At 40.7% G+C, this 132,708-nt stretch overlaps 10 protein-coding genes across 18 annotated transcripts in view; 6 read left to right on the top strand and 4 right to left on the bottom strand.

Moving 5' to 3' along the window:
- Nucleotides 1–3,574: 3,574 nt before the first annotated feature.
- LOC116708661 (protein NYNRIN-like) lies at nt 3,575–5,050 on the bottom strand. The gene is made up of 2 exons (XM_032546607.1): nt 3,704–5,050; nt 3,575–3,636 (listed from the first exon to the last, which is right to left on the bottom strand). Exons 1-2 carry the CDS (start codon nt 5,016–5,018, stop codon nt 3,575–3,577), a joined length of 1,377 nt encoding a protein of 458 aa, XP_032402498.1. The 5' UTR covers nt 5,019–5,050.
- A 6,682-nt stretch (nt 5,051–11,732) lies between these two features.
- On the bottom strand, nt 11,733–27,608 carry LOC116708658 (serine/threonine-protein kinase PAK 2-like). Of its 5 annotated transcripts, XM_032546603.1 has the most exons (16): nt 27,496–27,608; nt 27,331–27,404; nt 20,849–21,037; nt 20,632–20,738; nt 18,446–18,593; nt 18,338–18,354; nt 18,124–18,234; nt 17,889–17,991; nt 17,519–17,582; nt 16,592–16,640; nt 16,284–16,396; nt 16,087–16,204; nt 15,168–15,267; nt 14,840–15,036; nt 14,119–14,256; nt 11,733–13,528 (listed from the first exon to the last, which is right to left on the bottom strand). In XM_032546603.1, the coding sequence occupies exons 3-16, from the start codon at nt 21,018–21,020 to the stop codon at nt 13,442–13,444; spliced, it is 1,524 nt and encodes a 507-aa protein (XP_032402494.1). In that variant the 5' UTR covers nt 21,021–21,037; nt 27,331–27,404; nt 27,496–27,608; the 3' UTR covers nt 11,733–13,441. The 5 variants fall into 5 exon arrangements, with proteins under 5 accessions (XP_032402494.1, XP_032402495.1, XP_032402490.1 ...); XM_032546604.1 differs by lacking the exon at nt 27,331–27,404; XM_032546599.1 differs by having other exon boundaries at nt 27,331–27,587.
- Nucleotides 27,609–28,198: 590 nt separating this feature from the next.
- On the top strand, nt 28,199–37,218 carry hltf (helicase-like transcription factor). Its single transcript, XM_032546590.1, has 25 exons — nt 28,199–28,314; nt 28,564–28,766; nt 29,429–29,595; nt 29,672–29,814; nt 29,896–29,978; nt 30,407–30,478; nt 31,360–31,551; nt 31,625–31,699; nt 31,789–31,849; nt 31,920–31,971; nt 32,104–32,165; nt 32,287–32,334; nt 32,470–32,580; nt 32,690–32,781; nt 33,065–33,208; nt 33,362–33,494; nt 33,608–33,743; nt 34,317–34,496; nt 34,652–34,767; nt 34,870–35,051; nt 35,153–35,275; nt 35,862–35,974; nt 36,046–36,226; nt 36,543–36,623; nt 36,773–37,218. The coding sequence occupies exons 2-25, from the start codon at nt 28,569–28,571 to the stop codon at nt 36,914–36,916; spliced, it is 2,889 nt and encodes a 962-aa protein (XP_032402481.1). The 5' UTR covers nt 28,199–28,314; nt 28,564–28,568; the 3' UTR covers nt 36,917–37,218.
- Nucleotides 37,219–38,118: 900 nt separating this feature from the next.
- gyg1a (glycogenin 1a) lies at nt 38,119–50,307 on the bottom strand. 3 transcript variants are annotated; one of them, XM_032546611.1, is made up of 7 exons: nt 50,151–50,307; nt 46,667–46,802; nt 46,413–46,587; nt 46,099–46,261; nt 44,696–44,822; nt 42,350–42,587; nt 38,119–39,811 (listed from the first exon to the last, which is right to left on the bottom strand). In XM_032546611.1, the coding sequence occupies exons 1-7, from the start codon at nt 50,290–50,292 to the stop codon at nt 39,644–39,646; spliced, it is 1,149 nt and encodes a 382-aa protein (XP_032402502.1). In that variant the 5' UTR covers nt 50,293–50,307; the 3' UTR covers nt 38,119–39,643. The 3 variants fall into 3 exon arrangements, with proteins under 3 accessions (XP_032402502.1, XP_032402501.1, XP_032402503.1); XM_032546610.1 differs by having other exon boundaries at nt 46,667–46,805; XM_032546612.1 differs by having other exon boundaries at nt 42,312–42,587; nt 46,667–46,805.
- Nucleotides 50,308–54,121: 3,814 nt separating this feature from the next.
- pls1 (plastin 1 (I isoform)) lies at nt 54,122–69,434 on the top strand. 3 transcript variants are annotated; one of them, XM_032546592.1, is made up of 17 exons: nt 54,122–55,312; nt 56,614–56,791; nt 57,101–57,192; nt 60,892–61,052; nt 61,124–61,253; nt 62,550–62,682; nt 63,661–63,742; nt 65,101–65,266; nt 65,728–65,870; nt 65,957–66,052; nt 66,128–66,320; nt 66,463–66,541; nt 67,722–67,836; nt 67,923–68,056; nt 68,159–68,282; nt 68,657–68,790; nt 68,876–69,434. In XM_032546592.1, exons 3-17 carry the CDS (start codon nt 57,123–57,125, stop codon nt 69,012–69,014), a joined length of 1,899 nt encoding a protein of 632 aa, XP_032402483.1. In that variant the 5' UTR covers nt 54,122–55,312; nt 56,614–56,791; nt 57,101–57,122; the 3' UTR covers nt 69,015–69,434. The 3 variants fall into 3 exon arrangements, with proteins under 3 accessions (XP_032402483.1, XP_032402485.1, XP_032402484.1); XM_032546594.1 differs by having other exon boundaries at nt 56,629–56,791; XM_032546593.1 differs by lacking the exon at nt 54,122–55,312 and having other exon boundaries at nt 56,613–56,791.
- Nucleotides 69,435–70,607: 1,173 nt separating this feature from the next.
- On the top strand, nt 70,608–92,160 carry atr (ATR checkpoint kinase). Its single transcript, XM_032546571.1, has 48 exons — nt 70,608–70,803; nt 70,947–71,038; nt 71,614–71,766; nt 71,857–72,734; nt 72,807–72,916; nt 73,676–73,852; nt 73,943–74,106; nt 74,648–74,800; nt 75,304–75,502; nt 75,619–75,875; nt 75,961–76,157; nt 76,243–76,343; nt 76,752–76,923; nt 77,290–77,445; nt 77,543–77,737; nt 78,281–78,376; nt 78,476–78,565; nt 78,644–78,739; nt 78,833–78,963; nt 79,059–79,202; nt 79,825–79,918; nt 80,019–80,144; nt 81,160–81,366; nt 81,643–81,756; nt 81,862–81,977; nt 82,078–82,198; nt 82,292–82,429; nt 82,513–82,684; nt 83,647–83,807; nt 83,889–84,053; nt 85,210–85,301; nt 85,385–85,476; nt 85,558–85,735; nt 85,811–85,996; nt 86,747–86,906; nt 87,267–87,446; nt 87,591–87,733; nt 87,807–87,904; nt 87,983–88,212; nt 89,037–89,171; nt 89,423–89,623; nt 89,900–90,043; nt 90,119–90,269; nt 90,800–90,956; nt 91,096–91,249; nt 91,367–91,518; nt 91,618–91,723; nt 91,828–92,160. Exons 1-48 carry the CDS (start codon nt 70,751–70,753, stop codon nt 91,999–92,001), a joined length of 7,761 nt encoding a protein of 2,586 aa, XP_032402462.1. The 5' UTR covers nt 70,608–70,750; the 3' UTR covers nt 92,002–92,160.
- Nucleotides 92,161–92,659: 499 nt separating this feature from the next.
- Nucleotides 92,660–101,337, top strand: LOC116708660 (endophilin-B1-like). Its single transcript, XM_032546606.1, has 10 exons — nt 92,660–93,266; nt 93,372–93,513; nt 95,214–95,342; nt 96,370–96,503; nt 96,601–96,693; nt 96,816–96,899; nt 96,993–97,016; nt 97,565–97,654; nt 98,158–98,258; nt 98,786–101,337. Exons 1-10 carry the CDS (start codon nt 93,210–93,212, stop codon nt 99,402–99,404), a joined length of 1,473 nt encoding a protein of 490 aa, XP_032402497.1. The 5' UTR covers nt 92,660–93,209; the 3' UTR covers nt 99,405–101,337.
- A 2,736-nt stretch (nt 101,338–104,073) lies between these two features.
- Nucleotides 104,074–107,594, top strand: LOC116708669 (uncharacterized). The gene is made up of 2 exons (XM_032546623.1): nt 104,074–105,429; nt 106,747–107,594. The coding sequence occupies exons 1-2, from the start codon at nt 105,294–105,296 to the stop codon at nt 107,361–107,363; spliced, it is 753 nt and encodes a 250-aa protein (XP_032402514.1). The 5' UTR covers nt 104,074–105,293; the 3' UTR covers nt 107,364–107,594.
- A 2,704-nt stretch (nt 107,595–110,298) lies between these two features.
- On the bottom strand, nt 110,299–122,064 carry slc35g2a (solute carrier family 35 member G2a). The gene is made up of 2 exons (XM_032546608.1): nt 121,748–122,064; nt 110,299–111,896 (listed from the first exon to the last, which is right to left on the bottom strand). Exon 2 carries the CDS (start codon nt 111,860–111,862, stop codon nt 110,507–110,509), a length of 1,356 nt encoding a protein of 451 aa, XP_032402499.1. The 5' UTR covers nt 111,863–111,896; nt 121,748–122,064; the 3' UTR covers nt 110,299–110,506.
- A 9,450-nt stretch (nt 122,065–131,514) lies between these two features.
- Nucleotides 131,515–132,708, top strand: part of stag1a (STAG1 cohesin complex component a) — a 44,420-nt gene continuing 43,226 nt past the window's right edge. Inside the window, exon 1 of the mRNA XM_032546585.1 lies at nt 131,515–131,689. The gene's annotated coding sequence lies outside the window, so the exon portion shown is untranslated. The remainder of the gene's footprint in view (nt 131,690–132,708) is intronic.

Raw genomic sequence — 132,708 nt, forward strand, 5'->3', positions numbered from 1 at the left:
AAGTGTAATCAGTACCAGATCTGCTGCCACTGAATCTAGATGGAGTTCCTGAGAACAAACTTGAAGCTTTGTATATAAGAAGTTTAGGAGGCTGTCCAGGTTTCTGCAGGTACCAACTGAGATCATCACCAATACTAGAACTTCCCGTGGCTCTGATGGTCACAGTCGCTCCAACACTGACTGACTTTGATCGTTCAGACTGAGTCAGAAAATTATTGGCAGATGATGCTGAAAAGAGAAATGAGCAATGTTAAAGGAAAACAATAATAAGTATGAGTTCAAACAAAACTTGATAGATAAATGTAAAAGTCATTCTGACCCTGAGTGAGAAAACCCAACACAACCATCAGAGCGACTGGAGACGTCATCCTGATGCAGCTTTCAGTGTCGGAGCACAAACACACTTTGGACTTTGTGCAGCAGAAGAACTTAAAGCTTGAGGAGCAGCGATGCATTGAGATCATGCAAATCCACACCTGCTGTGATGAAACAGAAAACACACAGATGATTCAGCCACCACTTCATCTAGTGAGAATATTCGCTTTTTATTTTAACTTCACATCAAATAAGGTATTTACTGATTACTGCAGCAGTGTCTTAATTAAAACCAGGGAGATGCAGCACATCGTCCCATTTCTAAAGTCCTCTCATCGGCCATCATAGCTTAGATAACAGATCTAAAACACTGTTGGTTCATAAATCTCTGAACAGTCTAGCACCTCAACCCATTAAAGATCTGGTGCCGTATCAACTTTCTGGTCCATTCGGGTCTTCTGGTTCTGATCTGCTCTGCCTCCCCAGAACCAAACAAAAGCAGCTTTCAGCCTCGTGAACCACAAACCCAGAAAATTCTCTGAAAATACTCTAAAACAATCGAATCAGAAATCCTTTAAATCTAGCTTAAATCCCACCTTTTATGACTGTTATGTTGCTGCAGGATTTATTGTACAGCTGATGGCGACATTGTCCCTGTGAAGGTTTTGCATAGACCAGCCAGAGAGCCGTTGATGAAAATTCAAAATATAATCTTAATTTATTAACAAAAAGAATCCAAAAATGATAAATTGGGCCCAAACTGAGGTCAACATAACAAACTACAACTCAGGTGGTAACAGAACAAACTCAAGCACAAACTGACCTAACAAACAACACATGAGGGGAACTTAAATAGTGGCTGATCAGACCATTAACACACACTAGGGGTTAAATAAACACACAAAAACCTAACAAATATTGGTCAGAATATTACTAAATCTATAAATGAAATAAATATCAGAATTTAACTAACTTTCCAAAAGAAGAAACATTAAATAAATGGTAAAATTAAACTAAAGACCAAATTTCCCCCTCCCCTGGTGAACAAATGGAATGGTCCGCTGAGGAAGTTTGACAACCATATATGGACACCAATCAGCTGGAGCTCATCTCTGCTTTTCAGCCACAGGTCCAGAGGAAACTGGTAACTCAAAAGAAAAATAATTAATTTGTTGTATTTAACAAAATATACAAAGAACTGACACATAAAGTTAACTAAATGGGTGCACAACAAATAGTTAACTAAAGAGTCAGACTAATGAAAACAAATTTAAAGATAAAAATCTAAACTACTCACTAATCAATATATAAAGTAATATTAAGGGGAAACAAAAAAACCATTACCAACAGTGTCTGCTTGTGACAGTCGGGACAGCTGTCACATTCCCCCTCCCTTCAGAAGGGTCATCACACCAACGGGAGAGGTAGTCTGCGGTCACATTCAGTTTACCAGGTATGTGCTGCACTGTAAAGCGGAATGGTTGCATCGCAAGAGACCATCTTGTAATGCGACTATTTGTGTCCCTCATTCGCTGCAGCCACTGGAGAGCTTTGTGATCCGTCTGGAGGATAAACTCTCTTCCAAGCAGGTAATACTTCAGGGAGTCCAGGGCCCATTTTATTGCGAGGGCTTCCTTTTCCACCGTAGAATAACGGACTTCTCTGGGGTGTAGCTTACGGCTTATGAAAGCTACTGGCTGTAAAGACTCATCACCTTGCAGGAGAACTGCTCCAATACCTCTTTCTGAGGCGTCTGTTTGTAGAATAAAACCTTTGTCAAAGTCAGGACACTTCAGGACAGAACTCTGACCCAGCGTTTTTTGAATGTCATGGAATGCTGCAATCGTCTTTTCCGTCCACTGGACTTTACTGGGACATTTAGATCCAGTCATATCTGTCAGAGGGGCAGCTCTGGCTGAAAAGTTTTTTATGAATCTATGATAGAAACCCGCCATCCCTAGAAATGACCTCAATTGCTTTTTAGTTTGAGGTAATGGGCAGGATTCAATAGCATGAATCTTGCGAACCTGTGGCTTGAGTTCACCATTTCCAATTATGAAACCCAGGTACTCTGTCTCAGATTGTGCAAAAACACATTTTGCTGGGTTAATGGTCAAACCTGCGTCTTGGAGGTGGCTCAAGATGGCTTTTAAATGTTGAAGGTGCTCCTCCCATGAGTTACTATATATCACAATATCATCGAGATAGGCACAGGCATAGTCATCACATCCACGCAGTACCTGATCCATAAGCCTTTGGAAGGTAGCAGGTGCGCCATGCAGTCCAAAGGGCAAAACTGTAAACTGGAAGAGTCCCCAAGGGGTCCGAAAGGCCGTCAACTCCCTGGACTGCCTGGAAAGGGGCACTTGCCAGTAACCTTTGCACAAGTCGATAGTTGTCAGGTATTTAGCCTTGCCCAATCTACTGACCAAATCGTCAATGCGAGGAGTAGGGTAGGAGTCGAACTTTGATACAGAATTAAGGTACCTGAAGTCTATACAGAAGCGCATTGTTCCATCTTTCTTCGGCACCAAGACGACAGGATTACACCATTCACTTTTGGAAGATTCAATAATCCCGAGGGACTGCATCAATTCCATCTCTCTCTTCAGGGAGCTGAGAAGGCGTTCTGGAATCCTGTAGCTCAGACGTTTAACTTTAGCATCACTTTTCAACACAATCTCATGTTCAAGAATGTCTGTACGACCTGGATATTCTTTAAATATCTGAGGATTACATAATGCTCTGACCTGAAGTTGTTGTTCACTTGACAGATGTTTCAAGTTAAGCTCCATCGGTGTTGATGAGGGCAGGAACTGATCATCAACAGCTTCCTCCTCTTCCACAGCTCTAATCAGCATGACTTCTGCCCCCATTTTAGGCTGCTCTGTCCACTCCTTAAGGAGGTTTACATGCAGCACTTTGGTGGAATGTGGATGTCCCAATTTAACAACGCGGTAGGTGGTAGGTCCAAGCTGTTTTGTTACCTCAAATGGCCCCTGCCACTTGGCCAGAAGCTTGCTCTCACTAGATGGTAGCATAACCAGAACCTTCTGGCCTGGGACAAAGGTCCTCTGCCGGGCTGACTTGTCGTACCAAGCCTTCTGGTACTTTTGTGCTTCTGCCATGTGCTGCTGGGCTAGAGCCGTCATCTTTTGTAGTCTCTCTCTCATCTGCATAACATAGGAGATAACATTAACAGGCTCCTCCCTCCCCTCTTCTCCAGCCCAGGTCTCCTTTAATAGCGCCAGAGGTCCCCTCACCTCATGACCGTATAAAAGTTCAAAGGGAGAGAACCCGGTGGAGGCCTGTGGTACTTCTCTGTAGGCGAAGAGGAGATACGGTAACCATTGATCCCAATCGGAGCCGGTTTCGTCCACAAACTTACGTAGCATTTGCTTCAGTGTTTGGTTGAATCTCTCTGTGAGCCCATCCGTCTGTGGATGATAAGGGGTAGTTCGAACACCCTTAATCCCCAGTAGCTGATATACCTGCTTTAGGAGAGCAGACATGAAGTTAGTGCCTTGATCTGTCACAATTTCACAGGGAAATCCAACCCTTGAAAAATGTTGCACCAAGGAGACAGCCACGGCTCTTGCTTTAATTGTCTTTAAAGGGAACACTTCTGGGTACTTGGTTGCATAATCTGTTATCACCAACATATATCGATATCCAGATTTGCTTCTTTCAAGTGGACCCACAATGTCCATACCCAAGCGCTCAAAAGGCGTGTCAATTAAGGGAAGAGGCTGCAGTGGTGCTCTTGAAGGGAACTTATTGGAGGTTAATTGGCACTGAGAGCAGGTTCTACAAAACTGGGCAACAGCAGTCCGTAATCCAGGCCAGTAGAAATGGCGCTTGATGCGAGCCAGAGTCTTATGTGTCCCTAGGTGGCCAGCCCAGGGAATTGAGTGGCCCAAAGTAAGCACCATCCCTCTTGCATCCCTTGGGACCACAAGCTGCCTAAATGCCCCCTGTTGGCGATAAAGGATATTTTTCTGTAGAACAAACTCATCAGCACTACCCCTGTGGTTACCTTTCTGGGGTTCCTTGGCTTTCAGAAAAAGAGCAGCCAGACTGGAGTCATCACGCTGGATTTGAGCTATGTTTAAAGGCATCTTAAAACCTTGGGGCAGATCCTGAACCCCTTCTGTAGATGCAACAGGTGTATGCAGAAACTTCTCCCGTCGCTTTTGTCGACGTGATTTTCTAGATTTTCCAGGCTGCACATCTAAGTCTGCATCATAAAAAGGCAGCACACTCAGTATTGCAGGAGACTCTTCTGGCTTTTTTGCTTGAGAACGAGTTACTACATTACAGTTCTGTGGTTTGTGCAGCAAGTCAAACAAAACGGGTAAGTCACTACCCAACACTACTGGAAAAGGGAGATTTTCTGCAACACCAACATTCAACAGGTATAATTGTCCTTGCACTTCAATATACATGTCTGCTGTGGGGTATTGCCTTTCATCACCATGCACACAGCGGATAAGGATGGTGTCTGATGTGCAGATTATATTGGATGGAACCAGCTCTCTATCAACAAGTGTCTGTACACTACCAGTGTCAATTAAGGCCTTTACACTTTTCCCATTGACTTTAACTTCACTCATTTTCACAGACTCTCCAACACTGATGCAATTCTCACTTTTGAATGGAATAACACACAGTTGAGTGAGTTTAGGAGGGTTCTTTGGGCACATGGGTTTTGTATGGCCTTCTTGCCCACACAAATAACAAACAGGCACTTTATTGTATTGCTTGGGTGTTGTGCTTACTGCCTGGATTTCCCACAGCAGATACACCCTTTTGATGATGTTGTACAGGTGCAGCCCTGCGTGCATCTTTAGATGTCTTCCAAGAAGAGTAACTCCATGGTTGTCCTTTCCGTCTTGCAGCCACAAACACCTCAGCCAGAGAAGCAGCTTTGGAAGCTGTTGGAGGATCATGTTCCCGGACCCAAACCTGAAGCTCAGGAGACAGCATACGGAGATATTGCTCCAAGACAATAATTTCACCAATAGCCTTCACTGTTTTACCTTTAGGTTGGATCCACTTCTCATACAACTCTTTTAACCTTACATACAGCTCCTTAGGAGTTTCGCCAGGCTCCACTTCTGTAGAACGAAATCTCTGGCGATAGGTTTCTGGGTTAATGTCATATTTCTTAAGAATTGCATCTTTGACAGATATATAATCATTCACTTCATCAATGTCCATATGCACATAAGCACTTCTAGCTTTTCCAGTGAGCAATGGAACAAGACGAAAGACCCAGTCCTTCTCTGGCCAATTACATGAAATTGCAATCCTCTCAAAAGTCATTAAAAAATTTTCAATATCATCAGTTTCTGTTAACTTTTCTAGTTTAGGCTCCAGGTAGGAACGAAACTGACCTGAAGTTAAGATGACTTTACGGTCTCCTGGCAGCAGGTCTTTATCCTGTGGTTCTGGTTCCTCCGAGTCAGAGTTTTCCAGCTTAGCAGGTTCAGATGTTGGAGAAGTACGAGCTTGCACTTCTAACTGCAAAAGACTAAATTGGTGCTGGAGAGTCTTGAACCGTTGATCTTGGCGAGCTGTTTCCTCTCTCATCATTCTATTCTGTGCCTCCTGCTGGCTCATGTGGGCACGAAGAATACTGACCAGATCTGCATAAGTTGGTTCTACTCCCCCTTCCTCCTCAGTGCCTACATGTCCTCCAGATGCTCCTGCTTCGGTGCAATCAGTCGGCTCATCAGGGCCTGCTGTTCCTTGAGACTCCACAAAATTGCCTCGTTTACTCCTTCCTCCACGCTGCATGTTGCATCAAGGTTGGTAATGGAAAAAAAAACTTTGTACTCCTGGCTGGTAAGAATCCCACTTCTGACACCAAGTGTGAAGGTTTTGCATAGACCAGCCAGAGAGCCGTTGATGAAAATTCAAAATATAATCTTAATTTATTAACAAAAAGAATCCAAAAATGATAAATTGGGCCCAAACTGAGGTCAACATAACAAACTACAACTCAGGTGGTAACAGAACAAACTCAAGCACAAACTGACCTAACAAACAACACATGAGGGGAACTTAAATAGTGGCTGATCAGACCATTAACACACACTAGGGGTTAAATAAACACACAAAAACCTAACAAATATTGGTCAGAATATTACTAAATCTATAAATGAAATAAATATCAGAATTTAACTAACTTTCCAAAAGAAGAAACATTAAATAAATGGTAAAATTAAACTAAAGACCAAATTTCCCCCTCCCCTGGTGAACAAATGGAATGGTCCGCTGAGGAAGTTTGACAACCATATATGGACACCAATCAGCTGGAGCTCATCTCTGCTTTTCAGCCACAGGTCCAGAGGAAACTGGTAACTCAAAAGAAAAATAATTAATTTGTTGTATTTAACAAAATATACAAAGAACTGACACATAAAGTTAACTAAATGGGTGCACAACAAATAGTTAACTAAAGAGTCAGACTAATGAAAACAAATTTAAAGATAAAAATCTAAACTACTCACTAATCAATATATAAAGTAATATTAAGGGGAAACAAAAAAACCATTACCAACAGTGTCTGCTTGTGACAGTCGGGACAGCTGTCACAGTCCCCTAAATGTGTTGTTATGAAATAAAACACACAAAAACAGCATTTGTTTGACATAAAATAGATCCATACATTGAGCAAAATAAGGTTTTTGTGTTGTAACCTGCATTCATGTTACAATTATCCTCATTATGTTTCTTTCTGGTATGTTAAGGTTGTCCAAGTGAATGTGATCTATTTGGGTTTATGATTCAGAAAATGTCCTTTTGTCTTTATTATTTATGTTTTGAGTTTGTACTATTTAGGATCGATATGCAGAGTCATTTTATATCAGCTTTTAAACTATACTTTTAATTAATGTTGACATTGAATGTATAGGAAAACTGTGTACACATCGTCTGTAGGATATGATAAATTTTGTTTATTAGACAGCTGATCAAATTCACTTCATTCATCAATAATCACTAAATTAAATAGATTCTCATCTTTTTTTTCAAAAATCTGTTTATTGTCTTTTATATTTCAAAAGAGACACACAGACAAGTTTCTCACAAATGCACAAAACACCAAGCAAAGCCAAAAGAAAACACATGAACAAGTTAAACCTTCAAGGTGACAAACATAAGTTGATAGCAGTGAGACAGAATACTTTAAGTTTGTTATCTCAGGGATGTATGTTGAGATTTAGTCCAAGAGATTTAATCACAGTCCACAAGGTGTGAGGTGACGGCATCGTCCTCCCTGGATCTGGGCCTCCAGGCATCAGTGGTTCAGTTTCGTACATTTTTTCGATCAAGTGAGAACATTTGGAATTAACATGAAGATAACAAACTTACAGCCACTTTAAGAATAAGTGGCTAAATTTAACTAGAGTACATTCAGTTATTCATCATTATGAGTTTTTATATTTTCCAAGAATGGCAAAAAGTTTTCCCATGTTTTTTTGAACACACAATATTTACCCTTAATCATAAAGGTGAGTTTCTCCAAGGCAAGAGAGCTTGATAATGTAGACATCCAGGTTTTTAACTGGGGTCTGGTTACAGATTTCCTGGACCTGGCTATACTATATTTGACCTGCACCAAACAGTAAATTATGGACTTTTGATCAAACTTGCTTATTTGAGTTTGAGTGGGAAAAATTCTTGAGATACATAACCCAGGACAGGGATTAAGTTTAGTACCAACGATAAGTGAAATTTTATCCAAAACCTCCTTCCAAAAATTCTCAATCTCAGGACATTCCCAAAGCAGTGAATCAAATTTATCCTCAAGCCTTTATCTCCACATTTAGCACATGTATCCAGAATGTTTTAGTTAAATTTATTTAGTAATGTTGGAGTAACATATGTTCTGATTCTCATCACTTTACTTCAAAAAGCAAAAGGTTAAACCAGATTACAGCATTTGTGCTTATATTCTAATACGGCAGACTTTTAATTGATCGGCCATTCTAGTGTAGAAATGATATTTAATTAAAAGAAACCTGTCTAAAGTGACCTTATATTCTAATACAATGATTAAAAACCCTGACCTGTTAATAAAAATAATGAGAAAGTCATTTATTTCTAATTTATAACTTTTCCACTTTAGAACTTGCACAAAATAAAAAGATAAATTTAAGCAGAAGAAGTAAAAAAATAATTGACTTTAATATTTGCTGATTGGTTTCTTGGATCTTAGAGGTGAAAGCATGAAAACCCAAAACAATAACTCACATTTTTATTTGTGCAGACGTCATGAGAAGGATGTTTGAAACCATCAGAGTTCTGCAGCTGCTCTGAAGATAAATAGAGAAAGTGATATATTTACAATCACTGGGACAAATCAGTCTCAATGATAACCAGGACCAAGAGATAAAACAGAGGGAGCAAGTCTGGCCACTGGATGGTTGGAGGTAGAAAATGTGTTGATCTGTATCAGTGAAAAAAGGAGGTTTTCTTTAAATCTAAAAATATTTCCAGATTTATTTACTGTGATAGTAAAAATTATTTGTCAAATTCAAGTTGTTCCCTTTTTTCCATTGTGTATTTATGTCTTTATATCTTTTTATTACAATTGATTTTTTAAGATTTGTTAGGGTTTCCAGTCGTCTCTGTGTTCAGTGGTCTGTATCAGAGTCTGTTGAGTTTCTGCTCTAACAGCTCAGAGTGTCTGCAGTCTGACTGAGGGAGGTTTTTGTACGGCTACTAATCACTGTGTGAACACTCGGGTATCATTTACTTTATGTCGACTCTGACAGTAATAAACTGCAGCATCTTCAGCCTGAACTCCACTGATGGTCAAAGTGAAATCAGTGTCTTTTCCACTGCCACTAAACCGAGCTGGAGTTCCTGAATGAAGTGTGCTGACAGAACGTATCAGGAGCTTTGGAGGTTGTCCTGGTTTCTGCTGATACCAGTGCAGACAATCATCCCCACTGCAAAGGAGGTTAACAAGTGGGTTACAATTACACCTGATAGTGACAGTGGATCCTGGTGTAATTGTCTCCACTGCAGGTTGAGTCACAGTGATCTGAGCGCTGCATCCTGCAGACAAAAACAAATCCTTCATTTGTCAGCAGAAAGAAAGGAGAGAAAAGGCAGCACATCATGTTAGAAATGTTGCTGAGTGAATGAACCTGTAAAACAGCAGCAGGTCAGCGTCCAGATGAGGATGGTGATGAGGGTCATGGTGCTTGTTGCTTCTGCTGGCTTGACTGACAGATCTGAGTCCTGCAGTGTTGAACTCACAGGACTATAAACCTTCTCAGTTCACTGGAGGATCAGCTGACCATGCAAAGCCTCCACTCTATGGAAATCATTTCTCTGCTCTCTGCACACTCAAAGTGAAAAATCTTGTGATCAGAACTGAGGCAAAGTGGTTTAATTTTTAACCATTTATATTAAAAGTAATGTATCCAAATTGATACTGTATCCATTGCAGATTTTTGTGTGTCTTGTTTTGACTAAAAGTCAAACATGATTTACTGAAAAACTCTTAACCTTCCCCTCATTTTGTTTTTAGTTTTATGTAAAATGAGCTCGATTTATTTATAAATTTCCTATACTGATCCTCTTTAGCTCTTGCTAAAGTGCCCAGATGCACCTTATTGTTCAGGTCAGGAAAATTCTGAATCTATTCTGATTTAATTATTTATACACTTTTTAGTAATGATTAGAAAATACATATTTCTAGTAAGAATGGATGTGAAGCAATGTATTTTTTCATATTTCTACTTCTAATAGGTAACAATATGTTAATTTTGTGCAGGATAAAGGAAGTAATTGATGCATTAAATAAAATAAACAGAACATTAAGTTGTTGCTGTGAGTCGTGTTAAATAAGACTTGAAGATTTTTCTTTACCACCTTATCTGGGACAAAGTTGTTGCTTGTTTATTAATACAACTGTTTGCATAAAAGCACAAAGAAGACAAAATCTACACTCTCTCATCTTGACCACCTTCTAGTATTTTGGGAGGTTTAAATCAACTAAAAATTGTTTTGTTTTTTTTTCTTTTTTTGTTTGTTTTGTTTTTAAATTAAATGTGAATGTTTATTACATGACAGAGGTTTATTTCCCATTCCTGTAAGTCAAAGCTCTGTGTGTGTGTTTGTGAACGTGTGTGTGTGTGAGACTGTTCCTGTAAGCAGTGGTGCATCATATCCGTCTCCTTCCACCCAGATGTCTGATCTGTGGGAGGTTTTTGCACGGCTTTGTTACACTGTGTGCGCAGGCCTATGTATGCACCCATACAGTAATAATCTCCAGTATCTTCAGCCTGAACTCCACTGATTGTCAGAGTGAACTGAGGCTCTGATCCACTGCTGCTGAAATGACTGGGAGTATCAGATTGACGGCTGCTGATTTGATAAAATAACAGTTTGGGAGGCTGTCCAGGTTTCTGCAGGTACCAGCTCAGATCATCTTCAACTCCTTCACTAGCTGAGCAGCTCAGAGAGACCGTCTCCCCCAACGCCGCTGACTTCACTGATGGAGACTGAGTCACAGAGGGATTTGCTGCCAGCCCTGTTGAACAAAATTTAATTTAATAAAAACCATAAATGCAGAACATCCATTATTAAATGCGTCTTCCCCAATTTCCTTGCTCACCTTGAAACTGGATTGCCAGAATAGGCAGCAAAATCAGAGCCATCTTCATTGTGGATGTATGCAATAAGATAAAATAATGTGCTACAAAACTGACCGCACAGCTTAGCGCTTTAATAAGGCCTGATGTTCAGGGAAGTGCAGCTGTTATTCAAATTATTACATGGGTGAATGCAGAGCAGTCCAGCTGGAACCGAATGAGAAGTATCAGTTTCTGCAAAGTACAGCACAGACAGATGCTGCCCTCTTGTGTTGAAATGAAGGGAATATGATTAAAATAAGATGCATTTACATAGTGCATCTAAATTTACTCTTTATGAATGAGTTTCTCTAAATGTATGGAAGATTCTTAATTTTTTATTCAAGATTAAAAGAAAATTCCTCTAAATTTTAACAGGAAGTCAGTGATGTAAAGCCAGCTCTCTCTTGTAAAAGATGAGCTGCCGCCTTTTGAAACATTTTGATAATGAAGGACCGGTCAGGTTAGCAGTAGAGGCTATTGCAATAATTCAATTAATAAAGATGAGTGAGATTCTTCCAACATCACTAAGAAAACACATTCAAGTTTGGTTTCCTAACAGTATCTAGACATTGTACTTCTATTCGATTTAGTAAGTCAGTTCATTTGTTTCTGACCCTGCACTTAGCAAATACAAGTAAATACATTCCTATTCATCATATTCTCACTCTGCCTCTATTTCAACATATCATGACTTTACCTGTCTTTGTGCATAAGGTCCAGTCCTGAGTTTAATTGTAATCAATAGCATTAATGAGACACAAATCCCTTCAGCTCCAAGTTTATTAATAATTTAACAACTCTTAGGATTTTATTTAGGGTCAAATGTTGCTTATTTCATGAATCACAAAGTTCTACCTTTTGGTCATAGATGTGAAACATAGTTGTATGGAGCTAAAACTGTCTCATAATTCACAAATGCACAGACCAAGACTCACAAATGCAAAAGGTTCACAAATGCACTGCTTTACTGCAGATGAACTGACAAGATGACAGTGAGTAATAACCACGGCAGCTAGAGAAATAACATATGCAACATTGACATATCCATAAAGCACTAAGACCATAGACCTCTACAAAAGACGCATAACAACAACATAGACCAACAACATCTACACATGACTTCTGCTTATTTTTGACACAAATGGAACCCCATACTTTTATGGATCTCGTCCTGTGTATTTGGGAATCTTGGTCTGTGCATTTGTGAATTATGAGACAGTTTTAGCTCCATATAGTTGGATTATTGATTTTACTCTTGGTTCTCTGTGTCCTCTGGTAATTTCATAATTTAATGTACGGTAGGAGAATAATGTCGATAAACAGAGTGTCTTCAGTCAGGGGCTACTCCAAATTCACTGTAATACAGACTGCTACATGAAATCCCTCTCACCATCTACAATAAATCTTTGAAGAATCTTGAATTAATATGAGTTACAACAACATTTAATGTCTCTTTGGGGTCAGTAGCATACTTCTGAATTGAACTGAACCAGAACACAGATTTCCTGAATATCAATTTAAAAATGTCCCATGCTGTTAGCTAGAACAATGAAGTAACAATGTATATTTATATATATATTATCAGTTGTTAAAAATACAAGACATTACATAATATACAGACAATATATATATAAAAAAACTCCTCCAGTGTAACATTTAATAAACTACAGATGATAATTGTGTTGTACAAAGATCAGGTGATGAACAGCAAGGAAGATAAACATGCAGAAGAACAATCATACTAAGAAACACATTTGGCTTTAAGGCTTTGTAGAATAAAAAAAAGAACAGTTTTAAAAAAAAAATGTGCAGATCTCATCTGCATTCAGATGAGATTGCATAGATTGTGTCCGCATAAAGTAAAGTAATTACTCAGTTTTGCTGACATTTAGGGTTACGAGAAGGACACTGACGTGGTTTTTCCACTGCACAAAGAAAACACTGTCCCATTCTGGGCCCCAGCACAGCAGAGGTTTTAAGTTTCATGCACCATTCAGATCTCATCATGTAACCACAGATCACCACCAAAAGTAGCTGGAGAGATCAAATAACAGAGTTCTGAATGTTTTCTTGCTTTATTTTCCTTACCACAAGAGTTCCCCAATAAACACTGTCTAGGATCAAACTTGTGCTCCATAATTAAGTGGATTTTAGTAGCTCTCCCTTTGTACGATGAAATTCTTAATATGTAAAGATTCTCAAGCCAGACTGATGTTGTATTTTTGGACATGCTTCAAGAAACACAAGGCAACTAACAGGGAATTTCCTTTGGCTTCGCGCAGCTTTGGAGCAAGGCACAAATGGAAAATTAGTAGATTATCAGTCCAGAAACATGAGGAAAGTGGAGCAGCATTTTACGACAACTAGAAAAACAAAACATCGGTAGACTTCTCATGATCACATACACAGACCGCTGGGAGACAGTTGGTGGTCCGTGTTTGTTTTAAAGTCTCTAAAACGAAGGCGGAGGGTTAGCGATTGCTCTTCATTGCCTCCTTGGCTGCCAGGATGAGAGGGGTTAGACTGGACAGAGGTTTCGCCTGCTTCAGGAAGGGATGCTAGAGAAACACGCAAACAGATGGAAGAAATTAACTCAGATAAAGTGGTAATAATATCTACTCAAACTGTTCATTTTTCAAGATTTGATGAGTTTCTCCTACCAAAGGTAATTTTTATATTTAGTGGTTCTGGCTGTGACCTTGTTAAAGATGTCATCTTGGATTAATTTCTAGTTCCTCTACATCCACAGTACATATTCAATTCGATGTCACAAATATTTGAGGCAATATTTGCAGGAGAATGCACGTGAAACACTTTCAACCACCTGCTGTGCCAATATGAAACCACTAAACACCATTTTTTTTCGCCATTCAGTTCAGGAGCTGGTTAAACATAAACAACTTTAACAGTCTGCTACAAACATCCTGACTCATATCATGTCTTTGAATTAAGCAAATGAGATTTATTACTCCTCATCAAGTTCCTGTAGTATCTATGTTTGGAGAAAACCACATAGCTTTTTAGAGAAAAAAGCTAAAAAGCATAAGAACAGATTTTCTTACACACCTGAAATACAGCAGGGAGAGGCACACAGTATTAAACTTTCGCAAGCATTAAAGTCGACTAAAATAAAGAGCTTTTGTTTTACCTGCAGCAACTCTTTGCCGGACCCTCGTTTTTCCACGTCCATCTCCAGAGAGCTGGACAGGAAGGACCTGAAGATGGGAGACAACTTCTCTGGGTTCTGCAGCTCAGGAGTCCCGTTGGTGGCAATTAAATACAACGCCTGGAAACCAGAGCAAAGGAGCGCTTAGAAAATATAACATTCTATTTTATTAACAGTATATTTATATCAGATTATCTAACTAAAACTTCTAAAAATACTTTCTATTTATAATTTTAATTTATGATCCAGATGTTTATAGAAATGACTAAGTCCATGCTGGAAGCTTTGCGTCTTTTCTAAAAATGTTGAGCCCTTAACTCGCGCATTCAACTGTCAGCCACATGGGGGCGCAAGAGAAAAGTTGTTAGATTCAGCAGATGTGAAATCAGTTTCTGTGGTAAGAAGAAGAAAAACTAAAAAAAAAGGAAAGAAAATCGTAAAAGCATTGATGATTTGAGTCCATTAAGAACAACTTATATCCAATAATCAATTTCAGAGATATTTCCTCTAGGATCAGCAGGTTGTAAATGCTGTAAGAAAGAATGCAAATATTTTGATTCTACATTTACATATAAATGATGGTAGAGGCAGGAACATGCTGTGGGGCTTTTTAAATGCTACTGATTTGCACATACTGAAAGGTAAATAGAAAGTTTAATCTTGAACAACTGACTGATTATTTGTCCTCCATTTGTCCACCCACCCTGAGAGGATTCTCATTGAGATATGGAGGCTCCCCCTCCACCATTTCTATGGCCATGATTCCCAGAGACCAAATGTCCACTTTGGGTCCGTAAGCCTTCCTGGTCACCACCTCTGGAGCCATCCAGTATGGCGTTCCCACCATGGTGCTGCGCTTGCTCTGCTCCGGGGTGATCTGAGCGCAGAAGCCGAAGTCGGCTGCAGAAACACAAAAAGTGAGTCGAGGTCCACGGATTTATGACAGGGATGTCTGAATGTACTCGACATAAATGAGTTTTTCAGTCTGCTGAGAGCAACATGTGACCGCGGATGAATAGATCCTTCCTTACTGAGTTTGACTGAGCCGTCCATCCCGAGAAGTACGTTGTCGCTCTTGATGTCTCTGTGGATGACCTGGTTGGCATGAAGAAACTCCAAAGCCTGAAGGACCTAAACAGAGAAAAAGTGAGGAAATGAAGCAAGTTGCCAACGCTTACAAATGCAGTGTCTTGCAAAAGTATCAACACCTCTTGAATTTCCCCATATTTTGTGATGTTACAACCAGAACGTTCAATGTTTTCTGGGAGGATTTTATGCAATAGACACAAGGCAGTGCATACTGAGAACTGGAATTCTTGGGTACTTTTTTAACAATTCTGCATATCTGCTTGTGGAAAAGTAGAAAAACTCACTCATATGGACTGGATGATGTCTGCAAACATCAACATTCAATTCTTGCCACATAATCTTAACTGCATTTATCCGTGGGCTTTGACTGGACCATTCTAACATGAATAAATCGGTCTAAACCATTGCCCTCAGGCAGTTTTAGTGTCAGCTATCCCTGGAATTTTGCAGGCAGGCCAAAAAAATTTATTTCCTCTTCTCAGCCCAGAGCACCTTCTTCCACATGCTGGTTTTCTCCCTTATTTGTCTTGTGGCTAATAACTGGAGTAAGAGGGGTTAAATTCAAATGCACACCACACTTGTCAGGTTTGTATTAAAAAAAACAACAACAAAGATTAAAACCATGAATCACAAAAAAAATCACAATGGGTCACATTGAGGTTTGTGGTTGTGGCATGAAAAAAATGTGGGTATGAGTACTTGTGCAGCGTCTCTCTAAACAATCTGAAAAATGCAGTACAGGAGTAAAACTTCCCAGTTAAACATGTCTGATTGACATGTTTAATGGTCCATCTAAATTATGCAGCACCACGGTTTTGACAAGTTTCATGCAGGTTCTCTTATGGGTGTGTCGAGCTTTACCTCTCTGCAGACGGCAGCGATCTGGGCCTCATCCATGCACGTCTCCGTCACAACATCGGTTAGAGAGCCGCCGGCCAAATACTCCATCACCACGAAAAGCTCGTCCCCAACCAGGAAACTACACAGAAAGTCAAAGCAAAGCTTGGTGCTTCGAACTGTGCGCTCTATGTTCACTTCTACTGTATAGAAAGTGTTACCTGTCTACGAAGTTGACAATGTTGGGGTTCTTCAGCTCTTTCATGACCAGGATTTCATTGATGATAAGCTCTTTCTTTGGCTGCTTCTGCAGGTTGATCTGCTTGATGGCCACCTGCAAATCACAGCGTTTAGTAAATGTTACTAGATTAGCATTCTGATTCTGACTTAAGATCAGGCAATTGCACATCTTAAGATCTCAACGTTTTTTACTGAGTTGCTCCTTGACAAAGTCAAATACAGAATCAGACGTGGAGGAGAAAATCAAGAAAGTCTTTGTTTGGGCAGAGATAAGACACGACAAGCTAACCTCTTGTCCTGTGGCAACATCTATGGCTGTGTAAACTGTACCAGAGGCCCTGAAAGAAAAAGAAATCAAAATGTAAATCAAAAGTCTTCAATTGTTTTTGTCCCATTTGGCATGTGCAGATCCAGTCAGCGGTTTACACCCACTCATCATAGCCACCAATCCTGTCAATTTTGACCTTTTCATTTGAACTATATTTTCAAGGAGGTCAGACTATCCAGCTGTAATTAATTAAGTTAAGTATAGATGCACAAGTTTCAATTTATTGTGGACTATCTTTTATTCAAATAAGTACACACACTCTCAGTAAAACTGGGATAAATGTACATTGGGAAGCTGCAGGAAAACTACACATTTTTTGTTGCCATCAACATCTTCTAGTGTGACTAGAGGTATGTTTGAACAAAGTTAAATTGCTTGGTTTACTGTGACAGTCCTGGGTTTTGTCCATAAATCCTCAAATGGATAGATAATGTTAGCCTGCTTTTTCCACTCCCAGCAGGTGTTGATGTGTGTTTTTAATTATTATCCTGCTGCAACTCTCACTTCTGGTGACGTTTCAACCATCCAGATGTTAATTCATGGAAAAACTAACTTCTTCTTATTGTAACCAAATAGTCCAATCTTTGTCAAATTGTTGGCGTGAGCAGCTGTGAATTTTGAGTGGGAGATTACAGAGGACCTTCTCCGTCTGTCGTCATTCTTATGTTGCTTCTGAACAGCCTAAGTAAATTAAATTCTAGTCTTTATATCCTGGAATAAGAGCAGCTCAAATGCATTGCTAAAAAGCCAAAATTAACATGATATTGATGAATTAGATGAGTAAATATGACTCTCTTTCTGAAACTGTGTAACTTCCTCTTTGGTAGACATCTTCTTTCAAAGGTTTGACATTTTCTTTGTGTGTTTTCAGCATAAATCCCGACTCACCCCTGGCCGATCTTTTCGAAGCGAGTATATTTCTTTTTAGGGTCTCCGACACTGACAATACTTCCTAAAATGTCACAAAGACAAAAATTATATTAGGTAGGCAGAAACAAATGCAGATGTGTTTTTTTATATGTATGAATTTTTTTTTTTTTACCCCTCCAGGGGGTCTTTTTGTGGGCTCTAGTGTCCCTTATATGACAGTAGGCTGACAGGAAATGGGGAAGGAGAGGGGGGAAGACATGCGGCAAATGTCGTCGGGTCCGGGAGTCGAACCCGCGACGGCCGCGTCGAGGACTCAAGGCCTCCAAATACCGCTACGCCACCACGGCACGCCCCATATGTCTGAATTTTAAGCGTGTGTTAAACTTACTTAGCTTCTCCATTATTTCTTCATCAGTCATCTTGCCTCCCTTCGCTTTCTGTCGGTCAGCTGCCTTGGGACTTTCTGTGTCTGGGGTCGGCCTCGTGTACATCTTTTAAAAAAACAAGCAGGAAAAAGTAGATTCACGTCGTTTTAAAGAAACTGTGAATTGTGGGGCCAAGTTCTAGTTATTTCAGGTTGATAATCATAAAAGTAGGATCATCTATAACCAAATCATGCTCACAGATTTTGTGTGCGGTGGCCGTGGTGCCACGACCGGAGGCGGTGTATCGTCGTCGTCGTCGTCATCGCCGTCTCTGGCTGACGGAGAAGTAGCCGTACCTTTCTTGCCCGGCTGCAACAGTAACAAAACACAAACAAAACAAAACGAAGCTCAGGGATTGCTTAGAGAAAAGAAAACGAATTACTTTGTGAAAATTATGAAAAATGCTACTTACCAACTGAGAATCTTTATCTAAAGGAGGAAAAAAAGGGGGAACAGAAAAGCTTAAAGTATGCTACAAAACTAGTCTGTAAGCTGTTTGCTATAAAGATGGGAAACTGACCTGAAGCAGAAACACTCAAGTATTTCTGCTTTCCGCTGGTGGAGTCGTAGAATTTGAGAACGTCGAGGACGGCCTGTGGGTTCTGTTTCTGCTCCGATGGACTGATGTTGGAGTTCTGAAGGAGCCGGGCCCACTGCTCCGGCATTCCCTGCACACACAAACACGGAGGTAAAGCATTTACTGATTGGTGTCTCCTCTTTAAAGATAAAAACACGTCGTAACACAGAGTTAAAGCAGCCCGCGACTCAGAGTCACGGGTGATCAGTTACATAGCATGACATTTTATGAGGCCGATTTAACTTTAAGTTTTTAAAGTTTAAGAATAAATCATAAAGTTCAGATCTAAATAAGACCGGTCTCAATTCTAGCAGGAAATTCAAAAAGAGGTCAAGTTCTCTGCAATCTTGACTCCATCTCCCCTTACAGATATACTTTAAACTTTTAAAGTTGCTCAAATATAAAATATGCTCTTATTATGCTCTTTTAAGATAAAAACCACAGTGAAACCAAAATTCAAATATGATGAGCCTCTGTGTCTCATCTTTGATCAAAATCAAAATGATAACATAAATAGTTAGTTCAGTTTATTTATATAGCATCAACTTACAACAAATATAATCTTATACACATATCTCTTTTTTTTTTAATTATTTTTTAAAGGTTCCTGTAAAGCTGTCTGGCCACAAATTTTCAAATGCAATGGCTTTCAGGCGAAACTGCAGCTGCAGTTCATGTTTACACGGAAATTAATGACAATATCTGCAACACACACGGCTGATTTTAAGAGATTAGATGTTTAGTGGGGGCATGGAAGCTGTTAAATCACTGAAAATAAAAGTAATCTAACTTTAACTTGCACTTGTGTGACCATCTTGTTAGGAAAAAAGAAGAAGAGGAGCTAAATAAAACTAATTATTCATCATGTAAATTAAGAACTTCATAAGTCACATAATTAAAATTAAAGGAACTATACTTTAAAAAAATGAACATTAAACTTTATAATCAGAGTCAGACAGAAGTGTGAAGTTGAGCATTAGACAGAACCATTACCACAATTGAGTTGCAGTCTGAGTTGATACTAAAGGAGAACATGAGCATCTAAATGAGATTAAATGCAGATAATGTCACAATGAAATATAAAATGTATCACAGAACAAGAAACCAAACAATTCCTATTTTACAGCTTTTGTTTCCGGCATCCACATATAAATTATAGACAAAGCTTTCACAACAATGCAACACAGGTCAGAGAGGAGTTAGTTACACACTTAAGTGGATGGTTTTGATCAAAGGATTACTTCTTATCTCAAAATAATTTTATCCTTATATTATATTTATGCTCTGCAAATGGTAAAGATCCTGTAGCTGCTAGCTCAGGATAATGGAGGGTTAACATATGCTTATTCTAAACTTCAAAATGTATTTTTATCTAAATTCTGGGTTAAGATCTTACTGTAGTAGTTACGCTTTTACAAGGAGAGACTATTAAAATTTCAATGATATTTTTGCCGTATTGACTTCCCCCATTAACTTACAAATAGGCCGTACTAACCGGACATCTTCTGAAGGTGTTGGTAGCAGAGGATTTGATGAAAGGATACCATAAAAGGGGATGTTAATCCCAAAGCAAGCCACACGTTTTAGGTTTCTATTTGTGAAAAGTTTTGACAGATTCGCTACGCATTTTTCCTCGGCCTCCTTTCAGTGTAATCTGTTAGTTTTGATTAGGTTTATATATTATTCTAAATATAAAGTAGTGCCAAAGGCAGCAACAGGAACCCACTTCACCAATATGGCTCTTCACTAACACTTCTAAAAGCCCCCACAAATGTGCTATTTGATGAACTTCCTATCGCCTGAAGGTGTGTAAACAAAGACACTCTGCACTCACATTGAGAGAGAATGCCAGAGTCATTTTTGTGTGAAAAATCCAGAGTTTTCCTGTGAAAAAGCACGGGGTGAATCTTTTGTTCATCCCCAGAAAAGAGTGCCGTTAAATAAGTGTCAATAAACTTCCCTCGTTTTAATTTTGTCTCACAAAACTGTCTTTTTTTCAAAGACAAAGTTTGCATAGATTCCTAATAAAAATACATTGAAGTTTGTGGTTGCAATACAGCAAATTGAGAAACAGTTCAAGGGGTGTGAATACATTTGCATGTTGCTGTAATGAACCATAAAACACTTACAGTGAATTCACCAGTGACAGAATCAAAACCAACATGGATGGTGTGTTCAAAGTCTGACGGGGAAGAGATTTCAGGCCTGTCTTTGTCCTTATCCTTCTTCTTAGATCCTGCAGGGATAAGGTCAAAGGTCATTCTTCACCTCTTCTACCGTCTGTCACACAAAGTTGTTTATGCATGGAGATCTGCTTAATGTGTGTGTCTTCTCCAACTTTCTCACCTTTATCAAATATGGAGATGATTTTGTTCCTGGCCTTCTTCTCCTCCGGGGCAGACGGCAGCGGCCGAGAGTTGTGATTGGCCGACTGGGGGTCCTTGGCTCCTCCTCCTTGGCTACTCATCCTGACAGGGGGAGCGGGGGGCTTGTCCTCACACACTCCGCTGTCACACATCTACACCTACGTTCAACCTGCAGCGTCAGAAAGAGAAGCAACAAATGTAGGATCCAAGCAACAGGCCCACTGAGCGTCAAAAAAAAAAAAACCAAAAAAAAAAAAACCCAGAGCTCACAGCTTCCTGTTTTTCGGTCATGTTTCACAATGTGAAGCCAACTGTTGCACACCAGCCCCCGCTGCTACAGAAAGACAGCTGCAAACCAGTAAAAACAGATAGAAAGCAAAGGCAAGAACTTACTGAGATTTAGCCAGTCTGTCCATGCTGTAACTGGAGGTCAAAGCTGGTATGAAGGGAGCAAAGTGTGAGCAGGAAGCAACGCTGAGTGAATAAAGTAACGTGCCGAGTCTCGTTCGAAGTCGCAAATGAATGAGGAAGGAAAGAAGGCAGGAGAGAGAGAGAGAAAGAGCGAGCGAGAGAGAGCGAGGAGTGTGTGCAGATGAGTGGCAGACAGTGAAGTGGTGTGAACGCTTATGTAAAATAAAAGTTTACCTCTGTAGCTACAAGCATGGTTCAATATGGGATTCTCACAATATAACATTTAGTAAAATGACCACAGCTTTGTTCAATTTAAAGCCAAATGTACTGTACAGCACGGTTTTATTACTCTAATTGGAAAAAATTTAAACAATTAATCCAAATGCTGAAATATATTAATGAATACAGTTAGATTAACAAATTAATAGCATTGAGTTACTTTTTCGAAAATATAAAATAAGCACCAGCAAAAGTCAGTTGTAGTTGTGAAGTTTAGTTTTTATGTACGTAATACCAGACAAGCAGCAGTCCTTTAGTTATCACACTATAACTATCCTTTAGAAACATTTTCAAACAGGTCAATTTGTCTTTAAATAGTGGCGGAGCCCTCATTCAGTCAGCTGACCTTGCAGCAACAGGTGTGGGAGGGTGATTCCAGCACCACTACACTTTCAATAACAAAGATTAGAACATTTTAAAAAATCCACTAATGTTCTTGAATTGTCTATCTATTAAGTGTTGACGTTCTTGATCTGGTCATTCACAGTTCTCATAGTTTATGAACAGCGACCGCAACCAACTGGCTGCTGCTGCTAAAAAAGCTGCACACACACCTTCCTCCAAAAGTGTCACGTTTAATAGAAACCCACAAGCTATCATTAACGCTTTAGGCAGGGCAGAAAGGGGCTGGGGCTTTTTTTATTCATATTTGATTTTCCTGAAGACTGGCTCAGTTGTTTCTGCTTTAAGATGTTCTCGATGTTCTCTGGTTTTCAGGCACTCTGGTTTCCAAATCACATGTACGTCAATTCTGGCCAATCTTAAGTGCGTCTGAGTAAGTTGCAACAAAGTTGTGTGTCTCTGTCATCCCAGAGTCCTTTTATAGCCACCTGTTGTCACATACCACTAATTGACTGCTGCAGACAGGTAGACTTTGCAAGGCTTAAGTGGGAACAGAACATGTGTGGCTACGTAGTGGGGAACAGGCTTGCAAAAATATTAAAGGGACCGTTTTATGTGTTTTCCAGCCACATTGAACAATTTTATAGCGCGATCAAGTAACTATGTTGCCTTCAGTTATTATGAAAATGTTGCATATATCAAATATGATTTAAAAGAAGCTATTTAACGCCTTGAAATTGGGCCTCTGTCTCTTTAAGAAACTCTGCCTTAAAGAACTCATCACAACATCGCTCCTCTATTAACCCTTTAGCAAAGTTTTTACCAGCGTTTCATTGAGAAGTATGATGAGCTCAGCAGATGTGCACTTCCACCAGGTGTTTGCTAATTGCTGCTGGCTAGTCTGAAGGAGCTGAGTAGGGGAGTGGCAGGGTAGGGCTGCTCTGTGAGGCGGAAGCTCAGAAACTTGGAAATTGCAGCTCCAAGGAGGAGCTGCGTCTTGAACAGGGCACTTGGAGAACCCAGGCGCATTTAATCTCTCATGGCAACCAAGACCACATGCATGAAGGAAGCAAAGCAACACTCCAGGTATGTTTTGATGAGGAAATAACATTATAACATGATGTAAACCTTAAAAAAAAAGTATCTTTACCTAATATGGCCCCTTTAAAACTTCTGCAGTGCAGATTTTTTCCAAGTATCCTTCCAAAAACTGAAAGGCAAATTTGGGATGGATTTTTATCCCATGTGCAAACTAAAACGTTCACCGTTGGTGATGAATAGTCTTTTCATCAATACAACCCTTTAGTCAATGTTTAGTTCATATATTTTTTGCTTTTGTTCAGATGATTGAGTGGCCACAATGCACTTTAGCTGACAGAGTAAAATCTAATAAAAATTTCCATAGTGATTTTCCAAGCAATTTTACATTTACCAGTACCTACTGATAAAATGTAATAGTAAGAGTATGAGTGTAAAAGTCCTTTGGGAGCCATGATTGACTTCCCTCTGCTACCCTAATATGGTAAAAACTGAGATTGCAGGCAGTCTGATCCACTCGTACAGACGCACACACTAAAAAAAACCCATCAACCTCAAAAGCACCTCATCCAGTCTTGCAGAGCAAGCGGTTCGATCAAGTGTAAGCTACAAGCTGCGCTCCGGGTGACATCACAGACAGGAAACAGGAAGCAAACAAAGGTTTCCTCACTTCCTGCGTCTGACCGCCAATGACAGAGCTCGCAGAGGAACAAAAGTGACAAACCTTGCTCGGGTGGGTATGACCTCTTCCCTACACACAAATCCTCCTCCTGCAGGTTCTTTGCACACCTGACCCACTTCAGATGCTACATCCGAAACTAAACTCTACCACTCTAAGTGTCTGAATGTAGACTCAGTTCTTTACAACAATAAACAGCATGCACACACGTGGAACAACTTGGGGAAATAATTCACAAGCTGAAAAAAACTTCAGAAATAATTTCTGTTCAGGAATACATTGCATTTTTCTTTTGAGACATTTCAGAACCAGTTGGCTGAACTCGTGTCCTGGTCTTTATCCTGAGCAGCAAGACTAAATCAGTCTTTTCCATTGTAGATCATCTAAACTCACCACAGAACTCTTGCACAAAATGTCTCACTCAGCTTGCTCCGTTTAAACACCACGGTCTAAGTTGTCAAGCACTCACCTGTTTGCAGCCTCCTCTCTGTCCTACAGAGGATATAGCAAATAATGAATGAAGCGTTGTGACCCAACTGAATGTGAGCACTTCTTTCTTCAACACTCGTATACTAACTTCGCTCTCTCGCTTCCACTCTTCCTCTCTTTTTCGCCCAAATCAGGGCAGGTCTTTGCAGGCTGCCTCATTCCTCAGCTTACTTACATGGGGCAAGCACCTTCTTGTCCAGACAAAATAAAATTATACCCAGTTGAGAGAGCTAACGTGAGCCTCCAGCGGCCGTGCATGTGCGTGGGGTGCTGATTGTTGGGTGCAGGCGGCCAGGTTGGGACATGTTATTCCTAAGTCGGAATTCCATAGCTGCAGGGCTGCATCGATGTTTGGAGGAGGGCGTGTTCACACTTCACCTTACCAAAACACACACACCACACACTGTAGTCTGATGCATGTCTGTCCTTCACAGAAACAGCTCGAAACACACATTCCTCAACTCAAGTGAGGCTCCATAATGAGCAGCTGAAGATTTTTATATAGCTTCCAGGTAGGGTCGCAGAGTTAAGTAGCAAGACTTTTATTAGGACGGACAGGTACCGACTCAAGCAGCGCGAGGTTTTATGACTGTTTTAATACCACTTCATCATGTCAGCAGTTGCTCACAGAAAATTTAGGTTTAACGTCCTCTTCTTTTTAAAATATGATTTGCTTTTATCAAAAAAGGAGACATATTTCTGCTTTCAGCAAACAGTCCAGCCCATGACATTCTTACAAAGTGCTCACACATTTCTCCATTTCCTCTAAACGTGTTGCAGCATTTCAATTCTTGCTATCAACCTGCTTTGTTCATAGTATTAGCTTATTTTTATGATTAGTCTTTGTGTTTTGCTTTCATTGTTTCAATTGATTTTCATGCTTATTTTTTTATCTCTACTGGCTACTGTCTATTTTCAATACATTTCTGGAGCCTTTTTTACAATCTGTCCTTGTTTTTGCTTTGGTTTCATCCTGCAATCCTATTTGTTAGTTTTCTTGCAATATTTGATCATTTTTGCAAGTGTTAATCAGACGTTGCTTGTCTATTTTAAAAACATACGTCACCAATTCAACTATCAAGTGTGACCTTCAAAAAAAGAGGCTGATCCGAGAGACTTCCTGATCTTGAGTGTTGCTAAGCCGTCTTGGATAAGAAATAAGAAAAACTGAGAGATTGTGGGAAATTTTTTTAAAGTTGATGAAATTATTTCTGCTATTATGTCTGCTAGCCTAGTTGTGGAAAACTAGAAACAATGCATGTGATGATCAGCCATGTAAGAAATACATTTAACATTTCAAAAACTATTCACATTGCGCATCATCTCTCTTCTAACAAGAGCGTGGGTGAGAGTTTGATTCAAGGGTTTGCGATTGCTAATGTATTGGGGCATTTAAATATAAAATATTTAAAATCTTTAATTCTGCATGTTGAGTAAATACACATTAATAAATGTTAGTGATGAGAAAAATGGAGCAGGAGATAAGCAGGTCAGTGGGTACTGCGTCTACGGTGATGCAGTCGGTGTACCAGAACAGACTGAATCAGAGGAAGATGATGGATATACGCACGGACATTAAAAAAGGGGTCACATGTCACATTGTGTATTATGACTATTTTAAGACTTCAACCAAACAAACCGAAAGTCATAGTATTTACATTTTTACAAAAATAACATTTGGAGAACTAAATAATGATCATTTTATCAAGTTAGTGTTTCAAATAGAAGTTAATAAAAGACATTCATACAATAAACTAACATGGGTGGTGTGCTTTTTGTCAATTGAGTAAAAATTCCAGCTCCCACTCATGTTAACATTTTTTTAAACTCTGGCATTTGCACATTCAAGGTCCAGTAAAACCTTTGCCTCCATTCCCCATCTGTTCTCAGTTTACAGAAGCTCTTTTCATGCATGTGTCTCACAATCAGTTACATCCCTCTGCCCTTTCATAATTTCAGTTCCCTATTTTCCACCCTCTCTGTGCATCAAGAGTACTTTCTATTCCCCGTGGCTGGCAGCCGTCAAGGGAAGCCCACTTCCTCATCCTGGAACTCCCCTGAGCCCCAGAGAGTCACAGGATCCAGGTCGACCAACCAGAGAGCTGCAAACGCAGCCGCCAAGCTGTTTACAGGAAGTGGACAACAAGCCTTTTGTGTTCGACTTCTATAAAAGGATATTCAGAGGAGGACTTCCTGAAAGGAGTCCTGGAGCTGACACACTGTTCACTTCCACCCTCTCTAATTAACGAGCACAGAACCATCTCGTCCCCATGGCCAGATATTAGAACATACGGTGCCAAAACGCCGTATGTTCTACACCGTAGGGTTCTGGTGTAGAACCCTACGGTGTAGGGTTCACGTGAACTTTGTCAATGCTTTTCACCGCACTACTCTGGTTGCAAGTGAAGCATAAACTCAGAGTGCAGCTGCATACCTTATCCTGTTATTCAAACAGCTGCCTCATCCCTCTGTCAATATTTCGAGGGCTGGAAATTATAAATCTGACAATCGGGGAGTGTGAACCAGGTAGAAACGTGACCTCAGGACACACAGTCAAGGTGTGTGCGCTATTTTGATTTGTTGAGCAGATCATTGGTTAGGGCTAAAAGTCTAAAAGGAAAAATCACAGGTACAGATTTTAGACATGATGCATTTACTCTGTTGGTCCCACCTAGTTCCAGTTTCTTTTTAAGACCAGAGGTATGATTGGAATGAAATCACACATGAACATTTTACTATTATTTCAATAGAGAGATGAACAACTTATGCATGTTATTATTTAAAAAATAGTAAACTTCAACTCTATTTACTTCAGGTTGGATCTTTCTCATCTTTTTGAGTAATTACATTGTTCCATTATTACATTGTCCAAGTGTAGCATTGTTACTGTCAGTGTAGCAAGAGTAACGTGATACTCCAAAGTGGTAACATTACACTGTATAACATATTTACACATGTTACATGGTACTACACTTGGAAAGCCAAATTATCTTCGCATTGTAAAATGAAGAGTAACTTTTTGGGTTGTTTTAATTAAAACGAGGCTGGGTTGTGTACAATTACTGATGTCAGACTCACATTGACACCCCTGGACGCTCTCCTGAGTTTTACTTCGTTTTGTTTTATATGTATGGAATAAATAATTTCCTATTAGAAAACAAAAATGCTCTCTCTGCAGTGCTGCAGAACCAGCAAATGACAAGAGGGGGATAGATTTTACATACCCGCACCAGTCGGCCTGAGAAGTAGGCATTCAATTCAATGAGGCTAAACACTCGTATCTCCGTCCAGTCCCACCCTAGTTTTAGTTTGAATAAAGTTCACTTGTGAAGCTGAAACACTGAAATAACATATTCCAACATGAGCAAAGCAAAAACAAAAAATAATACCGTCTTCGGACACACAGCTCCTGAGTTGTGTGTGTTTCGCCGGGAGCTCCCAGCTGAGTTTCCCCCCCCCGACTTTCTGTTGCTCGGCCTGGGGAGGAACCGGGCAGAGAGGAAGCGAAACGGCGCAGGCGCACACTGGTGACTCATTACCTCGCGGCTTCCGTAGCACTCAAAATTTTGTTCGCGGGAACAACCACGGAAGAAGATGTTTGATTTTCAGAATAAAAAAAAGTGTGTGGAGAATATTTTCACATTAATAAAGATTCTGACGGTAACATGACTTCCCTCAGTTTAGTATAAATATCACATCATCAAAATATAAAAATGCTTTAAATGTTTAGTTTGACAGCAATTTTTAAGTGTATTTTTTTATGTTCTTAAACTAAATTGGTCATTTTTATGTAAATACGTCTACTGATTTGTTAATACATAATTAAAAAAAAAATCCGATTTATTTCTACTCACACATGCTGTCTATATTAAACAACGTACTCTCTATTAACTGTAGTTAATGCTGCCACATACTTGGACTACATTCTGAAATATTCATACAGTCTCTGCCTGATCGATAACAAAACACGTAATAAGTCCAGTGTCGAAGCAAATAGAAATCTCCGCTGTTCTTACTATAATTAGAACACCGCCACAGTTTGGATTTGCTGAAGAATCAATTAACTCTCGACTACAGAGTGTTTATTTTGAAAGTCTACACCGGAAGTACCACTTTTTAACATGCATTTTATACTGTAGGTAAATTACAACTCAAACGTCAACACCGCTGATATTCTGGTGTTTGAAAACTCGGCGAGGGAACTGAAAGTATGACTAAAACTCGCTGAAACTGCTGTTAAAATTGCAACATTAATGCAGCGCTTAAATGAAGCGTTGTCCGTTTAATATTGTCTTGCTAATGTTGCACAGGGTAGAAGCTAGCTGAAGTGTGACGAAGTGGTAATTGTTGAGACAAAAGTGGCTGACTGAATTACTGCGCTAAAGTCGTGACTTTATCAGCTCTGTCCTCATTCAGATACATTTTAAATGCGTTTTGTTCTCTTCTCCTATGTGCAGCAGGCATGTTTTCCCACTGGTGGAAGTTTGGAAGAGACAGATTCACCGACGTGGACCTCTTCTCTGACGGCTCTGAGTCCGCTGCAGAGACTCTGTCCCAGGCCATCAGAGCTGCTGCCTCCCAGGAGCCGGATGCAGATGGCGGCGTGTTGTTTGGCCAGCTGCGGGGCACCGTGGTCGGGCTCAGATATTACACCGGCGTGGTGAGCATCGGTTCTTTAGTCATTACGTCTTTGTTGCTCCTTCGTGGTATCTTTTGCATAGATGTGATCAGAGATATCAGAAAAGGGCAGAATAATTATAGTGGAAGACTATAAAATTAAAATAATATTGGGCCTGTAACTGAGCCTAGTGGAACCCCACATATTGAAGGAGTTTTCTAAATATGTCTGCTTCCTGTGTTTGTTGTTCCAGGGGCATCTCAATAGGTAATTGACCACATTATTTAGTTGGAACGTTGTCACCATTTCCAGGAAGTTGTTTGTTAAATCAAAATTTGATTTGAAGTAACATTAAAAACCTTTTCAGATATTCCCAGGATTATGCATGTAGCTAAAAAAATAATAATAAAAAGAAGAAGAAAGTTACAGCATTTTGAAAACCTGAAATTGTGGTGCCAGTGCATGGCTACCATCGGCCGTGTGAATGTGTGTGTGAATGACTGAAGCACTTTGGGGTTCTCTGACCTAGATAAAGCGTTATAGAAGTGTAGGCCATTTACCATCCATATTTCTCATTAAAAATATGATTAACCTTTGTGTTAAAAAATGAAGTCTGGATCAGATCTCCGCAGGGACGGCACTTATGAAGAGAAAGAAAAATCATTTTCCTGGACAAATGAATTAACGCTTTGCTCCCTGCGTAGGTGAACCGAGGGGAGATGGTGGGTTTAGTACGGGAGCCTCATAATCCGTACGACAAGAACGCGGTGATGGTCACTAACGTGTTAGGCAGACAGGTGGGACACATCAGGAAGGAGCTGGCTGCAGCCATGGCGCATGTCATGGACAACAACTTGGCTAAAGTAGAGGGGTGAGTTGTGATTGGCAGAATAATTTTAGTCAAAGATCGTCATTCGGTTTAAGCTGAATGTCCATGCCGTTGTTAGGGTGGTTTACTCAGGGACCAACAACAGCTTCTCCATGCCGGTCACGCTGTCGTTCTTGGGGAGCGAGGAGAACAAGGACGCTGTGGTGAAGCACATGGCGAGTCGAGGGTTCAGACTGGACGCGGACGGAGGCGGAGCCGCAGGTACGCGCTCTCCTCTCTGATCTCATCTTCTGTACTCTGACTTCTGGTGATCGTCATTGACCCGACTGCTTACGATTTCAGGCGCAAAGGGGAGATCTTTTGGCAGCCCGGGTTCCTCGTTTTCCTTCAAGAAAGGCGTGACCATCCCACTGACTGCAGAGGAGGTGATGAAATTAGAATTATACGCTTGACTGAAGCTTAAAGGGCAAGATCAGGAAAGATCCTGGTACTCTGGAGTCGGGCGTTGTGTTTAATTGTCATTTTTGCTGCCTGTTTCCAGTGGTATGTAACATTTATTTCAATAAAAGTGTGTTTTCAGTGTCAGAAAGGTCTGTTTGGAGGCCATATTTGGTAGAATATGCTGCTTTAAGTGTGGTGAATGCAATTTCTGCAAGCTAATAATATATCCGGCTTGTTGGATGGCCTTTCACTGCCCTGACTGCCCATTTTGGATGCGCATTTTAACTCTTTAGAATAGGTATATGTTTGATAATGAAGGAAATGAGCCAAGGAAGTCCCTGTTAATCATAGCTGATATCACCCCGGCAACATTCATCAATAGTAGCATTTTGTATTTCTCTTTGTCTTCCAGTTAAAGAATGCCTTTGATAACTTATTTGAGGGTTTGATGCAGAGCAAAGATGGGGAGAAAGAAGCAGCCGAGGTGAGTTGTGTTGTTGAAAGCTGGCCTGCACTATTACATAAAATGGAGGATTATTGTTATATTCAGCAAAATCTGTTTAACTTTATGAATGTTATATTTTTTATTTTTTTGGAAGTTTTAACATTTTTCCTCTCTGCATGATTTACATTACATTAACATCTACAATATCTTGCACCGATCGACCGGCCCAGATTTCTTTAGTTTTTGGTAACTGGCTGATACTTGCATGTGAAACCTAAATCTCAGGACACTTTATTTGTTCTTCTGTTGTCCTTAAACATTGTAGTTTTGTCAAATCAAAAGACAGCGGTGCTGTTTATTTTTGGTAAGAGGCTCAAAACAGGCATCTAACCTGTCGTTGTGTTTGTTTGTAATATGTGCAGTTAGAACAAGTTTGCATTGATTCTCCAGTATCGTTTAGTGCTTTTCAGTAAAATACGATCGATGAAACGGCCCAAATCGGAATTGGCAGGTCGGGCTTTTTAAAGATCGGTGACTGTTCAGAAAACTGTAACTGATGCACTTAACTTGTACTGACTTCACACAGGTGGATGTGATTTATCAGTTTTAGGCAACTTTTGATCTTAAGGGGATCCGAGTAAATGGGGCTGAGGGCCTTTTTTTTTTCTTTTTTCTCTCTTTCTGTTCCATCACCCTGTCCACTGCATTTGAAATGAACCCAAAACCATTTCAAAACCCAAAGCAATCGGAACATCTTTATCAAGTGGAGTGCTATAGTGACAGCTCTACTTGTGAAAGTAAATCCATCGGGCTTCTCCAACTATTCTGAGTGCAACGCTGCTGCACAGGACTAGTTTTTAAAAAAAAAGAGGTACTGTAAGTTGATCTGTGGACATATGGCTGGCTGTACGTGTCTGCAGTCTGTGGCCACGCCGCTGCTGCCTCACCAGAAGCAGGCGCTGTCCTGGATGTGCGCTCGGGAAAATAAAGACGTGCTGCCGCCGTTCTGGGAGAAGCGAGGCGACCTGTACTACAACAGCCTCACGTGTTTCTCCGCCAAAGAAATACCAGAGAGAGTTCGGGGGGGAATACTGGCTGATGACATGGGGCTGGTGAGTGATGAGCCCTGAAGCACGTATGCTTAAGTTAATCATCGTTCTAGGTGATTATTTTGTTCTGTTTCAGGGTAAAACGCTAACAACCATCGCTCTGATCCTTACCAACTTCCACAAAGGGGAGCCCTTGCCTGTGGAGATATGTGTAAGCTGCCACGTTTTATCACCACCTCACTTTATTCTGTAGGACAGGTAAAGTCAGTGATTATAACAGGTTTGCCTTTGTGTGTGCAGGATGGGCCATTTTCACCTACCAAAGCTAAGAATAAGTCTCAGGAGTGCTTTAAACTGCAAGGTACTGGAAGGTTATTGGTGTCCAGAGATAAATAAAAAATAGAATGATACAATTGTTTTTTTTATTTCAGTGAGCAGCAGTGCAGTTAATTCAGCAGGAGAAAGTTCCCACTGCTCCGCCATGTAAGCATGCTTTTACATTTGTTTTATTAATTTCTGTTTCACTTTGTAGTTTCAGCTTTTTCATTCAAACTCACCAGCGTGTAATTACTCAGCTTCTGCTAACTTAGACTCAATTTTTTGAATGTGGTTCAGTCCAAAGGAGGACGTGATCGACGCAGCAGACGTGGTGCTGGTAGAAGACGAGCCTCAGAAAAGTAAGAACCAATTTGCAATCTGGCCATTTTTCATCTAACTATCTTTATTCAACTTTTCTATTTGTTTTCCTTCCTTTTAATGGGTTAATCTTTTTTTCTTTCTGGCCTGTCCGACATGCAGGCACCAGCAAAGAGAAGCACAAACCCACCAAGCGCAAACCCAGCAAAGGTGCAAGCTCCCTTAAATTTGCTGTCCTCATCAAACAGCGACGAGGGCGGTTGTTGAGAAAATCTACAAGTCGATGAATGTGGCATTACTCAGGAGTATTCCTGTTATCTAAAACATTTATTACTGTTCACACAGAGGGTCCGGTGTTACTTGAAGATCTGGACTTTGCTGCTGCCTTGAGTTGCGCGACGTCGGAAACCACGCCAAAGAAGAAGAAAACAACAAAGAAAAGCAAACTTAAACAGAGTGAGTTCAACCCATGATGGTGGTTTCTGCCTCCTCTCAACTCTGTGCTTGGATTCATTTAAAGAAAACGTGAAATTTGTTATCAGCGCTGGCCATTTTGTATATGCAGGTGTGGAGATGTCCGTCTCTGAAAGCACAGATGACTTATCAGGGAAGGCAACTCTCATCGTCTGTCCTCTCTCCGTGCTCAGCAACTGGCTGGTAAGAACACACAACTTTCTATTTTTATTTTTCCTTAGATTTTTTTATTCACGTGTCATTAACAAGCTGCAGTGCAAAGACAGTGATGAGGTTGAAGTAAAAGAATCATTGTTTTCCCCCCCAAAAAAATCTGAAAATTGTCCTGTGCATTTGTATTCAACCCCTTTCGCTCTGACACCCTTAAGGAAAAATCCAGTTCAATCATCTGCAGAAGTCACCTGTTCCGCCATGCCATTGATTTGGATGTTTCACGTTTTGTACCATGTTTTATTTCTCTGTGCAGGACCAGTTCGAGCAGCACCTCCGGTCCAATGTGAAGCTCAACATCTATCTGTACTACGGTTCTGAGCGCAACAGGAGCAAGACCTTTCTGTCCTCTCAGGATGTGGTGATCACCACCTACAACGTCCTCTCGACCGACTTTGGGGTGAGTAGGGCTGGGTCGATGTGAAGCGTCGAAAACCATAAAATCCACAAAGAAAGGAAGAAGATGATTATTAAAGAACTTTTAAGTCTCAGAACTAAGGTCCAAGTGTAGGTTTTGATTGGTTAATAGCAAACATTATATGTTTCCTTTCAGAATAAGAGTCCTTTACATGGGATCAACTGGCTGAGGGTGGTTCTGGACGAAGGGCACATCATCAGAAACCCAAACGCACAGATGAGCAAAGCCGTGCTCGAGCTGAGAGCTCAGAGACGTTGGATTCTTTCAGGTACAGTGACACCCAGATACAGTCTGAAATAAGAAAGAAATGCTCAATAATTTGCTATGATTGAAGGTTTTGTAACAGAACATGTTTTTTTTGTTGTTGTTTTTTTTTTTCAGGCACTCCCATCCAGAACAGCGTGAAGGACTTGTGGATGCTGCTTGCCTTCTTGCGGCTGAAGCCCTTCGATGTGAGGGAGTGGTGGAACCGGGTCATCCAGAGGCCGGTCATACAAGGGGACCGAGCCGGCCTGCAGTGAGTGCCCACGTCAGAACGCACTTCTGCAAAAAATACACTAGAGGGAGCAGTTTAATCAGACGGATTCAGTGCGAGTGGAAATATTTTTGTATCTTTTTCAGTTGTGATGCAGCAGTTTGCCGATTCTTGTTACGCAGGGTTCCTTTGTGTCTTAAAAAAAGAGGTTTGGTTTAAAAAGTGTTTGGGTGTGGACTTGTGTATGACACAAACTTTCCATACCAAGTTTTCCATATGGTATGGAAAAACATTTGTATTATCAGGCTTTTTCTTGTATCTCACTGTCTGCATGATAAATACCAGAATTTTGCAATGATTTTTTTTTAAAGATACAAATATAAGTCGGTCTGTTTGTCCTTTCATCTGTCCATCCTCCTGAATATTCTGCAGATTTTCTATTTAAATCTCACAGTCACAAATAGACTAACTCTGAAATTTAAGATTACAAATTACGTAGAAACCTTGACTGCCATTTATTTCTCCTTAAATTATTCTAGTTCTAAAGTTCGGCTAAGTATTTCTCATTGTACCATCTCTACTCAGGGATGTGAAGGTGTTGATTATGTGTTGTAGGAACCTCCAGAACCTGGTGAAGTGCATCACCCTGAGGCGGACCAAGAACAGCGAGGTAAACGGACGCCGCCTGGTGTCGCTGCCCAAGAAGACAGTTTACGTGGAGCAGGTGGAGCTCAGCCCGCAGGAGAGGGAGGAGTACGAGTTGGCCCGCAACGAGGGAAGACTCACCATCGGCAGGTAATAACTGGGATGTGGAGCTGCGATTTCAAAATAGCAGGAAAATTAGCAGGGAGTAGTTTGTAATATAATATTTAGCTGGGTATTAAAGTTGATTTGTAGTGTTCAATCTACATCGCCTGTTATGTATTCGTATGTGTGTTTGCATTTTGCAGATATGTAGCCGAAGGGTCCGTGTTGAGGAATTACGCCGACGTTCTCGCCATCTTGATGCGGCTGAGACAATACTGCTGCCACCCTGATCTGATCGGGAAAATAGCCGCAGATTTAGGTGAGCCCTCTGGTCTGTGTCCATGATGTCACTCAGAGGTCAAAAGGTTTCTGAAAACGCTCTGGTTTGTTTTTTTTGTTTGTTTTTTTTATCACCATGCAGCCACAGCAGACACTCCGGCGGAGCTGAGGCAGCGGCTGATGGAGAAAATGCGGCTGGTGTTGGCCAGCGGATCGGACGAGGAATGCTCCGTGTGTCTGGACTCCATCCGAATGCCCGTCATCACTCACTGCGCCCACGTGTACTGCCGGCCGTGCATCGCACAAGTCATCAGCAGTGAGCAGGTCCTCTGCGTCAAGTGGTGGGGAAGGAGGGCCGCCACTAGATACCAAATGTTTACTGACATTTTTTTCTTTTTATCTTGCTTGGTGGGGTTTCATAACAGAAGGCCCGATGTCCTCTCTGTCGAAGCGAAATCAAGACCAGTGAGCTGGTGGAGTTTCCTCCTCCAGAGGAGATGGAAGATGAGAAAAGCGTGAACTCTGACAGGTGGCGGGCAAGCTCAAAGGTAAGAACGATACATCGAGGCTGCAATTCAGCTGACGGAGAGATTCTGATTCTGGATTCTAGTTTTTGTTCAAGTTTTATAGTGAAAGAAATTAATATGGAAACATTTTTGTAATGATCTTATATGAATTACTTTCATTTTGATCTTTAAAATACCCAAACTTCCACACAACTTTATATTTCAGTCCATTCCATTTAGTTTTTTTATATTAAAATGATGAATGTTTTGATCAATTAAGTCGCTTTTTTACCAAATACTTTTTTTACTCTTACTTGAGTAATTTCTTAGATGGCTACTTTTAACTTTTACTTGGTTAAAAATATGTTGAAGTAGTGCTACTCTTACTTGAGTAAAACTCTACCCACCTTTGAAGATATTTACAAGAAATAAACAAGAAAACATCAGCCTTAAACGGAATTTGACAGATTAAAATAAACCTATGAAAACAATACTTTCATCGTCTCTCCTGGTTAAATGTAGACGAGTGAATTTTTATATTAAACACTATTTTAAATACACTTACATCAGATAAGCAGATATTAACAGTTTCTGAAACGTCGGTGCGTTTCCTCCTTCATGTTTGCAGGTTCAGGCTCTGATGGGAAACCTGCTCCGGCTGCGGTCTGAGGACGTCAACATCAAGTGTCTGGTCGTCTCTCAGTTCACGCGCTTCCTCACCGTCCTTCAGACGCCGCTCAGGTAAACGCGAAGTCCCTGTCACTCAGTTTATCACCAAAGCAGGCTTTTCATTCATTCTTCCTCTTCGCCAGAGAACACGGTTTTAGCTTCGTGCGTCTGGACGGCACGATGAGCCAGAAGAAGAGAACTCAGATCATCCAGGAGTTTCAGAGCTCTGCGGCGGACAGCCCCAAAGTCATGCTTCTGTCGCTGAAAGCCGGAGGGGTGGGGCTGAACCTGACCGCAGCGTCTCGTGTTTTCCTCATGGATCCTGTAAGAGCACACTTCTGCAGCAAACGCACGGATTCAGACCTAGAAATGCCTCGTGCATTTTGATTTCAGCAAATCATTCTGAGAAAAGAAACAAAGAAAGAGTTACAAAAGGATGTAAGACACAACTACTGGTCATAGGACTGCAGTGTGACTTGTTTATCTGATAAATAAATGAAGTGAGGGTGATTTCTATCAGCATGGCTGGAGATTACGTAGTTTAGTAAACTAAAAGGGAATCATGCAGATCCAAACAGAGAAATCCAATCGTACAAGGATTTTTTTCTTTCTTTTAATCTGCTGTTTTTGTCCCGTTCAGGCTTGGAACCCGGCTACTGAAGAGCAGTGTATCGATCGCTGCCACCGTTTAGGCCAGGAGAGAAATGTTGTCGTCACCAAGGTCAGAACTCCGTCAATGACTGCATGTTTGCGCAGCAGCATCACTGTGTTTTCTCACTGAAACCCCATTAAGTTACGGTCTCAACGGCTTTTCCTTCGTTTAATTCTGTGAAGAGTTTATTTAGCCAATTAGTGCGTCTGTTCCTGCAGTTCATTGTGAAGGATTCAGTGGAGGAGAACATGGTGAAGATCCAGAAGAAGAAGCAGGACTTGGTGGAGAAGGCGTTTGGCTCAACCAATACCGACAGGAAAACGTCTCGGATCGATGACATCAGAGCGCTGTTGGAGATGTAGACGTCCGGCAGCCAGTGGAGGGCGCCGATACTCATGTCTTCTGCTTTGTTTACATTTAACGTGTCCAGGTAAAGAGCATTTGATCTGGATGTGTGGTTTGCATAAAACTGCAGTAAAATCAAAATAGCTTAAGTTCATACCTTGGTTTGCTAAAAGAGATAAAAATGCATTTCTATTGTATGAGGTTTATGCTTAAGTTGATTTAACAAAATTCACCAGTTGTCGCAATGATTGGATGTAATCCCATTTTGCAATACAACATACAATTTCTTGCCGCAAAGCTTTCACAAAATAAAAATGGAAAAAAAAAAGTGTTTGTACCTGTAGCCTTTCAAATGACATTTTTGGTTGTTGATATTTAGTTGCACCCTTCCAAGAGACAATTAATTTTACAGAATTCGCCTCTTCCTGATGAACATCCTTAAGTCTTTGCTTCTAATAGAGAAAGTTAAGAAGGGAGGGTTACAAATCTATTAATGACACTGTTGTCTCCAAACGATTTTACATTTTTTATCAGTGATAAATTACCTTAAAGTCTACAGATTGATATTCTGCACATTTTACATAAAGACTTAATTTGAATCCCAGAATACAAAAAAAATTGGAAGCTCTAGGAATGTACATTAAGAACCAATCAAGCCTCTACTACCCGATATTTTACAAATTGACATTTTAAATAGAGGTGCCATACGGTTTTCCTCTAAAAAACATTTCATTTGCCACTTTTAGAACTGGAAGGTGTCTTGATATAACTTTTAAATCCGATACAGATATCGCAGCTTTGATATATCAGCACAAATCATGCACATTGTCACCTTCCTAAAATAAAAGTGACAATGTTACATATTTTGTTGTGTGGAAAGTTAGACAAGGTTCGATCAAGTGATCAACAGATAATAGTCAACAATAGGTATGAGAACAAATGACCCATTTATTAATCGGTGGTTCTGTAATGCTGGAGGTGAGATTTTACATGCAGGATGATAGCCGATACTCTTTTTGGATGATATCGGACCAATTTCTGATATCAATATCTGAATATGACACCCCATTTACATTTAATAGCCATCTTAGCAATATTAACAAAGGTTATGTGAATATTAACGGCATAATTTATTACATATGTAAAGCAAGTTCATATATTCCTTAAGCATATAGACCCCTCAGAGGGAAACGGCAATAAAAACAGAAGAATGGCAGCATATTTTTTTTCCACAGGTTTATTTATTTTTAAAGGTGAACAATTACCAGCTGCATCAAAAGATGTCACAACAACAATCATCCACTTCCACACACCTCTAAGCTGCTTTCAGACTTACTATCGCCTCTAACACGTTTCCTTTTGGGAGTGCGTGCAATGGACGGAGGAGTGAATCATCAGGTTACACTTTGACCAGCAGGCAGGTAGAAGTAAAGTGGCTGTCGACAGCAAAGGGAGGGGCAGGAAGAGGGATTCACAGAGATGTGTCACTAGCAGCAGTTATAGTCAAGAGAGGTTTCGTAAACGGTGAGCAGGCAATAAGGCAGCTGGTCACACTGCAGACAGGAAGTGATGAAACGCCGGGGCACGGCCACGAACACCAAAACGATTCCAATGGAGACGGACATGCGGAGCACTAGAGGAGCGCACAGAAACATACACATAAACCTTTAAATCACCTTTATTCCTGGGTGGAAGCACTTTCTAAAATCACACAGACGCTTATCAGCTCTGTGCCATGCAAATACAAGCCAACACTACACCAGGTGAAGTTACAGGGAGCTGATGAGTGTCAGAGGCACAGACAGAGACGCTGCTGCTCTACGCACTCCTGAGGTGAACACTGTTGTGTCAAAGTCATGGCTAAGGGAAGAAGGGAACGAGCCTGTTGCATATGTGCTTTGTAGTCTAGGCAGAGACTTATTGCAAGTATAGTAAGGAGCTGTGGGGGTGAATGCATTTTTATTGTGCAAAATGCTCAATTTTGCACTCTTGTGGCAGAGATTTGTGAATAATTCTCATAAAAGGAGGAGGAGGAGGAACAGTGCATCCAAGAAAACAGCTGCACAAAACAGAGAACCCAACAATTTAGACCAACAAAAGGAGCAAAGCAAAATAATCCAACAGAAGTTTTGAAATTAGAAATATACGCTAACCACCAAAGAGGACAAAACTTTTTGGCAATGAACAGATTTGCACGAAGATTTTACGCTTCAGGTGCAGCAGGTGTCCCTTTCCGAGATGTTTGTCTACCTGCTCTTTGGTGCCTTCGGGTTGAGCCTGAAAGGCCGTTTTCCTGAACCGCAGCACGACCCAACAATTGTCAAAAGTGAATTGGAAAAAAAGAAATTCAGTAAATTTTACAATATTTGAGGGGTGTATTTAGCCTCTTGTTTTACCCATGATTCACATTTAAATTATTCTAACATTCACAGTGCTTAGATTTAACCTATGATTAATCGTTTCTAGTCTTCATTCTACACTGGATGCTGGCAACTACTTCACTCTAAATATCTAAATTTTAGTAAGATTATGCTCCCCAAATCATGTCAAACTGTTTAAAGGGGGGAAAAAAACAACTAAGTTTTATATTGGAGTGCATGGAAGATCTGCCAAACAAACCCTACCAAGACAGAAGAATAAAAGCCACAACCCCCCATGTTTGGCTGAGCGGTGCTGCACCTTCCCCCCCACCCCCTTAATCCCAGAGCTCGAACCGGTGTCCGTCACACTCCCTCAGACGGGCGCTACTTGAGGAAAGAGTTGAGTTTTTGTTCGATGTTTGTGAAGGAATCGTCGCCCAAGTAGTCGATCTGGCCCGCTTCCCAGCGCTGCTTCCTCTCCGCTGACGAAAGCCTCAGGGAGGGAGGGGGAGGAAACCTGGGCTGCTCCCTCGCGTCTTCGTGACGTTCGCCCTGAAATGCAGACAAAGCGAGAGCGAGCCGTTTAAAGAAACCTGACCAATACTTTAAAAGGACTGTTTTTCTCTGCCACTTTGCTTTCCCTCAGCAAAACCTCCCCCCTCCTGCTTCTGGCTGCTGCTCAGATTATGAGTGCATGAAGATATTTGAGCCTAAATGCCAAAAATACAGAAAATAAATGATCCAAGCAAGTAAAGCATTCAAGACTTTTGACACAAATTGTCTCATCTTTCCCAGTTAAACTAAATACAATGAACATGTTCCTTATGAAGCTTATTCTAATGAAATATCATTTAAAAAAAGTAAGATTGAATTTTTTTTTTTAAAAGTTTGAGAGAGAGAAAATGAGTAAAACAATGACTTTGATATGATATATTGTGATCAGTTCATACAACAGCTCATCTAATTAGTTTTCTTTTCCAAATTTTTCATAACGCTAAAGTCATTGACCTCCAGCAAATTAGCAGAAGCTCATCACAGCGGTTTCTTCAAATAATCTGCCTGGTCCCATTAGGGATGGAAAATAAAATATATGTTTAGTTTAAAGTATATGTTCATCTTTATGAAGAAATGAATTATTCTAAATTGAATTACAAATATCATACCATCTCCACACCCACTATTTACTGTGGAACCCCCTGCCCCAAAACATCAGGACCATCAAAATAAAGTGGCACCAGGGCTTCCTTATAACTCAGAAAAGGTCAAGAGAACTGCAAAGTTCATCGCCGCTTTCACTGCAAAGGATCTGTGACTGTATTCATCAAACAGCTTGGCAAAAATTCACACATTCTAGAGCAAAATGTGAAGTTTGTAACCAAAACTAGGCGTCATCTTGTGTCATCCGTGCTGCGTATTTTCTGGTGTGTAGCTCCTCAGTAGCTACCCCTCATATTGACACCATGTGGGGTCAATAATCCATCTACATTCAAATCTTAGCCTTCTGAATTGTAAACAAACTGTGACATGATTCCCATCAAGAACCATAGGACAAAATGGGTCACCATGTGTTAATAAAAATCCATCTTACTGGTGCGTCAAGAAGTCGGCTGGTGGCCTGATTCGGCCAATTTGCAGCTCGACTGGTCAACAACAAAATTCCAGTATTTTTCCCTTTCAATGGTTGCACCATATTCACAAACAAACACCACCCCTCTTCTGTGGTGAAGTTCTTACAGAATGAGGACTTAAATACATACGTGATACGCAAGTGGCAAACTTTAAAGAAAAAAAATAAAACAGGGCAGATGTAAGGGGCAAAAATGTAAACAAAAATCTTGTTTTCTAAAGGAGGCATGTTAAATGTTAAAAATCAGGTAGATGAGCTTCAGCATGATGCAACTAATTCTGCCCATCAAGGAGCAAGCTGTGTCTGGAAATATTAGATTTTGGAAATCTGATTTAAATAAAAACATTTATGACACATACGGCAATTCAGAGGGTTGACCTCTTGTTTTGCTCACTATGTACATTAGTAAAACATTAGCAATGTAAACAGAGATACTCACTATCAAATGCTGAAGACAAATAAAAGTGTCAACCCTCATGATTTTATTTTAATCCATTAGCAACACTCCGTTTATCGTCACTACACACTCAGTGTGACATCACCTCTGCTCTTAAAATGAATGACCCTCATGACGGAGGCTGGGAACAAAAATATTTTGACCACAGTTTAGACAGTTCTGAAAGATAATGTTTCTGCAGGTAAAAGCTTTATAAAAACAATAAAAAGGTTAAAAATATATATAAATCTGCAGCAGAATTTGATCATCGAGCTTTCGTTCTGTTGCCTTCATGGTTACGTTAATTAAATTTGAACCATGGTCCAAAAAAAATTTAAAAAAATATATTTTCTTGCTGCTAAAAAATTGCAAAAGGATGAATAATTAAAAATGAAATTAAATAAAAAAAAAATATTGAAGGAAGCTAACATGACATTGAAAATACTTGCTAAAAGTACTATAAAAAAAAAAACATTTCTTCCCTGAGAAAGTGCAGAGTCACTTTCCTCTTCTGGTCGCCTGTATAAACTTGACAGTCTGGCGCAATCGGGCCCAGCTCCAGACGAACAGAAAAAGCTCTGGGTTTTGGCAGTCCCCCTTCATGTGACTAGCAACTATTTCACTACAGGGTCGTTACCACATAGCGCCTTCCTACCTCCCCTGCTGAGCTACTGAACAGAGCGACACCAGCAGCAACAAACTTGACTTTAGGCAACAGACAATGCTGAGGAATGTGGGCTTAATCATTCTGCTCATGCTTTTTTTTTCTTAATTCAACTACAACATTTACTACAACACTTTTATAAAAATGCAGCCTTAAAGAAAGCATGAGAAAAAACAGCATCCAGTAATTTGAGGGTTTCGACATGAGACGATTTTGTAACATGCTGCAACAAATTTGATACATGACACATTTATAGGCATCAGCATCATTGCTTCATTCCAAGCATATACACACACACACACACGCCCACACACCACGGCCAGACCTGGCACCGTTCTGTTTCTCATTCACACCGGCACGTACAGGACTGCTCTGGTTCACGAAGCCGCTGCTGAACGGGGCGTCGCCGTACGCCTTCTGCAGCAACGGCAGGACGGCGGCGGCGTACAGCTGCCACCACTGGAGCAGGTAGTTCGGGTGCATCTGGCACGGGTCAGGGGAGACAGAGTGACCTCTGACCTCGCCTCTCTGGGCGTCGTAGGAGTAGTTCCACGGCTTCACTTTGCCCAGAAAGTGCACCACCTTCGCGTCGTGACCGTACCTGTTGGTGATCGCAAAGGAAAAGACAGTCGTTAGCAAACATAATGCTGTGATGCAGTTTGCCAAGTTGCAACCCTAATGGGCACAAAATGCGTTTGTTTCTTTCTCTAACAGCCATAACCTGGCAATTCCATTTTACATTTGTTTACATTTTTAAAAGCCAGAAAAAGAATCAGAAAATTTAGTTACATTTGACTTTTTTTTTTGTCTTTTTTAAATATAGATCCATATTAAGAACTAATATTACTTAACACCCATCGTCACATTGTTCCATTTAACCGTTTCTCCATGAACAAATCAGATTCTAGGGTTGCTTACATCTGTGAAATTTGTAGAAGAATAAACATTTCTCAAACAAAAGAAAAAAGAAAAGAAAACTAATGGCTTTGGTGGATACACATCTTGATAGGAAGCCAGCTACTCTTAAAGTGTAAGAATAGAAATAACCAAAAATGGCCAACCCTCTTATTTTTATTTTCAGAGATCACAAGAAAGCACAGTCTATTACTTTGATAACTGAATGTGTTGATATTTGACCAACAAGAATATTGTAGTACAGATAAAACTAAAACATCACATTTTATCTTCTTCAGAGCCTCTAAGGTGAGCAGGTTAATAATGTCATGGTACTTTTACCATTTATAAACATCCACTAATCAGCAAACTACAGCTCAGTTCAGTCATGTTTGAGGTGTCGTGGCTGCAGTTATTTTTAGTGGGGGTTGACATATTCTTCGCTCTGCATGTATCCACGTGGGAATAACTTGCAAGGTTTAGCAGCAGTTCGGATCATTTCTGACGCCAACAGACACAAAACAACCAAACTGTTACAAGGTCAAGTGGAAAAGACGCGAATCGCTTTATGTCCGGTTTACGCAGCGATCCCAAAGCTCTGTTCTGTAAAATGTAGTTAATGTTTGCTGTAAAACAAACAGTTTTACTGATAATTTTACCGCCTGCCTCTAATTTCTTAAAAGTATTTATTTTTTTTTAGATGGAGCAAAGGTCAGCCATTAAAGCTGCTGGGGCAGAAATATTATTCATGATGCAGAAGAGTGGACTTGGATCAAACAGGTCCACATTTAGTACCGTATCAGACGGTATTCACTTCAACACGCACAATAACGATTCTCATGAGGAAGCTGCAGAAAAGGGTCGGCCTTTGTTTGGAGTTCCACATAACCTCATGTAATTAAAACCCAAACCACCGACACACAACTATGCATAAGGAGCTGAACTGAACTGACCTTGGCCAGGCTTCAAATCCCCCAACAAGAAGTGCAGTTTCACAGTAAGATCTCCAGAAAGAGCTAATTATATGAAAACAAAACCTGAAGCCAGGACTCATGCTGCTCTTGATTTTTCTTTCCTTCTTACGTTGTTGAGGTAAATACTTTTACTCTGCTTCAAAATATATATTTCTTTGTCCGTATCACTTTGTTTTTTCACATTACAACCACAAACTTTAAGGCATTTTGTTGTGATTTTTCTCAATAGGTCAGACGTTTCTGTCTCAAGTTCAACACATTCGAGTTTTATAGTGTTCTTCTGCTAATGACCGCATTACGCAATCTGGGCGCGTTAACAGCACATCTTAATGTTGCAGTAACACCTGCCTTCGAGGACTAGTACGGTATTTAAATTTTTTATGTTTCTGGTTGTTGTTTTTTTTTTTTAACAAGTGCAGTTGAGAAACCAAAGCAGAAATTCATTGTAAGGTGGAAGCAATAGAACAGGTGGTACTCGTGTTTTCTTATTTACACAAATCTGAGAAGCGTGGCATCAAAACGTTAAGAGTGCTCTTCGGTTTTAGTTGTGCTACACATATGGCAGTTTCTCAAAAAGTGACATTTTGGTCTCATCTGACCAGACCTCCCTCTTCCACATTCGAGTGCCCCCTCCCACACAGATCGTGGCATTTTGAAAACAATGTTTTCCCTGCCCGCCACACTTTCATAAAGTCTACATTTGCCAGCCAGCAGTTGTCCTGTCAGCAGATTCTCCGTGAAACCTTCACGGTTCCTGCAGGTCGAGGGTGTAAACGGTTTTGCGAGACACCATGTCATGTCTCGGTGTGTGTAATTGAAACGCGTAGGAGTGAGCACTGACTGTTTGAAAGCGGGCAGGTAGGAGTAGATGGCGATGCTGCTGAGGTTGTAGATAAACGGGAGGTGTTTGGAAATGTCCGCCGTCGCCCAGGTGTTAAAGTAACTGTTGAGAACGCCCTGATCTCCACCTGCAGACACACCAAACCCAGAAGAGGTCCGATTTATACTCACACGGTCGTGCATAAGAGTCAGAGCACAGAGCATGTTGTACATGAATTATTAGCAGCACAAATATGCATTCTGTACATTCCCATATACTGGCCGCTATGTAAAAATAGAAGCAGAGAAGAAGCGCTGTCAACACATCCGCCATGCTGTCAGAGTCAACATTCAGTGACCATGTCAAGTGGGAATTGTCTCAAACATTAAGCGCTAATGTTTGCAGTTAAGCTACTCACTTGTACTGTGAGCTCATTTCTTCAGCTTGCAAAGAATATTGCATTATATTTTCATATCTAGAACATTTCTGCATAGGATTCAAAGAAGTATCGTAGCAGTCCTATAAAGCTTCTGCAAACCTAATGAGGCAATGTTTACTTTCTCATACGTTACTGCAAAATTGCAATGGCAGGTGAGCGCTCTTTATATCAAAGACTTCTCCCTCTTAAAGTTAAGACTTAAATAGCCATCATCCACAAAGAATTTTTGTTTTCAGCAAACAAGAGTATTTTATTATCCATATCGGGTGATTTTTCTCTAGATCTAACAGCTGAATAAGCAAGCACAAGGAAGCCCGTCGTCTTACCCTGCAGTCCACTGGCACCATTTTACTTTCGCCAAAAGTAAAATTCTTTGTGGATGATGGCTATTTTGCTCTTAACCTTTTGGTTACGGCAGAAAGTGCCCGGAGAAATAATGAACAATAAAAATAAAAAAATCCTGAGGCAATTGCGGGTGTCTGCTGTGCGCAAGCATGAGGCATCTACTATACGAAGATATGCTTTTAGTTTTTATGCACCTACTAATAATTATAATAATAGTTGGCTGCCACAAGAGTTTAATTTCCTCAGTGTCTGAGCCAAGTATATGAACATGTGTTTTGGTGCAGCTGTTGTTGGATTGTATATCAGTGCTTTAGCTCCTCCAGTTCACCATATTGGACTGAAGGGACTTTTTAGGGTCAAACATGTGAGAAAAACTGTAAACTGACTTGGAGTGTTAGTGAAATGACAGACCACGTCTTCAGAACAACATTTTGAGATCTTCATTAATGTACTGAAGTTCTGAGTAAAACGCAAACTGATTAAATTGAAACTTTTATCCGTTTCTGTCCACTACATTTTGAACAGTACGAACAGGACGCACTGGATTTATTTTTAAGCTCAAAATAACTATATTAAATGAAGAATAAGTTATGCTACTGTGACAAAATAGCTTGGTATCTGCTGTCTTCCAAACGCTCACCATCAAAGCTGCCTTTTTCAGTGCAGAACTTAAGCAGCTCTTCATGCGTCTCTTTGGACGGCCTGAAGACAAAAACGCCGGAGTTGAAACAGTCTGGCCAACCAGGATCCGGAGCTGCAGACAACTCTTCCCTCTCGAAAAGTTCATCTATGTTGGACAGCACCTGCAAACAACAAAACACAACAGAACATAATTTACAAAAAAGAAAAAAAACCTCCTCAAATGCGTTTAAAATGACATATTGAGAACAGTGGAAGTCTAAGAAGAAAATGCATACGAATCACTTTAAGCTTTAAACGTATTGTTTTTCTTACCAGCGTGTCGGCATCCATGAACACACATTTGCTGTACTGCAAGAGGGTCCAGCAGTGCAGTTTGGTGATCGTTACGCCCAAGTCCGGCCGCTTCATCAGAGCCAGATTAGCTGCGTCGCACGAATCCATGACGTCCACCATGATCACCTCGTCAAAAACTGAGTGCAGCGCATCCCTAAAGCACAAGCAAAGGGAATCATGCCAGCATGTGTAGTGGAGACGGAGAAAAAGCAAACCATGGGGCCGTCCGTTACCTGCAAGGCTCAGCAACATGAGGTCCAATGAGTGCCACCAGTTTCCGGGTTGTGCTGTGGTTCCGTAACGACTGGCCAAGAACCATTGCTCCCTTGGCGTAGTTGTCGTTTGTGGCTAAAGTCACAAAAGCTTGGTCTGCTTTGGAAAAGAATAAAAAATGAGATTAGTTCAAGTTCTGCCGACTTGCCCGGAACGCCAATTTTTCAAAGCCACTCCATCTAGGTGCCTAAATGCAAAGAGTTCCCGTCAAGCTATTGGGCGATTTGCCAGTTGTGTTAACAAGCAACTCAACAGGTGTACCTAATAAAGTTTGCAGTGAGAGTGTAGCATTACACAACAACACTGTCATTTTAAATCATCAGAGCAGCAAGTTCAGAACTGCAGCCCCACCCCATTCTGCCTCAGTTCACTTAAATCAGCAATTTTAGTGGTAAAGTAATGGATTAACCATTAAACATGCATGACTATAAACTAAAATAAATCATATTTAAACTACACAGTTTTAAAAAAAAAAAAATTCTAAATACTTATTGTACTAGCAATAAAGACTAGTAAGTAAATCAGCTCTTTCCCTCTCTGGGAATAATCCGATATACATTTTTGTCTTTTATCCTCATCCTAAAGACATAAATCAGCTCTTTAACCCTGATGTTATGTTTTTAATCAGTGTTTAATGAGTTCACATTTTATTCCATAAGCACCACGGGGGGTATTCTGTGTTGCTCTTGGAGTTAAAGCTGTCCTGAAGCCAGCAGGCAGGGATCATCAAGATAAATGCTTCGGTTGATGGGGACTTTTGAGAAACCCGATCTGTGTGGCTGTGTCGCACGGTTGCTAAGGTCCGATCCAAGGAACTATAAATCGCCTATCAAAAGGCCAGTGTGTAAGAGCGGGAGCCGCCTCAGAAAGGAGAAAAAAAAAAAAGAAAGAAAGAGAACAAGCAGGAAGCATGTGCTGCGCTACCACAGCGTTATCTGTGCCTACAGTAAACCTCCTGACCCACTAAGAGCTTAAAACTGGTTAAAAAGATTAATACACCCTTAATTTAAACTGGGCTTATAATTCAGTTTGACCACATAATGGACGCTTTGTACAAAAACTACTTTTCCACACATAGAATATATTTTATTATAATAGTTTCAGTGCTTTAACATGCTAGTAGTAAAAAAATTACACTCCACAGGATGTTGCCAGGTCTGATGGGAAAAAAAAAAAAACTAAACATTGAAGCCACACTGTGCTGCACGTCCACACCATGAAGCAATTACATCACATTTATTGAAAAATACCATTGAACAGGAAGTTACTCATGCTCTCTTTAGAAATAAAAGCATGCAAATAACACGTCGAGGTGTTCAAGTGGAGCTAAAAAGTGAACCGGGTCGCATTTTGAAATCGGCATCATTGAACCGAACGACCTCCATTCGTGGTTTTCTCGCCACCAGAAACGTTACAACTTGAGAGATGACATCATGTCTCCAATTTGTGGTTCACGATTAAAGAATTACACAAACCATGCATGATAAGATTTGAAACCAACTCCCCAATGTTGCATGCTGCAGTCAAATTAGTGGTGAGGACCAAGAGAAAGGGATTGTTTAGGCACATGCAGATGCATGATTTGATAGCAGTGTGGGCAGTTTTTGAACCTGGCAATGCCTTCCTTCTCTGAATAGGTACAGCGAAACACCAATCTGCAATCGTTCCCATCATCTACAAGAAGTGGCCTCCAGGTAATACAGGCGCCAGCTTGCAGCAACAGTTGTTACATTTGTGTGATTGACAGTAAATATGGAGCAGCAGTCTTTCAGACCGAGTTAAGCTGACTCATGTTTATAAAGTGAAGTACTCAGCTTTTGGTGACACGGGTAAGCAAAATGTTCTTCCACGTTCACCAAAGGTTAATTTAAAACAAGGTGACTTGTGAAGAACTTTGATATGAAGCATTTCCAATTTTATTTCAATCGTGGGCATGGGCTGGCATGTTTTGGTATTTGAGCTAAATAAAAAAATCTTAAAGGTACTTTAACAAAAAAAAGAAAATGTAAAAAAAAAAACCATAGCACTCATACTCCTGCTAAGATAACATGTCTACTGCAAATATGCTTTTTATTATTATTATTATCATCGTAATATATTGATGTACTTCAAACCAGGGGTGTGTAACTCCACTCCTCGGTCTACAATTATTTCAAATACAGCCTTAATTTATATTCCCTTAAATAATCATGCAATGCAAAAAACAAGCCACATCAAGAGGCAATACTCTAAGATAATTTCAAACTATGTAATAAAACGGTTGCCTTGTGTCAGTCAAAGCAGCAAAGGAAGTGTTTAAAGGAGAAGATTTGATCTTTTATAGAGAGATGGGCTGATAATTGTTGGTTAATTCATTGTGCTTTAAACAATGACTGTCAGTGTTTTATTGATTTTTTTTTTCATCCAAACTCCCCAAAATGGCTTCTTTGTTGGAGCCATCTGACAGGCAGTGCAAAGCAACCTGTGCTGAAAGAGCATTGCTCAGTTATGGAGGAAACCCTGGAAAAATACTAGGAAAAGTACAAACTAGTTCTTGATTTTAGTGAGGATTCACAGTTGGTAGTCCAAAGTCTCAAGGATTTGAGTTCTAAATTTTATTTTACTTTTTTGCATACACTGAATGGATATACACTATATTCTAATTGTTTCCAAAAACAACAACAACAACAAAAAGAGACAAGCAGTGTGCAACCAAACACTTCCACTCCAGAAACATCGGACATAACAGCAATCTTTGCAGGAATAGTTTTGTGTTTTGAAGTAGAAATACTTTCCACTATAAGTTTGTAGAAATGCAAGTAGATTCTCAATTGTGCTGTGCTTTGGGTTCACAATTATATTTTATATAATAGTTATAAAACAGACAATGTTTCAGAAATCCTATATTTCTCTGTGAACAAGGCCTATACACCTTGAACTTGATCTGTAACTTGGTGCAAATGTAAAATAATATTTAATGCTCCTTAGAGCAAATTTGAAGATCAAATCTGATCATTTTACAACTTGTGTGTTTTTGTTGTTGTTTTTTAAATTAGTGTAAAGATCTGATGATAAAAGCATTTCAACGAGCTCTTCATAATACCAAACTTTCCAAACCGGATGTGCTGCCTCCGAGTGAATCTAACTTGACTTTGGTCCAAGTCGTTGCAGCAACTCATCGATTTCAAGCATCAAAAATCTTTTGAAGGATCTAAAAATTTACGACATTATCAGTCGAAACGAAGCGCTTCACCGACGCCCTCACGAGAGGAGCCGGGAGGGCATCAGCAGGTGTTTTTTTTTGTTTGTTTTTTTTTCCATGACGCTTCCTAAAGTCGCGATATTTCAGGGGTTAAAAAAAAAGACAAGCAGTTCGCGCAGCTCCGGTCCGGCCCGGAGAGAGGCCGAGGTCCGGATGCGATGTACCGTGCAAGAGAGCATCCCGAGCCGCGCGTCGTCTCTTACCCGACATGGTGCGCTGAGGAGAGTCCACCGGGGAGTTGGAGGTCGGGATGGGGCGGACGGCGGGTTTGCAGTGCGAAGGGCAAAGGAGCAGCAGCTGAGAGCAGTCAAACACAGGAATTAAGCCCCACATTTTCCGGCCCATGTGACCGCTGACATCTGCCACGCCCCCTGCGTTTGTTTCTTTCAGCGTAAGACCGTAATTAATTTTAGTACGTAGGCACGAAACGAATAACATCTCGCTAACATATCCCGATAATATCATGGGAAAAATATATATATATATATATATTAATTTGAGTAACTCGGTTAGACGCAGTTTGATTTATTTTGAAGTAGATTATCACTTTCAGTGATTACTCACTATTCAGTTTCAGACAGTTCATATATGACATAAGGCCAATTAAAAAACAAAAAGCGATTGATAATGTATAGGTGTTAGATTGTTACCATGTGACTGCTTACAAAACCATCAATAAGGTTGCTGCATGTTTACATTCATTTGTACTCAGTGTTGTTGCGCAACACCCCCCCCCTTCTTTCTGTCTCCTCTCTCACTCTCTACTTCCTCTTCTGAGAGGGGAGATGTGCTACCAGCTCTCCTTCTAACGGGTTAATTGAGTTTCCTAAATCTGCCGGGATTTACCCTGTCCAGAACTGAAGTAAACTCTGTTTAAGCTGGTTTCGAGAAACGATTCGCCTGGTTTTCTGACGGCCTACATCCAGGTGTCCCACCCTTCTTCCCCCTGTGAATTAGCCAGACTGAGCAGCCTACAGCCAACTAGTTTCACAGAGCACACCTGTTAACGGTCGCTCGTTCTCTATTTTACAACTTGCATTTGTTATTGAACCAGGTAGGTTTTAGTGACTCGGGCGAGTCCCAAGGATGACGTTTTAAATTTGGGCTACCAGCAACTTAAAAACATTTTAAACTTTTTCCTCTCCAGAATCAAACATCATAGCTATTTTACAACCATCAAAGAACTTTAAGGTGACTCATTAACTGAATGTCCACAACATCTTTTAGATTTTCTTTATGCTAAATATTTTATTAGTAAGGCATTTTTGCAAGGGTCAGTACAGCTTAATTCAGTAGCAGAAATAATCAAATAAGTAAAATTAATCATCTAGTCTATCTTTCCCTACTGCTGATACTGAGAACTAAAAAAAAGGGAACCTTTGAGAGAGACGGACGGAGTTTGACGTTTCGAACCCCAGACCTGGCCTGATGATGAAGAAGATGTTGCAGCAGGAGGAAGATGTTGATCAGCGAAGGCAGGGATCTCTGTAGGTCTGATGAGCTTCTTCTCCGCATGGATGGTGAGGTCACACAGGACTTGGTGCTGGCAGGAAAAAAGGCACCAGTTCTTCTTCTTTGTCTTTGCCTTTGTCTTTGTCTTCATCTTTGTCTTTGGGGTCTGAACCCAGCTGATGAGAGAAGTGCGATGTGAAGCCACAGGTTGTGGGCCTGACCGGTTGGTCTCCATGAGAAGGACAGTCTTCGGCTCCGTGGCCCCGGCTCTTCTTCAGCTGCAGAGTTCTTTGTCCATCTCGATCTTGGCTCGAAGCTGCCCGGAGGATCCAACAAAAGGTTCCTCTTTTGCACCCACTTTTTATAGGGTTTATCCACCCTTTTGGGGCGTTTTCATTGGCTGTCTGCTTAGACAGATGACCTCACATCCATCACTGTCCTTCAGACATTATGTCCTGATGTCTGTGCTAATGTCTCAGAGTTGCTCAACCTCCTATGTCCATTGCCTGCACAACCTTTTACCTAAATAAGGCGTTGATCATCTCTGCTCTCCTGTTAGTTCCTTTTTTCCCTTAACCGTTCACCTTTCACCTACTCTCTACCTCCAACATATTAGTGATGTTTAATTGCAGTTACACCTTTTACACCATTTCAGGTTCAATGTCAAAATCACATTTATATCACATTTATTTTCTTTAGCTTCTCTGATTTATCATTCATTTATAATTTTATAACCATAACTTATATCACATTTATTTTCTTCAGCTTCTCTGATTTATCATTCATTTATGATTTTATAACCATAACTTATTAATTATCCTTATTATAATCCTAATGTGAGTTATTACAGATGTTTTTCTGAAAAGAAACCAAGAATAATCCATGATTCTAATTATTTGATGCCAAAGTTACAGTTACTTGTTTTTCTTGTAAGTGTTCCCACAAATGTAAGTGTAAACATTATTACAAGTAAACCAATATTAATATAAGTATTTTACTTTGAATCTTATCCAATTACTCAAAATGTTTAGATTTCATTCTTTAAAACTTTCATGCTTTAACATAAGGAATAGTCTCAGCTATTTTTATAAATCTGCAGGCTGGAAACTTCCTCTTTTTCCAGGAAACCTGCTTTTCCTGTTTAATGACTCTCTCTGACTGACTATGATTTCTTATGATTAGATAGAAAAAAGTAGAATTAAAGCAAAGTTTGCATGAGACAAAAACAACACACACAACCAGATTTATTTTATTGACACTTAAGTCTACTGCTGGGCCTAGATGTCACTTGAGTGATTCATTTTAAAGATAACTTTATTTTTTATTACTGCTAAACTAAAATCTCCAGCATGGGGAAGTGGGATGAGCTCGGATTTTCTTGACATCAGGCATATTTATGGAAAGTTGAGTGGAAGAAAAAAGTTTGGGAGGGTTAAAAAAAAAAAGGCACCAAAAGCAACATTGATATTCGCAATGTTAAGACAATTGTGAAGCGAAGCCCATAAAATGGGGGAGGGGAGTCAATGCTTCAAAAGCTGAAACCACACACACACACACACGCACACACACACCTACACACACACAGACACAACCAGGAAAATTGTTTATTGCTGAAATAAACAGATAAATGCATTTTTGCACTAAAATACGGCCCAGAAATGTAAATACTTGCATTTACACACACACACACACACATACACATATAGAGTATATATATATATATATATATATATATATATATATATATATATATATATATATATATATATATATATAGTATTTGAAGGTCATGTAACTCCATGCATAAAATCTGAAGTAACTCCAAACTGGCAGACAAAACAGAGGGATCGGACGGGGATGAGAACCAGGATTACTGAGAGAAGTGATTAGGCGAGTGAATGGCTGCAGGGTTAGGCTGGAAATAAGTGGCATGTGGTGACATGGACAGAAGCTGAGAGAGACACAAAACTTCAATGACGGACAGAGCATCCAGTCCCTTTTATCGCTCCTATTTTGAAGCAAAAGTAGTGCTTTTAATATGCAAGTTATTGTTTTAAATTGATTTGAAATATCACAATCTGCTCTACATATAACAGTCCTGGATTTCAGGACTTAGTCCAGGTTGGATTTTTGCTTTAGTCATATATCAAGCTCTTTTTTAAAATAACAAATACATTGGATAATTCCTTTCACACACACACAAAAAAAATAGTTTCCACTTTGTCAGCAATAAGCAGGCAGCGCCTCCAAGTGGTTGTGTGTCCGCATTGCAGCTGGACGAGGCCTCAATCACTCAAACTCAACCTGTTTAGTCTTTTTCATTCAGGTTTAATGAATTGAAAAGGGATGTTTAATATTTTTGTTTTAACATGTGTCGTGATGAAATGCTTTACGTATAACCACGCTGCTATTCAGTCTACAATCAGTTATTTGAAATGAATGAAAATCCTAAGTACTTATACTTATCAAGCAACCCACAACAGAACTATCTAGTTTGCATACTTTAGATCAACAATATTAGATTCCTTTCGTTCTTTTTTTTCTTTTCGATTTGTTATTTTGTTTTTATTTCCTTTTAATTCATGTAAAGCACTGTGAATTGCCTTGTTGCTGAAAATGTGCCGTATAAATAAAATGAGCTTCCCTAAGTGAACTTGTAGTGTTGCAACACTACAAGTTCCTGCAGAGAATTAATTTAACGCACAGATGTTAAACCAATCTTTGGGGGTTGCTGTCTGGATGATACTCATCGTTGAGAATTGGAGTTTGACACCCGTGATCTCAGAAATTGTGTTTATTTGGAGAGGCAGTTGACGTTTGTGCACACAAAGTTAAGTGAAGGTATTTGGATGCTGATCTGGTGTCAAGAAGGTGTGGCAAAAAAGCTAAATTCCCTCCAAAAATATCAAGAAGAGGCTAAAATATTGCAGGATGCATCTGGGTTGGATTTAAGGAAAGTTATTTTCAACGCTCATCCGACACTCAACCAGTGGGAATATTTATGTGTGGGGTAGCCTCTTTTCTGAGAAAAATTTAGCTTAAAATGCTGTTTTGAAAGGAATATGAGATCAAAACATCCTCAAAGAGTCTCATCAATTCTGGGTAAATTTGGTGATAATCAATGCCTTTTAACCCATAGACAGGGAATATTATAGACATTAATATCACTAATTTTGAATAAATCCAACATATTTCTCTATAAAACCCATATAGGTTTATTGTTGAACTACAGCATGTGGTATGAATGTGACAGATCTAACAACTCTGAAGCAGGAAAGGGTACAGAAACCTTAATTTTCTGTCAGTTTCTCAGAAGTATTTTGTATTTTCCTCCACATGTGCTTTCAGGGTCGGTGAATAATGCAGGAGGCTTATGGGAAGTCTTAGCAGCTAAGAACTGATCTGGGTTCAGGACAGCCCACCAGATGTTCACTTTGCACTTTTAACAGACCAACGGGGATCTTACCCGAGATCGCCGATGAGGATGGGACGGTAACCGGAGATCGCTTCGGAGTCGTGGAGCGAAACAAGGCAGATCAGGTGTCAGAGGAAGAAGAGAGCTGAGGAAGAGGCAGTGTTCGCTCAGCGCGAAGGGTTAAAATGTAGATGTAATTTTAAACCAACTTATTTAATCTGCTGCTCTAAGATAAGATGGAAGATTTTGTTCAGAGTGCAGTTGATCGTGGTTCTCTGTGTTGTTTTCAGCTGATTGGTTAAAAACCTAAAAACAGACAACAGGAGGAAACACTGGAACTGAGGGGAAAGAGTTAATCAACATCTTTAAAAAAGGTTTTACAAGGAGGGGCAAGCAAGTAGGTGAAAGAAAACAAAGCCACCAAAACTGCAAGCTGTTTTCTTCTCTGGACTGGTCTACTGTGGACTCTCTGCCCTTTCAGCCTGCCTGAGATTGGATGTAAGCTCCTTATTCTTGCTTCACCCTTTGTGCTCTAAATGTGATAAAACTCGGTGCATAATGTATGATATCGGTGACCAGTAGATAACCAGTCTACAGAAAGACCCAAACTTTCAGGTTCCAGTTATAGAAATGGGGCCAACTCTCCTAAGATTTAGCAAATACGTGACCAAATCATGCTTTAGCAAAGTTGTGTGAAGTTTTGCGAAATTAAGTTTTATGAAGAGTGGGCTCTTAATTACTTTTGACATGAAAAGACATTAATTGAAGTTTTAAGTGTGACAACATTGTTACATAATGTGTCTCACATGGTCAGCAGGGCTCACTGTGTGCATCTGCAGCAGGAAGTGTGTTCAGTGTTTATGGCTAAACCCGCCGTGATCTGAACACAGATTGGAAGAGCATATGTAAGATTATCATTGGGTTCGCAAAATGTTCAAAAATAGCTATAAATCCAGTGTGATTCAAGTTAATATACAGTACAGACCAAAAGTTTGGACACAACTGTGTGTCCAAACTTTTGGTCTGTACTGTATATGAAATCTGTTATTTTATGTTTTCATCTGAAACATGTCGCATTCATATATAGCTGAAGTTTACTTTATTTGACCTTTGTGAAAAGGTGAAAATACCAGTTTCCTGTTACTTAAGGTGGTATATGCAAACATGTAAAAGAAAATCAATTAAAAATAATAAAATATTTGTTTGTATTAAAAAAGAAAGCCGTAACCAAACACTCTCTAACTGAGTCTGGTACTTCCACTGGAAAAAAACCAATATGTTACAAACATAAACCTTAGTCATTTTATAGGACAGACCAGCACAAAGCAGCACCAGCACCTAATTGTGAAGTGGAACAAAAATCAGCAATGGTTTTCAAAATCCAAAAAAAGAGAAAAACCATAGCGTGGATCTTGTGAGCACCCTGCAATAATTATGTTACTTTTGCATACAATTAGCTAACGTAGATTTTATTTAGGGTATCAGTACAAAAGACTTTTTTTTTTTTTAGGAAAATAATTTATGATTCTTACTTATTCACGTCCACTTTCTTTGGAAATTAAAGATTTGTTTTTGTGCTGTGGTCTTTTGTGATATTTCAGATTACTTCCTAGATATTTCTAAAGAGATTGTTTTATGCTGATAACACAGCTACATACGTTTTTATAAGCCTGCCTGTTGATCCCAAATGATTGATAAAACATATTTGAACACTTTTTGCTCCCCTGTTGCCCGACTTGTGGATGAATTTCCTTTTATGGATAATGGCATGATGACGTGGTTAAATGTTAACTGTCCAGCTACGCCCGTCCTAGGTCCAGGCGGACCAAAGGTCCACTGTGAGCCTTCTTCCAGTGACTCCACCTGGCAGTGGTAATCAGCTGTCCAGCTTCTCCTCTATCCACCGTCTTTTCTGTACCAGCGTGAAGCTGCGGAGCTCAGAAAGACCCGACTCCTGCAGCGAGGCCTTAAAACGAGGTACAAGTCACTTCCTCTTCTTCGTTTCCACTTTAGTTTCTTTAAGAAAGTCTGAAAAGGGTAACCTTTAGTTAATGGTAAATGCTGACGCTTCAGAAAAGGTGCAAAACCTCTGAGGCGTGTCTAAAAAGTTAGTGAATGCTTTAAGATTATTTGTTCCATTTAAAACTTTCAGTAAATTTGTGTGCTGCCTTCGCCAGGATTTATCTCCTTTATGAAAAGAAAAATATTGGAAATTTCTGTGTGTGTGTGTGTGTGTTTTTTTTTTTTGTTGGCGTGTGTGTGGGTATGGGTGTGTGTGTGTTTTAGGTTGAAGAAAACAGGAGCCACCATGGAAAACCGCTACACACAGATTTCCAAAGAAGATCTGGAAGACCTTAAAGAGGCCTTTGATAAAATTGGTCGGTTTCATTCTTTTTTTTTCATCACACTTGCATGCACAATCTCAACTTGCAGGTTTATTGCTGCGATTACAGACCGTAGTTAGACTTTTACTGCCTGCTATAAACCACATAACAGTACAAGTCTTATAAAAAAATATTTTACTGTCTGAATTGTCGCCTGTGGGGAATTTGTGAATAATGTTTCCATTTCCAATAGTGACATTTTGTAGGTTTTATCACCTAAAGATCATAGTCTTTCATTTTAAAATGTTAACATAAGAAATCGACTATAATGATAGTGGATATTGCACTGTAAATATAAATCAGTTGGAGTTAGCGGATTAGGGGTGTTAGCATGGCTTACTGCCCAGGGTGGCAAGACCTGAGGGGCAAGATGGACACTTTTAGAAAAAAGTTGGGCAAGTTTTTTATTATTTATTTGCTCGTCCACTCAGAGGGAAGTGAGTGTGTGTGTGTGCTGTTCACTGTGTAATCTCTATAGGGAAATATTCACAGCTGATGATGCTGAGGTTTGTGTGATTTTTTTGAAGTTCTGGTTCTGGTTCAACTAGGATTGTTTCACTGTTTTTAAGGAACCTGGACTGCATTTGATCACCTCTAAACCTGACACAAAATGACCTAATCTGATCTGGAGTCTTTAAGAAAAAGAACAGGAGATATGTAGTTTTTTAAATTTTTATTTAATAATAAAAGCTTTGTGTGCATGACGGTTGGATGTGGGAAAGAAGCATAAGGGGGTTGGGCAGGTGGATACTGAAGCTGTTTGAATCGCATTATAAATGCACAAGAAGTTGATGCAGTAAAAAATTAAACATATTGTTGGAATGTAGTAAAAATATGGAGGCATGAAGAAGTTCAGTTTATGGTTTGGGGATCTTGGCGAGCTGGACTGAAGGAATTTGACTAAAATGAACCCTTAATGAGGGATTCCCACATGAAGCTGGTGCTTTTTTTAAATCTGGGAGTGATTTGTGTGCAGCTAAATATACACACTGTATCTTGTTTTTCATTTTGACCATTGACTTTGACTGTCTTTTAGTGAAAACATTGTCAAAATCAGGAAGGATTTAACAAATTAAAAGATCAAGTATCGTTAACAACCAGGAAAGAGAGGACTTTCGCAGTAAAATAAAAGTGAAACCGGCAGAGTTGCATGTGATTTTCACTGATTTTGTTTTCCTTTCTTCTGTTGACATAATGAAACGTGATTAGACACACTACTGTATTCATATGCACACTCTCAGATACAACATGATTTAATCATTTCAACACATTAGTTAACCTTTGTATTTTTTTTAGACAAGTGTTTATTGCTTTGAGTCGGTTCTTCTGGGCTTTTTATCCATTGTTGCATATTATTTGTTTTAAAAATATATCTGAATTTAATGATCATCTGTGATTAAATGAAACCAGGTCTTGGTCGGAGGATAAGCATTCAGTAATGTCAGAAGAAAGTTGTAGACAGTGAGAAATTACATGGACATGCTGGTGCAAGACTTTAGATTATCATGGCTTTCTATATGTGACAAGTTGTTCCAGCGATTAGTAGCTGGTCATTGAACCCGGAAGCAATCAATCCACTCTTTGCTGTATCATCACAAATGATTTTGTGGTTTTATGTGCCTCTTGCAGTGTGTTAGCACTCTAACGTGTGCTGTGGTGCACAAAATACAAGAAATGCTTGGAATTTAATTAGATTTGTAGGTATCTTAATTGGCTCATATCAAGTAAGTATAGCTTTTTTTTTTTACTTCCTGATGAATACATAATCAACTTAGTGAATACCACCAAACATTCTTTATAATTGTGTCATTTCTATTTGGAAACTAGAAAATTTCGGAAGAAATTTAGCCGGGGCCTGCCGAGGCGCGCCCGTGGGGTTTGGGCACGGCGTCGTCGCTACAAATCGGCATCGACGCTAAAGAACGCCGCGACGTAATCAGTGGCACGCGGAGAACCGCAAGAACGTTAAGCGAGGTGGACGTGCACCATTCGGTACGATTTAAAATGTTGTCAAGGCTTTTATTTTGGAAGTTTTGTTAAACTTCATTTCAAAGGGACAAACTAATCCCATGCGTAATAGTCCTTGGGTTAAAATAGTTATATAATGCTCAAAACACAAGTAGCTGATGTAAAAATATTCAAGGCTTTTATTTTGAAATTTTCAGTATGCTTCATTTTAAAGTTCCGAACTAATACCACGTGTAAGAGTGCTTTGGATGAAAAAGTCATATACGGCCAAAAAGAGCAATTACGTCATGTAAAATATTCAAGGCTTTTATTTTGAAATTTTCAGCATGCTTAATTTTAAAGTTCCAAACTAATCCCATGTGTAACAGTGCTTTGGATGGAAAAGTAAAATAAAGCCAAAAAGAGCAATTACGTCATGTAAAAATATTCAGGGCTTTTATTTTGAAATTTTCAATATGCTTAATTTTAAAGTTCCAAACTAATCCCATGTGTAACAGTTACTGAGTTAAATCAGTTATATACAGCCCATAGCAGCAAGTAGTTCTAAAGGCCAGTTCTCAGTCCTGATCTGTTTCAACTGAGGATAGATAGAACTACAGCGATGCGTATTTGTAGTCCTGACCACCAGCCAATAGCCTCTTGAGTTCCGTTGCCATGGTAAATAATGGTCTCAGCAGGTGTGAGCTGTGAGTCATACATGCTCAAACACACAATTGTGTGTTTGAGCCTACACGTTTTACTGAAAAAAAGCATTGGAAACAAATCCTTCGTGTTCGGGAACCGTAATACATATTCGAAAAGCGTTTCGAGCGTATAAGAGGGCAATGTGTCTTCTGCTATAGTCCCGAGATTCATATCTGTACCTCAGTCAGAGCATTTACAGTGATGAGAGAAAGAAATGTTGTGCCCAGATCTGAAATTCTATTCAAATACATGGGAGAGAGCCTCAGACAGCCTCAGAAAATCCTGTCGCATGACTTTGCTCTGAAGCACCGTGACAGAAAACCGTACGGTCTAGATAAATTTCGAAAACATTTTACCGGAGCAGACAGGCGTATCAATGTCAGGACCGATTTTGATACTAATCGTGCGATATTTGTGGGCGTGATGGCGATTTCAAAAATGATTTGGGCTGAAAAAGTTGTCTTCATCTCTCACTCTAAGCAGCCAGAGACGCACTCTAACTTTAGGAAAAATGAGAAACTTTGGGTCGCTTAGAGGCAAATTGTGGACAAACCGTAACTGGTATCGACGAGCTGTCTTCACTTTCGAAGAGATCACAGACGTATCTACAAAATGAAATTTGAATGGCATTTCTAGGTGAAATTGTGACGACACAGAAAATCCTCAAAAATAGGGTATTTCTAGGATTTTTCCCATTGACTTATAATGGGGTTTTTTTCGTAGTTTTTTGCGAATTATGTCGCCACGTTAAGCCCAAATCCCACCAAAAGTAATAGCTGGAATGGCGTGAATTTTCTGCACGTTTTGATACCTCATTTGTAGGTGTGCACCCAGCGGTACGAGCCGCATTAACGGTTACGGAAGAAAAATAAAGAAGAAGAAAGAAACACTTTCTCCGACAATAGTAATAGGTTCCTGCCATTGCTTTGCATGGCAGGCCCCAATTACTGTGGAGTCAGTAGGAAATTATAAATCAAGACCGGCAAGCTGTTGTGATGTTTGTCTATACAAGGTTTTTTCTTCTTCTGTTTCTTTGTCCAGATATTGACCATAGCGGCTATGTGAGCGACTTTGAGCTCCAGGAGCTGTTCAAAGAAGCCAGCCTCCACCTGCCCGGCTACAAAGTGCGAGAAATCGTCGAGACCTTCATCGCCGGAGACACGAACAAAGACGAGAAAATCAGCTTCAACGAATTTGTTTCTGTAAGTCTCGCACTGACAAAGATCCGACTCGCTCTTCCCCATGTGGGCTGACACAGTCTGTTTATGATCAGATTTACCAAGAGCTGAAGAGTAAGGAGTTCAGCGAGACGTTCAGAAAGCTCCTAACCAGGAAAGTCGGGATCAACTCCTTTGGAGGCACGTCGGGGGTTTCCTGTGAGGGAACGCAGCACTCCTATTCAGGTGAGGCAAACGTCACGCTCATGCATGCTGAGCCTTTTATGATGTGATACCAGGGTAGTTAATTAATTGAGACGTTGTTGCAAGTGTGTGTGTGTGTGCGTGTGTGTGTGTGAGAGAGAGAGAGAGAAAGTGTGTGCATAAATAAATGGAGGTCAAAGGATCCATGGTTTGGACAATTTTTACCAAATGATTTGGTGGGCATTTTTGTTTTATGCCTTTATGCTTATCACCCAAGTCCATCCTGTTGCAATCATTTACATTCTGAAGTCAGCTAATTAGTAGACAGAATTTATTTATGTGTAATTTAATTGTAATATATAAACAATTGGCCTGTGAAGGCCTTGTGCATTGGAGACATGGAAAACATGTAGACTAATGTGTGATGAGAACAAATTTCATTTTTCTGGCCTATCCATTCAAAAGCCCTATTTGTGATGGAAAACTAATATAGCACATCACCCTGAAAACATAATCCGTGTAACTTGGTGGTGGCGGCATCAGGCTGTGGGCTTTTCTTTTCTTCACCAAGGAAAGAAAAGTTTATGGGATGATAGATGAAGCTAAATAAAGGGCAATGCAAGGAGAAAGATTTCACAGGTTGTAAAATATTAAGGTTAAAGCAGAAACCTTCCAGCAAGACGAATTTAAAATATGAAATATCTTAGATTGAAGCAGAATGGCCCAGTCAAAAGAAAAGTAAAAACTTTATGTTCATAATGTCTCACAACTCAGTTTGATTATGCTGGAGCTATTTTACAAAAAGCAATGGGTTTTGTCTGCAATTGTGCAAAGCTGGGGGAAAAAAACATAGCCACCAAAAAAACCTGGAGCTTTATTATAGCAAAAGGTGGTTCTAATCCTACTGTAGATTTTCTTCCAGCAAAGTATCTGACTACTGCATTTCAAAACCCCAGAAAGTCCATTAATTGCAGATGTCGGACATGTAAGGCCATCAAAGGTAGATTTATTGTTGTTGAAATGCATAATTGCTTAACCAATACGATTGTGATGGAAAACATGCAGCCACTGCATGTCATAGTGGAATGCTTTGTATGAATTTAGTGTTTTTGATTAAGTTTTTGTTTTTACTCTCTTTTGTGCTTTGGCCATTTGTGATGTGTTCAAGTTGAGGTCTAACTAAATCACTAAAATGCAAAACAAAAAACCCCTCAAACTTATAAAAGGTGCACCTTCTTTTAACTGCGACTCTGTCAAGCCACAGTTTCTCTCGTGTCGACTGTGACGATAACAATTTTCTACCTGAGCAATTTATCCTAATGTTCATGCTTGTTTCAGAGGAGGAGAAAGTAGCTTTTGGTCGATGGATCAACAAAGCTTTGGGCAAAGATCCCGACTGCAACCACCTGCTGCCCATAAATCCAAACGACGAGAGCCTTTTCGCCTCCCTCCGTGACGGCATCGTGTTGTGGTACAGCACACGCATACGTCTGCACTACATGTCATGACTGCAAACACCTGAGAATCTGTGACATTTTCATCAATTTCCCACAAAGATGAGCACTCATCCAAAAAATGGTGTCACATTTTAGTTGTCATCATAGTTCACAATTCAGACACAGATCAAAATGCAAAAATAACTTTCTTATATAGAACCAAAAATTTTATTGCAAGTTTTGTGAATTTTATTTGAAAATTCTCATGAGAACGGTCTGAGTAAACATTTGTTTTTATCATTTTTGGTCTAATCCGTTTAAGTGTCTAATCATACTTGCTATAGCAGATCATAGCTACAACCTTGTCAACATTATAGGTTGTAGCTATAATGTTACTACATGAGTAATAGACTGAGACTCACCTCAGTCTATTACTCTTTGAAATATTATACGGTATTTGTGTGGAACTAGAACTAAACTTACTTAAATAAAGTTATATTTTAAAAAAGGGAAGATTTTAGCTGTATTTTCCCAAATACACAAGAATACAATAGACGGAAGTGAAATAAAGACCCACTAAGAAAACATGCTAAGGTTTAATAAATTAATTTAGAGTACTTTTTAATAATCCAGTAATTATTTAAGAACACCCATCGTCTATTATGCTGTCTTGACGGCGTGTTGTGGTTTTATGCATGTGTACTTTGTGATTACACAATTTTAGTAGACCTGAGATACAATCATTGCCGGTTTGCAACAAACTCTCGGAACATGGCGACAGTGTTTTATGTTGCTGCAAAGGTTGGAGGAGGATCGCAGTGATAACACGTTATATTGCTTTACAGCGCCTCCTCGTTCATTTCAGTTCAGCATGATTGTCCTACTGCACGATGGACTTTTGCACCGGCAGAGGCCCTTTAGAAATGGACAATTACACGGCTGCCACAGTGTGCTCAGTGACTCACCCGAGCGTCCCCTTCGCCCACCTCTCCCACTGCTTTTTCCTCTTCCAGTAAGCTCATCAACCTGTCCCAGCCTGACACAATCGATGAGAGAGTCATCAACACGAAGAAACTCACCACCTTCACAAGGAGAGTGAGTAGAGTTTTGCAGAATTTGTACATTACACAATCATCCCATGTTAAACAATCACTATGAGCACTGAAGTAATTAGGCACCACACATAAACTATGTTGTGATTAACTTTTCTGACAAGTGTTTGCAGATAAGATTCGTTATCTGCAAATGTGCAAACTCATAACTGCTGCTTATTTACTTACTAAGTACATTATATTTAATAGGGACTGGTATTTTTTTCCCATTTGGATACAGTGACAAAAATGAAAGATGTGCAAAGTTGGTAAATATATGATTGATGTCCTTTTTGCTGGTAGCCAAATGCTTGTGCACAGCTGAAACTCTTACAAACTGTCTAAAACATGCCAAAAGCATCTGCATCAATCCTCACTTAGCTCTGGTTTTCCAGACCAGAAAACCAGAAAGGATTTTTTTTTTTTTTTATGTAAACTACCAGTGATACTTCTTTAGTCAAATACGTTAACACTTCTGTTTCAGATGAGTTTGGGGATTCAGTTAGTCATTAGGTAAATCCAGTTTCCCTGTAAGTTAGTTGAAAGAGCTCGCCTGTTCAACTCCAATCTGACTAAAAACTGACCAAAATGTTGAAGCAGTTTGAGGAAAGTGACTCATGTGACCTTAATGACCCCATTATTGACCCCAACAGCCCTCTTAGTGGGGTCATATTTTATAATGGCCCATTTATGCTCAATGTTAAACACTCAGGCACATAAGGACTATGTCTTTGGTCCATTTTCAGGGAGCTTACAGATGGGTACCCAAACTGGATAATAATACCAATAATCATGGGACAGTTTGGCCCAGTATAGATATAAGCAAAATGAATATGACAATGTATTTAATGGCTGGAATAAGAAGTGAAAAAACTTTAAAAAAGGATTTGCCTTTGGTTTGAGCACTTGGAAAAGATTTACTGTTCTATTAAACCACCTAAATTTCCAACTTGAGGAACAACGTTTGAACTATAGTTAGATCTATCATGCTAAAGATCTGTTTTACATTTTTCTGTTATTTTTTGCTTCACCTCACCTCCTTCTTTTTGTACTTTGAAAACATCATCTTTGCTACTTGATCACAGCGTGAAATCCAGCTCAACAAAATCTGATCAAAACTGGAAAAAAAAATATTTTTCTCATATCCGAATGTGAAACTTTATCAAGTCACAAGCCAAGAGCGTTTTTAACCTTTATAGTTTACAATAAAATTCTCGCCTGTCAGAAGTAAAGAAAGGTGGGTTTTAGGTTGCGATTGTTGACTTTGCCAGGTAGAAATATATACAGTATATTCTTTATATATACATTTAAAAAACAACTTATTTGCTTCTTTTAAACAAACGTGTTTACATGCTTTCATAGGAAAACATTGTTTTGGCCCTGAACTCGGCCTCAGCCATCGGCTGCACAGTGGTGAGCATCGACGCCCATGACCTGATGGCTGGGAAACCCCACCTGGTCCTGGGACTGCTCTGGCAGATTATCAAGGTCGGCCTCTTCGCTGATATAGAAATCACCAGGAACGAAGGTCAGTACTCACTCGCTCGCTCGCTCGCTCGTTAATCAAGTAATATCAGTGTTTGAAATTGCAGAGCACTTATTGTCGATGTGTCTGTTTTCATTTTAAAAATGAATTTATTTTTAGAACATTTACAAGAAGTTGGGTCAAAGGTTACTGTTGCGCCAACCGATGCAGTAGAAAAATAATGAAATGCTCGCTAGACAATTAGTTTCCAGCAATAACCAAAGTCATGATGCAATGTTTTTATTTTCACTTTTCCAAAGGCTTTGAGTCATTTTATTGTTTTATTACTTGAAGAGACACTCTCCTCTTTGGTTGGACGACTTTTCCCCTCCGTTGCCTGAAGGAGCAACTCATTCAGGGGTTTAAGTTATTTTTATCAACAAATGAGTTGAGTTTCTCATCAGGAAATGTTGGACACCTCTTCCCATTTCTTCTTCAAAAATGTCCTTCCTGTCTGTCTCCAGGCTTGATTGCCCTCCTGATGGAAGGAGAAGAGCTGGACCACCTCGTATCTCTGTCTCCTGAGGAGCTGCTTCTACGATGGGTCAACTATCACCTAATCAACGCAGGAACAAAAACAATCAACAACTTCAGTGCTGATATCAAGGTGCTTAGTGGAACTTTTACAGCCGCGTTCCTTTAAATACCCACAGAGGGTCGTGTAAAGGAATGTTTTGTTCTTTGACTTTGAAGGACTCTAGGGCTTACTTCCACCTGCTGGACCAGATTTCCCCTCAAGACGAAGACGAATTCCACATGGGGATCAAAATCAACATGGCCGGCCTTAGTGTGAGTTGGCTTGCTTCAGTGAAATCAGTTTAAGTCCTAACAGTGAGCGACAATGTGGTGCATGTGAACATGAAGGAGCGGGATTTGGAGCGAAGGGCCGAGCTGATGCTGCAGGAGGCGGCCAAGTTGGACTGCCGGCAGTTTGTGTCTCCTCGCGACGTCACGTCTGGAAACAACAAACTCAACATGGCCTTTGTGGCCAACTTGTTTAACATGCATCCGGGTCTGCACAAGGCTAAGTTTAACCTGGATGGGGAGCACATAGAGGGTAAGTGACATTCGCCGTACAACAGAAAACTAGAAACTAGAAAGTCAGTGATGCCAAAGACACATTTGAAAATGTTTTCCGTGTGGAAAGTGAGGCATGTGGCCATTGTGGAGAATGATAACCTGTATTTATATCTTGCCAGCGGAAACCAGGGAGGAGAAAACGTTTCGCAACTGGATGAACTCTCTGGGTGTTTCTCCACATGTAAACCATCTCTATCGGTAGGTTCAGTTGTACATGAAGGTAATTATTCTTATTTGAGGAGGAGATAGCTAACATGTGAATGTGCAGCTTAACAGGGAAGCGATAGAAACATAGAGACAAAAAAAATGCAGAACATATATGGGGTTTGATGTGCATCATAACTGTGAAGTATATTTAATTGGCTCATGGTTTTCCTTTTGGGTAACACTTTATTTGGTGGAGTGTGTATAAGACTGACATGACACTGTCATAAACATAACATAACACCTGTCAGGAACATAAAAGAGTTTTCATGAATGTCTATAATTGTTGTCATGAAGTGTCATTCGGCAAATAATGACACTTTTAATGCAAAGTTGCATTAAAACTTGCATTAAAAGTCTGTTAAAATGGTCAACTTTGCATTAAAAGTGTCATTATTTAACGAATGACACTTCATGACAACAGTTGTAAACATTCATGAAAACTCCCTCATCTTCATAACAGGCGTTATGTCATGTTTATGACAGTGTCATGTCAGTCTTATGCACAGCCCTTCAGATAAAGTGCTATCCGTTTTTTTGCTTCAATTACAATTACAAGTCTTTGTGCATATAGTTTGGAGACTTAGTCTGACTCGGTCAGATTAAATGTAGAGCAGTTTTGTTTTTGGCATGTTTTCGGTGAGATTCAGGTTTGTACTTAAAATTGGCGTTTTTTAGTTAACTGAATATTTAAAAGCAAATATCAGATCTTCATCATCTTCGGCTGAAATGAAGAGAAGCCTTGTTGGAAGGTGTTCAGAACAACATGTTGCTCCAATGCTGCAGATGTTTAATTCTGCTGCTTTCCACGATGATTCTGAATAACGTTGGCTAAAAATAATGAAGTACCAATATTTTATATACGTACATATAACAGGAACTGCAAGCTTTAGTAGTTTTCAATTCTTTGTTTATGGAATAATTGCGCAAAATTTTTCCATGAAAATAATTTAGGGTATTTAGGTATATTTTTTAGATATATTTTGCTTATCATTAAGTTGGAGTGTTTGTTTGTTTTTTTACATCATTTTCCACAAACATCTATATCCAATGCGGTGTACATTGAAGAAAATGTACACCGCACAGTGTGGTGTGTATTAACTTTAAGCCGTAAGTCATATTCAAATGCTTTCTGTGTTAATATCCATCATATTTATCCTCATTTTTTTTGCAGGGATCTTTGTGATGGCTTGGTGATCCTGCAACTTCTAGAAAAAGTCAAAGTGGTAGTGAACTGGAAGAAAGTCAACAATCCTCCTTATCCTCAACTAGGGGGAAACATGAAGAAGGTGCCACATGCAAACACAGCAGAAATACTTTAATTAGGAGCACTAGTAAATTTGTGTGGGCTTCAGTTTTCCATGATGTGTTCTAGCTGGAGAACTGCAACTACGCTGTAAAGTTGAGCAAGGATGAAGCTAAGTTCTCTCTGGTCGGAGTCGGAGGAGAAAACCTAAACGAGGGGAGTCTCACACACATCCTGGCTGTGGTCTGGCAGCTGATGAGAAGGTAGACGCTCCAGAAAGTGCTGCATTTTTAGCTGATGTGTGGGTGGTCCATGTAGCTGCTCTCTTAACGTCTCGGTAATCTTTCCTGTTTGTTCTTCCTCAGGTACTCTGTTATGGTTCTTTCTGATTTGGGCGGCGGAGAGAAAGTTGCGGATCAGTTTATCCTGAACTGGGTCAACTCCACCCTGAAGGAGAAGCGAAAGGACACACGGATCAGCAGCTTTAAGGTGAGTAGGACAAGATTACGCGTTCAAGAACAGGGTTAGGCTTAGCGTAACTTTCAGAAGTGTACAAATGCTAAGAGGCTTCCGAAGAAGACCGAAAGCTGAAATGTAATGAAAATATGCCATGAGCAAATTTTTTTTTTAAAGTTTTGCACATTTAATTAACTACGTTATTCTGTTTTTTGATATTTCTGTCCGTATTTCCAACAGATTTGTTTTTTAACTGTGTTGCACTAAATAAATGTCAAAGTATTTTTCATAATCTTGCTTGTTTGCTTTAAACAAAGCTGGCATTTTAACTGGGTGGTGTCCACTTTCAGTGACCATCGTAATTTCAAGTTGCACTGGAATGTAATCCTGTTTTACGTTCTGCACAGGACCAGCTGATCAGCACCAGTTTGCCAGTGATCGACCTGATTGACGCCATCGCCCCTTCAATGGTCAAGTGGGACATGGTAAAGAGAGGAGAAAAGGGAGTCCTGAAGAAGGATGAGAAAATCAACAATGCCAAGTAAAGAGCAATACTTCCCGTCCCTTCATTTTTATTCTTCAGTCCTTTCATTTCCCGACTGACTCCTCTCCCGTTTGTCTCTCAGGTATGCAATCTCATTGGCCCGTAAGATCGGCGCCCGCGTCTACGCCCTGCCTGATGACTTGGTGGAGGTAAAACCTAAAATGGTGATGACTGTGTTTGCCTGTCTCATGGGGCACGACATGAAGAGAGGCAAAAACTAAATAGAAAACCAGGGTTTAAAAACGTACAAACATCCAATTGCATTTTTTCTGCATTTTTATCATTGACATTTTTTTTTTTCTTTGAGCTTTACCTTTGCTGCAATCACCAGCCAGTACAAATCTATTGGTTATTCTTTATTTTGCTTTCTAATAGTCCTAAACAATATTTTGATTATTCTCTTGTTTGTAAAGCTGTTGTGTTTGTGTATGATTTAAAACTTTTTAGCACTTTTTTGCTTAATACTTATTAAACCATTCCTATCATAAAGTATTCACTACCTCTGCAATTTAAGATGAACCAGAGGGGTAAACAAAATAACACGGAAACGCCTTCTTGTAAAGCCTGTGAATGTCATGCGTTGAATATTGCTGTTGAATTACTGAAGATGACATCTATTAAATATAAAAGTTGAGAATTTGTGTGTTTGCTGTCTTTGTACAATTTTTTTCCAACGGTTTGAATAGATCAAACATGATAAATCTGATTGTTTTTTAAAAAATGTATAATGTTAGTAAGGCTACCGGTAAAAATCCATAAAGCATCTCCACACTATCTCTATAAACTTTCAGATTTAAAAAGTATTGCAGAAAGAAAAGTGATTGCTCCAAATCCATTCAACTTTAGTTTTAGTACAAATAAGTGCATTGCGAAAAGAAAACATTCATTGGACTCACTGGATGATTTAACCTCCCTTCAGGTTGTTAAAATTAGGGATGCATACAATTTAAAGCTAAACATTAAGTGGATAATAAACATAATAATCAGTAATAATAATGAACTGGAGCTATGGTTCTCAACATGTGGTACAAGAACCAATAGAGGTACTTCTTGAGTTAGCTTGGGCCATGTTCAAAAGAAATTTTGTTATTGTCTACAAGGTAGAAATACACTGGAGAATATTTCAAGAACCCCAAAGAACTGAAGGAAGCAGACAACAAGGAACCATCTTAACCATGATCTAGTGCAAGCTGGAAAACAGTGTGATTTGCCAGTTGATCGGTTCAAGCTAACAACAATAAGCAATATAAACAGATTTTTCTGCGTTTTTTACTTTTGAAGTTTTTCCTCTAAGATTTTATAAATTTGGTGAAGATTTGGATCAAGCTGGGCAACTTCCTTGGACACAAAATAAGTCACTTCCACTGATTGAAAAATAAAAATTGATTCCAAATAGTGCTATGAGGTATGTCTACAATCCCATACCCCGCTTTCTAACATGTATTAGTAAAGGAATATTATGCTAAATTTTCATACAAAAGAGATAGAAACAGCATTTCATACCCGTAGATGCCATAATATTTGAGTATGTCCTAAAAATACACCCTTTTTTTATTGATGAATCCAAGTTTCTTTAACTTAAACTCTTATTAGATTCCACAAATAATTTTGTTTTCATTGCTAATTATGCTGCGAAAAGTCTTCAGCAACTATCTGCTGGTCTTGGGTTCTCTAATATTTTCGCCACTTTTGTTAATTTATTTATTTATTCGATTTCTTGGGCTGAGTTTTATGTTAATTGCAGTCTGCGCCTGTTGTACCTTTGCGCTTGTGCTTGAGTATTTTGAGCCTCGGTGGATACCGTATCAAAACAAACGACGTCACTTTGGAGCGAAAGTTTTCGAAACTCGTGGAGCGATGGAGAGCTGCTGGCAGATTATCTCCTTTAAAATTACTTAATTTATACTTTTATACTTAATAGCTTTCCAAAAAAGCCGAACAAGACGGAAGCGCAAACATGGATGGACTTGAAATGTCTGCAATGATACCGGCTCTTCAAGAGCTAGCTAAGTGAGTTCAAAGTTGGCTACTAGCTAACCTGCTAACAGTTTACTGAGCTCCCGTCACCTATTTTTGTACTTTATTCAGTCACTATGTGTTGAAATGTTTACCGACTCATTTAGTGAGGTTAATGCCGTGTTTGTTGTTTGCAGTGCCAGTGCTGCTGAGTACGAATCAGCGGTACAGAAACCCCGGCAGATCCTCTGCCAGTTCATTGACAGGATACTGACGGATGTAGATGTTGGTAAGTCAACAGTAGCAACAACGCACACAGAAAACAAGTGGAAATACAGCTTTACATCAAAGCTAATAGTCAGTGAATAAATACCCGCACCGTTCCTTTAGCTATTAGAATGTATTGTTCTCCAGCTGTTCTTCGTAGCACCACCTGGTTTTCTCTAAAATGTTTTAGTCACCAACATTGTTCCCCCAGGATATAGTGATCCTAACCAAAAGATCACATGTGAAAGGGCCACTTCTGCAATTTTTCATAGAATGTGGAAGATAACTTTCCCAACATATTTACTTATTACCACATGTATTTCAGAGTTATCAGAAATGCCTATTTGGTGTGATGAGCATAAGTTGGACCTTCAGTTGAAATATTTGTGTAAATTGACCAATAATGGACTCAGAAGTGTGACAATTTGATTGTAGAAAAGTATAGAATTGCACATGAGAACATTTTACCCTTAAATCACTTTTGGTGAATATGGATTCATTTGTTTATTTATTTACATTTTTAAGATTTAGCCATTTTTATTCATTTGTGAAGTACTTAAACCAATGAATAATTTATTTGTTTTGTTTTTTTTTCAGTTGCTCTAGGCTTAAATAAAAAGTCCAGTTCGGAGCCGGCCTGTGTGATGCTGCTGGATTTTGTGCAACATATAGTCAAATCCTCGTCTCTGATGTTTGCTAATCCTGCCTGTCAGCCTGCTGAGTACCCAGACACCATACAGAGCTGCATTGGTACGGATTAGCTAGAAAACAAAACAAGAACAACAAACAGCGACCAACTGATCCATTGTTTTCTCTATTTATCTATTTGTTTTTCTTCAGACTTCAGTAAGTGGGTGGCGGTGCGTTTGCTCCGCGTCGGAGCGTCTCCGGGCTGCGATGTCATCCACGGCCGGGTCTCTGCTGTGTTGTGCTCCTTGCTTCACTCTCTGCGGGTCCGGGTGCCCTTCATCTTCAGCTGCCTTGTTCGGGAGTTCATTTTAATGGCTCAAGACCTCAGCAACATCCTGTACGCCCACATAGCCGCGCTGTGTGGGCCGGACGTTCACACTCAAAACCAGTGGCCCGTGAAGCTCGAGCGCTTCCCCTTCTCCGCCACGCGTGCCTCCTACCTCACCCAGACTCCCCTCGTTCTCTCGTCGCCTGCCGCCTTGGAGTCGCTGACCGCTGTCGCTCTCGGCATCACAACCGACTCTCTGAGGGGAGTCGTTTCCTGTCGCGACCTGAGCGCGGCCTGGGAGACGGCCTGCTCCATCTTGGCGAACGGCAACACCAGGCTGAGGAAGATTTCCATGGCGATGTTGAGAAAACTGGTGGAGCTGAGAAAGTTTGACGAGACCCAGAGCCACAATTTCTTCTCTGCCTTTTTCCACCTGCTCGAAACGCACGACTTCTCGGATGAGAAGGAGCCCTACGAAGGGGAGCTGCTGAAGCTCACCCGCTGTTTGTTTCAGTCGGCTTACGTGTCTCACTCGGATTTCGAGTCCGTCTACCTCTCGCAGATGTTCGAGTGCGTCTGTGCTTTCGCAGGGGCAGGCGTTAAGTTCGGATCGGAGCTTACTGAATCCCTCTGCGTGCTCTTCAGCTTCTCGTTGTCTGTCGTCCCGAGTTACGAAGGTGCCTATCTGCTGAGGAGGCAGCAGGTGGCGGATGTCTGCAGGACGCTGGCGCGCACCGTTGGGACAGAAAATCAATCTGAAGTACTGACGTTTTTTTCTATAACCTTTGCGGTGTTTGCATCTTGCTTTTTACATTTGTTGTGTGCTTTGCAGTGTGCAGAAGGGTTCCTCCAAGCTGCACTTAAGGCTGAGAAAGCTACCGTGATGCAGAAGACAGGAGATGGAGAGACTCCTGCCAAGAGATCCTGCAAATCTGCCAACAGGTTGGTCACCAAAACGACAAAAACATCACCGATGCGATTTAAGAAAAAACATCTTTTGGTCGGTTTCCGCTACTGATTCTTGAGCACATTTTCTCTGGAACTGAACTTTCTGGAATCATTTTAACCAACCCATTTGTTCTATGGAAACTTTTTTGACTGGGGACGTCTGAAACGTCTACATTTCATCCCTTGATGCTGAGCAGATCCTCCTCTTGTAGGAGGAGTCACTGCCATTTGGGGACACAAATTGCTCACTTCAACAAAATGATTAAAAAAGCCAAAATCAGACCAAAGCAACATTACATTTTAGAGCAGTTATGGTTTAAAAGCCACAAACTGCCACTCCCAAGTGTGTGGAAATGTGTTGGCAGAATAAATTTAAAGTGAACTGCAGACAACGTGTCTCCTGGAAAGACAGTAGAGCTCCCATCAGGATTACAACCTCCCAACTTAAGACATTGTTTATGATAATTAAGCTGCGGTAAAGCTGATCTGAAATTGAATTAAGTTCAGTTTTAACTTAGTAAAGACTTAACTTGTTAACTTTTACCGTTAAATCAATATGTATTTTATTTCAAAAGTAGCTCATCAGGGCTTTAAATGTCTCACATTTTATGATAATGTATATTTTAAAATACTTTTTGAGTGCAATTTATTTGGTAATCGTGTCCCAAAGCTCTGCTTTACAGTTGTTGTTTTTTGTTTTTTGTTTTTTTTTTTTATTCCAGCAGTTCAGTCATTTTGTGTGTTTGTGTTCAGCGAGCTGGACATGCGTGTCGGCAGTGAGGTTTGGGCCGCATTAAATCAACGTCTTGAAGAGCTGCTGACCGTTTTGAGCTCATGCTCTGCAGAACCAGAGAGCCTGCAGGCCCTGTCCGCACTGCAGGGCCTGGCCCTCATCCTGCACCTGGCAGCGCTCTGCTCCTCAACCCTCAGGTACCTGCCTTCAAACAGACCGAGATCTACTGGTGAGGAGTCGTAGCAGAAAGAAATACAGTCACAGTTTGTTTGTTTTTTTGTCAACAGTTCCTGTCCTCTGGTCTGGGTTTCCATTGAGACTGTGGGCCGGGTACTGAAGAGCTGCCAGTCGGTGTTAGAAGGAGCGTCTCGGCCCGTCTCTCATCAGGAATACTTTAAGTCTGCTTTTCAAACGACGATCACAGTTCTTGACTCTGTTCTCTACCTGACATGTAAGAAGACAAAAAATAAGCTTCCTTTGAGGTTTTATTTGTCTCATGAAAAGGAGCGAGTGTCCGTGTATCCTTAAAAAAAAAATTTCATTCATGTATCTAAAATTATGGCCTTAAAATGTCTTGAATTCATTTAAAGAAATGAAAGTTGGCCTTAAATTTTGTAGTGGCATTATTATTTAATCGCGTATTTTTTCCTCGCAGGACTTTCCATCAGGCAACAGCAAACATCTTCATTACGTTCTATGAATCAAGGTGGTTCAGGCTACCGCTAACAAGCTACTAATATACATTTGCTAGCTAGCTGGTCAGCCTGCCAGGTCTAATTTCTTTTGTACATTTCTGTCATGATGCAGGTGTTGAATTTCATTCATAATGGTCTTAAAATTTAATTTGTGAAACCTGCAGAAACCCTGGTATTCCCTCTGGTTTTTCTGTCTTATGTTTACTTAAACTTCTCATATAATGTGTTTTTAGTGATTTTTTTTTTTTAATTGTAACAGATTTTTGGTGATCATGTTGTGTTACCATATGTGTGCAGTGAACAGCCAGATTGAAAATGGGCTCCAGCGGCGTGTGTGTGCCCTGCTGTCTCTTCCTTGGGTGTGTGAGAACAAATCTGCCTCGGCCTTTAAGAGTTCAGGCTTTCCTTCCTGGCTCTCCACTTTGGCTCAGAGACTCAGCTTCTGTTATTGTAAGTAATCCTGTCACATCTCAAGCCAGCAGATGATAAAACATTCAAGTTTAGCTTTTAAAATGTGCAAAACAGACTCGTAATTGTGGAGTGCCTTCTAAATGTATTTGCAACCCCGGTAAAGAAGTGGGAAAAGCCTTGAAATTATTGTATCTTTTTTTGTGGAATAGTAATCTGACACTGAATAATTCTGAAATCCATCCTTTAACTTGAGTACATTTATTCAATTAGAGGGAAATAACATTAGGAAACAGTTGTTTTTAAGAAAATCATGGGTGCTATAGTGATTACATGTCTAAAAATTACATTTATGCATTCTGGAAAAATCTGGACAAGTTTGGAAATTATTTTAAGTATTTTCAGTGTCTGGATAAGTATGGAAAATTGTACTGTAGAAATATCTGAAATATTATGTGTTTTGTATTTTCTACACCCCCGCGCCCCCCAAAAAAACAAAAACAACAACATCACTACATAACGGTGAATCCGACGTGTGATTCCAGCACATAAAGTCCAGGCGGACTGCGTGTCGCTGCTGGCCTTTCTGCGCCGGGGCGTGTGCGACGGCTGGCGCGTCTGCATCTTCGGCAACGCGCTGCGGAGCCAGTGCGAGGCGGTGAGGGCCACTGCCGTCGAGGTCTTCCCCATTCTGCTTCATTACCTGGGACCCTCACACCACGACCTCATCAGCACCGCTCTGCTGTGCGTGAACTCCCACCCGCAAACGGGACATCCCCGTTCTCGCTGTTGTTACCGCTGTGGTTTTTGCTTCCGTTGGTGGTTTACGTCGTGGCTTTATTTATTTTTCTTTGTTGTAGGTCTCTGCTGGAGGACGAGTCAGAGCAGGTGAAGGTGGCGCTCGCCAGGATTGTCGGGCATCTGAGCTGCGTCCAGTCGGAGCTTTCCCAGCTTTGCGACTCCGACGTAGAGGCCTCGTGTCATTCCAAAGTCCTCTGCCTTCGCTGGATTCTTGCAGCTCAGCATGCTGGGAATAAAGCGCCATCCCTCAAAGCAGCCTTTGTTAAACCATTCATAGCTTTACTCAGGCCTCAGGCTGCCAGCTGTGTTAAACTAGGTAATTAAAGGTTTTATTTTGCTTTCTAAATGAGCTTTCACAGCGCTGTAAATTGCTATCTTAAAAACGACTCGACTTATTTCAGCGTTTCTGGAAGCCCTACCTCACCTCTGCCAGCATGTCAACCTGCTCGGTGCGGACAGCGACTCCCGCGCCGTTCTCTGCGCCCTGGTTGGCCTGATCGAGGACGCCGAGCCCGCCGTGAGGACGCGTTTTAGCCAATCCATGCGTTTCCTGCTGACAGAGTCCACGAGGCACTCAGAGCAGGACACGCTGAGCGAGGTGAGACATTTCAGCAATTAAACGCAGCGTTTTTAACGTCACGCGGAGGCTGATGACGTGTTGGGGGTTCTTGTTGCCGCCTCAGCTGCTGGTTGCGAGTCTTAAGCAGGCGTTCAGCAACGCTAAAGCCAGCAGAGACGACGACCTGCGGAAGACACTCATCCTCACCACAGGAGAGATCGGCAGGTAAAACTATAATTTTTACTATTAGCAACTATAGAACTCTTACTTCAGGGTTATAATGTTTTTTTAATGACTGAATATATCGCTGGATTGTTTTAGCCCTGCTTACAATGAAATTCAAGTTAAAAGAAAAATATTTCAGACCATTGAAATTCTCGTGCTAAAAAATTATTTAAAAAACGAGGCTCACTAGAGGGCCAAATTTGTAGCATTGTTGAACTGCAGTCACGGGGCCTCACAAAATTGTTCCAGGGGCCACAAATTGGTCCCCAGACCACACTTTTTAAACCCCTGGTCTGGACAAAAAGATGAATTTAATTTAACCTATAGACTTTTTTTTTTCTCCTATGTTTTTATAGACGGTTGAGGAGATCTGCTGCATGTGAAATGGTCTTTTCCTTTTCTCGTTAGGGCTTCTCAGGGCAGTCTGGTGTCCTTCTCCCTGCTGCGTCTGCTCCACTGTCTCCTGTCCAAGTCGTCCACAGTGTCCATTGCTGCTTACACTCAGATCAGAGCGCTGGCGGCTGCCAAAGACCTGAAGCTGCAGACCCTGTTCAGCCAGTATAAGAACCCCATTTGCCAGGTAGATAATTTGCCAATCTACGCGTCTGTACCTGCATTTAGTGGCTTTTTTTTTTTTTTGCATATATATAAAATTGCAACACCTTGAAAGATTTAATTAAAGCAGAAAAAAGCTGTGCTTGATGATTTTATCTGACCTTTTTAGTACAGATTAAATACAAGAATAAAATAGGAAACTAAACTAGACATAAACTGGCTTTTATATATATATATACAGTATATATATATATATGTATATATATATACAGTACAGACCAAAAGTTTGTCCAAACTTTTGGTCTGTACTGTATATATATATATATTCAGAAAGGTAGATAACTGGAGAAATTGTGGACGGCATCTTTCTGTTTGTGACTCGTGTTTTCAGTTTCTGGTGGAGTCGCTGCATTCGCGCCACGCCTCCGCCCTGCGGAGCACGCCGGACCAGACCAGCGAATCGGCCAATCAGAGAGAGCTGGCTTTGGACATTCTGGCTCAAATCGCGCATGCTTTCGACTTCCCGGACCTCCACCGCTTCCTCACCGTACGCTCAGACAGAACTTCTCTTTCCCACCAGAAACGGCATCGTTTTCACGCCACTGAAACACTGAAGCACTGTCTCGCACATCTGTTTTCTGCAGCGGACGCTCCAGGTGCTGCTGCCGTACCTGGCAGCCAAGGCGAGCTCCACAGGCTCCGCCCTCATCCGCGCGCTGGCCATCGAGCTGAAGGCGAACAGGAGAGAGATTCTGATCAACAATTTCAAGTACATCTTCAGTCATCTGGTTTGCTCGTGCACCAAGGAGGAGCTGGAGAGAGCATTTCACTACCTACAGGTTTTTTGTTAATATCAATCAATTAATCTCATTATAAAGCAAAAGAAACTCAATAATTTCCATTCTGATTTTTGTTTACAGATGCATCATGATCTGTTTTGTTTATGGTTTCAGTTGTGTGTGGTTTTCACTATTCCGTCTCATTTATTGTCTCTGGTTGTCGTGTTTCATTTTGGGCGTATGAAATATGTTCCGGTTCTAGTGGGAAATGTTCTTTACAAAACTGAAGGTTACTTACAGGGCTGGTCACTAAATCAATAACAGTATATATCGCGATAAACCTGTGAACAATATCAATATATAATACGTCTGAACGGCACTGCATTGTGGGAGTTGTAGGCGAGGAAGCTTTAGCTGCTCAAACCTCTCGCAGCGTTAAATTACAAAGTCAAATTGATTTAGTCATATTTTATACATATATATATGTATATACAACATTTTTATAACAACTGAAGTCAACACAGTTACTTAATTGTGCTATAAAATGATAATATTTGGCTGTAAAACACTTCACACTCAGCTTCGTGTCGTTTTCCATCTTAGAGCGAGACGGAGATTGAGCTGGGTTCCCTGCTCAGGCAGGACTTCCAGGGTCTCCACAACGAGCTGCTGATTCGTTTGGGGGAACACTACCAGCAGGTGGGCAGAAAACCTAAATCACCTTCTTTTTTGGGGTTTTTTTTGTAATTTCTCTGCTGTTTATTGACTTATTCAGTGATGGAAATCAATTCTTTGTAGGTTTTCAATGGTTTGGCCATTTTGTCCTCCTTTGCATCCAACGATGGTCCATACCAGGGTCCTAGAGACATCACCACCCCGGAGCACATGGTCCACATTGTTTTCTTCTCAGTTTGTGATATGATCGACATTTCACATTTACCTAAATGTTGCATTGCTGTGTTTCAGGCTGACTACCTGCAGCCCAAGCTGCTGGGGATCCTGGCTTTCTTCAACATGCAGCTGCTCAGCTCCAGCGCAGGAGAGAAGGACCGCAAGAAAATGGTGAGTCGTCCTCGGCTGACTGCCGGTCGCAGCCGCAGCATTCCAGCCCCGTCCGCTTCGACACATCTGCTTTTGCGCGTCTCCTGCGGCCAGGCTTTGACGAGCGTGATGGCTCTGATGCGCCTGATGGGCTCCAAGCACATCAGCTCCGTCAGGGTGAAGATGATGACGACGCTTCGCACGGGTCTGCGTTACAGAGAGGACTTCCCTCTGCTCTGCTGCCAGTGAGTACCTGCCTCTTCCTCGTGAAGTCGTCTCCTAAACGAGTTTCGACTCGCACAACAAAAAAAAGTTGAAAGATTGCGCTTCCTTGTTGCAGGACGTGGGAGTGTTTTGTGAGGAGTGTGGAGCCCTCCCACCTCGGACCTCTCCTGAGTCATGTTATTGTTGCCCTGCTGCCCTTGATCCCCCTGCGGCCTAGGGAGACCGCCGCTATCATTCGCTTCCTCATCCTGGACAACAGGTGACGTTAAAAAGGAAATAACGTATCAATATGAATAAGATTGAAAATCAAGAGTTCAATTGAACTACCGCATTCTTAAAACACCTTTTGGGGTTTTCACATTTTTGTCGGATTACAACCACAAGCTGCACTAGGAAGTTGAGAAAAAGAAAAGATACTTAATTTTGAAGAAAGAAATCTGAAAAGTGCGGCATGCCCCACTGAATCAATACTTGGTAAAGCTTGCTTGGGACTTGATGTTTCTACCAGTTTTGCATATCCAGAGACAGAAATTTGGCCCAATTCTCTTAATAAAATTCCTCATGTTCATGCAGACTGGATGGAAAGTGTCTGTAAAGCTTTTTAGGCTTTAACTGGGCCATTTTAACCGATGAATATTCTATTTTTAAAGGATTCTGCTGCATCTCTGTGTGTTTAGAGTAATTTTTGTCCTGGAATATGAAAATCCGTCACAGCATCAAGTTTTTAAAGCCTCTAATGGGTTTTCCTTTAAGTCCTAATAAGATACAATAAAGTTAGTGGCTGTAATCTGACAAATTGTGAAAAATTAAAAATTTCGGACAGCTCTAGATGATTACAGAATGATCCCTACTGAGACCATGCTTCTCTCAATCTCTTACAGGGACGAAGTAAACGATTACCTCCACGAGATTTACTTTCTGCCCGAGCATCCGGAGCTCCAAGACATCCACACGGTTCTGCAAAATTACAAAAAGGTTTGCATAAAGTCACGATGACGATGAAGGGTTGAGAGGGAAAAATCCTCCCTAAAGACAGGAAATGACCTGATAAAGAATTTGTTTTTGGTCCGTTCAGCTAACGGCCAGCAGCAGCGACCTGGCCTCCGCTCTGCAGCTGTCGATGAGAGCCGTTCAGCATGAGAACGTCGACGTGAGGATCCACGCTCTGACCAGCCTCAGGGACATGATGCACAGCAAGCAGGTACTATAAAACACCAAACAAGGACTAATAGGTTGCGGTAGTGTTTGGAAATCTCTTCAAAGAAAAGTGAGCTAATACTATAATCCTGACGGCGTTTTTAATACCGTTTGTAACATCGGTGCAGTCAAATTGAACCTAATGGTGTTATTTATTTGTGGTGTTTTTTCTACATTGTGTGCAGAGCTGGGGAGTAACTAGTTGCATTTATTTAATTACATTTTACGTCAGTACTGTAACTTTTTCTTTAAAAATGCACTTTTAGGAGTATTTTTACTACGCTCTACTTTTTACTTTTACTTGAGTAATTGTATTATGAAGTATCCAAGGTTTTCCCCAGAAAACGTGCCTAAGCCCGGTGCTCGGGGCGCTGGGGCAGTCATTCATCGGTTCATCACTGTTTTTTTGTGTTAAAAAATGTTTAAAATTGACAGGAAATTTCAAAATATCACTTGATATTTATATGTTATTGGAAGACTGGAAGATTAATACCTGAACACCAACTATTAAGTCTTTAAAAAAGGCAGTCATTAAAAAACTAAAATAAATAAACAATGCTTAGCCTGATGGGGGGCACAAGTTAAGCCTGGTGGCCCACCAGGCTTATAATACACTGAGAGAAACCCTGAAATTGTGTTTATTCTTTGCTACTTGAATATGAATTATTGTCTTTTTTTTCCATTAATATACAAACATTTCCACTTAACTTTATATTTTGGTCTGTCTGGTTATGTAATTTTTATATATGAATTGATTGATAATTTGGTCAGTTACTCAGTACTTGAGTAGATTTATATATATATATGCATATATATATATATATATATACAGTATATATATATATATATATATATATATATATATTTTTTTTTTTTACCAAAATACTTCTTTTACTCCTACCTAAATAATTTCTCGGATGGCTACTTTTTACTTTTGAGTAAAGATATGTCGATATAGTTCTACTATTACTTGAGTAAAAGTTTTGGGTACTCTGCCCACCTCTGGTTGTGTGTTTCAGGAGTGGCTGCTGCAGCAGGTGTGTGCCAGCGAGGCGGTGGAGCCCGTCATCTCCAGCCTGGTGTCCGTGCTGCTGAAGGGCTGCCAGGACTCGTCCCCCGAGGCCCGGCTCCTCTGCGGGGAGTGTCTGGGCGAGCTGGGGGCCGTGGACCCTGGACGCCTAGATCTGTCCCACGCACACTCCAAGGGCGACCGCAGCACCTTCGTGGCAAGTTAAAGTTGAACTCTTGTTGCCTTTTTTGACCGCATACAAAACAAAAGAATTGTATAATCATCAACTAGTTGCAGATACTTAATTATTTTACAAACACATCTAAAAGTAAAATGTTGCTTCATGTTTGTCCTTTTTCACCCATTTTTACTTAGGAAGATTGCAGTAGGAATAAAATAGTCTCTTGGTACTATTGCAGAAAAAGTATTTCCTAATAAATTTTTGATGCAACTAATTTCTGAAAACACAACATTTCTTTATTCCTGTCAACAGAGCGGAGTAGATGATCCCAACTTTGCCCATGACCTACTAACTGAGCTGACCAGAACATTCCTGGCCTACGCGGATAACGTGCGAGCTCAGGACTCTGCTGCGTACGCCATACAGGTACGCAAAATGCGTCCAAACACAAAAAACAACACACAAATCCTCATGATTGTTCTGTTTTACTTATTTGAGGTTTCTAATTCGATGATCTGTTGTTCGTTGCAGGAGCTGCTGTCCATTTTTGAGTGTCGCGAGGGGAGAACCGACTCGCCGGGCCGTCGCTTGTGGAGGAGATTCCCAGAACAGATCCAAGAAATTCTGGAGCCTCACCTTAACAGCAGGTCAAAATCCCCTCCTCCACAGAAGAGTTGGAAAAAACTAATTTTATTACTATTATGTCACCTACAGTACTTTGATGACTCTTCCCATGCTTTCTTGCAGATATAAGAGCGGTCAAAAGGAGGTGAATTGGTCCAAAGTGAAGAAGCCAGTGTACCTTAGCAACCGAGGGAGCAAGTTTTCTGACTGGTCTGCCACCTGGGCTGGATACCTCATCAGCAAGGTTAGCCGATTCCTCAACACAATGGAGATTCCCCTTCCTAATCTCCACGCAGGTGTTTTTTTGAGAAGTTTTAATGTGTGGTTCTCCATCCAGGTGAGACACGAGCTGGCCAGCAAGGTCTTCAAGTGCTGCAGCTTCATCATCAAACACGACTACAAAGTCACCATCTACCTGCTGCCTCACATCCTGCTCTACATGCTGCTGGGCTGCACGCCTGCAGAGCAGCAGGAGGTCAGGGTTTCTTTCCCCTCCAGCGTAGTTTGGTGTGGCGCTGCTTCGTTTTTCACTCATGTGCTGGTCGTTTTGTCTTAAAGGTGACAGAGGAGATGCTGGCTGTGCTGACCAAGGGCGACGGACGAGGAGGGGGCGGAGTCCAGGAGGCGGCCTCCAGCCTATCGCAGCTCAGCACTCAGACTGTGTTCAGCATGCTGTCACACCTCACACAGTGGAGCCGCCACATCCTTTACGCCAAACCCAAAGTCACAGGTAATGGTCAGGGTTCGGGCGAGTGCTTGAAATCCTTGAAAATGCTTGAATTTCAGATAAGTGTTTTTCAAGGTTTGGAAAATGGTTGGGTATCTGTTTAAAGGCCTTGAAAGTGCTTGGTATTAAATTACACAGTTTTGTCATAAAATGTAATCTAACATTTGATCTAAAGCCTAAATGTGGAATAAGTTATTTGCTGTTGGTAAAAGATTTTTTCATGCACTTAGTAAACAGACATTTTTTTTTCCTCACTATCTGAAGTTCAATCAGACTAAAGTTTCCTTGTTTTAGGTTAGTAACAATCACCAAAATTATTTCTACTTGCTAAATTCAAAAAAACTTTGCAAGAATATGTATATATATATATATATTTTTTTTTTTTTTGTAACTTTCTTTATATATTGTCTTGAGGCATTTAATTTAAGCAAGAAGATTGACATGATTTGATTTCAAGGTGTAATCAAGGATTTCAAGGTGTAATCAAGGATTTTTTTGATGTAATGCATACTTTTCACTCATAATGTCTCAATGACATTGATCTGGTTTATATTTTATACCTTGAAGAAAGTTACAGATTTTTTTTTTTCGTTAGTGTTTTGTTCTCTGACCAGTCAGGTGTGTTTTAGAGACATTTCAGAGCATAACATTTTATTATATTTTAATTTACCTTGTCCTGCTGTCGAATGCATAATACTTCAATAAGATATTATTACTGACAGTAACATATGATATCATATAATAGTGAATTTAAACTATTTTTTGGTTTATTTGTATTGTTTTTATCACCTAAGATAGGTGCTGGAAAAGTTTGAAGACTTACCTTGAAGATTTTTGAAAAGTACTTGAATTTTGCTGAGGGAAAAGTGTGTGAACCCTGAATAGTGGATGCTACTTAACTTAAATCACTTATTACTCTACTAAATATGGTTATTAATATAAAATATTAACTTTTTGTCCTGCAGGTGATTATGACCGTGTGGTGGCCTTCCTGAAGGGTATCCCACAGGATGTGCTGGCTAAGGCCTCCCTGCGGTCCAAGGCGTACACTCGAGCCCTCATGCACTTCGAAGCGTACATCCTGGAGAACAAGGAGAACATCCAGGACCACCTCAGCTTCTTACAGGTCAGGTTGAATCTGTGAGATCGGCTTCAGCCGATGTTGGATGTGAATCTCAGCGTCGTGATGAATCCCTGGCCGTTCCAGACGCTGTACGCGGCGATGCACGAGCCCGACGGAGTGAGGGGAGTCAACGCTCTGAGGAGGGAAGAGCCGTCGCTACGGGAACAGATACTCGAACATGAGAGTATTGGTTTGCTGCGAGATGCGACGGCTTGCTACGACCGGGCCATACAGCTGGAGTCAGACCAGGTTCCCACCCGCAGATTCCTTATTCACATTTACTCACTCTACAACAACAGACTTCCATGTAATGTATTGGGATTTTATGTGATAGACCAAAAAAATGTGGCGTTGGTGAACAAAGAGCATCATAAAGATCAGGAGATGCAACAGCCTGATCAGGAAGGAAGTCGTTCAGAAGTTTATTGAAGTCTAATGTAGGCTTGTCACAATGACAAATTTTGCTGGATGATAAATTGTCCCAGAAATGATTGCGCTAGATGATAATGTTGTTGTTTTGCGATACTTTTCAGGTGATATATTGATAACACAATAATGCAGGTTCGCTCTCTCAAAGACCAATAAATGTTAATTTTGTCAAGAACTCTTACCACTTGTGGTGGGCGACATTTATCATAATATTTTGAAGTTGTATCACAATATTTTGCGGTACTGTTGTGATAACGATAAAAGTGACGATAAAAACTATTTCTTACTTTTTAGGCAACAGCAAGACTGTATGACAGCAGCAACTTGCTATGATTACTGTGTCACAGTGATGAGAGGCTTTGTGGGACTTTAAACATCATTAATTGGAATTTATTGTGACAAAAATGAATCAGAATTTGTATCATGATAATACGTTATCACGATAAATGATAAACGATGTGATAAATGCCCACCCCTACTTTACAGTTGAACTGAAAGATATTTTCAATGTCCAAAAGAAAACACAACCAAAAACAATACATAAAACAGAAATGAAAACCACATCTAAATAAAATTGATTATGAAGACTCTGTAAACAAAACTTCCCTTTAAAAAATATTAATAATCAGAATTAAAATGATCAAGCTCATTTTAATTCATCATGTCATTAATTAATTGCCTATACGTGCTTAGTCTAATTCCATTTCTAAAACGATATCCTTAGCTTTGAACATTTTACGTAACAAACACATGAGTGTTCAAGAGACATTTTGCAACTCTGGAGGAGCTGCAGTCATCGTGTCGTTAGGCAAGATGCCGGATAAACCCTTGATTGGTTGCCAGGGCAACACAAAAACACAGAGCAAACAACGCGTGCATTCATAACTTCTTTTTTTTTTAAGAAGTTCTAAATGATAAATTTCTCAGATGTACTACAATACGTCTATAATGGTAAAGATTCACCAATCTTTTCTAGATCGGTCACTATCATGGAGTGATGACCTCTATGCTCGGCCTGGGGCAGCTGTCCACCGTCATCACGCAGGTTAACGGTGTACTAGCCAATAAGTAAGACACTTGCATCCTACTTTACTCTCGTCATGACTGCCACCTGATTTAAGTTCAACTTGCTTCTCTTTTTATACGTTTAGGCAGCAGTGGAAGTCAGAGCTGAACACCTACAGAGTGGAGGCCGCCTGGAAGCTTGGAAAGTGGGATTTGTTAGAAGATTATTTGAGTTCAGGTTAGGAAAAAAAAAAAAAGTAGATATGATCAGTTCTAATTGCATTTGTTTAATCTGCCAATAACAACGCGGCCCCTCCAGACCAGCAGTCGTGCACCTGGGGCGTGCGGCTCGGCCAGCTGCTGCTGTCGGCGAAGAAGCAGGACGCAGAGAGTTTCTACGAGGGGCTGAAGCTGATGCGGAAAGAGCAGGTGGTCCCGCTGTCCGCCGCCAGCTACGAGTGTGGGACCTACCAGCGGGGATACGAGTACATCGTCAGGTCTGACCTTCAGCTTCTGCAGCAGCTTTGGTTTCTTCCTCGTGACTCTAAAATGTGTCCCACCTGTGTGCGTAGGCTCCACATGCTCAGCGAGCTGGAACACGCGTTCACCGAGCTGCGGGGCGTTAGAGACGGCTCCGCCCCCAGCCTCACCAAGCTGCCTCCTCATTGGTCAGACCGACTGGAGATGACCCAGAATTCCTTCAGGGCCAAGGAGCCGATCCTGGCCGTGCGGCGGGCCCTGCTCAGCCTTAGACCACAGTAAGGAGATGGAAGTGTGTTCACACGTTGTTGTGATGGTCGCTCAATTATTAAATTATGAAAGAAGACACGGCCTTCAAAGTTCAGTTTTGTGCTTTATGATAAAAACAGCCTTTCTAAGACATAACATGCTTACACCAATCTCTCTGTGTACACTAATACGCTCTTGATCATTTGTAGTAAAGGATGTGTCTGCAGCTAAAAAATACTTCCAACATCAACATGTGAAAGATTCTGACCTTTCTGCCTGATTTAACATCAGTACAGTGTACAGATGATCTGTTGGTACAGATGATCTGTTGGTTGTTTTTTTTTGATCCAGCAATTAATTATTGAATAGCAAAATGTGCTGAATAAAATACATTTTTGCAGAGTTTAAACCAAGCGAAGCTGAGAAAGAGGAGTTCTGAGAAGAAAAGGTTTACAGAAAATGAAGGTTTTTCATGAGAAATGTAAAATGTACCTTTTTCTTTTGGGAAAGTCTTGGCTTAATTGCTGCTCTGGGTATGTTATTTTAGCAGAGTGCATGTTTTAGTCTGTAAACGGTTATTCAGTTACTAAATTAGTTGACAATTATTTCAATAATCGATTAATCCGATTAATTGTTTCAGCCCTACATAAAACTGGGTATCAGAACCTCTTCAGAGGTTCATTCAACTCAATAAATGCCGCCATGGTTAAAACGTTTGATGAGTTTACTCATCGATCCAACGTTGTTTGAGCAGCAATCACTGCGGTTTTGTCCTCCAGGCCCGTGTGTCAGGAGCTGGTGGGCGAGTGCTGGCTGCAGAGCGCCCGGGTCGCCAGGAAGGCCGGACACCACCAGACGGCCTTCAACGCTCTGCTCAACGCAGACAACACCAACCTGGCTGAGCTGGTCACGGAGAAGGCCAAGTGGCTCTGGACCAAGGTACTGCCGACCCATGAAAAATGGCTAAAGTTCAGTCAGGTTGCAAGTTTTCCCAGACATTAATATTCTTTGCAGCTCTGACTGTATTTAAGGTTGTTGCCCTGCTAGATAAGGAACCTCAAGTCTTTTGGTGAACGGACTGACGTAGCGGCACCAACAACTCAAAAATGTTTTACACGAGAGTTCAGGACATATCGTGGCAGTTTTAAAGTTGTTCCCATTTTCAGAGAAGGTTCCTGAATCTTCTCCAGAACCACATCCCTGACGTCTATGTGTGGGTTTTTTTTTGTTCTTGATATTGCTGTTTTTTCAACCAACTCTGCAATCGGAAAACCCCTCCGTGTGTGTGCCTGCGACCAGGGCGACGTGCACCAGGCGCTGATCGTCCTCCAGAAGGGCGTGGCCCAGTGTTTTCCTGACGACCAGCTGCTGACCGACCCTCGCAGCCTGCAGATCAAAGGGAAGGCCATGCTGCTGGTCGGACGCTTCATGGAGGAGACGGCAAACTTCGAGTCCAACGCCATCATGAAGGCGTACAAGGTTTTACCCCGTATCTTTTATTTGTGGTGTTTATTATATTCATAAATAGATAAACGGATTATTAGCAACTGTAATGGTAGTTGAGTTCACTTATTAATCTATTTTTTTTTTCACCTTAAACTGGTTTATTTATTTGGTCTGTAGGATGTGACCAACCTTCTCCCAGAATGGGAGGACGGGAACTTCTACCTAGCAAAGTACTATGACAAAGTGATGCCAATGGTGACAGATAACAAGCTGGAGAAACAAGGGAACCTCATCCGATACATCGTCACCTTCTTTGGAAAGTAGGTTCTCGTTCTTTCTGCGTATTTATGTCCTTCAAAATGGCTTCTGACTGTATAACTCGTTTCCTGTCAGAGCCCTGCAGTTTGGGAACCAGTACATCTACCAGGCGATGCCTCGCATGCTCTCCCTCTGGTTGGATTTTGGAGCTAAAGTGTGCGACTGTGAGAAAGGTAAGTAGGTAAAGTCAGAGACCACAGGGCCGGTCGGACTGAAAATGGTTCCTCAACGTTCTTGTCCGTCCTCCACAGCCGGACGAGTCGACCGACTGATGCGACAGGAGTTCGGGAAAATCAACGCGGTGGTCGAGGAGCATTGCTCCAACTTGGCGCCCTACCAGTTCCTCACCGCCTTCTCCCAGCTCATCTCCAGGGTGTGTCACTCCAGCGACGAGGTCTTCAAGGTTCTCATGAAAATTGTGGCCAAAGTGTTTCTCGCGTACCCGCAGCAGGCCATGTGGCTGATGACCGCTGTCTCCAAGGTTGGCTTGTGTTTTGTGTGTTTTCCTTTTTCCCCTCAACTATCTCAGATTCACTCAGTGTTGTTTTGTAATTGTAAAACTGATTAGCTCCTTAGTGTTGGCATACATTCATTTTATCCTGGCTAAAATAATCTGACATACAGTTGTGGATAAAAGTTTTGAGAGTGAGTGAGAATGTTATTTTTCCCCAAACTTTACTGCTGTAGTCTTGTTGGTTCTATTTTTTAGATGAATCTGCTGGAAGTACAGCAGTAAAAATTGGGTTTTAAACAAATTTAATTACAAAATGCATTAAGTATCAATATTTACAGTGTCAGCCTTCCTTCATCAAGACTTCAGCATCTTCTAGTGTAGAGAATATCAACATCTCAGGGATTTTATTCAATCTGGGAGTATAAAAATATGTCTGACTTTATTCCCCATTCCAATGTGTAAATGATATTTCTTTCTTTCTGTCCATCATTTTCTTTCTTAGTCTGTTGTTTTTTTCTTTCGTTCTTGCTGCTTTTTTCTTCTCTTCCTTTTGTTCTTTCTTTCCATTTATGTGTTCTTCATTGTTTACACCTCTTTCCGTTTATTTTAATTCAAATTCAAATCAAAAATATTTTTATTATTGCCAGAGGGAAATTAAATGTTGTTGTAACTCAAATTATACAAATATCCCATCTTCCCTGTTTTGCTCCTTGGTCTGGACTGGTTGGTATCTCCTGTTTGTGTGCTTTTCCTTTTTTTTTCCTGGTACATTGCTGTTGTTGTTGTTTGAACAGCAACCCTATTTAATTGCCCACCCTAGAAAAATCCCATGTGTGCCTTTTGTGTTTCAGTCTTCTTACCCCATGCGCATGAACCGCTGCAATCAGATTCTTAAGAACGCCATCAGTCTTAAAAAGCCTCTGGAGAAGTTCATTGGAGACGCGAACAGACTCACCGATAAGCTACTGGAGCTCTGCAACAAGCCGGTAAAAATGTCCTCACAGTACATCCTAAAAAAATTAGGGGTAATGAGATTACACTTAGAAGTGATGACGTGCAATTTAAAATTTGAGTTTATGTATTCATAAAATTAACTCCAAGATTAGGCAGCTGTCCAGCTGAATGTAAGAGAAAAATTAAGACAATTTGATTAACTGTGTTTTTATTACCCTAAAAGAGGGGGAAAAATGTCGTACTTTATAAAATACAGATGTGTTTGATCGTGTCGCTCATTCAGGTGGACGGTAACAGCACCACCCTCAGCATGGGCGTTCACTTCAAGCAGCTGAAGCGGCTGGTGGAGGAGTCCACCTTCAGCCAGATCCTCATCCCGCTCCAGTCCGTCCTCATCCCGACGCTGCCCTCTACTGGCGGGGCGAACACAAAGCATGACGCCTTCCCCGGACACTGGGCGTACCTGCACGGCTTTGAAGACGGTGTAAGTAGGAGAGATGGGGGTCTGAATTTCGCGACGCGTTTCTTGAGACATTTATAATGTCGAAATATGATGTAGATGAATTTCAGTTTTGGAAAAGTTTGGGGAAATTAAAATGTGTAAAGAATTTTAAATTTCCAGACTTTTCTCCCCACCGTATTGAGTAAAAAGTCACATCCTGATGCGCTTAGATTTAGGACATTTGAGTCTGGAATAATGTTGTTTTTTTTTTTTTTTATGTTTTATCCTAACTGATCTATTTGCTTGTGTTTGTATAAGGTGGAGATTTTAGCCTCCTTGCAGAAGCCCAAGAAGATAAGTCTGAAGGGCTCCGATGGACGGAGCTACACCATGATGTGTAAACCTAAAGACGATCTAAGAAAAGACTGCCGCCTCATGGAGTTCAACTGTCTCATCAACAAGGTTGCGTGTCTGACTGATGAACACAGTTTCTGGTAATGATGTGGCCCCCCTTACCGTCGTGTTTTCTTCGAGCAGTGTCTCCGTAAGGATGCCGAGTCGAGGCGCAGGGAGCTGCACATCCGCACCTATGCCGTGATTCCACTCAACGAGGAGTGTGGCATCATCGAGTGGGTCAACGACACCGCTGGGCTGCGGCACATCCTCACCAAGCTGTACACAGAGAGAGGTATTTGTTTTTATGCCAACTGCTGTTCAAAGGCATTCGTGCCTCTTTACATTTTGTCGTGGTGCAACTACAAGCTTCATTTTATGTTACTGGTGTTTTATGTGTCAAACCAGCATGAAGTAGAACATAATGGTGAAGTTGAAGGACCGTTGCACATTCGTAGAAAACTGAGGGATTTAGGACCTAATTAGTAAATACTTCATTTGTGTGTGATTTTCACTTCTGTATTAAACACGGCTGTTGTTTTAATGGCGATTGAACGTTTTCTGTGAGTAATTTTTAGTTACATTCCACAGCAAAATTGTTGAAAAAGTGAATCTGCGAATGTCAAACACTTCACTGGCTTATGGGCAATAATTGCAAATCGTCCCCACGGTTTTTAGTTTGTTTGTTTTTTTCTTCCTAAAATATTTGGGGAAATAATTTCTGAAAGCGTGAAAAGTCGAAAGGTTTTGTAAGAGTTTGTGAAACCAAGTGTAAAAGATTTGTAGACTGGAACAGCTGAAGGGATTTTGACTGTATTTCTCTAGGTGCCCACCTGTCGGGTAAAGAGCTGAGAAAGTTTATTTTACCCAAAACGGCTCCTTTGGAGGAAAAACTACGAATCCACAAGGAGGTGCTCTGCGCTCAGCATCCGCCCATCTTCTATGAGTGGTTCCTCCAAACCTTTCCTGACCCTGAATCGTGGTATGCCACCACTTCACTGCATGAGCACGGAGGACAATATTACAAGCTGTATTGTTGATTAGATTGAAATGTAATACGTGTGTTCACTTTTAATTTCTGGGGGGGATTTTTTCTAATGTCTGCACATGTTCGTGTCCAGGTACAGCAGTCGCTCTGCATACTGCCGCTCCACTGCTGTGATGTCCATGGTCGGCTACATCCTGGGACTTGGCGATCGCCATGGAGAAAACATCCTCTTTGACTCTTTCACTGGGGAATGTGTCCACGTTGACTTCAACTGCCTCTTTAACAAGGTGAGTCAGTCAGATTAGAAGTATCGACACTTCTTTGAGGAACTGTATCTGCTGTGTGTTTTGGTCCCTTTTCCCTCCCATTTGCTTTATCTGTGCCGTTCTCTTTGTGTCCACTAGGGGGAGACATTTGACGTGCCCGAGGTCGTTCCTTTCCGACTTACCCAAAACATGGTCCATGCTATGGGGCCAATGGGTACTGAGGGTTTGTTTAGACAGGCCTGTGAGGTCACACTTAGGCTGATGCGAGACCAGAGAGAGCCACTCATGAGGTAGACACAGTTTAATACATTGTGATTGTCAAAAACGTGTTTTTCTTTAGTGTTCATATTCAAAAATAACACATTCATCATTTGCTATTACTCCTTAAGTGTGCTGAAGACCTTCCTTCATGACCCGCTGGTGGAGTGGAGCAAACCATCCAAAGGCCTGGTGAAAACCCAGGCCAATGAGACAGGAGAGATAGTTAATGAAAAGGTTTGTGTGTTTGGTTTTTTTTATTGGATATTGTTTATAGGTCTTATACAAATGATTTGTTTCTGCTTCAAGCTGTTAATTTGTACCCTATCTGTCACTGCCAGGCCAAAACACACGTGTGTGACATTGAGCAGCGTCTCCAGGGGGTGATAAAGAGCAGAAATAAAGTGCTTGGCCTCCCTCTGTCAATAGAGGGACATGTGCACTACCTCATCCAGGAAGCCACAGATGACAAAATGCTTTGTCAGATGTATTTGGGTTGGGGTCCATACCTGTAGAAAGATAGATAGATGTTAAGTTAATTATCATAAAGCACTTTTTGAGTAAAATTTCTGTTTTGTTGAAGTTCCCGATTTTTTTATAAACTGTCAAACGTTTGGATTTTATGTGCTGTATTGTTCATTTGTAATAAAGAGATCTTCTGTTGGTAAGTGTGACTGAGTGAGTCTTTTAATCTTTTAACCCTCCTTAGGTCCTCTGATGCACCTCAGACCGTCAGCTGATTGAGTTAATCCTCCCTTCGCTCTGTTTCTGTCCTGCTAACATTCAGAGGTTCAAGAAAACTCGGCACGACCATCGCTGGGGAGTAAGGTTGCATGCTGAAATTTTGCTTGCAGAGCAGGCTCTTCTGTTGCGCCATTATGCGTTCAGACACTCAGAGAGTGGCTGTATTTGTTATTGTGGCATTTCTTCTTTTAGTTAACTCATGGCTGTTTTTGCAGCTTACTTTGAGAGAGAACCTGTAGGGTGTTTTTGTGTTCAAGAGCTGTTGGTTTAGATTTTGTTTCTCCTTTTCTTTCTTTTAGAGATCAACATTTTTCAAGTTTATGTTTTTTTTTATTTTGTACTTCATGTGTAATTTTATATGTATAAAAGTGCAACATTTTGTGGATAGATTATGCTTTTATTGTGTACTTGAACAGGAAGTCTAATCCTTCAAGTCATTGCATTCTCTCAGGATTTTCGTCATGTTTACGTCAGTGTAAACAGTTTAATGCATGCTAATGTCTACCATGGTACGTCATTTGACATTTTAATGGCTGTCCGAAGCATTTATTTAAATTATCCTGGACATTAATGAAACAATAGCGTCCTTTAGAGACACAAATTAAAAGCCTGACGTTACAGCGACGCCAGTCAATTTTCTGAGCGTCCTTTATTCACCCTTAGTGGATAATAGTGGATAATAGGTAAATACTGACGGCGGCGAGCAGGTGAGTGCTTCATGTCTCCGACGTCGCTCTGTCGGCCTCCGTGTATGGCAAGCCGTTAGAAACAATAATACCCCGTATATTAACGTGTTGTAAATAGCCGGATGCGACGTTTGTTCTCGCAGCCAGACTGAGTATCTCAACGGCTTGCCGTGCCTGCAAAGGTGTTAGCCTGGCTGAGGCGATGCGTGGGTCGGCTGGAGGTGAACATTTGGTTTAGTGACCTCCGCTGCCGCGCCTCCACGGAGACGACGGCCGACCTTGAGGACTCCGTCATGGACCTGACGCGGCTGGCTGTGGATGCTGGCCAGTTCATAAACCGAGCTGTTCAGGTAAATGAGGAGAGACAGCGCTCCACATGTCCACCTGCTTTATTAAAATAAACTTGAGTCTCCCGTTGCTGTCGACAATAAGGTCGTTTTGTCACATTGCTCCAGTACACCGGAGAGAGCCTCGGCCAGGCGGAAAAGACCGAGCTGGACTCCGGGCTGGAGGAACTCCTGGCTCAGGCGGACGCCACCAAGACCTGGACGGACTCGATCATTTCTCAAACCGAGGTGCTACTGCAACCTAGTCTAGGTGAGAAATTATCAATTTATTGTGTATTGCTATTATTTGGGACAGTTGGAACAGTGGTATATGTAAGTAAGCTCAGCAACATAAATCAGGAGACGAAAAAGTGTTAGATAAATCAGAGTCTCCCCCAGAAAATGTGCCAAGATCGGTGGTAGACCAAAATCTAATTATCTAATAAGTTTGTGCGTAAAATGTGAACATATTTTGTATGATTATATTCTGATTTAACAGGAATTGGTATTTATTCAGATTAGAGTAAAAAGTGTGACCGATACAGAGTATTAGGGCCATACTAAGAAAAAAATAAGCCATATTACCAGAAGCAAAAGTCGTAATATTATGACTTTATTCTCGTAATACTACTTTATTCTTTATTATTTTGACTTCTATATTACTTTATTCTCATACTTTTATTACTTTAAATTATTCTCATAACAGTTCTTACTTAAAATCATAGCCTTTAGAATGGATGGGTAATTGTTCAATTGACTTTTGTTGGCTACCAAAAAACCCACAGTGGTCACTAAAATCAATTGAAACTGACAAAAGCAACAATAACTAAAAATTTACAGATAATCAAACCTTACTTTTGAACTTTGAACAACATAATTTCAAAGAATAAACAAACAATTTTATTAAAGTTGAGCAACTCACCTTACTGTTCATGTAAAAAGGAAATGGTCCTCCTACGTCTCTACTACACGAGTAACTAAATATTTTGTCTATGAGGAATTTGTTTTACTAAGAATTTAGAGCTCAACAAGTCAGTTTCTGTAATTCTGTTTTTGTTTGTTTTTCATGCTGATACTATTTAATCAATTCGAGCAATGCTGAAATTGAAGGCACAGAACCGTCACTCACATACATGCACACATGGTAGAACATCTGGAAAACCGGAAAGGTAAAATCATAACAGACACACTTTGCAAAATTTCTGTGTTCCAGTGCCGCTCAGGCGGTCTTTCAGAGAGATGGGACCATAAATGTATCATTAAAAGATGACTTATGATGATAAAGTATAAAGGATTCATCACTTTGTTTTGTTTTTTTTAAAAAAGGAAATCTGCCTGATCAAGAAAAAATACCAAAACAAAACATGTGTTCAGTGGTGATTTGATGCAAATAACTAAGCAGCTAATAGCAATATATTTACTTTATGAAAAATAAGACTTGAGCTAAATTACCCACATTTTCTTTGATAATGTGTCAGGAAAAGAAAACATACATGTACATATAAACATTGAGTCCTTAAATGCATAATCATAAATATAATTGTAGTCTATGTAAACCTCCTGCAGGGCTGTGAATCAGTGTTTGCCCTCTACCCCATGCATCTTCTTTGAATTAGTGTGTTTGCTCTTACTGTAATTGACTCGTATAGATGAATAGAGTTGGGGGTTTTTTTGCTTTCAATTTCTTCAGCTAATAGAGTTATAAGTGGACGTGGTCTGCTTTCTATCAGTAAAGTGGCCTGTTGGGCTGCCAAGAGCATTAAAGACAAAGCTTCATAAAATGTCAATTCTAATTTTCAGAACTCCACTGCAGAGCTTTATTGTTTTTATGGAGAAACAGGAAAGCAGACATATGCCAATAAGGTTATTTATAGTTAAGTGTCCTAAATGTCAGTATCTATAAAAAGAACTATAAGAATAAATTATTTCTAATGGGGTTTTTTTGTTTTGTTTTTAACCCCTGACATATAGGAGCTCGATTAGAGGACCGCCTGTACGAGCATCTGGAATGGAGCGCCCCTCCTCGACCCCATGCTCACGAGTTACTGGGGGATCAAATGACCCAGGCTGGGCTGGAGATCGGATCGAACACACCCTACGGTGAGTCTGCATCTGTTTGCACCATTTGCCTTCTTAACTTTTGCCCTTTTTAGGTGGATATGATATGTTATCAGATTTTTCTTTTTTTTACAATTGATATTACGTTAAAATGTCAGATTTTGGCATTTGACGCAGTTCAATTTCAGTAACTTGGAAAGGGGGAAAAATATATTTTTTAAAATAGTAAAGCTGCAACACCCTGGTTGCACGAGCGTACAAACTTATAAAATAACACTGTTGAAGCAGGCTTTGATTCGATTTCAGCATTCAGTCTGATTTGGCAAGAGTTTATCAGCTTCCTGCATCTTCATTTGGCTGCATTTCCCCAAGTTACCTTTCAAAGGTTCTCCCCAATCTACCAGACAGCAATTAAATCTACTCCTCATCAGGTGATGTCTCAGATTTTCTGTCAGGTTTACTTCTGAGCTCAGTCTGTTGTGAAGCTGAACTGTACCTCTGCTGAAGTCATTCTCCTGTTGGATAGTGACATTTACTGTTGTCTTTGTATCAAACTTCCCATTTGGATTTGTGATCAAAAAGCTAAATGTGGTTTTATCAAACCATAACTAATTTTTCCTCAGAGTTTTGGGAGATTTCAAATGTTTCCTTTGGAAAACATCCCTTTATCTCCATCAGTGTTGATGTCAAGCTCTGACCAGTTTCACTCTTTTTTTTTTATTCACATTAGTAAGGTCTGCACACTTGTACAAACAACTATAGCAGATTTTTTGCTTGTGTTTTGTGGTTTTCTAATTTATTTTTATTTTATTTTTTTTGCTTAATAAATTAATTACAAAGGATATGTATTTAAGTCCAAACAAGTTAATACAATTGGCAGATGGACATTTTTCTTCTGTCTTGAAGCAGTAATACAATTTTGAAAAACCAAACTACTTCTGCCAGCCATGTAAATGTGGGCTTATCTCTGTAACACTAAAGGTTGCAAAAGCTCTGAAATTGTGTATCCTGATCTCACACTGACATCATATCAACCTGGTGTTTTTATCCACTGAATGTTTGCGTACAGGAACAGCTCTGATAAGGTCCGGCGAGGTCCAGAAGCAGCTGGGAGAAGCCGAGAGGAAGTTTGCAGAATGCACAAACATTCACTTTCTCACCCCGCTGAAGAGTTTCACAGAGGGTGAATACAGAGCCATCCAGGTGAAACGCACCTCTTGTCTCTTACTACCTCTCCTTTGCTATCAGCCATTTAAGGCGTTTAGCTTCTGACCCAGTTTCATTGTAAACGGTTTAACAGAATGAGCATAAGATGTTGGTGAACAAGCGTTTGGACTTGGATATAGCCAAGACCAGGCTGAGGAAAGCGCATGAAGCAGACAGAGAGGCCCGGGTGAGCTGCAGCTGTAGTTTACCCCAAAGTGTGGGATACTAAAAGTAAAAACATGACAATTTTCTTGTAACATTGTAACATCCTCTTTGACCTGTATCCCTTTTTTTTTTTTTTTTTGCCAGAACCTGAATGCGAACCCGTTGGATGATGACTACCTGTCTCACGTTTCCTACATGTTCAGCTTCCTGCGTGTTAAATGGCTTAAGGTTCGATTCTTTTTGAAGAAACGTGAACAACAAAAGAGACAAACGTTATAATTTGGGCTTTAACATATTTATTTTTATGCTTTCTCCAAACAGATATGGGCTCAGGAAATCTCTCAGGTACAAACATCTCTATCTTTAAGCTCAATCAGATAGTGTGCTTCTGCCAGTTCTGACAGATTAGTTGATGGAAAATAGACCCTCACCCTCACCTTTGTGACATTTTTAATGTCACAAACAGAAAATGGTGCATTGTTATGAAATGGAAAGAAAAGAATGAATGGTTTCCACATTTTTACAAAGACAAATCTGAATGTCTTTGTAAAAACTTTCAGATGTTTTTACTTTACCTTTCAGTAAAGGTGGATTTATCAGAGTAAAGCCACCTTTACTCTGATAAATAAAAATAGAACACACTACCATAAAAGCTTACCTATTCAAGCTGAAATTACTCAGCTTACAATACTTATCGGCGCTGTACAAGTATTGTATTGTAATCCCTGTTGTTAAATAACAACAGCGGGTTCAGTACTCCAGGTCAGGTGAAGTAGAGAACTTTGGTTCATCTGAAAGAGATGAAAGAGACTTTGGAGATATTTTCTCAGAACCAAAATAATTGATTTGAAGTATGTACGGTGCCATCTAACGAGTTGTGTTTGTGTACAAAGGCGGAGATGGAGCTGAGGATCTGTCAGAGTCTTTTCGATCGGCAGTCAGAAATCACAAGACGGGCTCTTGAAGGAATCAGCAACACTCATGTATGTTAAAACTAAAGGTGCACCAATTTATCGGCCAGCCGATTTATCTGTTCCAATTTCCTTAATTTTGGGAGATCGGTGATCAGCCGATTTTTACATATGAAGCCGATATTATCCGCCGATTTTATCTAGCTTGGCAAATGTCTAAGAATCAACCACTGTCCTCTTTTGTGCTCTGGTGAGAAAGGTTTGATTGATAGACCTGCCCACCAAGTTATGTCTGCATGTTTACAATTAACAATAGTTACCCCACTGTTGCCAACTCAACAACTTTCTTGCTACATTGCGCAACATTTCAGACAAAAAAAAAAAAATGGTATCGGCTAAAATCAGAATCAGCAGGTTAAGCTTTTTAAAAGATTGGTAATCGACGACCGGCCAGAAAACTGCAATCAGTGCATCCCTAGTTAAAACAAACCCTAGACAGAGTATGTGTGACCATGTTTCTGTAAGCGTCTGTACTATTCAGTGTCAAATGTCGCGTTGCCCATTTCTTTCCTCAGATCAACCACATGCGGAGCCTTACGGACTTTGTGGACGGTCAGGCGTCATTTTTCGCTCAGGGCAACCAACACGCTCAGGAACTGCAAAGACAGATGTCCAGGTCTGCATTTATTATTAACAACCTCAAAAGAAGAAGTTTCATCATGTGATAATGATAACAACTGTTGTATTTTAATAACAACAATGAAAACTAGGCCTGTAGAACTTCTTAGTCAGGTGCAGTAGTGTGCAAAGGTTTTGGACCACCTCTAATTTTTTATTTTTTTTACTTTATTTCTAATGAGCCAAACCTCCTTGAAAGCTTCTGATGTGAAAATAGTACTCAATGATTTCTAAATGTTCTTTAATGCTTAACTTGCCTTTTACACATTTATATTCAAATACATGACTATTTTCAGATGAATTTATTTGTTTTAGGTGTTTTTGCTTAACTTACAGTCTAAAGAAATATTCCTAAAAAAAAAAGACTGGTTGCTTGAGAATTTTGTACTAAATTTGGATTTATCTTTCCATGAGTATGCTTGAATTCCCACATTTTACCATAAATATCAATTTGTAAGACACTCTAATATCAGGTGATTTTGTTTTATGATCTTTATATTCACATTTTTCTCATTTTACTTTCAGGATTCGAGCTGTCTTTTGCTCTAATAACTGGCAATCAGCAGTTAATAACGAGCCACCAATCAGCAGCCATGTTGTCGGTGAGCCTGTCGGGTTGGATCAGGTCACTGCGGTTCCCAAAGTAGTTCGCCAGCTACCAGACTTTGACCAGGACTCGTGGACTCTTGCTATCGGTCCAAAAACTGAAACAGATCTCTCTTCATCTGATCACACAAACAACAACAACAACAACAACAGCGCCTTCAGTACTTCCGGTCAATCAAGCGGTCACCAACCAGCTGTTAAAAATCAGTTATTGACAGACCAAACATTTGATCTTGTATTTACATCCAGCCAATCAGATGAGCTTTCTTCACCCAGCAGGACAAATCAGGGAACAAACAGTTTGCCTTCTGCTGTGAGAGACTCTACCCGGACTTTCAATGCCACTTTTACCGATGGTGCCGCTAGTTTCACAACAGCAGTCGCGTCGCCTCCTCCTCAAGGAAGTACCATCCAAAATGAGACTCAGACGGGAGACGCCGTAGCTGCTGACATCACAGCATCCACTGATGTGGTTCCTGATTCCCAAGCAGCCAATGAAACTCATGAGCGGCCAGTCACCAATGGAGAAGATGTCTAGTTGGGGTTGTGACAATTTAGAGCACTTCACAGTTGGTTCTCACAATATCATATATAATATAATAATATAATGGAGCTACTGCTCTATTTAGAGGACTCAAACATTAGTTGTGCCAAGCTGGGTTAATTATCCTTATGAAGACTCCATCGTAATTGTAAAAGTGCTTGTTTTAGAGGGCTCATGTCATCGTTTTTACAACTTTTTTTTTTCTCAGTTGTGTTTTGGATAGTTATATTCATTTCAACGTCAAAGACAAAGCAGCTGGATTTTTCCAGATGTTGCAGAGGGAACACAAAATTGACACATGTGCCACCCAAGAAGATCAGAGTGACACCAAGGTCTTCAGCTAGGATGCGAGTTCATAAAGCAAAGATTTATATATGGATTTGTCCAGTGAGGAGATGGAAGTCAGCAGAAATATTGTCAGAGAGTATTAGCTTGAAGACCTAACTGACCGGCTCCTTACTCCAAGATTTAAAAGTGCTCTACAGCAAGCATGTGCATTTCTGCTCCAGCTTTGACCAACATTGTCACTATGATGCAAATGGGTGTCAGCAAATACAAATTTCACGACTGTGTCGACAGCTATAAAGTGGTTGTGTAAAAAATTAGAGATAATGAATGAAATTGGCTGAAGATCTCATTTTTCTACACATAATTAGCCTCTGTTTTAAAGGGGGCTTCCCATCTGTCATGGAACTAAAATTATGTTAGTCTGCCTGCAGCTAGTTATCTTACAACATGTGTGGTCATATAAAGTCACTTTAATCCAGTTCTACAAATGGTGACTGGAGGGGAAGTTTAAAATGCTCATACAGAATCTGTCATTCATTTGGCTCGGACACTGAAAAAAGTTGCTGCTCCAAATAATTTTTGTGGAGAACATAGAGAAGATTTAATAAGATTGGAGACATCAGCAAACATTTCATACTTTCATCAGTGGTAACATCTGAGGTAAAACAACTCTTTGTTGCATGAGAAACTTTATGCTCACAAACGACAGCTGCTGTCACCATGATGGTCAGCCTAATGACTCTACTAGAGCTATCTGTGGTAGAGACAGCTCTACTAGAGATAGTAAAACCTTAAAACCTTCCACAGGCCCAGGTTTTTTTTAATGCAATTATAAGTGTATAACCACTTCAGACACGCGATTTCATAGGCTTTTGTTGCGTCCAAAAATAAAAAAATTTAATTACCCGTTTTGACGAGCAATAGAAAAGCTGATGATCATTTTTGTATATTTAACAATGTTAAGATTTTGAGCTTTTCTTGCTCTAAGTTGATGATGATACAGTATTTGCCCTTTAGCCTTGATTTAGTGCCAGAATAAATGAATTTAAATGTAGCCATATATAATAGATGTTTCATATTTAAGAGACAAAAAAAAACTGGGTTGACTGTTACAGTGTAAAGTGGAAACTAAGTCTGTATTTTCACAGACAATCACCAAACGTATCAAGTGTTGTGCCAATTGTACATGTGTGTAAATGTAGTTGTAGAGATTGTATCACTTTAAAGAGCTACTTACTGTATGTCTCTTCTTTACTCGTGTTTCTCTGAGGTGAGATTGTTTTCCATATGAAAGGCTCACTTGTGTTCATGTGTTGCAGAGCCCAAGAGGTGAAAACACGCTAGCCTCAAATGAATCTTTATGCTTCTTTACACACAAACTTGGCTCTTTCTTTATATATGTTGCCCAGTCATTTCTTTTCACCACTTTAATTTTCTTAAAGCCTCTTTTATTGTGAAATGGATAAAAGTTTCCATATCCAGATGTTGATTTTCTTCTGCGTTTCTGTTTTGTTAGGCCAATTTTGGGACCCTAAAACGGACATGCTGATGTAATCTCCTACACCAAAAGCAACACTTTTGTCCCAATGCACAAATATATCTGGGGCTGGACAGTAATAACATTTCTCCTCTAATGCCCGGCCTGTTGTGAGCCTGTGATTTAGTTGCTTCGTCGAGCTGATGTCAGCGCCAGCTTGGAGTCCGATTGGATTTTGGTAAAGATGAAGAAGCAAAACCTTTGGTGATGTCATACCAGAGCAAATCAAGTGTGACAAGAATCTTTCTTCACCAGCAAGGCTTGTTTCTGAGAACTCCTTGTTAAAAACCAGTTGCACCGCCTGGGTTCACATAGCGCACTAATGAGGTCTGTTAGAGTGCGACACAATCACTGGCTCGCATATAGAAACACCTAAATACTATCCAAAAAGTTCAGTGTTTGTTTCTCTTCTTTTTCTTCGCCTTTGCTTCTGGCTCCTTTGCCGTCCAAACAGATTGACTCGATCAGATGCAGAATGTGTGGCATCAATCTGTCATGAGCCTCTTGGCTCGCTAACATAGATGCTTGTATCACACCAATGAATACGCTTTCGGAGGCCCGAATGTCCAGCCCCCGCTTGGAGTCACATGGAATAATGTCACTTTCTCTCAAGTGACTCGCTAAACAAGAATAGAAGCTCCTCAATCTGTCCACGGTTGGGTGTATTTTCCCACTACCCTGAAGCAACAAGTCCCTGTCACTCTTCCAACTACTTTTCATGCTTCCGTAATGTAACGCTTTCCGTCAACAGATATCAGAGCCATCCTTTGGCATGGTCTCGCAGAGCATCATACAGGAAGAAAAAGGAAACTAAGATAACTCAATTTCCTTAGCTCAGACAAAGGAAATTGCTGGGATGTTTCAACTCTATTCTTCTATATTTTTGCCAGGTCCCAAAGTTCTGCACGCTGACCTGATTTTTGCTAACATGCTCATATGCTGCATCTTTGAAATGTTGCACATGTTCTAGTGCTGTATCCATAACTATTGCACTTTATTGGGCTTTTATGTTGTAAACAATCTTAAAATAACTTAAATTGCAAACAGAAAAAGAGCGAAGTGGTGTCAGTATGTCCGTATTTCACCAATGAGAGAAAATCTTACTCTTCATAACGTGTATGAATTGTATTTCGGCCCGTTTCAAATGATTGATTTCTGCAGTAGAGAAATTTAAGAAAATCCTCCCTCCACTTATTCAACAGAACACAAAAGGCGAAATGGTTGGGGAAAACCCATGTGCAAAAAAGAAAAATGTATCGATGCAGACGTACTTTTTACATGTATATAAATATTATATTTGGACTCCCATTCAGTCGTGCTTTGTTGTGATAGTTACAATCACTAGGTCAAGAACTGAGTCATTTCAACAGATTTAGACCTTGCTTACCCCACTTTCCATTAGCAGGCTGCGTTTTAACAGTATCTTTATTGTTTCCGTCCCTCCCCATCCTACACACAGGGGGACGAGCGGGGAAACACCCAACAAAATACCGCACAGTAAATGGCGTGTGCTGGCTCAGTTTGTCGTGTTAGCACGCGGTTTTGTTCGCCAGTGAGGTCCCGTTGATGGTTTACATCTGCTGTGAGTTCTGCCTGACAACTCCTATTGTCCTACTTTGTCAGAAAACGCCACATCTGTTTGCTTCCAACTCCCCTCCTGCTCTGAGAAAGTTAAAAAAAAAAAAACCAAGGAGGTACTTACAGTAAACATTTTACTGATATTGCATCTGTTAATTGTTCTCTCTTTACTTTTTTTTCTCCATCTCCTTCACTTGTCTCTTTTTCCTACTGGTTGCCATGTGGGAAGCGTTTCCAGCTGAGCGGTAGGTGCGGCACGCAGGTGGAGGGTGGAGGGTGGAGGGCGGTGAGCGGCGTCTGGCGGTTGAGGATAAATGTGACTCTTGTGGCTCAGAATAATTTGCTGGTCTAGGAGAAAACAGCTCATATGAACGCTTGTGTCCAAATGACACAGCGGAGCATAATTGTGAACTGGAAGACAGTCAAATGGTTTCACAGTTTTCCACAAATTAAGATCAGTCAGACTGGATGATGGATGTGCACTTTGACTAGGCCATGAATCTGAATTGACCCTGATTATGTCACTATAAATCTGAGCGTGTGTGTGTGTAATCTTGTTAACTCAGACTAGACTCCCTGTTGCTGCTGAAGCATCAGAGTAAAAAGAGCTGTATGTATGCAACACCAGGAAGTTAGGAAAATTCACAATTTTACCATGGAAAGTTTTTCGTGTTTTCCAGCCCGTTTCGTCCGCCTCTTCCTGCAGGTTGTCCATTTTCCTCAGATAAATCTACCAGCGTCGATCCGGGTTTCTCCCTTTACCCAGACGGCCAGGCCGAGGTGATCAGACACGCGTGCTGACGTGTGCAGCATGAGGAACAGGCTGCAGGGTCTGCAGGGAGACAAAGGTCAGGGCGCAGCGTGTCCTGCTCCTGCAGCTGAACACGCAGCACCTGCTGAACCGCCAGATCAAGGCCGGCGGGCCTCACAGAGAACGCAGTGAATGGTCACCTGTTGGCTCGCACGGTTGATCAACGTGGTCACCAGGCAACCGAGCTAAATGTAATGCAGGCCAGAAATAAAGTTTTAAACCTGCAGCTTAGCAACAATGTTTAATTTAAAGTGGCGAAGACAACGTTTCTGAAAGCCCAGGATAATAAAACCGCGGCGATGACGTGCTGTAGTTTTCTATTTGAGGAGCTTCAAAGACACAGAAAGAGCTGAATGTGAATTCTTACTTCTTGTTGGAGAAGCTTTTTTTTTGCACGAGAAAAATAAGATACATTTTAAATCAGTTCAGTTTTTAACAGCGCATTGTATGTACCCAGAACAGCAGGAGTAGTTTACATAGGTTTTTTTTCTTTATCTACTTTGCTGTGTCTTTAGATTGAAATTAAGATAGATTTTTATCAATTTGAAATAAAAAAAACTACCCCAATTGAGGTATGATAATAGCAGAGTTGTTTTAGCACTTTTAAATAAAGTGGGTTATTCAAAGAGAACGACAGCAACACTTCAAAACTAGACAGAAAACGAATAACAGTAGCGATTCATTGCTGACACCGAGTTAGTAAAGTTAACTTCAGATTTATTTATTTGTTGGTTCATTTATTTATTCATTTAAAAACAAAGTTTGGAGTTTGGTTAGAAATTTATTTGAACAAAACTCACACAGTCAAACCAAAAGTTATCAAACCCCCGACTGCATTTATATTAAAAATGATTTCTCACTTTACAAAGCAGCTTGTTACCGACTGGAGACGAAACGGGCGTCTCTTAAAAGCAACTTTAAAAAGAACAGAATAGCAGAGGACAAAAGAGAGTTGCAAATGTAAATCCCACCTTTACATTTACATTTGGTCGAATTTACATTTTCTTTTGAAAGACTGCATGAAAATTATTAATGCTCTTCTAAGCAATCAGCGGAAAATATTTTTATTGACTATTCAGAAACTAAACCCTACCTATAATTTAGCAGCCTAGCTTTGCTGATGAAGACCTCCTTGCCATCACCCTCATTTTTAGCTCCATTCACAGACTCTCTACCAGATTCAGATCATGAACTTGGCGGGAGTTCTTCCAAAGCAATATTACTTGCTGTCTGGAGAAACAAGTGACCTTTTTTTTTTGCTAATCTTTCTGTTTTCGTTTGCAAAAATAAAAAGTTGGAATTGTTCCTCCTGCTTTACTTCCCTCCGTCTCGTTTAGTTTACCCCAGGTTGCCTATGTGCCCTCTCGTGTCCACCCTCAGTCCTCATTCTCCATAATGCCCACATTTCCATGTCAGCGTGACTTTTGACTTTACCTCCATGGAAGCGTTACTCACCCACTCTCCACACACCCTCCTCAGGGTTCCCCCTCCTTCCTCCCTCTTGCTGAGTTTATAAGTCAGAAACGGCAACGTTTAGCTCACTGAGCAGAGCTTTACGCAAAGGGAAGGGGGAGTAAATGAGAAAACAAGAGCAGCGCGAGTAAATCTAAACAAAATTCACAGAAAAACAGAATTAACACAGTAGAACAAGAGGAGGTAGAGCCCTGTCATGCATGTGTTTAAGGTGTGGGGTGTGCTCTGTGTGCTAAGCGCTGCTGGTTCGTCTTTATGTGTGACTGAGATTGAGGACGATGACGGCTTTGCAGACAGCTACGGCAACGAGATTTCTCTGGACCAACAGCAGGGTGAGTTTTGCTTTGATTATTTCCCCTGCTGGCTGTTTTCACTGGACAGACTTAAGGATTATCATGTCTCCTTGGCAACATGTTGTCACTGATTTGGATTTAATTAAAATACAAATACTTTAGTTGATTTCTGAATGTGTACTATTATGTTTTTGGGGTTTTTTAAAGATTAACTGTAGTTTTTTTTTTTTTGCTTCTTTTCAACTTTTCAATAAACTTCAAGATAACTTCATTCATCTAAGGTCTGCTCAGTGGTGTTACATTTTAGGCTTTGCACTAATATGTTCAAATTAGGCATATATGGAGTACTGTGGAGTACTCATTACTTTTACAAATGTAGAGCCTTCTTAGAAAGTCCAGAGAATATCTAGCAACCCTGAATAGGAGTATCTAGTTTATATACTCTGGATCAACATTATTATATTCTTTTTTTTTTCTTTCTTCTTTTGCTCTTTCCTTTGGTTTGTTATTTTGTTTGCATTTCATTTTAATTAATGTAAAGCACTTTGAATTGCCTTGTTGCTGAAAATATGCTATATATATATATATATATATATATATATATATATATATATATATATATATATATATATATATATATATATATATATGTCCTTTGCCTAATTTGACAAATCTATTGCTTTTTCTCTCTTGTAAATATTTACATATATTGTGTTTTTTTCTAAATAGAAAGACCAGGTTTAATCAGTGGAAATATGCGTGGCATTTATTTGGGCACTCTGACCGTTAAGTGTTTATCAGAGAGACAACCTGTTTTTGCAGTGGTTGTTTTTTGTTGTTGTTGTTGTTGTTTTGTTTGTTTTTTCTAAAGCGGTGCCCCGAAGGTAAAAGCCTAAACAGTTTGTATCCAGGATGTGTGGGGTCTGCAGATATGCTACCTGCCCTTTTCCTGACCCAAGATACCCATACAAGCCCTGACGTGGAAGGAGGAAAGATCAGCCATGACCTTCCACTCTGGTTAATGATGACCTATCACAGAAAAATCCCAAAGATAACGTTAAGGTTTGTGGTTGAGATCAGACGAAATACAAGAAATTTCCAGGAAATCAACACTTTCAGAAGCAAATTTCTGCTCACAAAGTGTTCCGTCCATGTTCACCAGCAAATACGTGGCAATGGGTGGTAGGTTTGGGAGCTCACCAAGGAAACAACACCTTTTCTAATACGAAGTTTCTCTTTAAATCTACCTCCCCTCTTCTATGATGCATCTTAATCTACTAATACATGTTCATTTTGGCACATGGTATCATACAACCTTTACGGGTCTGTACAATTAAATCCTCCTGTGTTTTCCAGAGTCATCAAACACACCGTACCATGCAGGCCTCTCCCACTGGGACAAGCTTTTCATCGCTCTGGAGGACTCCCACATGAGGCAGAACATGCTGCTGGAGTCGGCGGAGCGGTGCTGCGGAGGAATGGCGCCTCTGAGGAGCCAGCTGGACAAGCTCCTCAGGGGGGCGTCGCAGCAGAGCTCGCCGGGTCAGGGGTCAGCGTGCAGGGCGCAGGCGGAACGCGAGGCTCTCGGGCTGCACCGCGGCCTGGCAGAGCTCCGCCGGGACGGGGCAGAGATGGAGAGGAGAATAAACGCCACCTTGCAGGCAATCCTGCGCGGCAGACACGAGGATGCGGCTCGGCTGAGTCGTCTCGAGGAGGCCGCGTCAGAAAGCAGGAGTGGCGGCAGCGAACACCAGCCGACTCAGAGGCCCGGAGGTTCGGGCAGAGCGTTTAGCTCGGGGGCGAATTCATTCCCGTCCGAGCTGGAGGGGCAGGATTTGTCCTCACAGGTGGACCTGGATATGATAAGAGGCTCTCTGGTCATCATAGCGAGAGACGTGCAGAGGGTTTACCTGCAGCTGAGCACGGCCATCGAGCAGGTGGGAACTCTGAGCAAGGGCAGAGGAGACACATGAACTGCCTGCAAAATAACTATATGCACAGCAAAAAAAAACAAAACAAAAAAACTGGCATTTTGCTTACTTTTTGTTTTTATATATATATTTATACGTCTAAGAGGTTGTTTTTGTTATACATGAGCTTGTATTTTTCTGCTGAGTACAACTCTGATGCGACATTAAGAATCGTGTGGGCTTGCTGTAATGAATAAAAAAATCAATTAAAAAGTAAATCGCCCTCGTGGAAAATGTTTCCTCCCTCCTTCCCGTCTAATTTCCAACAACAGCTCACGCACTCGCGTTTTTCATTTGTCTGATTGCAGCGTTTGTTGTTGTGTTGACCGCTAATACACTCAACCACAAGGAGACGAGGTTTTGGTCCGTGTGTAATTTAAGGCGTGTTTCTCCAGCTCGTTAGTTGCTTTAATGCAAAGAGGCCGCCGCTTGCAGTAGGTTACACACTGACGCCCATCCCTCCTCCAGCCTCACACTAGTACACACACACACACACACACACACCCCCACACACACCCACACCCACACACGCACGCACACCCACACACACACACACACACACGCCCACATGCCTGCGGGCTTGTTTATTGAAACCAACGTCAGGTTTCTGGAGGTACTTTCCTTGTATATTTTGTTTTGTTTTGTCTCCTGTCACTGGATCAGTAATATTTGATGTAGTTTGTATTTTTATAGAAACACAACAACATCAAAATGTATTTTGATTTTGTTTCACAGGGGATACAAAAATTGGATTTAAAAAATTGGCATACTTCCACAACGTTAATGGGGTGTAAGTCCAGAAAGGCGGTTAGTTCAGGGTCTTTGACGTGGGGTTCTGTCAGCTGCAGTAGTTTACTCAACTGGGATCTTCTGTTTGTAAAGATCCAAGCAAGCTGGAGGTCAAAGCCATTGGGTGGTCCGAGAGGGGCCTCAACCGAAGCGGCAGAAGCTAATGGCTAGTCTGAGAGAAGTCAAGAACAAACCAGATTTCTACAATCTTAAAAAAAAACTTACTTCCTTCCTAAATATTAGACATGTAACAATCATATTGCACAAGTATCTACGGATAAATCAATGAATATTTTCACAGAAGGAGGTTGGAGGTGATGAACCATCAGTGGTCTTTTTGGGTGAAATGCGTTCTGAGAAACCCACATTTCTCAGTCATTTTTCTTGTTTGTTTATCTTTGGTTATTTTTATTCATTTGATCAGCACAGCTGTCAACATCTGTTTTGTGCTCCACATTTGATTTATTTCAGGTTTCTCGTATATTTTACAAAGGAAGATTGTCGGCGCCACGCTGCTTCCCGCCTGCATTTTCTGCATAAATAATTATCGACTGGTGTACTAACGCTACGATACAAGCGTGGTGATTGTCTGAAAGTTCTTAAAATTGTATTTGCAAAAACTCAAATTGACCTTCCAGAAACGGTTAATCTGGACTTATACTAAACAGAGAGGATTTGTGCTCTGCAAGTGAAATTTGAACTTTGTTGGGATCTAGAAACAGGCATGGGAACAGGCAGGACTATGAGACAAGTGAAAATTTAAAGAAATCTTCAAAAAACAGGCACAGCGACCATGGAAACCAACAAATGAATCAAGCGAAGAATGAACAAAAATGAGTGTAAATACTAGGAGTACTGGTTGGTTCAACAATGAACAGGTGAGTCTGATTAACTGAATAAGATGCAACCGCAGTCGATCATAAACTGAAGCTTGGAGGGAGAAGGGTTATAAATGTTTGTCCCTTAACACCAGCCAGCAGATCACATGGTAAAATGTCCCAATGAGGAGATTATTTCCTAAATGCATGGTTGGGTTTGCTGACAGAGAAAAATTGCCGATGATGTGTCGGAGCAATGTTTCATTTTTATGTCATCGACTGCTGTCATTGTCAATTTACACGACTCAGAAAATAAATCAGCAGGGATCACACGCTAGTCTATAATTTATCATGCTCAGCCAATTCTTTGGCATCATTCGACATTTAAGACACATTTCTTTTTAATCTTGGGGCCCAAAGATCTGTTTTAAAGTACCTTTAAAATGACGCATTTTCGCTGATGACAACATTACAACCAGGGTACTTTTCTTCCCGCCCCTCTTTTTATACCTGCATCTAGAATATTACAGGCGAGTTAAAAACCACTGACAGCAATGTTTTTCTTCTGGCCTATTTCCCCGTAAACATCACCTCCAACAAGACTCAAAGGTGTGAAGTGGTGGAGCATTGTGTCGCTGCCAGACCTTACAGCACACCTGTTTCACAATTTCCCTGGATATTTGCAGCAACAATTTACATTATGCAGACACAATGATCTGTTCAATGTGGTGATACTTGACTTCCGTTAAAGGTCTCCATCTGTGCAGTGCATGTGGTGGGGGATTTTAAGAATGGCTCCTTTGTTGTGTGTTGTTCGTGTTTTTTTTTTTGTTTTTTTTTACCAGCGTGCGGAAGATGGAGCCATGAGAGTAGGAGGCTAATGATGGGGAAAATAGAAGAGGAGAAACCCAGAGAACAGCACTGATGTACTGGGTAAAAAAAAAAAGAGATAATAACTGTTCTCCATGCATAAAACAACTACTTTATGAGCCAGCTGGCCACACAGAGACAATAATCAGTCAACATTTTCTTTGTTTTCCAACCTGACTTCCTTTTGATCTGCCCGATTTCTTTCATCTATTTTATGTCATCTGTAACAACTTCTCATCCTTCCTACTTTCTTATCTATAAGCCGATCACATTGGATGCTCTTATCTATGTTGTCCTGGTAATATCCGTTTGCCATCTCTTGCTTTTTTCAACCTCTTGTCATCAAACAATGGTCAAATCAAAGGCACCAATCTTTGGCGAACATGGTGGTGTGATGGTATGGGAATGAGTGCATACTTTCTTCATCTATGTGCACGAGACAGAAAACCTCTGGAGGCTGATTAAAAGACAACAATACTCTCAGAGAAATTTTATTTTCACATCATGTAGTCACTTGACAGACAACACAATATTGGCACTTTCTTCTAAGCAAAAACAACAATACAAAATAGATCAAGCTCTGATGAACATCTAGCAGTCTCTTATGTACATTGGAACCACCCTCCTGGAGGAGAACGTGTAGGTGAGGGGAAGAGAGAATGCGTCTGTCTATTTGATAGGTGAGTCCAGAATCTCCTCATACTCCTCCCTCTGGCGCCGTCCCGCACCTCGAGAGGGCAGCAACTTCATTGCCACCAGCCACCCGACGCTCAGCACGATCATCACGTTCCCCACAACTTCTGGAGCGGTGGGAGCCAGAGGGAGTAGGGCCAAATGCAGGAACATGGCTACAGGCACCTCCAAGCTCTGCGAGGCGGAGACCAGAGCTGGGTGGAGTCGGGTGAGAGCATGTGTCATTCCCAGGAACGCTGCTATAGAGCAGGCAACTAAGCCCAGGACAAGGCCCCATGCTGGTAAACTCATAGGCCAAGACCAGCCCTCCTGGAGCAGGATCATAGTAGCTGGGGTGAGCAGGCAACCAGTCCAACTCACAGTGAACAAGGCAGTGCCAACTCCCACTCTGTCTTTCAGTGAGCGATACCCAACCAGCGCCAGGGCCATCCACAATCCCGCTAGTGCCGAAAGAGACCATCCGAAGGCGCCTCTCCAGAATGTGACCGGGTCGACTGGTGCGTCTTCATAGCTCTCATCTGCCGTGGGAAGCAACACAAGACCCAATCCGCACAGGCCAGCGGCTAAAGTTATCCCATCAGCCAGTCCCAGCTTTTCCTCCAGAAGCAGGAAGGCAAGGGTTGCTGACAGAGCGGTGGTTGCCAGTCGCCAAGTTGTTGCACCATTTTCAGAGGAGGCGAAAGTTAAAGAGGAGTATGCACAACAGAGGGAGAGTGAGTACGCAATGCCGTAACAGAGCAGACGTAGCCGATATCCTTCTGGTCCAAACGGGTTCTCCGCCCTGTGCAGTGGGACTGCCACTGACAGAAGCTGGATGACAGACCTCACCAAGAGAAGAAACAGGGGTCCAAGGCCAAAGCGTTCAGAGGCCAGGCGGGTCAGGGCAATCAGGCAGCCGTGTGCAAGCGCCGCACCGAGCAGCCCCAACCAGGTGAGCCGAGACGCAGACACAGACGCTTCACCGAAACTGGCCAGCTGTTCTCCAACCCCTTTCCCAGATCCCTTCACTGCTTTGGCTCCCAGCTCACTCCCCTCTGCTCCCCCAGTGGCTTGAAGTTTATGAGCTGTGTCCTTGTCTTTGGAGCCAAACAACGTCAAGGGCCACCTCTTGCTCTCCGTGAGCCGTTTCCTGTCGGATGTCTCCTCCAAGAATGAGCCAAAGTCCTCGAATGATGGGGCATCGTCATACCCCTCGTCGCCTGGTTGGGGGAAATGGGTGTGTATTCCAGGTTGGGGACTGTAGGGAGTCTGCGTGGCATACTTGGCTGTGACTGTGTGAGGGTGGATCTTCACTCTCTTCTTGGAGCCACTCAGAAGGTGAGCTGACTCCATTTTTAAAAAATAAAACCTCAGAGATGATGTACACCTGCGGGAGAAGCAGAAACGTTTTAGTACTCCACACACTAACTTCTTTTGTTTTTTTGTTGTTTTTTTTAACATAGACCCCTACAAATCCTCCCACTCCTTTCTTCGTCATGTTGTTTCTCCCTGGGATCCAGCTTGATATCTCATATATCTTTAATATCCGTGATAATAATAGCAGTGACTCACATTTCCCAATGTTTCCCTGCAGTTTGCTACCAAATGCAAAGTGGGCTTTACACAAATCCCCAGCTTAACCACGTTTCCCATGCAATCAGACACATTACATCCACAGTAAATGAATTAAGCAGAACACTGATTGTCTTATCAGGCCAATTTCTCTTCTTGGGTAACATAACCTTCAAGTATCTGCTGGTGATGGGAGTTATATAAGCAAGGCTTTTGAGCCTCCTGTCTTTTCATCTTTGTGTAATAACTTTTTCTCCCTCTTTTATTTTTTTACCACTGATTCTAACACGCTGATTGTAAAATAAAAACACATATACTCACTTAAGTCATACAACCAGCGCTACAGAAAACCTTATTTCTTCCCTATCTAGTTTCGATGTCTGTCTTATGCCGTGATGCCTTGCAAATGTCGGACTCACAATGGCCTTGCACATATTATGTGGCACTTCTTCACTGCCGCATTTCAGGCAGAAAAACACTCAGAAACCCGTCGGGTCGATCTTGGCGTTTTAAGCAGTTTCCTATAATAACACAACATTTAGTCCTACTGACAAAAAGTGGGCTTTTTGTGTTTCTTTTGTGTGTTTCCTACATACAAAACACATCTTTCAAATAACACGGCTCTGTATGTACAATTTTTCTTTAAATGAAGAACTGGAAAAACATTGAGGGAAGTGTAGCACCGGTATCAAACCGCTAACTGCGCCACTGGACCAGTTCTAGGCTCTAAGGAGTGGGGAGCAAGAATGACAACACCAGAGACCGCTGCTTTAAGTGAAACAAGCCGGCAATTTACTGAATATAAAACACACAAATAAGATACCATAACTAATTAAGTAAATAAATAAATAAATATATTGCAGGTTCTTAATAAGGAAGCAAATAAAAATGAAAAGGGAAAAAAAAGAAGTAAATAAAGAGTATATCACCTTTTCTTTTCACTCTTTAGTTCACCTAGTTCATTTTAATAAGACTAATCTAATTTAATTAGACTGATCTTTGTTCTCCTATGTTATTTTAGACAGTCTAATTTGAATTAGTTAGACCAGTCTCTTTTATTTCCTATGTTGTATCTATTTTGAGATCCCTATTTTTTCTGAGTTAACTCGTTTTCTTTCTTTTACAGGTGAGAAAATACCTCAAACACAATCAAATCAAAATAAATTACAATTGTTCAAATCATACTCAAAGATATAACATATAGAAACCAAAGTATATCACTTTAAATTCGAGTACAACCCGAATATGAAATCAGCTATTCAGTTCGATGAAAAAATCTTAGTTGACTCGATCCAAACAAAAAATAATAATTCAATAAATTATCAGTTCTGTTCAGTTCGGTTCAGTTCGTCCTGGCAGCGAATTACCACACGCAGGAGAGTCCTTCCTTAATGTGATGGAGAAGGTGAATTGAATGTCTGGGTCTGGCTCGCCATCCTGAATCCCGTCCGTGAATCCCGTCCATGAATGTGCACGCCGCACACGGTAGACAAATCCTGACTCCGACCGAGCTTCCAACCAAGCAAAAAAACTGACCAAAACCGATTTAGTTTAGCGCTCATAAAATTCCCGTCAGTTCCCGACCGGATAGATTATGGTTTTCAAATATAATGTTAACTTTTGTTGTTAACTAATCACTGCGCTTTCCTCTGATTCCTCCTCTGTTCTCTCCCTCCGGGCTGTGTGCTGCGTCACTACGGCGCTGCGTCTGTAACGCTAGTTCCTTAAAGGGGCAGTGACGTTATTTTCTGTCTACAGGTATTTAATCAACTATTTATATCAGATTTTAATGTGGGTTACATCCTCCCCTCTTTACCTAATGCACGTCCCTGTGCATTTTTAAAATTACACTGCCATAACTCTAGGGGTTTTTGGAAAGCTAGGTTTTTCAAGGGAGTCTGTAAACACATCACTCAAGGTGTGAAATAAAGACTGAACTACTGTCACCAACGGATTTCCTAGCTCAGGATAAGTCAGTCTCTTAATCGGTTTTCTGTCTCTAACAGGTCTTCCTGAACAGTCTCTTTCGGTCTGATGGTTCACTTGACTCAGATCACTTGTGTTTTCTTTGCTCGCCTGACCAGGTTCAGTAGAAGGATGGACGTTATCCACATCTTTCTCAGGTAGGTTTCTAATTTCCTGTTCAGCGATTGAGTTTCTCTCCTCAGGGGTAATTGAGTCATCTTTTCCAAAATCAGGTAAGTTTAGGTCATAAGTTTCTACTGGAGCGTCCTCGGGGAAAGCTTTGGCTACGTCTGAAGGATCTTGCTCAACAGCAGGCAAGTCAGGTTCGGGTTCAATCCTTTCAGGCAAGTATTCCATAGGTTCGGAAGTTGAGACGAAACCTAGTGTTTCTACTGTTAGGTTTCTTTGATAATGATATTCCTCAGAATCAGATTGGGATTCATTCCCATCAGCTCCATTTGATGTGTCATTTTCAGACACAATGTGGCCGAGGTACTTTACAGAAGTTTGGAAGAACTTGCATTTCTCTGGTGACAGTTTCAAGCCAAACTCTTTCAATCGGTTGAGCACACGCATCAACCTTTCCTCGTGCTCCTCCAATGTAGAGGAGAAGATGATTAGGTCATCCAGGAAGACTAGGGCTTGCTTCAAATTCAACTCTCCCATGCAACGCTCCATAAGTCTCTGGAACGTGCTAGGGGCGTTGGTTATCCCCTGAGGCATTCTGTTGAATTCGAAGAATCCTAGAGGACAGACGAATGCGGTTTTGTGTTTGTCTGCTTCCTCCATCTCTATTTGATAGAAGCCTGATTTGAGATCGAGCACCGAGAACCACCTGGACCCGGTCAATGCTGAGAAGGACTCTTCCAGATTAGGTAAGGCGTATGAATCCTTTACTGTTTGTGTGTTCAATTTTCTGTAATCTATGCAAAGTCTGACATCGCCGTTCTTTTTCCGAACAACTACGATCGGCGAGGAGAAAGGTGACTCTGATTCACGGATGACTTCTGCATCGAGGAGTTGCTGGAGATGGGTACGCACAGCCTCTATATCCTGCGGATGTATAGGTCTTGGCCTATGTTTGAACGGCGTCTCATCACTGAGAGTTATATGGTGTTTGATTTTGTCAGTGCGCCCAAAGTCAAGCTCGTGCACTGCAAACACCTCTGGCATGGAACTCAATTTCTTTGTTATCCTCTCTTTCCACTCGTTGGGTACAGGGGAATCAGTAAAGTCAAAATTGAGGCTTGGTTTTTGGTCAGGTTTTATTGGAGAGTCTGAATTAGGGGTCTTGACAGGTTGAACACTCTTGACAGCATGTATCTCTGCTATCACGGTTTTTGAGGACAGGGTGATGTCATGCTGTGACTCGTTTTTAAGCATGACTGGTATGCAGCGTGATAGCTTTGGTGATAGACTTACCAGGCTATCTGTCACCAGGATGCCACCAGGTAGGGACGATGACTTTGGTGACTCTACCATCACCCACCTTCCAACTTCAGATGTTCTGCAGCTCACTGATCCTTGAATTACTTTGGTCTGTCCAGCTGGAATGGTCTTGAGGTCTCTACTATTAAGCCTCACCTCTCCCAGGCTGGAACCAACAGACTGTTTTTTCTGGATTTCAAGGGTCTTTAAGACTACTTTGTAGCCATAGGGAAGAGATTCGAAGTTCTGAGGTGAAATCTCCTCATACTTTTCATAGAGAATATCCAAAGTATTTGTGCCTATAAGCACTGATGATAACGTGGAGCGCATGTCAGGTACAACTAATACTAGCGTAGGTACCTCGATGTCGACTCCAAGCAAGCTCTTTGGGAATCTGATGGTGGCCTCAACATAGCCAAGATAAGGGACGCTTTGACCGTTGGCTCCTTCCACTTCAAGCAGGTCGTTCAAGGAATTGAGAGGCAAGTGAGACAAGTTCTCTAGATAGAAGGAGTTGGGGATCGTTGTTACTTGGGAGCCTGAATCCAACAAGCAACTACAGTCTTTGTCAGCTATGGTCACTTGTGCGGTGCACTTGGCTCCAATCAGCCCTTTTGGCAAGGTCACTGACTGTCTCTGTGTGTGAGAGTACACATGGGCTCTGTGCAGCTTCTTTTTGGGACACTTTTCCTGTGTTCCAGTCCCTGTTTGTCCCACAACCGGAACTGGGTCTAGTTTAAAGGATCAGGCTTTGAAGTGCCATGTTGACTGTCCCATGCTAACTGCTTTTCTTTTAGCTGCTTGTTCTTCCTAGCCACAAGAGATGGGTTCGGCTCACTTTCACACTGGGGCTTAATGTGCCCATCCTCTCCACATCTAAAGCAATACCAGGGCCTTGGTCTATTGCTTGTGGTGTTGTTTGCATTTCGGCTGTGGGGTTGCAGCCTTTGAGATGTATGAGTGATAGCTGGGGAATGTGTGTTAACTGTTTGGGGAGCTAGTGGTCTGACAGCTGATTTAGCTTTTCTACTGTCTTTCTGTGCGATACGTGTGAGCTGGGACTGTAGATCAGTTATTTGTTTCTTTAAGTCTTGTATTTCAGACCTGTGATCAGGAGCTGGCTGAGATGAGCTGCAGCCTTCTTCACTCTGCACATAAACACCTTGATAATGAGAAGACACTTTTGGCTTTGAAACATTGAAGTGCTGTTTCATGCGTAAAGCTTTGGAAGAACGTTTATCTTCTGCTGTGCGGAGTAACAGGAGAAGTTCAGCAAAGGTGGGTGGCTTCTGCTTCTTTTGTTCTAGCTGTAGTTCAGCTATCAAGATGTTATCCCAGCAGCCTCTGACAAATTGTCTGAGAAGGTGCCGGTTAAGGTCGTTTGCAGTTACGCCTCCCCTTCTGAGGGTGGTACTCAACATCACCTGCAGCCGTTGTAGATAAGCTGAAGGTTTTTCGCCATTATCCTGCATTGTGTTGAGATACTTTGCAAAGAGGTCATCTCCATCCTCGACTGTGCCGAAAGCAGAGTCCAAGATCTCCAAGTATGCATCAAGAGGAGAATCAGGTGTCAGGTGCCTCACAATATCAAGGGCGGGTGATAAGAGACTTTCGAGAAGTTTTCGTGACTTGTAAAGATCAGACTGTGTTGTATCTTTAAGAAGAAGTTCCACATTGGAGCGCCATGTCTCATAATCCACTTCACTGTTGGGACGTGGGAAACGCCCAGAGAAGGGTCTGAGTCTCAAGGAAGTGTGCACTTGCAGAGCAGAGTCTTCATTTCTCACTATGTGCTCAACAATTACTTTTTGTATGTCAGGTGGATTGACATAGGAAAGTTTAAGAGCAGGCTGTGTCTTTTCTTTAGATGGTGTCGTTGGTGGAGACCAACGATGTTGAATATGCTGCTGCAGGGCTATACTGGGAAGGGGGGCTACCTGTACAGCATTTTCAGGGGCATGTTGCTCTGGGGTATCAGGTGAGTTCTGCTCTGCATCTTCATCTTGGGACTCTGAGTGATCTTGATCGAGAGTCTCACCGATGAGGGAGAGCTCTTCTCTGAGGACAGCTGCAAAGTCTTTACCAGTCTGTTTTGCAATGTCCTTTAACTCTGAAAGGTAAGTCTGTGTAGCTGTCTTGCTAGCTACAGGTGTGTAAACATTAGCTAGGGCTCTAATGTGGTAGGTGACATCATTCTTAGTTTTACTGTTAAGCCCATATGGCAATGAAGGTAAAAGAGATTGCATAGCTGCGCCATACACATACTCTACGATAACCTGTTTGGGTGAATCTGGTTCAGTGAGATCTACTGGGATTACTCTTTGAATGGAACCATATTGTCCCAAGAAGTCGCTTAGTTCGTCATCAGTTTCTGTATTGGTCATGCCGCTAACTATGACAGAGTTAGGGATTTTTACATTACTGGTTTGAACGATATCCATGTTTTTAACACTAATAATGCTATACGGTCTCTGGTTTCTAGTTTAAATGCTTTAAGCCACTCCTGGCTGGCTCGCCAAGTTTGTAGCACCGGTATCAAACCGCTAACTGCGCCACTGGACCAGTTCTAGGCTCTAAGGAGTGGGGAGCAAGAATGACAACACCAGAGACCGCTGCTTTAAGTGAAACAAGCCGGCAATTTACTGAATATAAAACACACAAATAAGATACCATAACTAATTAAGTAAATAAATAAATAAATATATTGCAGGTTCTTAATAAGGAAGCAAATAAAAATGAAAAGGGAAAAAAAAGAAGTAAATAAAGAGTATATCACCTTTTCTTTTCACTCTTTAGTTCACCTAGTTCATTTTAATAAGACTAATCTAATTTAATTAGACTGATCTTTGTTCTCCTATGTTATTTTAGACAGTCTAATTTGAATTAGTTAGACCAGTCTCTTTTATTTCCTATGTTGTATCTATTTTGAGATCCCTATTTTTTCTGAGTTAACTCGTTTTCTTTCTTTTACAGGTGAGAAAATACCTCAAACACAATCAAATCAAAATAAATTACAATTGTTCAAATCATACTCAAAGATATAACATATAGAAACCAAAGTATATCACTTTAAATTCGAGTACAACCCGAATATGAAATCAGCTATTCAGTTCGATGAAAAAATCTTAGTTGACTCGATCCAAACAAAAAATAATAATTCAATAAATTATCAGTTCTGTTCAGTTCGGTTCAGTTCGTCCTGGCAGCGAATTACCACACGCAGGAGAGTCCTTCCTTAATGTGATGGAGAAGGTGAATTGAATGTCTGGGTCTGGCTCGCCATCCTGAATCCCGTCCGTGAATCCCGTCCATGAATGTGCACGCCGCACACGGTAGACAAATCCTGACTCCGACCGAGCTTCCAACCAAGCAAAAAAACTGACCAAAACCGATTTAGTTTAGCGCTCATAAAATTCCCGTCAGTTCCCGACCGGATAGATTATGGTTTTCAAATATAATGTTAACTTTTGTTGTTAACTAATCACTGCGCTTTCCTCTGATTCCTCCTCTGTTCTCTCCCTCCGGGCTGTGTGCTGCGTCACTACGGCGCTGCGTCTGTAACGCTAGTTCCTTAAAGGGGCAGTGACGTTATTTTCTGTCTACAGGTATTTAATCAACTATTTATATCAGATTTTAATGTGGGTTACAGAAGCATGTAGAGGGCAGACTATTAACAATTTAACAGACTCCAACGCACCCATGAGCCTGAGCTAGATCAGGCAGATAGAGAAAACACGTGGAGGGATAGACTGAGAGCATCTTAACAATTAAATGTTTTAATTCTGCAAAATTGTGCCACGCGAGTTTTCTCTCCACATAAAGCTGAAAAAATTGATTCTATATCTTAAGATATTTGAATGCGATGCATAAAGAGAAATAGTCTTTTATTCTTAAAGGCTGACATTAAATCAAACTAAACTTTTAAAGTTTTTCATGAGTTTATAGGACAATGTTATTTCTGTTTCATTGTTGCCTTGCAGCTAAAAGGTCCTGCTTTGTTCTGCATGCTAACTTGCATGTTCTCTGAGTGGATGCGTGGGTTTTCTCCAAGTACTTTGGCTTCTTTCCACAGTCCAAACACGTACCTGTTACATCAACTGATCACTCTGAATTGTCCGCAGGTATGATGATGCCCGTGTAAGGTTGTCTGTGCAGAATGTACCCCACCTCTAGCTGAATGACCACTGGAGATATAGGCACCAATCTCACCCACTCCTCACTTCTGTTAATTAAATGCAATACAAATAAGAGGAGTTTAAGTTGAAATTCCTAGTACTTTTGTAGAATTGTGTTTTAAACTGGTGTGACTTGGGATCAAACATATTTAGTATCTCCACGGCCTTCTTGTGGTACATGACGATAGTAGTTATGGTCAAACACTTCCGTTTTATTTTCATCCGAACAAAAGAAATGTCTCCAAAAATTCATGTCTGCCTTTCCTGTGTTTTTCAGTCGATTTTGGAGTAATGACTTCCCCCTCTCTAAATGGCATTTCAGGCCTCGCTGGTACAGGACTCATTTCACTGTGGATAGTAAGCCTCTGTAACCAGCTTCATTGAACATCCTCACAAGATTGTTCACTTTTCTTCTGGGGTTGATGTGAGCATTTTATTCCAAAACCACCTTAATATTTGCCACCTTCTGACATCTGATTTATTTTTGTACCCCCCCCCGCCACCTCCCCCCCAATCATGTTACAACAGAAAATTTTGGTTTGGCTTTGAAATACATCCACCAGTTTACCTCAGTTTAACAGAGATGTTACAAGTTGATCAAAAGCTTAAAATTCCATGTCATCAGGAACATTCCTATATTGCTTAAAAAGCATAATACAGTAATCGTAATCTTCGCAAACTTACGAATTTGAAAGAAAGACATATGTAAAAGTCTCTATTTATTCTGTCAGTTAGAAAATAAATAGAAAGTTGAGAAATCATATCTAACCTAAAAGGGGGAAGATGTAATCTACCTTAGTTTTATGCAGTGAGGAAAAAAATAAAGATTATATGTCCTTTTATCCAGTGTATGTAAGTATCTGGTTCCAACAGTATTTATAACAGGATGAGATTTGCATCTTCTCATGGATGAAATGCATACTTATTAGTATTTGTTGTAATCTATTTCTACAAACTGATAAAAAAAAGAGAGGTTCCTATTTCAGAAGACACTCAAAGCACTCAGTCTCTCACAACTGAGAAAGTTTTTTTTTTCCCCTCCTGTATTTCTTAAAAACGTGCTCTGGGATCCCAACATGTTAGTGGTGCCCCAGCTAATTTCATAATTTCATGTATTCAGTCTGATCTCCATCGTAGCGCAGGGGCGAGGCATCAGTGTGAATTGTGCGTAAAAGCTCAGCTCTTTGACAGATGTGGATGCTCGTACACGAGCCGAGAGGTGCTCTGAACGGCATCCCAACAAATTCACCCTCACACCTGTTTTCACTGGCGGCGACATGAAACCTGATCGGGCCGCAGCGCGAAAAACACACATTGTGCAGGAGGAGATCAGGATGTTCCTGTCTGACTATTCTCTTCACAGTTAGTTACTGTGCTGGGTGATGCAGACTGCCTCTGCAATGCCGCTGTCTTCTACTCGCAAAGCTTGTTTTTGCACCTCACACAACCACATAGGTGAGGTCCTAGGCGTTAGCAGCATACCTTTTACAAACTGAGAGAGCACATACAATGTCTGTATATGCCATTAAGCGACATCCTGTGGACTATTAATAGTCAAGTCAATTTATTTTTATTGCTACTATGAGTAGCACTAAAGCATTTAGTATTTAAGAAGAATAATGCTCAGAATTAAGTATGACTGGAGTTAAATACGGCAGATGAAAAAGTGTATGTGTTTTTTTTTTTTCTCGCTTTGGCGGTGGTGCAAGATTTTTGCTCTCATCTTTATAATTTACTGCATACCTCAAATAACAACTCATCGATTTCAGCTTCCTGGTTTCGCTTTGCATTGACCGTCCGGCGCGTGTGTGCGCACCTGTTATTATTCTGCTTTAAGCTACAGTGACAGCCCACGTCGTAAACCATGACAAATCCTTGAATGGGGGGGGGGGGGGGGGGGGGGGGGAGAAAAGCGCGCCTCCGCATCACTCCGGGCGCGCGCCCTGATCGGTAAAGGGCAGCCAGAATCAATCAAGCAGTCCCGGTGACCTGCCGTGGGTTTATTACAGCAACCCAGATGCGCTGTGAGCATTGCATAAAACACAACTGCGTAATTAAAAAAAAATAAATAAATAAACGCTTCCCAGCATTCACTCACCTACTGTCGCGCGAACCAGGGCTGAACTTCACAAACGGCCCACCTCAGTCATTTAGTGGACGTCTCCCAACGCTTCATCACCTCCTTTTGGCCATTTGTTCTCAGCTTCTCGCTCTTTTCTCCTCTCTCTCTCTCTCTCTCCTCTTTTTTCCGCAGCAGTGATTGTCCTCAGGGACAGAGCGGTGCGCCTCAGCACCTATACTCACACCTCGCTGCACTCCACAGAGAGCAAAAATGTGTTTTATGGGAACCTGCTGACCGCTTTCATCACTATCTGAACACACACATATAGGCGCTTCTGGTCTGGGAGAAAGAGAGAGAGAAAGAGACAGACGGAGGAGGAGGGGGAGAGAGATCTAATCAAAACCTCTGAGCATGCGTCATAGCAGTTGTACCTTGCGTATTTGTGCGTCACCCATTGTGTTTGAATTAATGTGCCTTTCTTTCTTAAAATGTGAATCATTCTTTGGATTTGTTGGGAACAAAATCGGATTTGAAAATGCAGAGCCTTGTAAAAGTATTGGGATGAACTAAAGTGGTAAGACTTCACATGAGGGGATGTGCATAAGACTGACATGACACTGTCATAAGCATGACATAACACCTTCATGAATGTTTTTGAATGTTGTCATGAAGTGTATTTTGGTAAATAATGCAACTCTTAATGCATTAAAAGTTACATTAAAAGTGTCAGCTTAGCATTATTCAGAAAATAATGACATTTTTATGCAAATTTGCATTACATTTTACATTAAAAGTCCATTTAGAGAGTCAACTTTGCATTAAAAGTCAAGATACTGACCTTGGGTGTCAGTATATACCAGATGATACTTCATGACAACAGTAATAAACATTCACAAAGGCTCCTTCGTGTTCATGACAGGCGTTTTGTCATGTTTACGACAGTGTCATGTTGGTCTTATGCACACCCGTTCAAATAAAGTGAATAGCTGATAAGTGGAAGGAAAATCTTACATGGTTTATTAGAAAGGTTTTTCCACATCTGAAAAGTCTGACGTGTATGTGGTTTAAAATCTCTTTTAATCTGGTGCACCTCTGGAGGTGGGTTATAAAACAATGTCCCAGAACAGAAAGCTGTTCAATCCATCATCCAAAGAGAAAGAGCCTTCCTCAACTATAGACCCGAGGTTTAATGTCGGATGGATGGAGTAAGCAAACAATCTGGACTGTGTACAGAGCTGACTGTGGCTCATTGGTAAACACAGTAAAAATGGATTTTACTTGTTAGCGCCTTTCAAGACTCTCAAGGATACTTTACAAGAAATCAAGCAGAACAAGAATACACTAAAAATGAAAACAGAGGTAGAAGAAAAAACGAACAAAGAGATTGCAATGAAATGGACAACTTGACTAGATGTGTTTTGAGTTGTGATTTGAAAGTAGGAAGAGCTGCAGGTAGAGACAGTCTTGTAATTAGAGAGATTTGCTTCAAGCTTTCTCACCCATCACATATTGATATTCTCTTGGGCAAGGCACTTGTCCCCAAATATCGATTGGTGTATTGAGATATGAATAAATGCACGTTTCTGGGTGTAGCTGAGTGACAGGCTAATCTGTTGAAGCACTTTGAAGGGTGGGACTACAAGTACGTTGAGTCCAGTTACCATTGTGATGTTGTTTGGATCAAAACATATTTATATCCCAGAAAGGACCAGTCAAAGTCCACCCCAAAGTCCAGTTCGGGGTGAGACAAGAAAAGTAACATGCATAATCTGTTGCCCACTCAGCAAAAGCTTCTCATTGTTTCAGTCTTAGTTTAACAAAATCCCACTACAATGTTGTTTATTACAGCTTTTCAGGAGCTGCATTTATTTTTACGTTACTTTTTTTTCAAGGTGTATTTGTATTTGTGCAATATTTGGAGGTAAATAAGCAAGAAGGGGGCAGCTAATAATTGTCTAGGCAGATGAGAAGCAGGTTGCCAGGCCTCACTGAAACTATAAATGTTCCCCAGAACTGCTTCTATATATGTTGTGCAGTGTATAACCCTACAAAGGGAAGACCTTGGGAGTCCGGCTAAAATCACTCTGCCAGTGTAATTAAGAGGAACGACTGCTTTGGAAAATAGGCAAATGTGCTTGGAACTCTTTGTTTCCATCTAAATCGGCTTTAAATCACATGTAAGGACTCTGCTGCAAAGAATAAAAACAGGTTTCAGTCTAATCAAGAACTTAGTTGCTGAAGGGATTCATGATGTTTGTTCACTGATGTTCTCTAACCTCTTAGAGACTTAACAGAACAGCTGGATTTAGACTGAGATTCATCAACACTTTGGAGTGCACGTCTTGTTTGTCAGGTCAAAGAACTATTTGAAAATAGCAAATTCTAAGCAAGCGTTAAATACACTTTTTATTAGGCCAATATTTCTCTTTTTAAGAATTTGTTTTATCATTCTGATGTAATATTTCAATTATTTTCCATCATCATAATTAACAGAAATAAAGGCTTCCCATACATGCAAAATTAATCTATATAATGTGCTCCACTTAGTGATAAAGTTCCGAAAATAAATGAACTTTTTGATAATATTTAAATTTATTAAATGGGTCTGTACACCAAATATGTACAGTTCGAAGTTGTGTTGCGTTGAATGTAATTTGGGTGTATCGTGTTAAAAGAGACTACAAATACTTTTTGAGTTTTTCTTTGTAAATATATTTCTTAACTGGATCACACTTTTCTTTCACTTCACAGTTATGCTCATTCTGCACAGCTCTACTGCAGCATGGACACTCGATACGACTTAATGGAACAGAAACTGAATTTCGTAACAGAGAGACAAAGGATTTTGTCGAAGCTCAGTTCCCTCCTTGTCTTCTTAGCCGCCTTGATCCAACACCACTCAACAGTATCCAACCCCGGGGAATCCCATTTGTCTACTGTATGGCAGTAATTGCTTTGACATTTTGCTGCCATAAATCTTTTGCGCCCTGCTTCATCTTCAGCGGCATTAACCTTTTGCAGACTGCAGCCAGGTTGGCTATAAGGTCGAACCATCTCGCTGTTTCACGAGAAGCCTCCAGTTGTCAGGAGAGCGAGTTCTCCACCTCGAAAAGTCAACGTTTAAATCAAATCCAGCGTGTGAGCAGAAGCAAAGCACACGGTCCCATTTTCACTTATTGATATTTAGATTATGGAGATGCCATGGATCGAAGGTGGCGGGTTTTAGTAATGTGTTTTCTTTTTTGTTTGTTTGTTTTTTTTTTTAAACGTGGCGTTAGCTATATGATTTGTGTGCTTACTTTGTGATGGCGAGAGCGTTAGCATAAACCACAGCAACTGCAGCTGTACTCCGGTTCTTTTTGTTTGTTGGTCCGGCAGAAGGTGTTTGAAATACGAGCAAGACCACATTGTATTCTTTAAAAAGGGACATTTAATGAAAAACAAAAGTAAAATGGTAAAACTAGGTCATAATACTATGTTGCTTCCAGCATAATCTGACTTCTCAACAAGCTTATGCACGTGCAAAAAAAAAAAAAAAAATGGTGTCGAGGAAGCCCAAAATACCAGAATGTACCGTTAGAAATACACATTTCTGTATTCTATGCTGCTAACATAGCTGCTTGTAAAATTAAATAAAATAATAATTTTAACATAAAAAACTCACATTTTCTTACTCCGACATACATTTGAATTCATATATTTACATACACTGCAGGACATTAAATCAGACTACACTGTAAAAAAAAAAAAAAAAGTTCACAATTTAAGGTAAAATACCAGGAATTTTACTGTATTTATACCTATAAATATGGTATAAATTTGTCATTTATTCACACTGTATTTATATGGTCACAGGTTAATTCAAAACATTTCTGTGTTGCCAGAGTTTTACCCTTTCTATACCTATAAATATGGTAAAAATTTTGGCAAGACAGAATTCTACCAAATGGATACGGTTGTTACTGTAATTTTCTTTTTCTTTTTTTTTTTTTTTTTTACAGCATATGTGTTAGATCACTTAGGGTTAGCAAAATCATTTTCTATCTGCTACAGCCAAAATAAAAGGAGGTCCAAAGACAACACGCACTAAAGATACCATGCAAATAAATACTTCAGGAAAGCCTAAATAGCAAAGAGAAGGTTCAACACCTTTTCACAGGTTAATTCAAAACATTTGAGTAAAATGAAAGCGATGGTGTGGATGTTTAAAGCTGCAGCAGAAACTCTCGACTTCCTCATGTGACATCATTGAAAAAAATCAAAAGAAATTGTGGACTTCCTCGTGTCTGGTTCTTTTTTAGATACAAGTGCCAGACAACTGTAGATGCTACACTAGCTCTGGTTAATTAGATGCTAGTTCAAACACCTGTCTCCAGTCAGAAAGTGTGAGAATCTTGTGTGGAAGTAAAGCGGCCGACAAACCTCGATTCAGTTACATCAGTTCAGTCAGGAGGAAAACTCCTGCAAGCTGCTGTGAAAAGCTTGTGTAAGTCCATAACATTTAACCAAACTCATTCAGTATTCTATATTTTATGAAATAAAAATATTTTTGATTTGCCATTATCATCAGAAACTTGATCAAATTGATAGAAAGATGTAAAAAAAATGCTTACGTATCTTTGTACACAATGTACACACACATATGGTACCATGTGAATACTGAGTGAAGGATTTTCTAATGCACTTTCCAAAGCGTCTATTCCCCCATATCAATAATGAACTGCGCTTTGAAAAAAAAAAACACTGTTAGAGCCGCGAATGTGCGTTTATTTATTCAACACAGCCAGGCCCGTGTTTCACGTCAATTACCCCAGAAATACAACCCAAGCTGCATGTTTGGCTGAGTTCTGCCTGGGCAAATGGATGAGGGAGAGAAAGTTCATTTCCTGCCATTGCTGTTTTGTACAGTTTTGTAATGGTCCTTATCCCTGGAGCTGTTTCTGCATTTTTCTTTCTCCCTGCTACATCTGGTTTAGGCATTAGGCTGAGGATGAGGAGGGATATCAGGTGTTTCCATGGTTACAGCGGATGAGAGCGCTTTAGGCCCAGCTATTCAGGGGGGTAAAAGGGAGGGCTGTTTAAATCCTATCGACTGCTCTGCAGGTCTTGGGAGCAAGGTTAGTCACATCTGAACTGAAAGAAGCCACTTCGGATGAGGAGTTATTGGCTGGATGTGACGAAGATATGCCGGGAGGAAGAGGAAAGCATCTGAAAGCAGAGAAGTGGCGACAAAATAAAGATGGACAGTGGGCGAGAGTCGTAGAATTTCTGTTCCGACTCTCTTGCCCTCTCTGGTCAGGATGAAATTATTTATAGAGGGTAGAAGAAAAAAGCTGCTGCCAAATGGGAAAAACTTCATCTGTGCTCCAGTACGCTTTCCCATGTGCTCCATATGTGTGCTTTTTACACAGAATAAACACAAATAAGAACAATAGGAAGTAATCGGTATTCCTATCTCAGGGGATTGCTGGATTACTGGGTGTTGGCTGTTTATGAACTATAATCAGGATATCATTATTCAGAGCTGGACCCCCCCCCAACTCCACCCGGTCCCTCTGTGTGTCTGAATGCCTGTTCTCATTTCGGCGGCAGCTGATGACAGCAAAACTCACCCGACTGTGGCCGCAGAAAAGTCTCATGTCACCAGTGTGGCAAGGACAGATTAGTTAGAAAAAACAAGGATGGGGAAAAAAGTAAGTATTTTGTGGCGTCTGATTGATTTTTCTTCCAGGATCGCCCTGCATTTACCTCCATCCATCTTCCCGATAGGCAATTCTGCTTTGCTCTGCATTTACATCCACATCTGCTCTGAACAGCTACTCCCACCCTCCTGAAGAAAAGCATCCCACCAGGATGATGCTGCCACCGCCATGTTTCATGGTGAGGATGGTGTGTTCAGGCGGATGTATGATTTTAAATTTTTGTGCCAAATGTAGAGTTTGGATTGTTAGCTCATAAATGGGGGCTCTGTACTAATGCTCAGCGCAACAAACAAATTTAAAAACAAATTCAAAAGCATCTCCCCACTATGGTGCTGCCTTCACCACATTTTACAGCAGGAATGGTGCATTCAGGGTTAGCCAGCTGTACGTGATACAATACCAGGTCACCAACATCAAGTAAACAAAGTTATAAAAACTAAAATCAAAATGGTGGGAAAAATCGTTATACTGCCTTATGAGTTTCTTTTCTCCGGTATTTCACTGCCATGTTTTTTTTTTTGTTTTTGTTTTATTTTTGGAATCCAGTTTCTGCACCCCACTCTCGTGTCTTTTCCATTCCTCAACAAGTTCCCTCAAGGTTGTCCTGATTTCAAAAGTCCCATCAGTTCTCGTCGCCACCTTCCCTGTCCCGTGCGGGACAAAATGATCTTCACCAGGACGATGCTGCCACCGCCGCGTTTCATAGCAGTGATTGTATGTTCATGGTGGGTTTGCCATAGCAGCAGACAAGATTAGTACAGCACTGGGTTGCAACAAGAAAGTTGTAGAAAGAAACACTCCTGGTATGATTGAGATCTGAACTGCACACATACGCACACCCACCCACACACACACACACACCCACACGCACAAAAATCCCTGGCTGTGTCCATTGCCATCTGTGTGAGTGTTTCAGTAATGGAGGTGGAAATGACGGACGATGACTGCCTGGCACACAAGTGGGGTTATGATAGGCTTTTTGTTTTTTTTTTCCTCTCCAACTAACGGAGCACCCTGCATCTCATACATTTTGCATCGCCACAGCTGCAGAAAGAGAGGAAGAGTGGTGGGTGGTGAGGAGAAAAGCATGCAAGAGATAAATGTTGGGAGGGGAGGCAGGGTTGTCAAATAGGAAGAGCAGCCTCTGGAGTAAAATAACTGTGAGCAAGGTCAGTGCAGATCTGAAATAGAACTTATCTACAGGCGAGGAATGGCCATGTAAAGCTTTTTTTGTTAGTCAACAGTCCCAGAGGCTAGATGCACTGGATGCGTTCCTTCACAAACCCCCTGCAGAAAACTGACAAGTTTGTCTTTCCATTGGCTGCAGCGAGTGATGACCTGCCACCTTTGTTGCCACAAAAAGGGAGATTTTTCTCCGCGGAAGCAGAACCGCCATCTGTTTCCACGGATCTGGCCTCAGGAAAAGTTCTCGGATGATGGCGGAGGCTGTGATTGGGAGTGTTCCTGCTTCCAAAAACAGGCTATGTACGTACGTCTAAACACACACACACACACACACACCACAGAATCCGATCAAAAATGCAAAAACTGGGGCAGCGGCAAGCAGAGTCAGACGTCTGTCGGTTATGCAACAAAAACGCAGCACACGCGCATGAGGCCGAGAATGCTGTAGATTTGAAATGATTTGTCGGCAGAATGTGTGGAAAAGGATGAGCAGGTTGTTAAAAATTTAGTAGAGAGACTGAGAAAGGCAGATAGAAGCCGTTGCAGTAGATTGCATCACCATGCACTTGCTTTCAACATTTGCTTTTTCACTGACTTTACCTGAAAAGAGCAGAAAAACCAGATATTATACAAGAAATTACTCATTCAGAAAGCCTTCGGGCGACAATTACAATTGCTCTGAGTATGGAAGAAATAATAGTTATGAACTTTTAAAGTCATAGAAGTTAGAAAAATAACTTAGCGTGAATAAAAAGAAACAAGACAAGCAAGAAAACTAAGGAATAAGAGAGTTGGTAAATGACAAATGTTATCTTTCAGTTAGGGTCCTAAGTGCAGCGTACAAATTGTGGGTGGTGTCTGTAAATCAGACTGAAGCGACCTTTAATGAGGCTCTGCATGACATGTGATTACAGTACATGTCAGTGCATGACATATTAGACTAATTAACTTTCCTTAAACACAGACATCGGATTACAGATTTTTAAACTTTTATTGTGCTGATTGGAGTTTCACAAGAAACACAAAAAGTGATTGTTAAGAAAATCTGGAAAAGGGGCAAAATTTCAACCAGCACATTTAAATGGCCTAACTACACCAGGCTGATAACTATATATGTAGATTCATGTACGTTTCTTTTTCCTGAAGCAAGGCTTTGTTAGTTTTAAATGCAAGACGTGCTGTTGCTATAGCAAACAGAGTCTTTAAGAGGCAACCATCCGCTCAAGACGTTTAATTCCATCTACAAATGCATAGAGATAAAAATGTAAACCCCGTAGAGTTCCTCTGCCTTTTTTTTTTTTAAACACACACATATCAAAAGCATTTAAATCAGGACTTTGATACCTGTTTAATGACTCTGAGTGAAGATGTTACTTTAACCGTCTGCCTCTGTGCCTCTCCTCCTATTAGGCCAGAGCGAGCTGCTGGGGTGAGTAATGTGAGCACATCCAGGCTTTATAATTGGGTTTATAACTCATTCAGCTCCTGGCCAAGAGGCCTGGCAAAGATGCTTTGCCAGGCCTCTTGTTTTTCTTCTTTTTTCAGTCTCTTCCAATTCAGGATGAGAGGGAGCAGAAGGCACGGTGCAAAACGTGGAGGTAAATGTCATATATTCCTTGCCATTCATGTGCGATGCACAAACTTTAGCTCTCTCTTGGAATATTGTTTTCTTCAGTTATATCCTGTCTTTTTTTGAAAATGGATAAGAGACCCCAAACAAAATACTTGATTTTGTTTCATATCCGCAGCTGTTGTTCTCACTATTATCAAATATATTTAAAACCATATTTTTGGGTACGTTTTTTCATTATTGTGCAGGAAAGTTGTCTCAGAGAGAATCAGTTTAAAATTACCTTTCAACAAGGTTAATGAAATAATAAAGCATTGATTAAGCTTCTTTTCACTCTTATAAGTACATAATCTATACAAGGGCCACTAAAATACAAAAACAAGCAAAAAACTACAGCTAGTAATTGCTGCTATTATTGGTATTATTTTGTTTTGTCAATACATGTAACAATACATATATTAACTTTGAGATCAACAAGATTCATAAAATAAATAAAATCTTCTAGATCATTCTGACCCCAATGTGTCAGAGAAGATGCATCTTTAAGACATGTTCAATATATATGTAAGCAGAATGCATATGCAGAAGAAAGGGATTACTATAATGATTACCATATGAGCTTATAAAGTAAACAACAATCCTAACATTTCATAAATGTTTTTATTTCAAACTAATAATGAAATATTAATAAAATAACAATAGCACGTAACAAGAAGCGATAGTAAACAGTGTAAAAATATTACAATGAAGTGAGATGCATTAGAATGAAACAGAGAGCATTAGTAGGTACAAGCAAATCCCTAAAAATAAAATAAAAGTTGCCAATGAAGGATAACTACACAAAAGGAGATAAATTATTATAAAAAAAGATTAAAACAAAGGAGGTAAAATGACAAACTGCATTGTGAACAAAAGAAGGACATGAAAAATTAATAAAGAGTGGTTCAAGATAGACATGGCAAAATTTTGCTGCATATCTATTTTAGTCAAGGTATCTTGGTTTTTGCGGCTGCATTATCTTAAACGCATAAAAATCGAATACGAAATCGTAATACAGAGTCCATAGTATTTGAGGAGTAAATATTGCTTTCATGTAATCTTAATTAGCCTAGTATCTACTCTTTTTACTTGACAGCTGTTTGAAATAGCTTAATAGTATGAGAGACGGGGGAGTCTCTGCTCCTCTGCGCGTCCACGTCACTGTTTTGCTGGCGGGGTCAGCTCTCCCCTCCCAGCAGCTCCAGCTTTCCCTGCCCAGGCTCGCCCCCCGGAGGCGCGTGTCCGCCGCGGCACGGTGTGTCCGCCAGGGGGCAGCTGTGTCTCGGTCTGAGCCTGCGCCGCTCCCGCTGCATCACAGAGAGGAAAATACCACCAGATGGCGGTTTAGGATTGCTGCTCTTATCTCAAGGCGCGGTTCTGCTCGCACGGCCAATTTTCAATATAAATATACCAACTATATTCAAACTAAAATCGTTTGCACGTTTCGGAAGGCAATAACCGGTCCGGCGATGGTCGTTAAAGGTGAGTGTCTTGTGGTTTTGTCGTGTTTTGTGCGGTGGTAACGGAGACGGGGCACGGAATAAAGATGGTGGACACAGACAGGGAAGGCTGGGCGGTTGGGGGATGGGCGCTAGCGGCTAACGGAGGTGAATGTGCTTTCTCTCCCCTCAGTTACATTATATAGCCTAGCGCGGCTATTAGCCTGCGAGCTAGCCGCAATTTTTTTTTCTTTTTTTTTTTTTTTTTTTTTTTTTTTGGGGGGCCAGACAACTTGTTAGAAGAGCGAGTGTTTGCAGCAGCGCTGCTGTGATTGCCACCAATTGTCACTCGGCGTTATGAGTTTGTCTTGTCAACAAATAAAGAGCTGGGCAGTGTGACGTGTTTTTTAGCTGTTTGCAGGCAGGATTGAGAGCATCACCTTTCCTCGTTTACCCAGCGTTGTATGAATGTAGAGTACTGGCTTCCTCCTTGTTGTGATTAGCTTTATTGTCAGTTTCCACGCTATTTGCCACGCTGTTGTTGGCACTGTTGTCATCATACTACAGGCAGGTTGCTTTTGCAAACAGAAATACACACACGCACACATAGTTAGTACTTTTTCGTGCACCATCTTCCCTTCAAGTTGGGGGACTTTTAATACTACATAATAAAACATGTTGCTGTTTGTACATCAGTAAAAAGCACGTGGGTGTTTCCATCCAAAAACTACAAATTGGGAGTCCTGCATGTTTTGCAGGATTATTATGGCGCTCTTTCCCCTTCCCGCCCCCTTCCGTGCGGGAAACAGGCAAACATTGAGCGGGGAAACATGAGTCACATTAGTGGGGGGATGGGCTCCACCAGCCAGCCCCCCTAATGGGGCTTTGGTCCTGACTTCCCTCCACAACTGACCCCTGCTCAGCTCAGCCTTTGCAGTGTTGATAGGAGAGTACCTACTGGCAGCTTCATGAATCTGAGATTGTTGCATAACTGCTTTGTTTACAGTCAGCCATGTGATTTCTCATGCAGGCTTTCCTGGACTACTGTTTGCAACCTGTATG

This window comes from Xiphophorus hellerii, chromosome 19 (genome assembly GCF_003331165.1).
Source record: "Xiphophorus hellerii strain 12219 chromosome 19, Xiphophorus_hellerii-4.1, whole genome shotgun sequence".
Taxonomy (NCBI): Eukaryota; Metazoa; Chordata; class Actinopteri; order Cyprinodontiformes; family Poeciliidae; genus Xiphophorus; species Xiphophorus hellerii.

Excerpts from the sequence above, each read along its gene's own strand:
- LOC116708661 (XM_032546607.1), bottom strand. The coding sequence starts at position 5,018 with ATGTGCCCAAAGAACCCTCCTAAACTCACTCAACTGTGTGTTATTCCA. Across the intron at positions 3,637-3,703 it reads AACACTGAAGCAAATGCTAC|AGAAGTACCACAGGCCTCCA; the intron begins GTAAGTTTGTGG and ends CTTCGCCTACAG.
- LOC116708658 (XM_032546604.1), bottom strand. The coding sequence starts at position 21,020 with ATGTGTGACAGCGGAGTGTGTGAGGACAAGCCCCCCGCTCCCCCTGTC. Across the intron at positions 17,992-18,123 it reads GGCCACCGCACACAAAATCT|ATGTACACGAGGCCGACCCC; the intron begins GTGAGCATGATT and ends TTTTTTTAAAAG. Across the intron at positions 16,641-17,518 it reads TTCGAAAAGATCGGCCAGGG|GGCCTCTGGTACAGTTTACA; the intron begins GTGAGTCGGGAT and ends TTTTTCTTTCAG.
- hltf (XM_032546590.1), top strand. The coding sequence starts at position 28,569 with ATGTTTTCCCACTGGTGGAAGTTTGGAAGAGACAGATTCACCGACGTG. Across the intron at positions 33,495-33,607 it reads GAGACGTTGGATTCTTTCAG|GCACTCCCATCCAGAACAGC; the intron begins GTACAGTGACAC and ends TTTTTTTTTCAG. Across the intron at positions 34,497-34,651 it reads GGAAGACTCACCATCGGCAG|ATATGTAGCCGAAGGGTCCG; the intron begins GTAATAACTGGG and ends TGCATTTTGCAG.
- gyg1a (XM_032546610.1), bottom strand. The coding sequence starts at position 50,292 with ATGGGCCGGAAAATGTGGGGCTTAATTCCTGTGTTTGACTGCTCTCAG. Across the intron at positions 46,262-46,412 it reads TCATGGATGCCGACACGCTG|GTGCTGTCCAACATAGATGA; the intron begins GTAAGAAAAACA and ends TGTTGTTTGCAG. Across the intron at positions 39,812-42,349 it reads TCGTGAACCAGAGCAGTCCT|GGCGAACGTCACGAAGACGC; the intron begins GTACGTGCCGGT and ends TCTGCATTTCAG.
- pls1 (XM_032546592.1), top strand. The coding sequence starts at position 57,123 with ATGGAAAACCGCTACACACAGATTTCCAAAGAAGATCTGGAAGACCTT. Across the intron at positions 66,542-67,721 it reads CATGTAAACCATCTCTATCG|GGATCTTTGTGATGGCTTGG; the intron begins GTAGGTTCAGTT and ends TTTTTTTTGCAG. Across the intron at positions 67,837-67,922 it reads TAGGGGGAAACATGAAGAAG|CTGGAGAACTGCAACTACGC; the intron begins GTGCCACATGCA and ends GATGTGTTCTAG.
- atr (XM_032546571.1), top strand. The coding sequence starts at position 70,751 with ATGGATGGACTTGAAATGTCTGCAATGATACCGGCTCTTCAAGAGCTA. Across the intron at positions 78,964-79,058 it reads TTCCCTCTGCTCTGCTGCCA|GACGTGGGAGTGTTTTGTGA; the intron begins GTGAGTACCTGC and ends TCCTTGTTGCAG. Across the intron at positions 82,199-82,291 it reads CTGGATACCTCATCAGCAAG|GTGAGACACGAGCTGGCCAG; the intron begins GTTAGCCGATTC and ends TTCTCCATCCAG.
- LOC116708660 (XM_032546606.1), top strand. The coding sequence starts at position 93,210 with ATGGACCTGACGCGGCTGGCTGTGGATGCTGGCCAGTTCATAAACCGA. Across the intron at positions 93,514-95,213 it reads GCTACTGCAACCTAGTCTAG|GAGCTCGATTAGAGGACCGC; the intron begins GTGAGAAATTAT and ends CCTGACATATAG. Across the intron at positions 98,259-98,785 it reads CTGCAAAGACAGATGTCCAG|GATTCGAGCTGTCTTTTGCT; the intron begins GTCTGCATTTAT and ends TTTTACTTTCAG.
- LOC116708669 (XM_032546623.1), top strand. The coding sequence starts at position 105,294 with ATGCATGTGTTTAAGGTGTGGGGTGTGCTCTGTGTGCTAAGCGCTGCT. Across the intron at positions 105,430-106,746 it reads TTCTCTGGACCAACAGCAGG|AGTCATCAAACACACCGTAC; the intron begins GTGAGTTTTGCT and ends TGTGTTTTCCAG.
- slc35g2a (XM_032546608.1), bottom strand. The coding sequence starts at position 111,862 with ATGGAGTCAGCTCACCTTCTGAGTGGCTCCAAGAAGAGAGTGAAGATC.